This window comes from Salvia splendens, chromosome 5, assembly GCF_004379255.2.
Source record: "Salvia splendens isolate huo1 chromosome 5, SspV2, whole genome shotgun sequence".
Taxonomy (NCBI): domain Eukaryota; kingdom Viridiplantae; phylum Streptophyta; class Magnoliopsida; order Lamiales; family Lamiaceae; genus Salvia; species Salvia splendens.
Window position 1 is genome coordinate 37,822,336 of NC_056036.1, and position 142,007 is coordinate 37,964,342.

Here is a 142,007-nt window from a genome sequence, read left to right on the forward strand (position 1 = left end):
GCAAAAAACAACACTCTATCTCTCTCTTACTTCATCCTCTCTTCTACTTTTCTCTCTATTTTCTTTTCACTCCTTGCCCAAAACAAATGTCTCACATATAATGGAACGAAAGAGTACTATTACTAGAGACCTTCCCACCAACAAACTATAGCCTAATGCACGGCCAAATCTTATAAACATACACAAGAAAGTCAAAATGCACATTCACACAAATACAATTACAAAAAGTCTAAACCTACACAACAAAGTCAAAATACACATTTTGACATTCAACCAAAACATTCACATAGTCAAACTAAATTTTCCACCTCATAGGAAAAGGAGAGTTGTAGCGGCGTTAGGACCTACTCCAAAAGGCCTCTCCAAAATGAAAAACCCCTATAAATACATAACACATTCCACACTTGATATTTCATCAAACTACCTCAACAATATCCCAAAAAATGGAAAATAGTAGATCATCAATATTCATGCTTTTCACAACAGTGTTATTGATCATGAGCTTGCAGTCTTCTCCGGCCTACTGTCGAAGCCTCCAGCTAGCCACGGCCGCAGCTGCTGGTGGCGGAAAGGAAGGAGCAAGAAACACCATCAGCATGGAAACATCATCACTACTCTCTTCAGAAAATTTAAGAAGAACGATTGATAATCGCATACCAGTTAGAGGTTTGATGATCATTTTGGCCTCAGGCCCCAGCAAGAGAGGCCCCGGTCATTAGAAATATTTGTTCATACATTTTTTAAACTTCTTTTTTTTTTGTTCCTGGTAGAGATTATTTGTTCAAAGTCATGTTGTTGTAGGTTGGCATATACTTGTATGAACTTTCTGTACATTGGATTGTTAGCCAAGAAGATATGGTAATATTTTTATTTATTTTTTCATGCATTAATTAGATCATTGGCAAGAGGTTTTGTATAATTAATTAATATATACTGTAGTACATATAAAATTAAGATAAACTTGAAAATTTATTGAAAGATAAAAATTGAAAAAATAAATTTGGTAGGAACTTAAGTATCTTACCTTTTACATGTATTCACCTATGGTTATAACTGCATAATAAAATAAGTGTCCTTTCGAAGATACCAAATGGTGCAAATTTATGTTAATAACAGAGGCCTATGGATGAAATGAAGCCCTCGCTCATTTCGAAGTTAAAAAATATAGTTATAATGTAATTAGTGATTTGAATATGATAATGAGATTGATGTAAAAAACACTTTTTTAACATTTTCTTTTTATTCTTCTCTCCAGATCCATTTTCTACAAGGACTTTTATTTGTTCTTCATTTTTAATGCAATTTCAGCACTTCTTATATATCCTCCAACCTCGAGCAATTTGGTCACCAATAATATCAACTTAGTAAAATGAAGAGGATGAAGAGATTGATAAGAGCTTAAGCCCCTCCCCTGGCAGATCAATTGAAAATATTCGTAAACTAAAGTTCGAAATCAGTTGGAATTTAAAAGAACCAAGCTCTTAGAAATTACTCATAATTAATCAGATGTACTACTCCTACATTTTGTTTTGGTCGGTAAAATAAAACACAAAAATTTGTATACCATAATGATATCTTTCAAGAGTCTAAAGCTATATTTGACGGAATATATGGTGCTTGGCTATGTTTGAATGATATGATGAGACGATGTTACATAAAATTCTCCCAAATAATCTAGGTGTGATAGTTTCAAACCTCGTTATAAATTGGTGTCCATTCCTTCACTGTGGGATTATTCATGGGAGAATGGAGTGGATTAAAGCTGTCTTATCACGCCTTTATGGAAAATCATAAGATGTTGAAGTTTTCTTACAAGATGTCGTTTGTAAAAAAAAAGTGATGTTTTCTTCCCAAGTATCTCAAACATTTAATATTGAAGGTCCCAATTATCGACTCATTACCAATACTACCTATAATTTCATTTGAAGGTATGACTACTTTCCTTAAACATTTACACTGGTCTTAAAAATTAACATACTAGTATAAAATTATCATTTGAGTCGCGTTTGATGTTAAATTTTTATGTTTTCGAGAATAAGTTAGTAGGCTCAAATAGGAATTTCCATTTTATTTGATGTGATCATTACATTAATAAAAAAAGACTAGTAGAAAGCCTTTGAATCTTGATCACCAAAGACCATCAAATCTGTAGCCTATATAAGAAAGCCGTCCATGCAAATTGCAATCACCAAACCGGAATCATCGGCGCCACCACAATCGGACTCCTCACACTGTGCCCTCCACTTTCCTCTTCCCAAATTATCGACCCAAACTCCACCACTCCACTCGTGTTTCCAGTATAAGCAACCCTCAGCGAATAGCTCTGCTTCTCATATTTCTTCCCAAATTGAAGAGTAGTCGGCGCCACCGTCACCGCCACACCGCTCGGCGCATTCACTCTCACCTTGTACGACGTCGTTTCTCCCCCCACATTCGTCACCGTCCGGTTAAACTCCTGAACCACTCCGTACTTGGTGTTGTTTTGGTACAAGGCTATGAACGATGGATAATTCAAGTCGGAGCTCGGGTCGGTGCAAGTGTAAGCGGATCGGGTTATGGTCCAGATCTGGTTCTTTGTGTAGTTCATTGAGCAGAGGAGATTCACATAGTCTTGCGGCGTGGCATCGTAAACAAGACCCGGGTCGGCAGCCCGGTTCGGGTCGACCTGACCCGACCCCATAGCTAGTGGAGTGGCAATCTCGTAATTAAAAAACGAGTCTTTAATGTACTCCCTCGTGTTATCGAGAGGGTCGGCCGTGGTCATCATGGCCGACCGGATAGCCGCGGGGCTCCACTCGGGGTGGGCCCCTTTCAGAAGGGCCGCGACCCCCGAGGCGTGCGGGCACGCCATGGACGTGCCCGACGCGAGGATAAAATCACTCGTTAGACCAATGTTGGACCCGATGATATTCGTCAGGGTGTTCGGGATCCACGACGCTAGCACTAGCGAACCCGGCGCCATCACGTCGGGCTTCAAAATGCCCGGGTGGCTCGGCGCCGGGCCGCGCGAGGTGTAGGACGCCACGGTCGGAGCAGGCTTTGCTCCGACCAGCGTTTGCTGGAAGTTAATGGTTGCGGTCGCGCTGCCATTGCGTTTCGTGACATAGTTAAGTAGAGTTTCGGCGTTTTTGGTGGATACGACGACGCCGGGGTATGGGAAGTCGGTGAACTCGAGTACGTCGGGGTCGTCGGAGATGTAGATTGCGGCGGCGACGCTTGAGGTGGAGATGAATTGCATTTGGTTGAAAACAGAGCCGTTCTCGCATATGACTATGGCGTAACCAACTGTTGCCAGAGCTGCGGTTGAATTGCAAGAAGATATATTCTTTTTATAAATGATGGGCAAATCTTTCACAAGTGCCGGCGCCGGAAAAGTCGTCCAGCCGGAGATTTTCTCCCCGTTTCCCAAAGTCAAACCTCCGGCGAAGAAACGGTCAATCGACCCTGCCGCGACGGTCAACACCCACGGAATTCCATTATGCAAAGTTCCTAAATTTCCTTCGTTCCCGGCCGACGACGAGACTAATACGCCCTTCTCCATAGCTCCGAAAGAAGCTATGGCGATCGGGTCCTGGTACAACGGGACATCATCGAATCCCATTGAGATCGAAATGACATCGACTCCGTCAGCGACGGCCTGATCCATACCGGCAAGAACGTCGGAGGCATACCGCCCTTCCTCCCAAATGACCTTGTACATTGCCACGTGAGCGCGAGGGGCAATGCCCCTCGCAGTCCCCGAGGCGTACCCGAAAAAGGAGGCGCCTCCGACATAGTTTCCCGCGGCAGTGGAGGACGTGTGGGTCCCGTGCCCCTCCGTGTCCCTGCCAGAGTTCATGCTGATGGTGACGTTCGGGTTCGCGGCTATGACGCCCTTGTTGAAGTATCTGACTCCGATGAGTTTCTTGTTGCACAGCGAGGAGTTGAATTCTTGACCGGCCTCGCACGTGCCTTTCCACCTCGAGGGTATTTCCGACATTCCGTCGTCTTTGTAGCTAGGGCTCTCGGGCCAGACGCCGGTGTCGATGACGCCAATGATCACGTCCTTTCCGTACTCAAAGGCCGGCCATAGGCCCGCGTAGGGGTTAAGTGAGAGGAACTCGAACGTGTGGGTGGTGTCAATCGTGACGCTTCTGTCAGGGTAGGCGGAGACGAAGCCCGGGGTTTTCTTCAGGGCTTCGACTTCGTCTTTGGACATCACTGCGCTGAATCCGTGGAAGACGTTGTCGTAAGTGTAGAGTAGGTTAAGTGGGTTGTGGTGATGATCGAATGAGTTCGTGGTGGTGGGCTTGAGGGAGCTAACGGTGAAAGAATACCAATGGTTGTGTGTTGGGAAAACTTTAGGCATCAAGGATTTGTTCATATGGACAATGTAGCTTGATCTTTCTCCTAAAACCAACTTAGCATGGTAAGAAAGTAATGTGAAAAGAAATAGGTAAGGGAGGTGTTTGATTAGCTCCATGCTTATCGATTTGTTGATGTGTTTAGGAGTTGGGAGTGTGATATCCTTATATATGTGTGATGAAAATGTGATTAGTGAAGTTGAAGAGATTAATTATAAAACTTGACGCCCTAAGCCGGCCTTAGTGCTTTTTTTGTTTGGGGCCTTCGATAGGGTTTGAGTTGGGGGTGGTCTGCGGTGGAAACTAGGTCAATTATTTTATTAATCCAAACAAGTTTTCATAACTTGGTCTTATACAGCCTACTTAAATGGAGTACTTACTTAAATTCTAGTAGCATTTTTATCTCTTTGGAAATTGCTGTTTGGCGTAGACTGGACCTTTTCTATTAAGATAACAACTCGGATTAAGTTCCAATTCATACCTATTGGTGTTTATATCCACTAATCATAAAATATAGACTAAAGTTTAAATTTGGTTATGTATATTTGCCCAAATATTTCTTGTCCTATATATGAACAATTTGATAGAAAAAATAAATTATAAATATACATACATATTTTAAATCATTCTTGGTCATACAATTAAACTGCTTAGTGTGTTACGAGTATTTTTTTATACAAATAATATGGTTTGGTCCATATTTAATGATGTTGTCAAAAATTGATAGTCAATCATATTTTGATCTAATTGACGAGTTAAATATAGATTAAAACATAACGAAATTCTTAAAAGAGGCCCGTTGGGAATTCATATCCAAAACATGCCATTTTTTTTTTCTGAAATTTTAACTCCCTTCAAACAGTTTTTCATTTCCTCAGTTTTTTTAATTCCTCCAAGACATTTCACTATGGATTCAAGAAAACATTACACAGTTTTCCAAAAAACGAGTATTTGATTAAAGATTTATATTATCTCGACTCTCTTTACTTTGTGTTCATAGTCTGCTCTGCATTAGTGCCATTGCCGGCTTTATATATGAGATTTGTCAAACCAAACTATTTGATTCAATAGTAGTAGTATTTTTTTAGTAGACTTGTCTTTGTGTAATTGTCCCCTTCCGTTTATAGCATGAGTAGTTTAATCGTCTTAAATAGATGATAATTAAGAGATATCAATTGTTAAGATTGGAGAAATTTCTATCGCAGTCACTTCTTTAGTGGATGTGTGCAAGTTTGAGTTTTTTGAGACACGATTTTAAAAGTTTCAGTACTATTATAGGCAAGACACTAAAATTTAAAACTAAAAGAAGAGGATGAGAAAGATGATGAAGAGTATTTTATTTACATACTCCCTAATAATGTTGAAGTGTGAAACCTAAATGTATGCCACATAGATGGTAATTTTATTTACATTGGCTGCATAAAAGATGAGATGAGTAAGACGATGAAGACTATTTTATTTAAATAATAATGTTGTTTTTTGGAGTGTGAAACCTAAATATACCATACTTTTAAAAGTTATTTCACTTATATTTCACAAATTCATAAAAATCAAAAGTACAATTTGCTCAACTTCATATTGATTAATAAAATAATTTTAACTTTTATAAAATTTGTAAAATTAAAATTTTAAAATGTAATTGAATCAAATTAAATATATAAAACAAAACAAACAACATTAAACGTGCAAAGGAGAGTGACATTCACATTCACATTCACATTCACGTAAGAAGGTCATAATATACCATTTCCCTAGAATTAATATACTCACATTCTGTAAAAATTTTCATCCACATTCTCCTTCATATTTCTTAATATTCATATCAAAATAAATGAGATATTTCATTACTAGCAGATATATCATAATAAGACATATTATTGTAATTTTTTTTATCCACATTCAGTAATACATTTCTAAAAATCTATGTCAAAAAATGAAATTTATCATGAAAATCAAATAGTAAGACATTTTATCGTAAACAAACGGAGTAGTAAATTTTGTCCAAATTATCTCTTTTATCTGATATATTTAAATTATTAACGAGCAACATAGCATTCAAACATGAATGATAAAAGAAAGCTAAGACAAATAAAAATGGTTGAAAAAAAAACTATAAAATAAAAGCACATCAAATGATCAAACAAAAACAGTTAATTTCCATAATCTAATGTTAATTCGACTAAGGCTCCACTTTCATTCAAAAATAAAATAAATGCAATATGATCCTCCGCAAAAAGAGGGCATAATAAATTTCTTTCCTTTCTTTTTTTTGCTTCCTTGAATTTCTGTGGATGGAGTCAAGTGAAGAGGCATACCAGAAGCAAGGTCCTTTTTTACCTTCAAATGGCTCAAAGATAAAGAAAAAACCGTGTTGAAGATCAGCTAGACGAGATGGCAGTGTTCGCTTGCTTCGTTTCACGTAGACAGTCCCTCCGTCTTGCAAATGGGGCATAAGTTCTTCTGCATGAGCCATTGCTTCACACAATCTCTGTGAAAATCATGCCCGCATTCCAACGTGCCAAGATCTTCCCCGTCATTGTACTCCTCCTGCATCAACATCAAGTAACGCAGAGTCTCAATCAAGGGCGGATGCAGAAAAAAAACAAGGGAGCGGCTTAACCAGTTATAGTTGAATCATTTCAAGTGGAAGGAAAGAGGTTAGTACTCGACAGATACTGCACGGCTCCATCTCAGCCTGCTCTGATCGTCTTTCAGCATATTTATGTTGCTTCAAACGAGCCATTATTGTTTCTTCAGTCAATCCAGTGGATACGTTTCCGATGCGTTCCTCCAAGGCCAGAAGCTCCTGGGATTTGAAATGAAAAATTGTAATTTTGACAAAAAAGAAAAATTTTGAGTGAAGTGTAAAAATGAAAAAATGAACGTGACGCGCCTCACCTCATAAGACATATTGTCTACATCCAGTCTCATGTCCCGGTGACGGTCGTGTATGTCCCCCATCCCGAAGAAGACCGAGTGATCAAGAAGCATCATATCCTAGCAAACGAGCATAGAAGATATTAAGTTTGGAAATTTCAACTGCATTTTTCTCAAATTACAGCCTTGTCGTGGGAAACACGACCAGCGAACTTTTTGGACCTCGAATTGAGAAATACAAACAAAGAGGAGAATAACTAACCTCGAGTCTCAAGCCCTCTCCCCTTCGCATGAGATCCAAGACGTGGCGAATCTGCTAAAAAATGTAATTTAAATTACTAACTGCATTTTGCAACATAATATTTTCATATACGTACTTCTCTTGAAATGTTCATTAGCATAAAATGCAGAAGTAGCAAAAACCTTACACGAAAGATGAATCAAATGAGTGGTCATAATCTAGTGACATCCACTCGACCAAGATAAAGCACAGTATAAGTAACATATAAGCACATTGTAAATTATCAATATCATTGTTATCACTTATCAGAAAAGAACTAGGTCCAACTAGTACTAGACTGTCAGAGTATGAGCTTTCATACTTTTCATTTTATATACTCACACTTTATATAATTGCTATGCAACTTTTCACTATGTCTAGATAGTTTGTTTGTCTTATGTGTAGGGCTAGAACAACATAAAAAAGATTGGGGTTCATTCTACTTGTGAACATTTTAACGGTGGTATTGCAGGTGCCACATGAGGTGTGAAATAAACTCACACAATTAGTAGATTTTACTCTCAAGAATGATCAATATTTTAATTCTCAACGGAGGTGCAAAATTTGTTTGTAAATTTCAATTTTATTTTATATATTACTCATGAATACCTAGTAATGGAACTTCAATCCACAAAAGCAAGGTGTAATCTACTTTGCATATTCTCTTGCGCCTTGCACAGTCATCTAGCTATTTCCATTGTGATTGAATAGTTAATTATACGGGAAGGGTACACGTAGGGTAAACAAGACCTATTACCCCAACCTTTAACCAATTCGCTTTAAGAATTTCCTCTACGTGTCCCAAACCTAATTAGTTCGCCCATACCCACTTCAAGTAGGCCTACGACATGATTTACCCGTACCCATATGGCCATATACATCACTAACTATGATTGTAAATTAGATATCATACCCAAGGATAGCACAACTACATGCAGCATGAGTAAAATGAAAAACATCATGGGAAGCTGTGACATGATTCATGCACCACTATGCACACTTGACACTTGCATAATAAGAATGAAAATACAGATATTTAACACATAAATGTACCTCGGACATCGCACTGCCTCTTCCATCAATATCATCAGCCATGCTCTGAAGCGAATGAGGTAAAGCAAAAGGACTATCCAGGTGTCTCTCCAACAATGCTGACCTTGTGTTTGATCCAGATGGAAGCCCTGCTTCTTGTGACGTACCGGGTGCTGTGCTACTTAGACCTCCAGGTTCGGTACCTGCTGCAGATAATAGAGATCTTCGAACAATTTCAGATAATCTACGAGGATGTAGTGGATAGCTCCTATGAGACCATGTAGGTGAAGGTAAAGACAAATTAATCCCTGAAGTGGAGCCTGCCCGAGAAGTAGGTGCGGCATTCCCAGCAACGTAGTTAACCCCACTGGATAAGTTCCAGTTTGGAGGTTGTTGAGACGAACCCCCCATCTCACTAGGAGGAATAAACATAGGATGCTCTGAAATGCTTCTGGGAATATTTGAAATAGATTCTTCGTAAAGCATAGGATCCCTCTCCCTTTCTAGAGATATACCAGCAGAAGATGAATTGTTCGTTCTTGAGCTAGAGGCTCCACTCCATCTAGAATGAGGATTTTGACGAACAGAAGGAATATGCTGAAGAGTTGATTGACCATGACGACTTTCATTCTCCACAGGAGGGTTTGGGTTCAAGTTGAGCAGGCGATTTCGAAGAAATACCCTTGATGAATGCCTAGAAGAGGAAGGCGCATTTGCTTCTCTTGGTAATGGGGCACCAGGTGCATAACCCAATTGATGAGTGTTACTGAAGCGCAAGCGTAAGTTTCTGCGAGAACTTCCAGCAGTTTCTCTAGCATTTGAAGGCAAAGGATTTGAGGAAACAGCTTCTCCAACTTCAAGCCGAATCCTTGAGTTTTGGTGCTCTGACACATTGCTGAAGACAGGGTTATTTGTCGGTGGAGTTGACATACCTACAGTACTAGCAGAAATCTGAGGAGGGGCAGACGCTACAGCATGCCGTTGACTTCTTTCGGCATGTTCGAAACAATTTGAACTTCCTGCTCCAGAAGACTGTCCAACTTGTACATCAAGGGCTTTTCTCTTGCAAGATAAACGTCGACCATCCAAAGAACGACATCCGGGAGACATACCAAGAGCATCAGAGGAGCTACCAGTAGATGGCATTTTCTCATTCGATGATCCAACAGATATGTGTCTATTGGGAAGCTCAATTTCCTGAAAGTCGCCATCTTCGTGGCCTCCAAACTCCGAACACATGTTAAGATCCTGAATGATAGAATCAGGTGCAGCAATCTGCAAAGGGGAGATGTTTGATGTCTGATTGTCTTGCCCATTGACAACAACATTATCCACTGGAGCAATATTAGATGATTCAACCTGACAATCATCCAAGTCGAGAGCAGCTCGAGAGGGGACACTCCATCTGTGCTCTCTTTTTCGCTCGCTACGATCAGATTGACATTGTGCAGCACCAGAACTAGTTTCACCTGAACTCCACTGACTCTGCCCTATATGATGCGAATACTGAGTGTTGGTCTCACTTGACGGAAGTTTGTACTCTGGTAGCCGAGTTTCTGCAGACGTTTGCATATTATTCCAGGGCACTTGGGAATCTATCCCGGCATCACTTGATGTAGAACCATGATCAAAACTTAGATTTTCAGGCAACGTACTAACAGAATTCCTTTGCCCTTGCATTAGGGCTCCCAATGAGTATATCCAAATAATCAAAAACAGAAGAAATGTATGGACGACTGATTATCTAGAACTTCTGTTCTCAGAGAACCTGCAAGAATAAACACAAAAGGTGAGTACCATGTAAGTTCTCGAGAAATTTGTAGAAGCAGATGTGCCTTGTAGCACAGTAAAATGAAAGAGCTAAAAAACAAATAAATCTGAACAAACAAGAAAGGGTTAACTGAACATAGAAATAACCTAGCTCAAATCAATAGCAGTATATCACCACTGGTACAAGTATTGAGATCTCCTCATAAGATGTTTAAGGGTTTTCTGCTGTATACTAGGTTCTTTTTATGTTAAATAACTGACCAATGCCAGAAAGTCACAAAATTTTGTTAGCTTTATCTTATGCTTCTGAGGATGTTTATTCAAACATGCACCACCATCATATTCTGAGCAATGTGAAACCAGAGACATCAACAAGAATTCCCTTTAAACATCATAAGAGAAAGGGAAGAGCGATAAATGAAACAATGCGCTAGCTTGCTAGCATAGGATTCAAAGAAAATTACTTGCCGAAGTGAAAAATGATATAGCCCCAAAATACACATTCAGATTCTAACTTATGCAACAATATGAAATGCAAATGCTATGAGCAACAAGATATGAAGCCAAAAGGTAGAAATGATTTTTTAAAAAACCTCATCAACTTAACACTAATGTAAAAGCAAAGAAAGTGAGCTAGAAGCATGACCAACCAAACAGCAACATTGAGCTAAAGTTGTTCAAAGAAAAAGAGGAAACAAAACACACAAACACTCAAAGACGAGTACAGAGTCTTGGAAAATTTCACTCTTTTATCACCAGTTTTAGCTGATGGTAAATCTACTAGTGTGAGGACAAGAAACACTATTATGTTAGACAAATGAATAGGAACATGATATAAAACACTATTGAGATTAATTAAAGACTCAACTTGCATCGAATGAATCCTCAACCAACCAGATATACATAGACCATCTTCTAAGAGCATAAACCAGAAATAAAGAAGGATTCTAAAGCAGGAGTTATTCATAATTTACTCAAGAAACAGACAGAAAAGATGCTAAACCCATCCAATTTTTCGCAAAATCAACCAAATAAAAGGGTGAATCCCGTGAAGCAAGAAAAAAAACAGAACAAAAAAAGACTCAATTTTTAACCAAGAAGAAACTAGTTTACATAGGATCAATCAAAGATCACACAAAGATGAGAGAATCTGGCAAATTTTACCAGTCAGATATAAGCAGATAAGGCCGTAGATCTATAGCGATACCTGAACAAAGCCAAAAACAATCATCAAAACAATGTTCCTCTAAATTAGCAAGCTTTTAATAGATGATTAAAAAAAATCCATAGTCACCATCTCTTCCCTCCGTAGACAAAGCAGAAATGGCTGAGATGTGAACACAAACCTCAACTCAGACACAATATATAATCAAGAAAAAAAAAGGGAGAATTCTGAATAGACAGAGAGAGAGAGGGGGTGGGGAATGAAACTGTTGGGTGGTGTGGTGTGAAAAATGAGAGAAGGGTGGAGGGATTAATGAGGGCAGTAATCTTTAAGCTTTATTTTACTCAAAACACCCCACCAATAAGCCCACAGGCCACAGCCATAGGGCCACAGGCTACATAATTTGAACACAAACCAACAGTGCCCAAATAAATGTAATCAACGAGCTAATTCCTCTCTCTCACGCTCGCAGCAGTTTCCATAGATGGGATGGATACGAAATTAGAGTAAAGTGAAACAAGAAAACAGAATAATCAAAAGGGGAAAAAGATAAAGATTGCAATTAAACGGTGGTGTTATAATAATGGGGTCTATGTGTTGTGAAATCAAGCTCACAAAATGACCTGTGTCACCTGCCTGTTTGTTCAAAGACCGAGACCGCGCCGAATGCAAATGGCACATGATTTTTGGGTGTCTTTTTTATTTATGGTTTTCGAATTCCTCACGCCAAGCACCTCTCTCTTTCTCCCGCATTGGATTCATCACATGCTTGATGGATCTTTCCTTCTCTCACTTGTAAATGAGAGGGCCACTTGCTTGGAATATTAAGCCAAATCCTTGACTACAGATTAATGAATCCAAAATACCTATTAAGTCTTTCCATATTTTTTATCAGCATTGATACTATTTCCTTTGCTACATTAATAAATGGCTAAAATTACTTATAATTTCTATATCTTCCATATTACTAGTTAGGATCAATTTTTCTCAAAATTTGATCATCCAATTAATCCTACGGCGTGATTTTTAGTTATGGAATAAAATTTTGATGATATCATCGTAGTTTCAATAGTAATAGTTGAGGATCCAGACAACTTGTTAAAGAGAAATATGTTAGAATCTACTTCTTCTGTGCCTCATTAATTAAAATCGTTTGATTTGACACGAGTTTTAATAAATTTTATAGAATGTGAGTCATACTTTTATATATTAAGTCCATTATCAAAAGTATGAAGTAAAATATAAGGGTGTCAATTAATTGAGAATTGACAAAAAAGAGAATTAATGTCAGTTAATGGGGGGAGGGAGTAGCTCAGACAATATAGTTGACTGGGTCGTACGAGTGACACGAAAGTTTTGATTTTGTGAAATCAAATAATCTACATTTCAAGTAGATAATTATGGTATATTCATTTTCTCAATATCAATTCTCTTTGAAAGAGAATAATAGATTGCAGTTTGCCACATGAATATGAATTTATGAGATTAATTAATGCGTTTGAAGGGCTAAATTATTACTTGTATAATTATGTGCGCAAGTGATGAGTTGTAAAGCCCATGCACACACACGCTCCGCCACCGCCTGCCTCACTGCAACCGTATGTTGAGAGTTGGGCTCAGGCCCTTGGATCTTGGACCTTACTCTTTGGATTGTTCTTTGAGTATGGTCGACTAAGGCTTTGTTCAGACCCAATTTAATCCTTTTGAACAACGAAAATGCACCAAATGGTTTATATCTGCGCACATAGTAGTCCATGTACGTTCCTTGAACGAACAACGATGTTAGACATGTCTAGATACATCACATCATATTCACACTTTGCACGCGTCCAACACATATTCTTGAATGACGCTTGTAACGTCGTAACTTCTGGTCATTATGCGCCAATCGTGGCAAACATGACTTTACTTTGATTCCAAATGATCCCAATCAACTTATACCCAAATATTTTGTATATCAAGTATGTAAAATTGAATATGACTATATGAGTATATGTTAATGCACTCTAATTATCCGCCAACTAAATCAATTTAGGGCATTTACATTATGAATATGTACTCATAATTTCAACTTTTAAATGAAATGTAGTTTACCCTTCACAACAACAATTGATACCACGTAACAAATGAAGAAAGAAATTAAAACGGAGTAACATTTAATAGAAGAATACTTTAAGATGCAATGTTCAGAATTATTGGGTTGATTAGTTTAGAATATTACATTGTTAAGCTTGAATTAATTTATTAAAATGTTAGGCCGTTTCCAATATTTCTTATTCACATACTGTCTTTGGGTACCTATATGAATAGAGCTCAGAAAAAAACCCCCAACATGCAAAATTTCAAGCTTGTATACCAACATTATCAGTGTATCTAATTTAAAGATTTTACATTAACATATCGTGCAATCATGATTTGCAAATCAATGTACTAACAAACATTAGAGAAATGTACCAGATATTTAGTTAATCCACAAGAGTCATTGGATGTTAAGAGTATCTGCAATACTCAACATGTTGGGTACGAATATTAGTATATTGAATATTTGAGATACCCAGAAGATCCAATTAGACAACACTCTGCTTATGAGTTTACCCAATTTTGGAGCCCAATAAAAGCCTCAAACAATAAATAGCTAGTAAATCACCCCAAATAATCCAAACTATCAACTTATCCCAAAAAATCATATACTATCAATAATATTACATTATATCCATCCATCCACCTATATAAAGTATCTGGTAAATTTTATTAAAATTTTCCAAATATTTGGCTATAAGTTGATTGGGCTGGGCTTGGGGCTTAGGAGCAGAAATTGGGCTTACACCGATCCGATTGACATAAAAGGAAATTTGGCCCTTAATGTAACAATATTTGATAAATATAAAATCATTACAGATAATTGAAGAGAGAGAAGGAAATAAATCGTCCAAACTCTCTCAACTCAAGTTATTAGAAAACCACACGCAGCCACAGAAAAGAGAAGCAATGTTACAAAAACTAGCCGTAATTATCAACTCCGCCGGAAATGACAATCGGACTTCTTACAACATACTTGCCGGTCTCCTCGATCCACGTCAGCGACCCATGTCTGACCCCCGTTGATAGAGACCCCGAGATAGCAGACATGCAGACCAACGAACCAGGACCGAGCCATGCTGCGAATGACGTAGAAGACAAAGGACGTAAGAGCAGAGGAAGGACGCGCGAAACGGCAAGGAAGGAGAGGCCACAAAGAGTGAGGTCCAGACCGGCGAAGTTCAGCGATTTCATATCTCCGTGAAGATGGGAGGGGATCTTTTATTTTGGTTATTTAGTTACGTTTTTTCCATATTAAAACATTCTATTGTTTAGACTTATTTTATTTAATCTTTTCGGGTTTTCTTCTTGATTCTTTCCCGAATAGTAGAATCGAATCAAACAGGGTTGCGATCCTATATATTATAGGATCCATTAGAGAGTCAAAGGATCATTGAGAATAAGAAATAAAAACTCTTTTCTCGTGACAAAAACCCTACTTCTTCCGCCGCTTTTATTCCGTTCAATACTTTCATTCTCAAAACAGGTGCTCGAGCTTTTAAGATAGGATTCGAAGCCTATCATCTGGTACTTCCATTGATCTCTCTTCCTCCACCAACCCTCGCCCATCACCATCATGCCGGAGATCGCCACAGAGACGTCGGGCGAGACCGAACCACCCACATCCGTCTACTCCAACGAGGAACTGACTCAATTGCTCTTTGATTTGAAGATTCGTTATGCGGGGTACGATAAGAAGTTAAATCACAACCAGTTCAACCTCGAGTCGTTCACACGCCGACAAGAAGTAACGAACAAGAAACTCGAGGAGGGTATAGCTCTCTTGCTGGACGCCAACCACCGGCGCAAAACGGTTGTGCCCGACAACCTGGGGCCTGGCCCACAGAGATGGAAACTTCCCCTGTCAATTTTCGTACCCCCGGAAAAAATGCAGGCAGAGCAACTCCCGAGAGTTAAACTAGAGGCACCCCGGTTCGACGACACCAAAGCCTCGGAATGGATCCGAAAAATTCAGCGGTACTACAATCATTATTACACATCCGTTAGGTGATCGGGTTTATCTGACATCCTATTTGTTTGACCACCCGACATCTAGTTGGTTAACCTTCTGGGAGGACAACTGCAGCCACAAATCTTGGGATCAGTTTTTTATTGCAGTTAAGAACCGATTCGATCCCGAATTATATGTTGATCATGTGGGATGCCTTGCTGCACTTCATCAAACCACCACCGTCGAGGCTTACCAATCAGAGTTCGAGGAGGTGATGCAGAAAATGGCGAACGTAGGCGAGGAAAACCTTATTTCCTTGTTTATCGCCGGGCTGCAGGAACCTATGAAACATGAATTATTGACTCGTCGTCCCGCCACGCTCGTAGAAACATTTATCTTGGCTCAGAGATCAGCAGCTTGCCACAAGCTCACCATGGCAGCGAAACCGACTACACGTCCACCATGGACTGGTCGCGACAACCGTCCTCGGCCATCAGCCTCTTCTATTTCGCAGGCAGCGACAGGTCCACCTGGGCCGGGTTCACAGCAGCGGCGACCTGCACATGGGCAACCCCGAGAGGGCGTGCCTCTTCTTCGTATATCTAAAGCATAACGTGATGAATGGACCCGCATGGGGTTATGTTGGCATTGCCCATAGAAGTATACACGTGAGCATGTGTGTACTACGAAGTACTATGCCCTCTTTGCAGACGAGGATGTGGATGACATACTGGACGAGGAGAATCTGAATGCCCCACCCGAAGCTGAAACCTTGGTGATTTCGGGCGATGTCTCCAGCATACATGTTATTGGACCACGCCTTAAGCCTCGCTCACTTCGCTTGACAATTGATCAATGGATCCGAGGTAGCAGTATTGATTGATGGTGGCAGTACACACAACTTCATCAAGCCCACCATCGCTGAACAGCTAAGTCTCCTTGTTCATTCTGTTAATCCTTTTCGCTTTTTCTAGGCAACGAGGCTTCATTACGTTGTGATTACGTTTGCCTGCAAACACCTATTTCTCTGCACGCCACTATCTTCTACATTGATCTCTTCATATTACAGGTTGAGGGACCAGATGCCATCCTTGGTGTTCAATGGCTGCAGGATCTTGGGGATATTACCCAAAATTTTCGTAAGAGGGCGATGAAGTTCGACTGGGGTGATCAAACAGTATTCCTGAAGGGGGAGAACGCCCAACCGCGCCGGATTTCTTATAACAATCTATTCACTCTCGTGGATCAGGAACCGGATTGCGAGATTTTTGAGCTCATAAGAGATCCTTGTCTGATAGATTCATCGGCCCACTCCAATATGTGGACCCGACTGACATAAGCCGTATGGACTCCGTACTCAGAAAATTTCCCACCGGCGCTGACCCCGTGGAGGTTTACACCACCCTCAAAGCTCGCATAGGAATTTCTCGGTCTAAGGACCCCGCTTCACCACTACCCGCAGAGGAGGATGACTCCATTCCGAAAAGAACGCGCCACCGAACGATGGACCAACTGCTTCTTGAAGCTGGGGGTTCAAGGCAGCAAGTGGATGAGAAGAGACAAGCCCACCAAGGGACCAGGGCAGCCGTAGAAGCAAGCAAGAATGTGGAGGGCAGCCAGGTGAGAGTAGAGGAAGAGAGCAAGAGGAAGGAGGAAGAAAGTATCCTTCCTCCTCCCAAGAAGGGCCACCATACTAACCAAGGTATGTGGCTTACTAACGCTGCCAGCATGCTTCTCCCAGCGAAGTAGAAAAAGAATAAAAAGACCAAGGAGAAGGAGCTCCGATGAGCACAAACGCCATGAAGGCAATAAGGAAGGCCTGTGAAATGGAGGCTATTAGGAAGGCGTGCAACATCCCCTGATTCAACCATCTAGAAGACAGAAGTATCACCCTTAACTCTGTTTCTTTGTGTAAACTGTGTTTTGACTCCATTCTCACACTTAGTCCTGTGTATGGACTAAGTGTGAGAAGTTTATGGAAATTGTTGTCTGTTTTGCCTATGTGTTATATTTTTATATATTTGTTAGCATGCGTTGATCGCTGGCACTTCTCACACTTAGCCCAGTGTCTGGTCTAAGTGTGAGAAGTTTCCTTTGTTTGTTGTTGTGTCGTTGCCTGTGCTTAACCCTTTTTTTCCACTGCATCAAGTCCCTCGAGGACGAGTTCATATGCAGGGGAAGGGGGGACGGGTTAGTTACAGTAGAATCATACATGCTAAAAATTTTAACAAAAATAACAAATTACAGTTAGTAATAAAATAGGCAATATGCATGAAATTGGATAATTGGAAGACTTGATTACTTTTTGGAAGAGTTAGAAAAAGGATTCAATATGCTCACGTGTAAAAACTTGATCAATTTGAACGACGCAAGTATGATGGAAACGCTCAATCTGTGAAGCCTCTCTATATGTGAGTTATAAGCCAAAAGTAGAACACTTTCTACTATTTTTACAAAAGGAAACTTTACGAGAGGCTGACTTTTAATATTGAGATGACAATTGCACAAGTAGTAAGGACTAAAGGCATTAGGACTTAGCCTTTTGAGCCATTTTCTTCATTCGTTCCACAAACCCGCCTCACTAATCAAGGCACTCCTTAGTTAACCACGTTGAGCCCATACACTCTTACCCATTACTTGAAGCCTTAAAACCAAATTCAAAGTTTCATATCACATGAGGAAAGAGGGCCAAAGAGATGAATTTTGTCAAGGGAAACAAAAGGGGATATCGATAGAATGGTCGAAAGAAGGGTAGCCGGGTTGATCAAGTTAGACAATCGGGTTGATCATATAAAAAGAAATGAAGAAAAGGTTTGAGAAAAAGAGGGCAGAAAATAGTTGTAACCTGACTCAGGAAATAAGCCGGAAGTTATAAGGCTAAAGGTCGAAATTTGACCAAGAAGGAGCATCAAACAGAGGAAGAAATAAATATCTCAAATCTGATCCAGCGAGTTTAGTCAAATCTTTGGCTTTTTGACTCATGTGATTTTTCTTTTTAATTTAAAAATTTTATTTTAAACTTAGAACCCCTAGGACCTTACCCTAATACGTTACTACCCTTGAGCCCCGTTACAACCCAAAACAAAGACCTTAAGGAACTATCTTGTGCAGTCCGATTCAAAGTATAAATTTATGGTAGCACCGAGTGAACAAGTCCTAACATCTCTAGTGAGAAATGAGTGACTGAGTGAATCCAACAGTGGTTTTTAAATTGAGCAATCTTGACAAGCTGACACCTTGATCAAGCAAAAGCGAAAGAGAATGAACACAAGCTACTGGCAAATGGATTGACCTCGACCTCGGGTATGATTGTTGGAAAATTATTCGGTCTAATGCATACATGTGAATACGTGTTTTTTTTATCTTGAAGTCTTGTTTTCGTTTTTTCTTTTACCTGCGAAATAAGTAAACCATGCCTGAAATTTGTCTTATCTTTTTTCTTTTCTTTTTTTTCTTTATACTTGAGGACAAGTATGTTTTAAGTGTGAGCAGTTTGATAAGGCTCATTTCATGCATCAGTTTAAGGGTAAAATATACGCTGCTTGATCGGTTTATCGCGCAAAACAAGTGTTAAATGTGCAGGAATGCCACTTGACCAAGGCAGCAAGGCCAAACTGATCAAGCAAGTACAAAATGTGATAAAAGGCCAAGAATCGGGGGAGTTGATCAAGGGGAGTGATCAAGCAGTTAGGCGGGGACCGCTGGCTTCTAGAAGAAGAACACGTGAGGAAATGAGCTAGATGTGGCGCACCATTCTGTTATCAAGGACAACGTTCTAGAAGCGGACACGTGCTAGCTTATGAGACGCAAGGACGGACCTGAGTCATGAATCTGTTACTCAAAAGCGTCGTCATTCTAGAAGAAAAGCACGTAGCAATCAATGAGTCGCTCATTCTCAGCATGATCGAATATTCCCTGTCAGGATCGTTATCCAGCTGGAGGCCGAATCGAGCTTATAAATAGAGGGTGTGCCATCACAAGAAAGAGGAGATCATTTACTTTCCGTCTAGTTTAGCTTAGTTTAGCTTAGTCCAGTTCTCTAGAATAGCTTAGCTTAGATAAAGTAATGCGTAGTTAGAAAGAGGAATTAAAGAAGCGCCGCAGAATACTTGTTTTCTGTCGGCGTATTCCTAAATTACCCGCCGAGATTCTTCTCGGTTTTACTTGCTTTCTTATTTTCCGAAGTATTAGCTTAGTTTTAATTTCACGCTGTATTGCTCTCAGTTTAGTTTAATCAAAGTTATTTCGTTTTCATCCTCGCATTTACTTTTCCGCTGTTACCTGCAATTTACTTGACCAAGTAGTTAAATCTCCATTGATCAAGCTAGCTAGTTTAATTCTGCCTAGAGTAAAAAACAATAGTTAAAAACTCCCAAGTTAAAGCGTGGCAGCAACCAACCCCCCATGTTCACTACTCACACACTCAACACACCAACTTCTCTGTGGGATCGACCCCGAACTTGCCGCTTTACTGTTAAAGTTGTGCAAAATTGGGAGTTTACAAATTACTTTGGTAAGAAAGAAAGAGCGAGAGCAAGACTGCATTGATTAAGTGGCAACGACATTTGCTAACTGATCCGACCGGTTCGGTTATCATTCCATATAACTTGATCCGCATTCTAATCGCGTTTTCGTCTTTTTCCAAGTCCTTCCACTTCTATTAATACTAACTAGTGATGAAAACAACCAAATTTTGTACAACCAAAAAAGGTTATACTATTAGTAATTTGATGTATTAATTATATATTAAAATAATAAATATAGTTAGTGGACAAGTTTAAAAGACTTGATTAGTCTTCCGTCTTATTTTGTATTTTTTTATATTTGAATTGCCTCTATATTACTTTTCAAATTTGAATTAAAATATGCATTATTACATTTTATGGTCCCGAAAAAGTAAAAAATTTATACACAAATAATTAATATATGACCACAATATTATGCACGTTCCAAATACTATATATGCGCCCATATATTTTAATTAAATGCATAAATAAATAAATTTTTTCAAATAAATCAGTTTTTAATTATAAAAAAATTTGGTCACATACATTTATTGTATATGAGTTATAAAAATATATTAAAACTATTTTCAATCTCCAATTGGTACCCAAAACACACATCTAAAAGGACGGAAGGAATACTTGGATCTCAATGACATAGCTTTGGAAGGTGGGAGTTTGGTCCACCCCTTTAATTACTTTATCTTCATGTATTTTTATGATTGGTTTCTCTCGATCTTCCTATCTTATCCTCTGGCTTTTGTTGAAAAGTCTTAATATGTAAATATGTATTCCCTCAACTCCATTTTAAGAAAGATGATCCCTTTTATAGATGGCATAAAATTTCATATAATTATTTTATGTGTTAAGTAGAGAGACTAAAATAATAGGAAGTAGTATATTTTTACTTTTAGTAATGTATTATTTTGATTGAAAAAAAATGAGTCATCTAATGTAACTAACAAAGGCAGTAATATTTAAAAGTAGAATATTCGATCTTAGATTCTTTGTCGGTGGTTTATTAGTATACAATCATTTTATGTGGATTGATAGAATTACACATATAGATATAGTGAATGATGGACTTGCATTTAAATTTTGTTGCGCTATTACATTAGTATTCACATTTCGGTTACAACATAGAGCGTTGAGTGGATAAGGAAATGCACACCAACTGCTTGGTAAATTTATACTATTATTCAACACTAAACTCACGCACACACCCTGTTTGAACAATGACTCAAAAAGGCAAGCACGCCTCTTGCGATGTCCTTCTTGGCCAAACCCCCTATTCAAACTACACTTGATAACATCCTTCCCCTCTTCCTCTCGAACTCAAGGGTATTTAAATCATAAATCTTAAAACTCATTCCTAAAATAAATAGTAGCTTCAACAAATTCAAATAAACTAAAAGATAACAATTCTACTCAATCTTGTTGTGAGTCTCGACTGCCACGTCTGTAGACCTCAATCCGTGATCATTTATGATGGGTACACATAAAAAATACCACTTGTCATTCTGCTACATTCAGCCTTAAAAACCAATATCGATTTGGAATTAAAAGTGGGCAATTTGGTAAAGTGAAACGGGGCCAAAGATTTAATATTAACAAATAATTTCATATTGATGTACAATGTGGATAAGATGGTAGAATAATCTATATATACCCTTCATGTATTCCATATGTTAGAGCAGAGCACCAATCCAAAAAATGCAGCTTCCTTTGTCAGTTTGTTTGATTCTCTTCTCGTTTCTTCTTTGGGCTAATCATGTTTCATCAAAAAGCTCCACCTACATTATCCACATGGACAAACCCTCCATGCCCAAGGCCTTCTCCACTCACCATTACTGGTATTCTTCCCTCCTCAAATCTGCCACCTCTGCAGAGGCGAAGCTCATCTACACCTACGACCACGCCTTCCATGGATTCAGCGCTGTATTGTCGATAGACGAATTGCAGGCTTTAAAGAAGTCCGAAGGGTTTGTTTCCGCCTCTGTAAGCAAAGCTGTCACTCTTGACACCACGCGTTCCGTCAGTTTCCTCGGCCTCAACACCGCTACTGGAATCTGGCCTGCTTCCCACTACGGAAAGGATGTGATCATAGGCATCATCGACAGCGGCATTTGGCCGGAGAGCCCGAGCTTCAACGATGACGGGATGACCGAAATCCCTCCCGGGTGGAAGGGAATTTGCCAACAAGGACCAGATTTCAATTCATCACTATGCAACAAGAAACTCATCGGAGCCAGATTTTTCGATGCAGCATCTCGGGCAGAAGATCCAGAGAGATTCTTTATTTCAGCTAGGGACACCGATGGCCACGGCACCCACGTCGCGTCCATAGCTGCCGGGAATTTTGTGAACAACGTTTCCTACTTTGGATACGCCCCCGGAACTGCAAGGGGAGTTGCCCCAAGAGCTAGGATTGCAGCATACAAGACAGGAAGCAATGAAGCCGACACATTAGCCGCCGTCGACCAGGCCGTCGCAGATGGTGTCCATATAATATCCATATCCTTAGGATACGAAACAGCCAATCTGTTTGACAATCCAATCGCAGCAGCTACCTTTGGTGCCAGGGAGAAGGGGATCATCGTTTGCAAATCCGCGGGAAACAGAGGCCCCAGCATCGCCACAATGATAGCGGGGATCCCTTGGGAGTTTGTGGTGGCATCCGGGACCATTGACCGATGGTTTGCAGGGACGATCACACTCGGAAACGGCAAAACCATCACCGGATTTACCATGTTTCCGGCAAGGGCCTCTGTCATCAACTTGCCACTCATCTACAATGAGACTGTCCTTGCCTGCGACTCAAGTGAACTGTTATCACAGTCGTTTCTAAGCCGAATCGTTGTCTGCAATATTACAAACGAAGACGGACCTGTAAATTTCTTTGCTGTAATGCAAAATCTGATCAATTCCAACGTCAGAGCAGCTGTCATAATTTCAGAAGATTCCGTAAGAATCCGTTCAACATACTTTCCTTTCCCAGGGGCTGTGATCACCTCAGGACAAGCCGTAGAATTGATCGAGTACGCAACCACCAGTGCTTCACCAACTGCAACCATAGATTTCCAGCAAACAATAATCGGGCCTAATCTGCCAAGGGGCGCTGCATCTCCTGCCCTATCAGGATCCTCATCCAGAGGCCCCTCCCAGACCTACCAGGAGATCCTGAAGCCCGACATTATGGCGCCGGGAGTGCTAATTCTAGCCGCGTACAGTCCTATCGGCACAGGATCACAAATTGGCGACAGAATCTTCCTGTCAACAGATTACGCTCTAGAGTCTGGCACATCGATGGCCACTCCTCACATCGCTGGGGTCGCCGCCCTTTTAAAGGCCGTGCACCCAGAGTGGAGCCCAGCAGCTATACAGTCGGCGATGATGACAACTGCTAATCATCTCGATGAAACCAAACAGCCCATCAAGGATCAGAGCTTCATCTCTTACAGAGTTGCTTCCCCACTGGGGATGGGGTCCGGTCAGGTAGACCCGAATCGGGCACTTGATCCTGGCCTCGTCTATGAGTCCACACCGCAAGATCTTGCAGATCTAGTCTGCTCGATGAACTACACCCGCGAGCAGATCCGGGCGATCATAAGATCGAGCTACAATTGCTCGAGGCGGTCGCCAGATCTGAATTACCCTTCATTCATAGCGCTGTTTAACTTCGACCAGAGAGGAATGACACTCACGAGAACGTTCAAGCGGACCGTGACGAATGTTGGGAGTGGCGCGGCCAAGTATAGAATGAAACTTGAGAAACCGGAGAACTCGACGGTGACGGTAACGCCGACGACTCTGGTTTTCGGGAAGAAATATGAGAAGCGGAGCTATTCGCTGAGCATTCGTTATCGGGGAGATATTGAGTTGACGTACAGACAGGGGTCACTGACGTGGATTGAGGAGACCGGTAAGTATGTTGTGAGGAGTCCGATTGTCATTTCTGGTGGAGTTGATAATTACGGCTAATGCCATTGTTTTTGTGTGGTTGCCTGCTGATATGTGATTTCAATAATATGGGTGTGAGGTGTGAAATTATGTCATAGTACTAATAATTGTTGAGGCTGATGTGCTTCTCTCTTTTCAGCAGTAATGGAGTTTCTAGTTGGTTCACATGTATTTCACGTACGTAACATGTTATATATCCCAATCACGATTTCAACATAAAACATATTCATCTTTAATTCACATAGTCATGCTAATATGCACATTGTTGCCAATATATAATAGTAATAAACAATAACATTTACTCAATTAAGAACATCGAGTTCGAGTGTAGAACTCCCTACCTTGTACGCCTCCAAAATAGTGGAGAATGAAAGTTATGGAGGTCTAGTTTATTGAGACCAATTTTAAACATGAAACTCCTAGCTGTTTAGGATTTATGACCATTTCCCCTCAATCTGCCAGAATTGGCAGTATCTTTAGACAAATTATAACAAATTCATTTCATTAGATGGAAGATGAATTTTGGTGACAAGGCATAAGATTAATTCAATAAAAATATGCCCTGAAAATGAGGTCATTTAGTCTGATAAATTGGTCTCACAACATGCTGCCAGAACATGGTATGCTTGACTATTTAACAACTTCATCCTAAACTGAAATCTTATTATCTTTTAAGTACTTTTAGACATCAACAACCACAGCAAAATTCACCATTTTAATTCAAAGATGTGATTTAATTTTCTGCTCAACTTTCCATCATAAACTCTTATAAACAAATCCAATATGGATATAAACAATAAGATTAGACAAAATCCTCCTATTTATTTATCAACATGATATTCATGAACATGAACTACATACAAAGCAAACGAATTATACAAACTTCAGTTATTCAGTGCAGGATGATCACATTTGTTAAAATCTAGAAATTAGTGAATGATGTCTCCATTGGCCAAGATATTCAACAAAAATGAAAACAGAATACTTAAAAAACTACTTAAGTCCATTCCATTCCATTCCAAAAGCATGATTATTCTCCTTAATTTATAAAAATGAAGGAAAGGCTAGTTAATAGTAATCAATTAAGTCAATTAAGAGGCAAGCATAACTTCCAAAATTCAAACCTAGAAAAGTTGGGCAGATTTAGGTTCTTCAATATTTTCCTACCCAAAATGAAAAATCATCAAACCAGGTATCAAGATTAGCATACAAGCGAAAGAAATCTAACCTCCAATTATCCGATTTTTTAGTCTGGTGGAATCAGAGTTCGAAATAGAAGAAGGTTGAGAGGGATTAAGAGGTGGAGGCTTAGGAGTTAGCCGTTACAATATTCACTCGCCAAATGCCACATTATAATTAATTTTCTCGTTTAACTTCAACTTAATTCTTTTTCAAAAATCCTTACCAGACACTAATTATTAGAAAATTCTTCACACAATCCTTTAATTAAGTTTTTTTTCTTAAACTTTTATCGTTATAAAATTTGAATTTTCAAAGTATTACAAATATAAACTTTAATTATTAATAATTTCACTCAAATCAAAATATGCGCGACAACTGAAAATAAACATTAACTTTTATGAATTTACTGGCTGGTTTGTATAACTAGTTACACATAATTTTATTATTTATAATTTTTCTAACCATTTGTCTCAACTTTAATAATTAAATATTAATGATCATATTTATCCGGCTTTAATAATATTATAAATTTTACTTTGAACTTTATTAGTTTTAACATATAGTAATTGTATCAATTCTACCCTATATTTTTCACCTTACCAATTCTATCTTCATCTTTATCAAGTTAATTATTATTTTTTCATAATTATTTCTAAAAACTATTACTCCAAATTTTTTTTAACGAGAATCACCTATAACATCTCCTACTACACACACAAATATGAGTGACTTATTATTATGTTTGTGTATGTAGTAAAAGATGTAAGAGGAGATGTCATAGGTGATCTCCCCTCCAATTTTTTTGCATTCAACTTATTGTTAGAAGAAAAATAGTACTCCTACTACTTATTAGATTTCACTATTGAAGTGGAACTACAATATTAGAAATTGATATAAATTGAAAAGTTGAGATATAGTAATTTGTTAGTTTAAAACATTGGAATATGATCGATACAATTATTGGAGTTTATAAACAAACTTGATTAATTTTCAAAGGTTGAAAAAATATAATAAAACCACTAAAGATGAGCAGAATATATAGATCCAATTAATGCTTAATTAAACAAACCGGTTTGTTTTGTGAATGTGATCAAGCTAGTGTCCCATAAACAATGTCTCAGTATGTATGCCTTTTTCTCGGGAAACACAAAATAAGGGGATAGGATAATTGTAAATTCTTGGGCGAAAATAATTTCATTTTGCTGAAATGTGAAGGTTATAATATTCCAAGCTTGTCGATAGAATTGGAATAAATAAAGTGTTGGTTCGTGTAAACATAATAGCATCCGCAGCCCTACTCATCTGGACGGACGGCGTCCGTACCGCTGGCACAGCTTTGTGCTGTCCGCCGCTGTGCTCTTACAGCGGGCACGGCGCTGCTCGATGCATCGAGCACGTCCGTGCAGCTGAGCAGGCTGACGTGGCGCGAACCATTGGCATTTTCATTTTCTTAAAAAAATCGAATTTAATTTAAAAAATCTTTTTTAAATAAAAAAAAAAAAAATTCCACTTCCCAATAAATTATATCCGTTTTCTCCCCACTTTTAATTTATTTTTCAATTTTTTCCCCAAGATTCACATTTTTATCTATAAATATCCCCACTTTCACACAAAAAATTTCCCACCACACTACACAATTATCATCTAAATTCTCTTATCAATTCTCAATCTTTCACTCTTACAAAAAAAATGTCCGGCTCCGGCGATCACCCTTCCGACTCTCGCGGTTGGAACCACGAATGGTTCGGCTCACAACCATTCCCTAGTCCGGAAATGCAATTTTCGGCCCCTCCTCAGAGCATCTCCAATAGGTTAGGACGTCAAATAGCCCTCAAATAGCCTTCACACTGCCACATCATCAGCACTACAATTCTCCTGCCACATCAGCTTGCCACATCAACTGGACATCAAATAGCCCTCACATAGCCTTCACACTACCTATCCACATCACTAATAACAATTATATAATTTAATTTACACTCGTATCAACATACGGAATTTAATTTACGAGACAAATACGGAAAATTCGAATAATAATATTAAAATTTAAAAGTACATTAATTTTTTTAAAAAAAGTACAATAATTAAAAAAATTACATAAAAAACAAGTGGTGCGAATGAAAATGAGGTTCAACGCGCGTATATATAGTGTTTTCGAAAAACAAAAAAAAAATTTAAATTCGACGCCGGTTTGGCGCCGATCCGGGACGCACAATGGCGCCCGTGAGGATCGGCGTCGGAACCGGCGTCAGCGCGGGAATCGGCATGGCGACGCCGATTTCGCCGACGCCGGTTCCAATGGTTCGGCGTCAAACCGGCGTCGGTGAAAAATCGGCGTCGCGGTGGTGACGCCGGTTATTGGAGATGCTCTCAAACCCAAGGTTCTCAGGTTCCGGGTGGCTACCGATCTTACCCGGTGGACGACCAAGATGCCCTCGATGGGCGATACGGGTGGGCACCCGAACCCAGATCGGGAGGGAACGGCGGCTCTCAAACTTCTCCTCTTCCTACTCCTACTCCTACTCGTGATGTCCGCACCCCGTACACTCCGGCGGAGATGGATCAGTTATTCAAAGCCTATTTGATTATCTCTGAAGATCTGGAGGTTGGCACGAACCAAAGCGGGGATAGGTTTTGGTGGCGCGTCTCTCGCCAGTACAATGAAAACCGCCCGGCTGGAACCATCGAGCGCAATGAGAGTATGGTGCGTAATGCCATCTTCAGAGCCAAAGAAGAAATCCAAAAGTTTCAGGGGTATTACCTCCAGGAAGGGCGGTCAGCAGGGAGCGAGCTCGACATCATCAGTGCCACCTTGGCGACCTACCAATCCCAACAGTACAAACCATTCAAGTACCTAAGCGTTTGACAGGAGGTGCATGTGCATCCGAAGTATAAGAGAGGGGTATCCTCCTCCTCCAGCAAACGGTCGAGGTCAGTATCCCTATCCGACGCCGGCGAGGATGAGGTGGCTAGCCAGCTTGCCGGAGCTAAGGCCCGAGCAGTTCCCAACGCTGGCTGCAAGGAAGGAAGAAGGCGACGGCCAACCGTCGTCGCGCCGCAACTCCATCCGCCCCCGCCCCGCTCCCGCTCCCGCTCTCTTTGTGCCACCTCAACCCCCACCAACTCGTTGTGGACCCTTTTGGCTCAACTCAATTTGGCCGATAGATCAAATATGACTCCCGAGCAACTTGATTCACATTTGGCAATGATACGGGGTCTCCGAAAAATATTGGGGATAGGGCCAGGGGACTAGTCTTCCACAGGGTATTTTTTAGCATTTAATTATGTATTTTTTATTTTTTAAGATTTTAATTATGTATTTTTATTTTTTAGGATTTTAATTATGTAATTTTTAATTTTTAGGATTTTAAGTTTGTAATTTTTATTTTTTAAGATTTAATTATATATATATTTTATTTTAATGTATTTTTAGTAATTGAAGTATTTAAATTAAATAATGGAATGGTGGGACCCTTGAACATGTCATTGCGAAAGAGCATGGATGTGGGTGTTGTGCTATTGGAAAAGAGTAGGGAGTAAAAAATTAATAAAAGTGAATCCGTGCCTACATCCATGCTTTTGCCAAAGAGTATGGATGTGGATGCTCTAAGAAGGCACTATAAAGTAAAATAGGGAGTAGTAGTACTAGTAAACGAGTTGAGAATACTCCTACTATTCTTCTTATTAAGAAAAAAGGCGATGAATGAGAAGGAAAAGGAGGAGGTGGTTCTTGATCATTCCGCCCATGTTCATCCACTCATTCTGACCAAATCAGCTAGCAATAGCATTTATGGTTGTTTTGGGTGTGAGAAGTACATCTTCTCCGGAGAGACGATCTACAGATGCCGTGACGAATGCAGCAACCGAACACTACACGAAGGATGTGCAGTAATGCCGGCAGAGATCACCTTCTCCTTGCACCCTCAACACACCCTCGTCCAAAGACCCAAAGGAGTGTGGTCCGGATACTCATGTGCCATCTGTTTAGAATTGGGTACTACTGCAGTAGCTCATGCCACTTCCAGATCCACTTAAGCTGCGTAAACAGCATGGACGTGATGGCTGCAGCTGCTTCTGGCTTAACCAAACATCCGAGCCATCCGCACCATGAGCTGACTCTTCTGTGTAAGCCCGGCCGGGCTGCCTCCTTAAGATTCGATGCTTGTGGCGCCATACACCGAGGGAACTCCTATTTCTGCACCTTTTGTCAATACTGCATCAGCCAGCGCTGCGCTGCGTTACCTGCTACCCTCGACCGCCACCACCTCCACAACCACCCGCTCTCCCTGGCTTATCGTCTCCCACTTGAATATCTCAAGTACGATTTCAAGTGTGATGTGTGCCTCAAGGCGTTGCTCCCTCGATATTGGGTCTATCACTGTGGGATTTGCAGATATGTTGCCCATATCAACTGCGCCATCTCAGCATCTCCCTTCATCACGTAAGATCCCAACTATCAAATGTTTTGTTATTGACTAATTTGAGTCAAAAAAGAGGTGCAATGCTATATGACTATCCATCCATAATTAAGTTGCGAGATTATTTTAGTATATATATAATCTTTCAAACCGAACGGGTCCATAGTTTCTAAATCTATTTGCCCCATCTTATTAATATAAAATTTATTTATTTGAATTTTTTCCCTAGGAGCAATATGAACGTGGATGCAAATGTCAATGTGTTTCCAATAAAAGATGCAGCGGAAGAGCTTATTGGACCTTTTGTTGCAAAATTAAAGTAACGACTATCTCTCATGATAATGAGATCATCAAAGGCAACTACAAATTTCATAATCCAAACACTACAAGAAAAAAAAGCTCTAACGATGCTTTTTTGCTTAATTAAAGACACTTTTTTGTGTTACTAAATACATCACCAACGCTTTAAAAAGTGTCCCTACCGGGAGCATGCCAAATCCAATTAAGGACGCTTTTAGCTAGCGCCGGTGAGTTAATTTTTGAGACGCTTTTAACATGCGTCTCCAATATTTGGGACGCTTTTAATTGTATTTAGAGACACTTTTAAATAGTATACACTACATAAAAAACGGAAATTAGTGACGGAAATATCCGTCAGTAAAATCCATATATCCATCCGCCTGGAAGAGATTAGTGACAGATTCCTGACAGAATGGAGCCATTGTAAAAAGTTTGTTAGTAAACCTCAGATTTTTTTACTGACGGAAAAATCCGTCGCTAATATTAATCCATATTTAAAAAAAACCTCAAATTTTATTTTCTAATTTATAAATTTATTGATCAGCAATTAAGAAAACATTCACTGATACAATGTTTGATTAGGTGAAACACTTTACAGCTTCTTTGATTGATAAAATCTCTACCTTCTCTCTTCAATACTTCCAATTATCATTGAGCAAAGCTTGTGCATAGATCTGAAAGTCAGATATCCATATATCAAAACAACTCCTACTTAGTTATATTAAATTATAACATTAACCAAAAAAAGAGTACCTCACTGACTTCATTTTCAGTAAACCAGAAAAAAGCAAAAGATGAGAGCTCATAACTTGAGCATGTTCATCATCATATCCAGGAATGCAATTTAGGAGTGAAGCATTATCTTGTTGGATGACCTGGTAAATCAAAGAATCACCATATCGGGAGTAAAATTCAAAGACAAATATTTTTAATAATGAAGACACAAACAGAAAACAGGAGTTCACAAAATCAAGAAGACAAATCACAAAGGCCCATACCTCATATGAACCACCAGGGGAATTAGGGAGTTAGAAAAGTCTTTATCATCAGTCAGGTAAAGTTACCAGGATATCTATTAGAACATAAGGAAAATATTAGATCAAGTTAAAGGATGATTAGAAGAGCCACAACTACAAATATCTCAAGATTACAATTATAAGCAGAAACTCATACACCATTACAATACCCAAATCTAATAGCCAAGAAACAATTGAATAGTTTATAACCTCTACCCATATAATTATATTTATGGCCCCAACCCTGAGTCCCTGACTAACATAATGAACTTATAATTTTCAATGCCTTTGTGATACTTTCATTATGAATAATGTATCATGTATCATGTCTCATGCATCAAGATGGCAGAAACAGTTTAGCAAACCTTGGCTTTTGGAGCCTATCTAGGCATAAGGACATTTGTAGTGTTGTTCTCCTTGATAAAACTGATGGTGGAGTTGATGGTGTAATGAATGAGGATTCGATGGCTTATTCTGCATAAACAAGAAGTATTATCCTATATTAATCAGTTCAGTTGAAGATTCACATAAAGGTTGAATTCTTAATTCTATAACGTAAGTTTTTAGAAAAACAGAATTACCAGATTAACTTCTTCTCTAATAAGGCCACATAGTGCTATGGACTTGTCCATTTTCACCAACCAGCAAGATGCTTTGCTGTAAAAATATCCACACACATCAATCTTGCATTACTTCGCACCTCACGGATATTAAGGGCATCAGCAGTGGGGCGCCCTAAGGCGCGCCCGAAAGCCCACCCAATGCACTGTCACGTCAGCATTTTTATCCTCATACCCTTTCACCTGCAGTGAGGAGTCCTAAGCATTTTCTTTTATTTGAATATTTAAATAAATACAAAAATTGGGAAAAACCTTCATTTCATTTATAAAATTAATACATTACAATACGAATTAAAAAAAATACGTAAACTCAGCGACGACGGTTACGGGCCCACACTTCTTCAATCATGTCGTTCATGAGCTGAGCATGGTCTTGTTGGTTGCGCATTGAGGCAAGTCTAGATAGAACCTCATTGAAGCCCGTCGGTAATCCTCTAGCGGGGGGCGCGGTTTCCGTGCTGGAGGAGCTAGATGCACCTTCATCATCGGTCCAATCGGTGATGCTCCCACCTTCATGTTCGACTATCATGTTGTGCAAGATAATGCACGCATACATAACATCGGCGAGGACTTCCTTGAACCAGAGACGCGCCGACCCTTTCACTATTGCCCACCGTGATCGGAGCATGCCAAATGTCCGCTCCACATCCTTCCGCGCCGCCTCCTACTTTTGCGCAAATAAAACTCTCTTCTCACCGATTGGACAGCTGATCGTCTTCAGGAAAACAGGCCACCTTGGGTATATGTCATCGGCCAAGTAGTACCACATGTGGTATTGGCGCATGCTGGCAGTGAACTCGATGGACGAGCCGTTTCCATTGCATTGCTCGGTGAAGAGGGTGGATGAGTTGAGGATGTTGATGTCGTTGTTCGACCCGGCTACAACGAAGTACGAATGCCAGATCCAGAGCCGATGGTCAGCGACGGCTTCGAGGATCATCGTCGGGTGGCTGCCCTTGTATCAACTAGTAAATTGGCCTCTCCACGCAGTCGGACAATTCTTCCACTCCCAATGCATACAGTCGATGCTCCGTAGCATCCCAGGAAAGCCGTGCGCCATCTCGTGCATCTTCATCAGGCCCTGGCAATCTACAGCAGTCGACTTTCGCAAATATGTGTCGTTGTAAGCCTCCACAACTCCCCTACAAAATCTCTTCAGGCACTCGCGGCCTGTTGTCTCTCCGACGTGGAGGTACTCGTCGAACATGTCCGCCGTGGTGCCGTAGGCCAACTGACGGAGTGCAACCGTGCACTTCTGCAACGGCGTAAGTCCGTGTCTGCCGATGCCATCTTCCAGATACTGGAGGTATTCATCACTTGACTCCAACGTCTGGACAATGCTGAGAAAAAGGTAACGAGGCATTCTAAACCGGAGGTGGAAAACAGTCGGGCCCCACCGTGGTTGCTCGGCAAAATAGTCTGCAACTAGACGATCGTGAGTTGCGGCGTGTTCGCGGAGGACAAACATCCGACATCGAATAGGCTTGGGGATCTGCTCAGCCGCCGCCGCGTCCGCCTCCTCGCGTTGCATTTCGGCTAAGCATTCCGCCATTGCGTCTTGAACGGCTGCATTTAAGGCTTGAGTCAAGGTCGGACTACCGCCCTCCGAGGAACTCTGGTAGTCGTCGTGGTTCATTTTGGTTTGTGAGAGATGGAGAAATGTGAGAGATGAGAGAAATGAGAGATGCCAGAAATGTTCGTATGAAAAATAGAATGAGAAACGAGGTTTAATAAATAGACAAAATTTAGAAGAAAAAAAAATAAAAAAGCGTTGCATCGTCCGCGTCACCCATAGTGGGCGGACGATGGCGCGGGCGATGCCATATCATCCGCGCTTTCTCCACGGACTATCTGTCGGGCGAGGACGACGCATCGTCCATCGTCCGTGCACCCATAGTGGCGGACGATGGCGCGCTCGAGGCATCGGGCGGCCTATCGTCCGCCCCACTGTGGGTGCCCTAATAAAGCAACGTATGCTTCATACAATATAATAAGTATTTATAAACCAAACTAACTAACCTCTGAAAGGGTCTTCCAATGCTTAGAGTCGTGAAAAGAAACTTCACTATATCATTGTAGAGTTTCTGTTTAATCTGATAACAAACATTAATACTTAGGGATATCATCCAAGTGAATAACATCATAATGGAATATGTGGTTGAATCCTGAATGAGTGTTCTAGTGTCGGGGATAATAAAATCAATAATAAGTAACTTTTATAACTAAGCCTAAACATTAGGTTCTTATATGTAACATGGCACTACATTTTTCATTTACAATAAGAAGTAGTATTCCCAGTTAATCCAGCCAGAAGCAGTAAGTCTGTTATTCAGTCATATAGCATAGGAGTAGCAGCAACATTATATCTGGTCAATTTAAATCATCTTCAAAATTTTCCATCATTCAACAACATAATGATAAAACTCTGTTTCGTTTCTGCATTCTATAAAAAAAATAACCAAAAAATGCTAAAAGCAAACGTATATCAGTTTCATATTATCTCATGCTAAGTGTAAATCAATTGAAAAAAGAAGAACAACAAGTTAGACGAAACTAGAGGAAATGCTAACCGCTGACAGAAAACCTGGGAAAAATGCGATGTCGTGAGACTTATATGTTTTACTTAGAGGGAACTCAGGGGTTTTTTCTTTTTTTATTCTATACTACACTTAACATTCCTCAAGTGTACTGGACTTTTTTTTATTCCGCCTTAGGGAGAGACTCATGACCCTCATGCGTCTCCTTTTAATGAAACGCATGACAGAGATGCGTCTTTCATAAAGACGTATGAGGAACCTGCGTCGTTAAATTTTAAATTTTTTTTCTTTATTTTTTTAAAGACGCATAAGCGTCATGCGTCACAGGCAAAGACGCATAAGCCTCATGCGTCTTTAACTTTTTTATTTTTATTTTTTATTTATTTTATTTTATTTTTATATTTCCCCAGTTTAGCCATTTCCTTCACATGTATATCCATTTTTCCTTGAGAAACGTGCATAAAAAAATAAAGAGCGTTTCTTCCTTGTCATCTTTCCTCCAAAAATATGGCTTTGAAGAGTGCAGACGCATAACTTAAACAACTAAAAACTTTAAAAGCATAACAAATCTAACCAATAAATGTTAGGTAGATGCAGTTTTGACAAATTTACCCAATTTTGAAGGTGATTGGCTACCTCACATTTCCAAAAGCCATGTTTTTGGAGGAAAGATGACAAGGAAGAAATGCTCTTTGTTTTTTTCTGCACGTTTCCCAAGGAAAATGGATATACATGTGAAGGAAATGGCTAAAATGGGGAAAATAAAAATAAAAATAAAAATAAAAATAAAATAAAATAAAAAATAAAAATAAAAATAAAAAAGTTAAAGATGCATGATGCTTATGCGTCTTTGCCGGTGACGCATGACGCTTATGCGTCTTTAAAAAAATAAAGAAAAAAAGTTAAAATTTTAACGACGCATGTCCTTCATGCGTCTCTATGAAAGACTCATCTCCGTCATGCGTTTCATTAAAAGGATCTCTCCCAAAGGTGGAATAAAAAAAAAGTTCAGTACACTTGAGGAATGTTAAATGTAATATAAAATAAAAAAAGAAAAAACCAGGAACTTAGAGGTGCATAAACCCTAAAATCTCCTGCAACAGGCATTTTCCTATCAGAATTATTGCAACCAAATTTTCGCACGCACAAACCAATTACCTTACAAATGCATCTGATTCGTGGAAACTACAAGGGGCCATGAATGGTTGCGAAAACTCTGAATTGAACAAATTTCCGTATGCAATGGAAAATCGAAGAACAAGAAGAAGGCGTGAAGAGTTGCGAAATTGAACCAATTTATTTGTACAATTGAAATCGAAGAACAAAAACTCTGAATTGAACCGAATTCAATCTACAATTGAAATCGAAGAACAAGAAGACGACGTGAAGAGTTGTGAAATTGAACCAATTTTTATCTACAATTGAAATCGAAGAACATAAACTTTGAATTGAACCAATTTTTTTCTGCAACGGAGAATCGAAGAGCTATAAAAAGTAGCGTGAAGAGGAGCAGATTTTATTTCTGATTTGACTAATAAAAAATTATACTACTACTCCTAGTTAAAATTAATTCGTACTAATATTTACTTAATTCGTATTTTGTAATTTGCTTTTAAAATTAGAGACACTTTTAGCGGTAGTGTCTTAGATGTGGAAACCTTTAACAACGCTTTTTTATATGCGTCTTAAATATGAAATGTTTAACAATGCTTTCTTTTTTGCGTCTTAGATATATTAACTTTCAACAACGCTTTTTCTTTGCGTCTTAAAATTTAGTAACTTTTCAAATACTCCAACGCAAATGATTGCGTCCTTAATAGATAGATTTCTGTAGTGAAACCATCTGTTACGCCTAATCTCATCATCATTGCATGATCCGGAAGAAAACCATCTGTAGTAAAAATTATAAATCAACGTGCACGGACTCGGGCGGGCGGGCGGCGGCGCGCGCGTGTGCGCGCATGTGGGCTCTTTCACCCATCTTGATCCACTATAATTATTAAGTAACATAAAGTCACTTAATTTATACACATTAAAAGATGTGTTAATCCTCCAATGTGGGATAATTAACACTAGTTAATTATTCCCTAAGCTCCAACTCCAAGCTTTAATTAAAAGCTAATTATGCCCAACTTTAATCCACTATTTCTCACTCACCGGAAATCGGATTTGAGAAAGTGAATATACTACATTTATCTACGTAAAATGTAGATCGACGCTATGTCATTTAATTTCACAAAATTAAATGTCTCGTCACATTTATTATGTGGTCAAAATCCATTGACCGGGCATATTTATTACCATGATTTCTACATAGCTCACCCACGCCATCATCTCAACTTGGTCGCTCCAGAGATAACGATGACGTATAGCTCTTTTCACAACTGCAGCGCGTGTGGCGGTGATACATTTGCTCAAGCCTACTACCACTGTGATGTCTGCCAAATCAGATTGCATTCTTACTGTGCCATGTTGCCGCCACAAGTGAGTAATCGTAGATGGGATAAGCACTTGTTGCCGCTAACGTTCAATGCTAGCATTAACCACCCTAGTAGCTTCTACTGCGAAGTCTGTGAAGAAGAGATGAATCCCAGAAGCTGGATGTATCATTGTTCAGAATGTGATGTTTCCATCCATCCCATGTGCTTGCCAACAACGTCGGGCAAGTATCGGAACTTCAAGTTTGGACAGCGATATAATGTACGGGCACTTCACCACCACCATGTCGCGCGCGCATTAACTAACCAATAGGTTGCGTTGCAGCATCTGTGGAAAAAGAAAGGTACATGGTACTCGTGGATTTCAGTGTGTTTCACACAAATGTGACTTCTTCATGTGTCCAAACCGCTGTGGTTAAAATGACGAAGTTAATTGAGGATACATGGATGTGGAACATTCCATACTTCAACCGCTTGTAATAAGAATTGCATGATACTAGTATTTTTCCCTCTGCTTTGTGTTATATCCATCTTTCTTGTATAATATCCAATATGTAATTTGAAGTTTTATTACGAATTAATGTGATTTGCTATAGATATAAAATAAATTAAATTTATAGAATTACAACTGATATGAACATAAGATAACCTTATGTGTCATTACCAATTACATAAAATATTCATGATTCTCAAATTTTAGAATATATATTTTTCTTATATAAATCTTAAATCACAATATTGCCACGTGTCAATATCCAAGAGTGTAACAGAATATTTGAATTTATATGTTTAACAATTATGACCATTACATTACATTACATGTAGTATATTAGTTAGGAAATTTTGAAAAACAAATTTATGATTGTAGCATCTTAACATGTCATTGTATACACTCTATGTTTCATAACAGTAGTAGTAATATTTTTCTTTTCATTTTGGTATAGTATTTTACAAAATTAGTAGTACTACATTCATTTGGGCAAATTGCCCCACTGTACGCTAACAACATTTCAATCCATTTTTAATCTATCTCTCCTACTTCAATATAATTTTTAATAAAATTATATGCTGGATTAAACAATACTATTATTATTTTGTTAAATTTCATTGATTTATTTCAATTTCTGATTCCATCACTTACCATAGTTCGACCTCAAACTGTGGCGTTTCGCAAAAAAAATGAAACAAAGAAGTATTTTCATACAATTCGATATGAGGCCGATATAGAGATTCAAAATATAAAAGACGCAGTGATTTGGAGAGATAAAACTGGCAAATATAGAGTGAGATACCCGATAATGGTCTGTGCATCATCTGATCATTTTGGCTGAGCTGTTTGAGTATAACTTGAAATAAAAATATTTCATTACTTTGATGATTTTATTTTGATATCACACAATAGCGGATTAGCAGTAGGCCTAAGAGAGTAATACGTTACTATATGTTGTAATGATTTTGAATATCAAGGCATCACAATTTGACCATCTTATACACCAGTAATCAAATCCCAAGTTTTTACTATTTATTTTTACAAAACACCCAACCACTTACGTGTACTACGTAATTCACATCCCACTCCATATTCATTGGTTTGAAAGTTGTAAACTCTAAAATGATCGAGCTGGTAAAAAAAAGTACTAGTTGATTTATTAAGGTCAGAGGCGGCTTCTCGATGCTGGCCTCAATAAATACCAAACAGTTCCACCACAATTTGTCATAATTTGAAAAAAATTCTCTCTGAAAGGAAAGGCATGGGTCCATCGACTTTAAATTCCATTTAGATAATAAGCCTGCCCTGCCAAGTGGGTGTCTGGATAGGCTACTACTATTTTAAAGATCACATTCACAAGCCTATCTCATTTTTTCTTAATTTTACTTAACTCACTAGATAACACTTCCATAATTCTAGTGCCAAAAGCGAGTAATTCTTATGGCTATTTGTTATGTGTAGCAGATACATAATAACTGAGCAAAAAGAAGAAAAATAAAAAGCCGCCAGCCAGCCCTGCCATTGCCAAGTTGGGGTTTGGAATTGGATAGGCTACTATTATAAAAGATCATATTTATATCTTATTTTAGTTCAATAGCACACACTAGTATTTCAGTTTGACAGATATACTAATCACATTCCGAATGGAGCTTCATACTGCAACAATGGCTCTGTTTCTGCTGCTGCTGCTATGCTTTTTCTTGGCTAATGCAGCTTTATCACATAAAAAATCCACCTACATTGTCCACATGGATAAAACCTCCATGCCCAAACCATTTTTGGTATTGCTCTCCTCTCAAATCTACCTCACATGGAAACGACCACGCTTTCCATGGATTCAGCGTCTCCATCTCCCAACCTGAGCTCCAATCACTAAAGCACTCCCCAGGATTGGTGTCGGCTTACCCCGACTCCGCTGTCACCCTGGACACCACCCACACCCCTGACTTTCTCTCCCTCAACTCAGCATCCGGTCTCTGGCCACTATCGACTCCGGAATCTTGCCCGAGAGCCCCAGCTTCAGCGATCGCGGGATAACCACTCAAGTCCCTGCTAAATGGAAGGGAATCTGCGACGGCGGTGTAGGATTCAATTCGTCGCTATGCAACAACAAAATCATCGGAGCTAGATACTTCAATCAAGGCTGGAAAGTGTCGGGCACCTTTGAGGTGCCCGACACTGCAAGGGACGACGACGGCCACGGCAGCCACGTCTCCTCCATTGCAGCTGGAAACTTCGTGGAGGGCGCCTCCTTCTTAGGGTATGCCCCTGGGACCGCGGGCCAGGCTGGCTGTGTACAAGGGCGGCAGCAGAGTCTCGTCGGATGTACTCGCAGCGATGGACCAGGCTGTGGCGGATGGAGTCGATATACTTTCCATTTCTTTGGGTGTTCTAGAAATTAATTTGTATGAGAGCCCTCTTTCAATAGCTAGCTTCGGAGCAAGGGAGAAGGGAATCATGATTTGTACATCGGCTGGAAATCGAGGCCAGGGTTCTCGGACGATCCGATCGGGAATCCCCTGGGCGGTGATCATTGCATCGGGCACCGTTGATCGTTGGTTCGCCGGAAATTTGACTATAGGAATGGGAAAACGATCACCAGATGGACCACATTTCCGGCTAGGGCGATAGTCCGGAACCTGCTTCTCGTGTACAACCAGAGCTTTTTCGGTTGCGCTGCCGCTGAGCTAGCGGAGGCACCGGAAAGTAGCATCATTGTCTGCAACATCACCGTCGGAGACACAGATTTCGATCCCGTTATGGAAGACTTAGAGCATCTGCAACGGTGGACGGACGGCGTCCATCCGTGCCAGAGGCACGGAAGAGTTCGTCCGCCGCTGCGCTCGCGCCGTTGGCATAACGCAGCTCGATGCATCGAGCACGTCCGTGCCAGTGAGCAAGTGACGTGACGTGCTGCGATTGGGCAACGGCATAGCCGTTGCCTTTGATTTTTTTTTAAAAAATCAGTTTTTAATTAAAAAAAATGATTAAAAATAAAAAAAATATTTTTCCACTTCCCAAAAAATATATCCGTTTTTTACCGTTTTCTACCACTTTTTATTTATTTTTTATTTTTTCCCCCAAAAATACACATTTTCATCTATAAATATCGCCACTTTGACACCCAAAAATTCACACCACATTCTCTCATTTCCATTCTCATCTACATTATCTCATTTTCATTCTCATCTACATTCTCTCATCTCTATTTCTTCCACACATACAACATAACAATGTCTGGTCAAGGCGATCATCCCCACCAACTCGTTGTGGACCCTTTTGGCCCAACTCAATATGACCGATAGGTCAACTATGACCCCCTCGCAACTTCAATCGCACGAGACCATGATATTGGGCCTCCAAAACAATTGGGGTTTAGTGCCGCCGGATGAGTAGTCTTCCACGTGGATATTTTTAGCTTTAATTATGTAATTTTTAATTTTTAGTATTTTAATTATGTAATTTTTAATTTTTAGGATTATAATTATGTAATTTTTATTTTTTTAGGATTTAATTATGTCTTTTTTTATTTTATTTGTAATTTGTAATATTATTTCAGTTTTTTAATGAATTTTAATGTTATGGAAATGTTTTTATTTAAAATGAATTGTGTTCGTCCTTGCGGAAGAGCACAACTGTGGGTGTTGTACTCTTGCCTAAGAGCAGACAGGAATAGTGGCGCCAGGCCCACAACCGTGCTCGTTGGCAAGAGCACGGTCGTGGGTACTCTTATCCGATTCCAATGTGAAAGCGGCTATAGTGATAACGGAAGACACATCCATTTTTCGATTCAACGCGTTTCCTCACCCTGGAGTCGTGATCACGGCTGTGCAAGGATGACAAGTGGCGGATTACGCGCTGAGCAGCGCCACCCCGACTCGAGCATCGATTTCAAACAAACCATTCTCGGGAAAGAGCCAAGAGCCGCGCCAGCTCTCTCAAGTGACTCGTCGAGATGCCCGGGGGCTAAACTACGAGGGCATCCTGAAGCCCGACTTGATGGCGCCGGGAGTATTGATCTTAGCAGCCTTTCATCCTCAGCTTATGGCTGCAAGTATCGGTAGAAATATCGACCTCGCAACCGACTACAACCTCCTGGCGGGCCCGCATATCTCAGGGGTCGTGGCGGTTCTTAAAGCCGCGCACCCTGAGTGGAGCCCCGCAATGATACAATCCGCTATGATGACCACATCCAATCCTCTGGATAACACCAACCAGCCCATTCGGGCACATGATGGCTCGGTCGCCACACCGTTTGGCATCGGGTTGGGTCATGTTGACCTGGGCCTTGTTTATGGCGCTTCCTTGCAAGACCTTGTGAATCTTGTCTGTTCCATGAACTTCACTCGCAATCAGACTCAGACGATCATAAGGTCAAGCAACAATTGTTCGAATCCATCCTCGGACCTCAATTATCCATCGTTTGTGGCTCTGATTCGTGCAGCGGAGATCGGGAGAACGTTAACTCGGAGGTTCCGTAGAAGCGTGACAAATGTAGGCGATGCGGCCACATATAGAGTTATGGTGGAGGCGCCGGTGAACACAACAGTCGTAGTTCGGCCTCAAACTTTGGTGTTTAAGAAGAAATACGAGACCACTAGCTATTCTCTCACGATTCAATACAATGCTGACATAAGGATTCAACATAGGGAAGGTGCAGTGATTTGGATCGACCAAGCTGGCAAGTACCGAGTGAGAAGTCCGATTATGGTAGCTGCCGCCGCCGACAACTTCGAATAATGTGACAATAATTACAAGTCCAATCATCGTCTATTTTAATCAGTAATGATTTTATAAAATATTAAAATAATTCAGAGCAAGATACATGAAATATCCCCAAAAATGAAAGCTTTGTATCTAATTTTCTCTTGCACGAGAAATTCCAGTAAATATCGGTCTTTCTAAAGTTCAATAGTTTTCTTTTAAGTGATGAGAAATGTTTTTACCAAATAAATTGCATTTCATTATGTGCAAAACTAATTCGGGCTTCTTTTACTAATTTGTAGCCCATCAAAAAGCCCAAACCAAGGCATAAACTCGCATCGCACAAATTGGCAAAATCCCTCTTTCCTAACAGGGTTTAGGGTTTAACCTCTGTTGCATTCATCTCCTTCAATCTCTAGCGGTTTTGGCATCTGAAATTTCGCAATATTTGTGCTTACTTCTCAGAGTTCAATTAAGCCGGAATGGCGAAGAAGCGAAAGCACAGCGAAACCAAGGTGGCAGAGAATGAGAACAAGGAAGAAACCGCGCCGGAAAGGCCGGAAAGAACTCTTTTCGGATTTAAAACCAGTCCTGAAGATGTAAAGGAGAATGATTCTACCCTTTTTTTCCGGAACAAAGAGAAAGTTTTGGTTACTTGTTCTCGCCGCATTAGTTTCAGGTTTAGTTCCTATAATTATATGTAGTATTTGATGATTTGAGCTTGCTAGGTTTTGGCGTTAGACCTGCAAATTGAGTTCACACCATGTTTCTATTTGATTGCTCTTTTTATTGGAAATGTTGAATGTGCGGTTTCTCTTTTAGGTATAGGCAGTTATTCAGCTGGCCAGTATTATATTTCTATTTTATTAATCTTTTTTTATTGGATTTTTGAATGGGTTATTTTAGATATTGGAGTTTATTCAGTTGGCCAGTTATTCCTGTGTTATGTTTGCATATTTGATTACTGTTTTTTATTGGAAATGTTAGTGAGGGATTTTAGGCATTGGCGTTTATTCAGTTGCTCGGTGTGTTATGTTTATATTGGATTACTCTTTTTATTGGATTAGTTGATGTGTGATTTTAGGTATCGGCATTTGATGTTGAACTTGGTTGATTTATTGCCTCATTGTAAGAAAGATAACAAGGTCGAGTCCAAGGGGAGCAAAGGCACAGATCTGAATGAGCTTGTCGAGCTCAGGAGCTGCTCGTCATGCTTCTTTTTTGAGGTACTATGAGTTTCACAACTTATCTTGAGATAGTTTTTGATAGAAACATCAATGGTTATATAACAGCAATGCTTGCTCTCTGCAGTGCAGGAAAGGTAAAGATCTCTACTTATGGATGGCTAAGTGCCCCAATGGTCCCTCTGTCAAGTTTTTGGTTAATGCAGGTATGGCTAGCTATAGTTGTTGCGATTTTTAGACATTCAACCCTCCCAATGCCCCATAATCCTTTACTCTGCCTTTTAGATTGGTTAAAATTATGTTTATTGTGTGTCTATGTCTGAAGTGCATACAATGGAGGAACTGAAACTTACTGGAAATCATCTCAAGGGTTCGCGTCCTATCCTCACTTTTTCGGCCAACTTCGATAAAAGCCCTCATTGGAAGCTTTTAAAGGAGATGATTACTCAGGTACGACTTGTTTATGCATGAGTTTTTTTCATTTTCTTTTTAATAGATAATGTAGAATTATACATGGCATCAGAAAACTAGCTTAGCTTATCTTGGTTGGTATTTTTCAAATTGTTAAGAAAATAGTCTAATTACACAATGTATATTCATTACTTTAAGGAGCTTTGAATTTTCTACCACTAGAGTTTCCTGAAATGTCATAATTGAAACATCTTGCCTATTCCATGTGTTTATTGCTTTTTGCTCTCATGAGTGTCTTACCATCTTTATATATTGATTTATGGTTTCAAATTTCTGTACTTCTGTTATTCAGATATTTGCCATACCAAAGGATCATAGGAAATCTAAGCCATACCATGACCATGTATATGTCTTCTCAATTGCCGATGACCACATATGGTTCCGTAATTACCAGGTTTGTCATGTTTCTTTAAGTTAAATAATTGGATTTTAATAATATCAAAATGCTAAGCATAGAGCACTGAAGAGGCTAGCTGTGACTAGCTACAACTATGTTAGTGCAGCAAATCTACTTGGTTATTAGTTTTTCTCCATGAGAAGAATTTATCTTAGTATCTTCATTTTTGTGAAGCAGATATCAACTGACCATACTGGTACAGCACAAAAGTTAGGCCGTGGAGACTTGGAAAATATGACGTTGATTGAGGTTTGTGAAGATACACCACATCTATACACCTAATGTTTACATTCAAAATGTTTGTGTTAACATATTTCTTGTGAAGGTTGGTCCAAGGTTCTGCTTAAACCCAATCAAGATATTTAGTGGGAGCTTTGGCGGCCCAACATTGTACGAGAATCCTTTCTACGTTTCACCCAACACGGTTAGTTCTTGTAGTATTTCTTCATGGTTCTGCCAAAATTCATTGCATGGTTCTGTTGAATGAAACCTTATAATTTATCCTTTCCCTATACTGTCCCCAGATACGCTCTATGGAGAAAAGGCAGAAGGCTGGGAAATATGCAAAGAAGGTTAAAGCCAAGACCAGGAAGAAGATGCATGAGCTGGAAAATCCCCTCGAAGTCGATGAGTTTGCTGATATGTGGAAGGAGTGAGGTTATAATAACTTTGGTATGTCTTTTTATTTGCTTCTAGTTCCTACAGTGAAAAACGCGTTTGATTATCTAGTTGTTTTTTTGTTGCAGTGATCATCGAATCATCATGTTCAAATATGTATCCTCTCTTGAATTGTGTTTTATTCATATAAACTGTATTTGTTCTGCGCTCAACCATCTTCCTGCACATACATGGAAATAAAAGACTTATTCGCTCTGCTTGGAGATTTTTGAAGATAATATATTTCATTCATATACTTATATTCATTGATCATCGAATCATCATGTTCAAATAAGTAAAACGATTGTTGCATTTTATTTAAGTTATGCCCATAAATTTATAGCTAATCAAAACAGTTTCTTTTCAATATTTATTCGTTGCCCACATTTGAATTTTTTTTTAATTGGGGGTTGAAACTCTAGATCTCCACTAAATACTATAGTAAATTAATCGACCTAAATGGCATAATTGGTAAATTATAAAAATAGATGAAGCCATGAAGGCGATAATTAAAGATATTCTTAGGCAAAAACAATTTCTTTTGGATATATTCTTCGATCACATGTGAGGTTTGTAATATTCTAGCTTGTGGAGTTAATTCGAACATATATAAAATAAAGTGCTGGTAAGTGAAAACTTATAAACAAGACAAGTATCAAGTAGCATACTAATCACACTTGAACTTGATGCAATATATAGAGAGGTCGAGATCTTAATTCATCATATCAAATCAAATCAAATCAAATTTTGTTAAGAGAGAAAATATGAGTGAGAATGAGTTTATTCTTCTTGATCATCCCGTCCATCAACATCCACTCTATCTTACCAAATTTGATGGCACTGAAAGAAACCAATGTGAAGGCTGCCTGAGGTGCTTCTTCTACGGTGAGGCGATCTACGTATGCACTCACCTCTGCAGCTACCCACTCTTACACGAAGCATGTGCAGAAATGCCGCGAGAGATCACTCTCTCCTTGCACCCTCAACACACCCTCATTCAAAAGCAAAAATATTGTATCTGCACAGTCTGTGACTATGGGATCAACTTTGGCTACTGCTGCACCAATAGCTCATGCAGATTCGATATCCACCCAGTTTGCGTGAGGAGCATCGAAGTAATGGGTTCAAGTGAACGCAGCTGCATCAAACACCCGAGCCATCCGCACCACGAGCTGACACTGCTGTGGAGGCCTGGCCGCGCTGCTTGGATAAGGTGCGATGCTTGTGGAGCCATACACCGAGGGAACTCCTATCTCTGCATCCTTTGTCAATATTCCATCAACGAGAGCTGCGCAGCTTTACCTGCCACCCTCGACCGCCACCACCTCCATGACCACCTGCTCTCCCTTGCTTACGGTCTCCCACTTGAATACATCGAGTACCATTTGGAGGAGTGTCAAGTGTGTTACAAGGAGTTGCTACCTAAATACTGGGTCTATCATTGTGGGCTTTGCAAATATGTTGCCCATATCAATTGCGCCCTCTCAACATCTGCCCTCATGATGTAAGTATAAGTATAACATCCTCCATTTTCCAACATTTGACTACAATTATCTAATTTCAAGTTATTTGTATTTTCTTTTCAAGGAGCAATACTGATGTTGATAAGAATGCTGTCGCGTTTCCTATAAATGACGCATCAGAAGAGATCATCGGACCTTTCGTTGCTAAATTAGGAATACCGGTCATCTCTCGTGATAATGAGATCGTTAAAGGTAAATACAAACTCCATAATCCCGAGCATCAGTTACGTTTAATCTCACCATCACTTCATGATCAAGAGGAAAACGATAATAGTGATGATGATGATGATGTTGATCTTAACTGTGGCTTAAAATCAAAATTAGTATGCGATGGATGCACCAGACCAATATCATCGTTAAATAACTACGTAAGTTGTGGTGAATGCAATTACTTTCTCCACTTAACTTGCTTCCAGTTACCGGTAGAGCTCCCCTCTCATCCATTCCACCAACAACCTCATCACATCTTAACCCTTCAAATTCCTCCCAAACTCGACTCTGTTTTTTGCAACATTTGTCGATTTTATACAAATGGGCACTTTTATGGTTGCACAAAGTGCGACTTCAAAGTGGATATAAAGTGTGTTTCTCTGCCCGACACCATAAAACACGAAGCTCACCCACGCCATAACCTCAAGCTGCAAACTCAAGAGATGACGAGAGAGGGTTACATCCGGCCCTGCAGCGTATGTAATTGGACTACACATGATCGAGTCTCCTACAAATGTGATGTCTGCCATATCATGTTTCACTCTGAGTGTGCACTGCTGCCGAAACAAGTGAGTAACCGTAGATGGGATAAGCACCTGTTGCTGCTAACGTACAATGCTAGCGCCAACCATCCAAGTAAATTCTACTGCGAAATCTGCGAAGAAAATATGAATCCAAAGTGGTGGATGTATCACTGCAGAGAATGCGATGTTTCCATCCATACAAAATGCTTGCCCACAACGTCGGGGGAGTATCGGAACGTCAAGTTCGGGCAGCGATATGATTTAGGGAAACTTCACCCGCACCCCGTCGTGCATCAACTAACCAATAGGTTGCGTTGCAGCGTCTGTTGTAAAAGGAAGGTTTATGGTACCCTTGGATTTCAGTGTGCTTCAGATAGATGTGACTTCTTCATGTCTTTAAAATGGTGGTGTGGAGGAAATCACAAAGATGACATACTTGCTATTGATTGAAGAAATAGCGTGGAGTAACAATATATATGGAGTCTGTTTTCTTTGTTTGTGATGAATACATCTTTAATTTCTCCACTTAAATATTTGGTGTGTCATTTGAAGTTTGGTTACGAATTTACTGTGGTTATCTATTGTTGTAAAAGAAAATATACTATTTGACTTAAATCTGAAAGCATTGTAATGAAATTTCCGGTTTGCTATTTACGTTGTTTATAATCAATCTGAGTTATAATGTGAAATTTTAGTATAAAAATTTATAGGATCAAACGCTTCAAATGTTACAAGGTGTTGGGAGGGACCGATATAATTCTAACCACAATGGATAAACAAACATCTATCAATTTGCAAGAATATGTTAGGAGCACAATTTACTTGCATCCAATGTAGACGAATTAAGGTGATAATAATGAAAAACAAGAAGAAAGATAGCAATATCAAGATTTTACGTTGAAAACTCTCTCCAACATTAAGAGATAAAATTAAACCACGAGAGTCATCTATCTACAAATCCACTATCACCATTCACCAAGGAGATAATAATAAAACCAAGAAGTTTACCAATAATATATCCTTAACAATAGAACAAATGTATACTAGATAATCAATACAACTCTAAAATAGATAAAATTACTTTATTCGTCTGCCATTAAATATCAGAAGTTGACCAAGTTTGAGTATTAAGAATTGTAAAGAAAGTGGGTGAAAAAGTATGAGTAATACTTTTAGAGTACTCCCTCCGTATTAAAAAAAATAGAAACATTTGAAACGACATGGATTTTAATGCACAATTGGTAAATAAGTGAGAATAATTGGTAAAGTAAGAGGGATGAAAAGAAAAATGAGTAAAGTAAGCGAGAGGAAGAAGAAAAGTAGTGAAAGTAGAGTTAGTGGATTGTGGGGTCCATGTTCTAAAATTAAAAGATTCTAAAGTTTCTATTTTTAAGGAACGACCCAAAATAGAAATAGTTGCTATTTTTAAAAATGGAGGGAGTAGTATATATTAGTAAAATGACACAGAATTTAAGAAAAATATTTGTAGATACTATATATTTGGAAGATCATAAGAAAAATACTTGGAGATATATACTCCATATTTGAAGGGTTAGTTAGTAGGTAGCAGGGACGGACCTAGCGCATGCCAAGCCGCCGCTCCAGCGGGGGCTTGGCTGGCGCTGGACCAGTACCCAGTCATCGCTGCCCCAGAGATATTAGTGCGTGTGTCTCACTGTCTGTGACTTTGTGTATATGGACGAGGAAGAAGAAAAAGAAAAGAGGAGAGGAGAATGGAAGCCTGTAGAACTTGCAAAAGTTAGGGCATTAGCAATGGGGCGCCCTAAGGCGCGCCCTAAGGCGCGCCCTATGGCGCGCCACGTCAGCAGTTTTATCCTCCTACCTCCTCACCTGCAGTGGGGCGCCCTAAGACGCGCCCTAAGGCGCGCCCTATGGCGCGCCACATCATCATTTTTTTAATATTTATTACAAAACTCATACGAATTTAACAAAATTAATACATTAAAATACGAATTTCAAAAACTTCATTTCATTGAATAAAAATTAATACATTACAATGCGAATTAAAAAAACGCGAACTCAACAACGGCGGTTGCGAGCCCACACTTCTTCGATCATGTCGTTCATGAGCTGCGCATGATCCTGTTGGTTGCGCATTGAGGCCTGTCTAGATAGAACCTCGTTGAAGCCTAACGGTAACCCTCTATCGGGTGGCTCGGTCGACGCGCCGGCCAAACTAGATGCACGATCATCTTCATTCCAATCGGTGATGCTTCCGCCTTCATTCTCGACTATCATGTTGTGCATGATTATGCACGCATATATGACATCGGCGATGACATCCTTGAACCAGAAACGAGCCGGCCCTTTCACAATTGCCCACCGTGATTGGAGCACGCCGAATGTCCGCTCGACATCCTTCCTCGCCGACTCCTGCTTTTGCGCAAATAAAACCCTCTTCTCACCAATTGGGCAGCTAACCGTCTTCACAAAAACAGGCCACCGTGGATAGATGCCATCGGCCAAGTAGTACCCCATATGGTATTGGCGTCTGTTGGCAGTGAACTCGATGGCCGGGCCGTTGCCATTACATTGATCGGTGAAGAGGGTGGACGAGTTGAGGACGTTAATGTCGTTGTTCGACCCGGCTACGCCGAAGTAAGCATGCCAGATCCATAGCCGATGGTCAGCGACGGCTTCGAGGACCATCGTCGGGTGGCTGCCCTTGTATCCACTTGTGAACTGGCCTCTCCACGCCGTCGGACAATTCTTCCACTGCCAGTGCATACAGTCGATGCTCCCGAGCATCCCAGGAAACCCGTGCGCCGTCTCGTGCATCTGCATCAGACCCTGGCAATCAGTGGCAGTCGGCTTGCGCAAATATGTGTCGCCATAAGCCTCTACTATCCCCCGGCAAAAGCGCTTCAGACAATCGCGGCCTGTAGAATCCCCGCAGTGGAGGTACTCGTCGAAAAGGTCCGCCGTGGTGCCATAGGCCAACTGACGGAGTGCAACCGTGCACTTTTGCAATGGTGTAAGGCCGGGTTTGCCGATGCCGTCCTCCCGAAACGTGAAGAATTCATCACGTGAAGACAATGTCCGAACAATGCTGAGAAACAGGTACCGCGACATTCTAAATCGGCGCCGAAAAACAGCCGGGCCCCATCGCGGTTGATCGGCAAAGTAGTCTTCAACCAGACGTGTGTGAGCTTCCGCGTGGTCGCGTCGGATATACGACCTATGTCGAATAGGTCTATGGACTTGCTCAGAGGCCGCTGCCGCTGCCGCCTGGCGCTGCATCAACGCATAGCAATGCGTCATCGCCGTTTCAACGACTGCATTTAATGCTATATCTATGCTATTACTGGACTCATCAGAGGAACTAGAACTATTGGTGTCGTCGCCGGGATTCATATTGGTTGGATTTGTGAGAGAGAATATGTAGAGGTATGCACAAATGAATGACAAACGCTCTTTAAATAGAAAACCAAACCGCGTGCCATCGTCCGCGACCTATCGTCCGTGTACGCCACAATGGGGAGGACGATGGCGCGGACGATAGGCATCGGGCGCGCCATCCTCCGCGCCCTTAGTATCGGCCGCGACGATCGTCCGCGACCTATCGTCCGTATCCGCAATGGGCGCGGACGATCGATGGCGCGGACGATGCGCGCCATCGGGCGTGCCATCGTCCGCCCATTGCGGATGGCCTTAAACTACTTGGCAAAGGAGATCTATAGGCTACTCAATCCTATACATCTTAATACTCCAAATTAATCCTATGACTTAGCTATTTTTACATGTTTTAAATAAAAAAGTAATTAACAAGGCCATTTTTGGAAACTAAATTCAACTTCAACTTCTCCTTCAAATTTCCAACTCCAATTTCAGAAGAAATGGGGAATCCGCGTGGAATTTGCATTGGACGAAGAACTGCTCCTTCAGCAGAGGCTTCAGCCACGGCGGACCTCGGTTCTCTTCCTTATCACCTCCCTGTTCAATCGCAAACAACTACTATGTTTAACAAAATTGGGTGAGCAAAATGTCCAATTGAAGAGTGAGGATTACTTTACCATGATTCCCCTGTTTTTAGGCTTGACTGCAAAAACAGGGGTTTCCTGGTTTTCAATCGCCAGCTTTAATCAATGCCACCTAATTAGGAGATAGGGAATCACCTTTCCTTTTCCTATTCGCAACTTTTAATCCCCACTTTTAAATCAAACATTTTGGCAGAAGCTTCGTTAAGTTTCTAAATTCCCAGCAGCATCACTAATTTTGCCCAAATTGAAATACATTAATGTAAAGTTCTTGTGGTTTCACTGTTTTGTTCAAGGATCTTGATACTGATCACACTTTTTAATGCCAAAAGATAGCATCGACACCGCACCTTATTTTGACTATAAACTCAGTCTTAACCAATAAAAGAATTATATTATATTTTATCAACAACAGTCAAGTAAAATCATGCTAATAGTGATGTATTTTATTAAAAACAGTGAAGTAAAATCACGCTAATAGTGATGTGTTTTGTTAACAATAGTGAAGTAAAATCACGCTAATAGTGATGTGTTTTGTTAACAAAAGTGAAGTAAAATCATGCTAATAGTGATGCATTTTATTAAAAACAGTGAAGTAAAATCACGCTAATAGTGATGTGTTTTGTTAACAATAGTGAAGTAAAATCACGCTAATAGTGATGTGTTTTGTTAACAAAAGTGAAGTAAAATCATGCTAATAGTGATGTATTTTATTAAAAACAGTGAAGTAAAATCACGCTAATAGTGATGTGTTTTGTTAACAACAGTGAAGTAAAATCACGCTAATAGTGATGCGTTTTGTTAACAACGGTGAAGTAAAATCATGCTAATAGTGATGTGTTTTGTTAACAACAGTGAAGTAAAATCATGCCAATAGTGTTGTATTTTATTAACATCAGTGAATTAAAATCATACTAATAGTGATGTGTTTTGTTAACAACAGTGAAGTAAAATCTTGCTAATAGTGTGTGTTTTGTTAACAACAGTGAAGTAAAATCATGCCAATAGTGATATATTTTATTAACATCAGTGAATTAAAAATATTATTATAGTGATGTGTTCCACGGTTAAGCGATGTTTCTTTGATTTTTGGCTATAGTGATGTATTTTCTTAACAACAGTGAAGTAAAAACATAGTTATAGTGATGTAATCCACGGTTAAGTGACGTTTCTTTGATTTTTGGCTATAGTGATGTATTTTATTAACAACAATGAAGTAAAAACATAGTTATAGTGATGTAATCCAGGGTTAGAGTGATGTTTATTTGATTTTTTGCTATAGTGATGTATTTTGTTAACAACAGTGAAGTAAAAGTTGGTTAAAGTGATTTGTTCCTTGGTTAAGTGATGTTTCTTTGATATTTACCTTAATTTCATATGAATAATTAACACAATTAATTGTAAAAAAAAACAAAAATATGGTTCTCCTTATCTCTTAATTTTCCCATAATTATAAGTAATTCCAATTTCTAGAAAATTTTAAAAAATTAGGATATACATCATCATCCATCTCTTAGCTAGTGCTAAACAACAAATCAGGAACATGAGGAATATATATGTAATTCTTTGTTAGGTTGCTTTATGTCAAAAGCGCATCTTAACAGATTTTATGCCTCTTAAATAAAAAACGGTTTCTTTAATCACTAAACCAAGATCTATCTCTCCACATGACTGTGATCCAATCAAAATTTGGTACTGAATTTCTTTTCTTCAGCAGGGACGTTGCGGTAGTGATCAAGCAGTGCCACCGGTAGCCTCGTCGCCCCCATTTTTTTCCGGGTCGCCGCCGAGCAGAGTATCTAACCCACTAATTCAAGACGCACGGTTCATGGCCGAGCATAGCACCCCCGCCTCCCCACGCGCGGTCCCAGCCCCTTCCCCCTCCTCCACCCGCAAGCAGTGGTGGATCCAGGAATTTATATTCGGGGGTGCGAGTCATATGATAAATCATTATATAACATACCAAAAATAAAAACTAATACTAAAATCAATATATTTTGAAATATACAAATTTTACAGTCATACATTTCAAAATACAAAAATAAACTACATTATATCTAATTTATTTTTGGACGAGTCTTCATTTCTTCAAAACGATTCATTATATCATCGTCGGATACTTGTAGATGTTGGTTTCTGGGATTACAAGATAACAAAACCGGGCGTAATACAACCCAAAAGAAGGAATACAAAAAAAAAAGAACTGAAGTTACAACGAAAATGAAACAACTAAACCAGTATGCTATGACAGCCGAGTCGAGGAGGCCTCTTCCCGCAAGACGAGATACGCCCCGGTAGTGCTCTCGGTTTGGCGTGTCGTCCCCAAAGGTAAAACGGCTACGTCTCTTCTGATGCAGCACCGCAATCAGCAGAGCTCCGGCGAACGGGATGGAGGAGAGGGCAGAGCTTCGACAGAAAGACAATGCAGGGAGAGGGAGAGAGCTTATGCAGAGACCACCCAAAGACCAATTGCCAAGCACCAAGCCCAAAGACCACCCAAAGACCAATTGCCAAGATCCAAGTCCAAGTCCAAGTCCAAGTCCAAGTCCAAGTCCAAGTCCAAGATCAAGATCGGGCCCGAGGCCCGCGGCCGCGAGCGCGAGCACGGGCACGGGCACGGGCTCGGGCTCGGGCGGGCGGGCGGCGGCGGCGGCGCGCGCGTGTGCGCGCGTGTGGGCTCTTTCACCCATCTTGGTCCACTATAATTATTAAGTAACATAAAGTCACTTAATTTATACACATTAAAGATGTGTTAATCCTCCAATGTGGGATAATTAACACTAGTTAATTATTCCCTAAGCTCCATCTCCAAGCTTTAATTAAAAGCTAATTATGCCCAACTTTAATCCACTATTTCTCACTCACCGGAAATCGGATTTGAGAAAGTGAATATACTACATTTACCTACGTAAAATGTAGATCGACGCTATGTCATTTAATTTCACAAAATTAAATGTCTCGTCACATTTATTATTTGGTCAAAATCCATTGACCGGGCATATTTAATCCATGATTTTTACAGTAGAAACACATCTTTCTCAATGAAAGTGACCAAACAATCGTTCAAAGGTTGATCACCCATTCTATTTCTCAACTTATTCTTCACAAACGTCATTCCAGAAAACACTCTCTCTACACTTGCAGTGGCAACCGGAAGAATCAAAATCAACTTGATAAGCAAAACCACACGCGAATAAACCACATATCTTTTTGTTTCAACAAGCTTCACCAAAAGAGAACTAATATCTCGCAAATTCTGAAAGTCTTCATCACTTCTCATATCTCCCAATGAATATATCAAATTGGCACTCAAGGTCCATCAAATCAATGTTTGAAAAAAATTATTTTCATCAATACTGACTACAAAGCTTAAATTTATAAATTTTGCGACCAATTTTAATATTTCGGTTATGATTTATGGAGTAACACATTAACACATCTACTTTTGAAAAAAGTCACAGCTAACCTTACTTGACTAAAGGAAATTTCTAAGAAACGTTTTTAATAATTCTAAAACTTCCAACGGAAGCTTCTGAATTGGAAAGTGTAGACTAAAGATAAGAAATGATTGAATATTTGAAGCGGTTTTTTTTTAAATTAACTTCATATATTTATATCATATATATATGAAGGAGGAAATTACAAATCAACTCCTATAACAAGGAGGAAAGACAAATTACGCCACCCAGGGTTCGAACTCGAGACCTCCAGGATGGAGGCGGTATCCAGCACCCTTTACCGCTAGGCCAAGGGGCTTGGATTTGAAGCTGTATTTTTGTTTGTATGTTTGAATCTTAAAAAAATAATGTAAATTGTGGGGCTTCCTTCAGTGACAGCTTATGTCATACCCATTATTCCAGACCTCAATTATCGCTACTTGCCACGATTTTTCCTCTTAAAAACTCAAACCATCCTCTCTCTCTGAATTTATATTTAAATATATAATATTATTAAAAAAAATAAATTTTGGGGGTACACTCGTACCCCCATTGTCCCCTCTCCCTCCGCCACTGCCCGCAAGGTGGTGTTGAGCTCGGCGGCGGAGGCTGGGGAGAGGAAAAAGAGTTTTAATTGGAGTTGGGAGTTGAATATGGTTTCCAAAAATACGCTTGTTAATTACTTTTTATTTAAAATATGTAAAAATAGCTAGGTCATAAGATTAATTTGAAGTATTAAGATGTGTGGCTGAGATTTATTCTCTAGTTATGCACTTAATGAACACTTGCCCTAGATCACTACTCTAAAATTAAATATGTAAATAACTATATTTATTATTTTAATTTCAGCACCGGCTATTTTGAATTTTTTGGTTCCGTCCCTGGTACGTAGTGAGTATAACCGTCTTCGTTCTCCGGTGGCTGTATTATTTTTCTAAGATTCCCGTCGTACTATTGAATAAAGAGTAGGATTGGCGTCAGCTGTTGAAAAAATTAATGATTTTTCATATCTAATCAATAAAGTCATCGTTCTCCTTGAATAATTAATTATTTAATCAAGATATCGGTCAATGTAGTTAGTGAGTCGAATAAGACACTCTTCCTTTCTCCTGCATAAATTCATGATCGATTTCAAATCTACGAATTGACTAAATCATGGCTCTCTCACTCTTGATCGCAATAATCCTATCGATTTTGGCATGGTCCCATTTCCGCCGCCGCCGCCAGAACCTTCCCCCGGGGCCATACCCGTTTCCGATCATCGGAAACATCCTCCAACTCGGCCGGAACCCCCACAAGTCCCTCACCGACCTCTCCAAAACCTACGGCCCTCTGATGTCTCTCAAGCTCGGAAGTATCCACACCGTCGTCGTATCATCCCCGGATTCCGCCAGACTGGTGCTAAAAGAGAACGACCAAGCCTTCTCCGGCCGCACCGTCCCCGCCGCGGCTGAAGCGCTCGGCTTCGACATGATTTCAATGGGGCTCATACCGGTGGGAGAGAGGTGGAGAAAACTGCGGAAACTGTGCAAAGAGCAGATGTTCTCGGCGCGGCGCCTCGACGACGGCGCGGGCAACCGGCGCGAGAAGGTTTCGAGGCTGGTGGATTACTTGCGCGAGTGCAGCGCGAAGGGGCGAGCAGTGGACTTGGGGCAGGCGGCGTTTGTGACGACGTTTAATCTTCTGAGCGCCACGTTTTTCTCGGTAGATTTGATTGGGTTTGAATCCGATGCGACGCAGCAGCTGAAGGAGACGATCAAGGGCGTGACGAAGGTTTTGGGGGCTCCGAATGTGGCCGACTTTTTTCCGATTCTGAAGCGGTTGGATCCGCAGAGGATCAAGAAGCGGTTGGAGTTTTACTTTGGGGGATTGCTTGGCGTGTTGGGAGGGATAATTGATGAGAGGATGAAATCAACACCTAAGGAATTGGAGACGAAGAATGATTTGCTGGCTGCGCTTCTTGATCTCATGGACGGATCTGAATATGATTTGACCTACAAGGATATTCAACATTTGTTTATGGTAACACCTCTCTCTCTCACATACACACTTACCAATGTTTTTAAAAACCGAACCGGTAAGCAAACCGACGAGGCTACTCATTCATGGTTCAACTGGTCCGATCGGTTGAACCATTGGTCGAACCACCGGAATACTGTACATAATTAAATATATATTATAAAAATTATTACAATTTAATATATGATCAAATATTGTATTAATTACAAGTAAAAAAAATTAAATCATCTATATATCTCTAAAAATAAATTTAGTATCATCAAACATAAACTATTATACAAAAATGATTAAATTATAGTATTAACATATGTATATATATCATGTACCAACACTAAAATTTAGTTATAGATAAAAATATAATTAAAACTTAGAAATGATGAACATTTTCTTTAGTGGTTGATAAATAAAATTACTATATTATTATACATAAAATGTTTAAATTTTATACAGAAACTATAGAATGATAATTTATTATACTATAGGAGTATATCATTGCAACGTAATGGTAAATTGATTAAAAAAATATGTATATATATATATATATATTAAAAAAATTTAAATATAATAATTACGTATATACATAAATTGTGTTAATAGTATTAGTTATTTAGACACTACAGTAGTATATGAAATTGATGACAGCATAGGTAATCAAATTCGGCAGTTGAATATAAGTTTAATTAAAGTTCATTCAATGTCAAAACAATGGAAGAGGTGGGGTGGTGGAGGTAACAGGCTAATAACAAGGAGGTCTAAGGTTCAATTCTTGTTGGGAGCAATTTTATAATTTTTGAAAAAACCATAAAAAATGAAACAACTGGTTCGCGGCCGAACCGGTCCGGTTTTCAAAACTCTGTTTGATACCATAACAACTCTTGTTAGATTGCGTAAAAATTTTATTTTTCATATTGTTTGTTTAAAATTTTATAGTATTAGATATTATATCTACACCAATAAATATGAAACATTTTGTTTTTTGGCACAAAATATTTTATAGTGTTGTTTTGTGAGTTATAGAAGAGAGAGATGGAGAAGTAGAAATAAAGTTATTTCTAATTTAAGAAACATTTTATTTTTAATGGGACAAACGTTTATTTTAAATGTAACAGAGGGAATAAAAAATAGTTATATTAGAGGATTAAAATATTTATTAGATTTTTTATATTTTCACTATGATTATACATATTTATTAAATTATTTTTGAATTGTATGAATATTATATTAATATATTTTAAATAAATATATATTAAAATTTACGTTGTTGCAATTACTATTTGTTTCTGGTGACACCTCTCTCTCTCATTTGTTGCAACATAATCTAGACTGGATATCTGATAGTTCTTATGGTGAAAAATAGTCCAATTGAAACTATAATCACAACATAGCTGCACAAGTTATGAAAAAAAATCAGCCATGAAACGACATTGCATTTATTTTCACTTATTCAGTTAGCTTGACAATGGAGCAAGAGATGTTACGAAAGGTATTTTAATGATTGTGGTTAATTTTCGTGTATATTTTTTTGAAATTCTGTCTCTACGTATATTAGGACTTATTTATAGGAGGATCAGACTCGACTCAATCCACAGTTGAATGGGCAATGACAGAACTGTTGGCTAATCCAGACAAAATGCGTAATGCAAAGAATGAGCTAACAAGTGTGATAGGAGAAAAGAATCAAGTTGAAGAATCAGACATATCAAGGCTCCCATACTTGCAAGCACTGATCAAAGAGACCTTACGACTCCACATTCCCGGTCCATTTCTGGTTCCTCGACGGGCAGATCGTGACATCGAGATTGGGGGTTACATAATCCCCCAACACTCTCAAATATTTATAAATGCTTGGGCTATAGCCAGAGATTCGAGCATCTGGCCCAACCCTACTTCGTTCGAGCCCGAAAGATTCTTAAACAACAATATAGGGTTCAAGGGCCAAGATTTCGAGCTTATTCCATTTGGGTCGGGGAGAAGAATATGCCCGGGTTTGCCTCTGGCCGATAGAATGTTGTCTCTGATGTTGGGCTCTATGCTTCACAATTTTGAATGGGAAATGGAAGGAGGGATGAGACCTGACACCACGGATGAGTTTGGAATGGCATTGCACAAGGCAGTTCCTCTCAAGGCCATTCCACTTTATTGTAACTGAAATTTGGACCTTTTCTTTTACTGCTTGATATTTGGATGAGATATTGGTGTGTGTTGTATCTCCATCCCTACTTAAATAAAAATTTGGGCAGGTTTCTTAGTACTTCGATGAACATCTACTTTAGTTTGTTAGATTTAAGGAAGTTTGATGATGCATATCTCTCATCCAGAAAGAAGTGATATATAGATCCACATGCAGTCTGCCAATATGGACAAAGAGTACAAATATCATTATATTTATACTAGTGTAGGAAAGACCTATACTAATATAAGTATCTATATTGAAACTATGAGTTGTACCATTTGGTTCATCAAATATTATTAATCTTCAATACTCTATCTTCTTAAATATTTTTCTCATTAACTCAAAGCTTCTCTCTCTAAATCTAGACTTTGGCTTTAGAAAGGGCTTTGGTAAATGTGTTTGCCAACTAGTATAATCCAATGCTGCAATACTTGAGTTGGATTTATAGACTTGCATCCACTTCCCTAATGGTACCTGATAATGTGCTTAGTTTGAGTATGATATATCAAATTCTTTGTGATCGCAGGTCAACTTATTGTCCTAGTATAACTCAATCAAACAATGCTTCTGTTAGAAAAGGAAGGAAGATCAGAATCATCCAAGAAAGGGATCAAAGAAAGGGAAGAAGAATAAAATCAACATATATTAATATATTAATTTATATTGATTGTAAATTGATCTCCTATGATATGGAAATCATGTCGTGTATACTGAGGGCTTGTTCTGTTTGTCCAATAGGATTTAGGGTAGATAAGGAGAGGCCAGATAAATATGACACAAATTAGAAGTTGGGTTATTCATTTCAGCTGTTTGGTTTGCACTATATAAAGCACAAGTGATATATATCGTGTGTTTGGTTTGCTGTAAATCAAATACCACAATACCCAAACCTAAATTGGAGAATATATATTACAACTCTCTTCCGCCGCTCTTCCATTTCAGTGTTCCAGAATCGCCTCGCAAATTCCGCAGAAGCTATTTTCACTTTGTCCAGTTGAAGATGTCTGACTACATGCGTTCAAGGTTCACTTCCCCTGATGTGCCGAGTTCGCAAGGTACATATAGCTATCTCAGAATTGAATAAAAGAGAGTTTATTTTCGTATGGTTCAACATCATTTCGTTTGGTAATTTATTTGAAAGCACCAGTGAATTCGCATTTCGTTCTTAGATCTTGCAGTGCTTTACAGTTTTAATTGGGTGATTTTGTTGTGGTTCAGTGAATTCCCGCCTTGGACGGTCAAGGAGAGGCAACGGTGACCGAACCCGCCGAACCTGGTCATACCGTGAGGAGGAGATTCTTGTGGTTGCGCTGAAGGACCTTGTTGTCACCGGATGGAAAGCCGATAATGGATTTCGGACAGGCTACCTTGGCAGACTCGAGGAAGCCCTGAAGAAGCATTACCCCAACACTGACATCAAAGCAACTCCTCATATTAACTCGAAGCTCACTTCCTGGAAAAGATGCTACAATTCTTTGCGTGGCATCTTAAGTCGTAGCGGTGTGGGGTTCAACCTCCACGACGACTACAAGATAGATTGCGACGACGATCAGTGGTCGCAAATTGTCAAGGTACCAAATCTCGTTCTAATGGATATCATCATGTTTTCAAGTTAGTTTTAAAAATAATACTCAATATGTTTGCTTCACATTGGCAATTCTGATGGTGTGTGTTATGTTACGAATTCGTATGTACAGCAAGACCCTCATGCTCGCTACATGAGGGATAAGAGCTGGCCATTCTGGGACCATTGGCAGGTCATCTTTGGTAAGGATAGGGCTGCTGGGGGATCAGCTACTGGTTTGATGGATGCGGTCAATGGGCTTTACACTCAGGACACCGGCTCAGGCTCAAGCGATGGAGGTGAGGTTGGCAACTCTGTTGGCTCTACTGATGTGCCCACTTCTCATCCACTGAGTCAGACCAGCACTCCTCCCGATGCTCCGGTTGAAAGCTCAGGCAACACTAACCGTGAGAAAGCTGCTCGGCCTGCGGGTGGGAAAAAGAGAAAGGCTGACCATTCTATAGATGGTCTCATTGAACTGCTGGGGAAAATCAATGACGCCACCAACGTGAGGTTGGATTCTTTATCCCTCCGCATTGGTTATGAGTTCGATCTGAGCAAAGCACGGAAGGAAGTATTTGCTGAACTAGGTCGCTTGCCTGGACTGACAAGGGAGCAAAAGTTTGATGCAGGGGAGATTATTCTGGAGAAGGTGGAAAGGTTGGATTTCTTTCTTGGGATGCCGGATGATGACCGTATCGCGTTCGTGCTTCGTGTGCTTGCGAAATATGGTTCGGGATAGATGGGGGAATCTACAACGGGTGAAGGGGTGGCGTAGGTCGATGGCTTGCCTGATATAATTTATAAAGCCTATTTTCTGTCTGAAACTTTTTTTTTGGAAGCCCCTCTTCAACATTGGCTTGTTGCAATTGTCTGTAGATTATATTATTATCTATCATCTTTTGTAGGAAGGATTATGTTGCCTTAATCAGTAAACGATTTCCTAGTATTCCTTAATCAGCTGCATTTGAAGGAAAACCTTAATCAGCAAATATTGATCTCATTGATTGAATTTCCACATAGATATTCCAGCAAAACGTACACGAGATAGATCACATACACAACCTAGCTTAATAGAGTAGAAGGAAGACAAATACAACATAAAACGTCAATACTTGTGGGTGTTCGAAGAGCCACATGAACTTCCATGTGGCGAACCTAAATTGCTTGGAGGAAATTTCTTCGGCTTTGGGGGGTATTTCTTCCCGATACGCGGGTCCATATCCTCGTTATTGGACTGACTACCCACATTCGTGAACCCGTCTCCAAACAAATTGCGTTTCATCTTTGGCACTTTGGGCATGGGAGGAGAAGAGACGGACACGCTTAGCTCCACGGTCGGCGCCATTCCAACTCCATCTAATGGCTTAAACATCAGATTGAGATCCTCTACGGGCACGGTAGTGTCAGAAATATTGAATATCAGTGGTGCACTCTCCTGCTTAATATCTTGCGGTCCGAACAGCAACCTCAATCTTGGAAATTCGGGGTCCCCACAATAGTAATAAGCTGCAGCCAATTTATTTTCCTACAAGAACAACGGAGCCATGGAGTTACAATGAACAAGCTGACATAAAACAAACATTGTATCCACCTACCTTCAAAATGGGTTTCCATACTTGCTCCGGTGCCATGACCACGTTGGTGTTAGCATTCCAATACACACCGTTGGTTTTGACTACCTTGTCGAAAAGTATGTGTCTCTCTTCAAGGTTCTGAAATCTCTCGTACAATTGTGGCCATGTGAATGGCACCCCCACTTCTTTGGTGAGCACCTCCGCCACTTCTTCGAGGATGGGTATGGGGATCACGGAACCGCTCCACTTGTTCATTTCTTTGGTTTTGATTATCAAGGATAGCAGCAGTGAATCTACCTCAGCTGTCCAGCTTGATTTGTAAAAGAAAAAGCCTTGTTGAGGGATTTTTGTTCCCATTTCAAGTGAAGGAATGAAAGAAGCCAAAGTTGCTGGGTCCAAGCTTCAATTGAAGGGTCAGCTAAATATGAGTTATTTCATCACCATCCCAAGCAATTGTATGCCCGTGAATGACTAGACAAATCAGACTCGTGAGGGGCATATCTGCCATCGCAGCCTTGTTTAGAGTAGATTCCTGCATGATAATAGGAGATTCCTGCATGATTTTACAGCTCATTGTTGCTACTGTGTTGTCTTTCATATAGTGATGGGTGGAGCAGATTTATTTTGTTTGGAAAATGCTTTGTCAAATCAGCTCACGGGTAAGATGTAGCCTCCACAAAGCTATATTGAAGAGCTTATGTTGTACAAGCCCCCAAAGTATCACTCTTCGGAACCAAACTGTATTCTCTAATCACATCATGTATGCAATGGCATCAGCATCAGCTCCTCCGCCACTGCTGCCGGAGTAAGTAATTTATTGTTGTCGATTATCGAACATTTTTATTTTGCATATAACCACTAACTTTCCGGTTCCTAGGCACATTAAACCATCGTTTTGTCGGACATTGACTACACGGTCATGCTTGTACCGCATGGTAAGTTGGAAAATTCATATGTATTTTACATGCGAGGCTTGCTTTCCAAACTAACAACGACACATACTTTTTTGACATGAAGGTTATTCCTTATGAATGGATGTGCGAGCATGGAGGTAGCTTACCTAATCTCTGCAGACTCCAAATGCTCAATGGCCTTGAATGGGTGGTGGGCGTAACAAGGGATGATCAAGATGACGTTGCCTCAACGTAGTCAACGTATTCAATGTCCCTATGATCTCCCTCGGCCTCAGCCCCTTGGCTCTCAGGCATGCAGTCCAAAAGGTCATCGAGTGGATCAATTGGCATCTCAGACCGAACGTAGTTATGGAGAAGGAAGCATGCTATAATTAAATTTATTTGAACTTTGAGGGGATAGAAGGAGGCACTGCGCAAAATACCCCACCGCATCTTCAGTACCGCGAATGCTCTCTCAATTACATTCCTAGCTTTGGTATGACGCATGTTGAAGAGCTCTACAGCATTTTGTGGAATTTGCGCATCAGGACCCCAATCTTGGAGGTGATACCTCACCCCCTTGTAAGGGGTTAGAAAACCTTCACTGTTCGCATATCCATTATCACACAAATAATAATTACCTAGACCAGACAAAACTCAACATCAGTTTAGTAAAAACTAACCAAATATAAATTTTCCATTTGAATTGATATATGTTGCTGAATATTGTAACTTATTCAAAGCTAGTCAATTTACCTATTGGGACTCGCAACCCATGAGGACGAGTTACGGCATCGCGAAGCACTCGAGCATCGCCAGCTGATCCCTCCCAGCCGGGTAATATGTATGTGAAACGCATGTGCCTGTCGCAAGCGGCCAAAGTGTTGGTTGTTATCTGACCCTTCCTATTCCTAAACCGTGGTTTGTCCTCGTTTGGTACTAAAACGTCAATGTAGGTGCCATCAAGAGCACCAAGACACCCCTGTATGCACAAGAAGTAGCCACACACTCACGTAGTGAAATGCTGAATATATAGTTTATTCCAAAAAGAATAGTCTTCGCTACTAAAATATAAAACATACCTGAAAACATTTCCATCGCCAATCTACACAATCTTCGCGAATAGGCTCGGGTTTGACCAAGAACAAGGAATGCAACTTTAATACTGCTGCAAGGACCTCATGAACGTAGAATGAAACTGTGTTCCCTGATCGCCAATGATCAAATCGAACAACACGGTTTTTCTTGTGATGTGCTATGACACCTAGAAAAATGGCGACTTGCTCTTCTATCCCTACGAACCGCCGGACGCGTAACATTCCCAACTCTGTAAACAATGAACACAACCTTCCAAACGTATTCCGGTCCATCCTACAATTAACTAAACAATCTGTGTCAGTTACCCCAACGAGTCTGTTTAAACGTTGAATCTGCATCGGTACTCGATTCAGAATGTCGTAAGCCAACGCAAATTCAGCTCGCCTCCTTTTCTTCGAAACTTTGCTAAAAATCATGTGCAGTATACAAATTCGCGCCACGGTTTGAGTCCAAATTATGTCCTCAATTATTTGCCTCACATAAGCATTTTGCTTCTTATGTTCCCTCATCTGTGCATAGATATACAAATAAGTTTCAATTCCAACTAATCTTTCATCATTCAAATAAAGGAAGCTTAAACTATTCAACTACCCTTTCATTATTCAAATAATAACCACAAAGCTGTGAATTCTCTACATCACAATTAGCACGATGCAACATCAATATTAATTTTTTTCACACAACAAGTTGCTGAAATACTGGTATATTTCTCACACTATATTTTGAATCGATTGGATTCAACATTACAAATTCAAAGTAAGCAATTGGATGAGAAAAAATTAAACTATGCACCATTGCAGTGGAAAACTTCAAAATTCCCATTTTTCTCACTGAGTTCAACCAAAATTCAGCATCTTTAATTCTTTATCATTAAACCAGACATCTTAATTAACATCTATTACGCGGTTTCATTTGCATTCAAAAACCCCAAATCACACGTCGAGACGCACAAAACGAATCAGCCACGTAATTCTACAATCCATATAACCTATAACACCGGATTGCATTCGAAAACGGCCAAATGAATTAATAAATTCGTTTGCTACATTAACTGAAAGGCAGATTCCCCACAATACGATCTAGGGTTTTTTAGCCTCCAAAAAAATTCAAATTCAAATGAATTAATCAATTCAATTGTAAACTTGGGTTGGATTCAAAATTACAAATTCAAATTATTCAATTAGAAAGGGAGATTCCATGGGTTTTGTAGATTTCGAAAAAAAAATAGGGAATGAACCGGTAGGAGGATTAATTCAAAATTACAAATTCGAATTGGGTTTGTAGCCTTCGAAAAAATTAATCAATGCAAACAAAACAAAGAACAGACTCACCTGAAATCTCTCGTTGCGGTGAGTGTCGCTTCTCTTCTGCACAGATTTGTTCAAAGGGCTTGTGTTGGTTTGGGAATGTTATGCTACGATTCCCCCAATTTTCTATGCATGTTCAAAGCAAATGTTATTGGTTTACCTCAAACCCTGATTAGAGCCTAATATGTATCGTAGGGCCAGACCCCGATACACTAACGCCATTATATGGCCAAAAAGAAACGGGCCAAAGCCCATTTGTAGGGCTGTGCATTTATGGTGTATGTCAAATAGAACACATGATAGGCACAGATACATAATTTAAATGACCTCTATATGACAAACAGAACAAGCCCTGAATGTAGATCCTATATAAAGGCAGTAGTACACGTGAATAAAACACACAACACAATTGATACAAACAATCTTCTCTACAGCTTCTTTTCTTCCTTCCTATGGCCGATACCCAAATCAAGATGGTATCAGAGCGGGGGTGAGACTTAGTCTCATCACTGTCTCGGACCAATCTCAAACCAAAAAAAGCCAAAATCCAGCAGACCATGTCACCAAACCTTGTCACATTCCGATGACAACAAAACATCAACAGAAAATGAGCAATTCGCTTGGTTATTCGCTGAGTTTATGCGCACAAATATTGCGCAAAGCCAGCAACTCATACCCTTAATCCCAAACCAGACAGAACCAAAAGTTGAATCTAACAGAATTGATACTTCACCCTTGTTAATTGAAACCAAACTGAACGACGAGAATTACCCACTTTGGGCCATCCTCATGAAGGTGGCAATCAACGGGAGGGGTATGATTTCTCACATCACTGGAGTCCCAACCCCTCAGGCAAGGACTGACCAAGCCTTCGGGAAGTGGCAGCTAGCGGATCACTGTGTTTTCACATGGTTGATTCAAAACCTGGAGCGGAAGTTAGTCAATCCGGTATCTCAATACCCAACAGCCAGAGATGTGTGGAAAAGTTTGGAGATCAGATATGCATCTGGAGGAGACAAGATCCAAGTGTATGACCTATACACGAAAGCAAATAGGTTAAAACAGACGGACGAATCTCTGGAGGATATATGGACAACTCTTAATGATTTATGGATCTCCATTGATCAAAAGCAACCTAATAGGATGAAGTATCCAGAGGACATCAAGATGTACAACGCCGAAATGGAAGAACAGAGGTTATACCAACTACTCGTAGCCCTAAATGACAAGTATGAAGGAATTAAGAAGGAAATACTCAGGGTTGATCCACTCCCCTCCGTGGAGATAGCATACGGAATCCTCCGGTGAGAGGATACCCGAGAAAGCGTACTAAAACCAGGGGAAATCAAAGACAACCAATGGATCGCGGCCGGACTTATTGCGCGACAACCGTGGCAAAATCAATCTCACCGGAATCCCTCTCAAAGAAGCGGTGCCTCCACCGGCAGCAACTGGAGTAAGAAAACGGAGGAGGAGAAGTTGAGGCTAACTTGTAGCCACTGTGGGAAGAAGAAACACACCCGAGAAACGTGTTTCGAACTCCATGGCTACCCGGAATGGTGGGAGGAACGCAGGTCCAAACAAACACCATTTCGAGGATGAAGGGGAGTCGGCGCCATCGCAAACAGAGGAAATGAACCAACTACCACCATCGGGAGCAACATCGAGGCCGCATCAAACTGGAGCGGCAGCCAACAGGGGTCTGAGGAGATAACCCTCGGCACAGTGTCATTTGCGAATGGAGGAAGAATGGAGGCGGCGGCGCAGAATCGAAATGGAGGTGAAAGTGAAAGGGGTAAGTTAAGGTTTGGCAATTATTTCTCAAACCCCCCAACATTAGAGAATCTTTGAAATATACCCCAACCCATTATTTATCCTATAAATCGACACCTACCATCTAATAATTCGAAAAAAACCCCCAAGTTTCGAAAATCCCAAATCAGCCCATGGAAGAATTCCTCTTCTTTTTTACTAGACTAGTAGGAGCAGAAGGGGAACCCATAGATAGGGCTTATCGGAAAGTCCAACTTTGAAACGGAAACCCCAATTTCTTTCTTCGGAGCCCTTTCTTTTCCCGTCCCCCCGCCCCGGCATAGCGCTTCGCTTCCGGTTCTTCGGAAGAATCCACTGGTTGGGCTATCCAGGGATGTAAGATGAAGTCATCTTGCCAGAAGTTTTCTGTGATGTTTATCAGGCATGGGCGAGATGCAGTATCGGCATTGCTAAACATTGAAAATGGAGCTAGACTTCTGCCCGGGGAAAGCGTCGTTTCGGCCTACTTTGCAGAAATAAGTTCCAGCCACTAGAAAATTTATCTGAATCACATGCTCTGTCCGTATCCTCTGATGCCAAAAATGACAGATGGATCTTTGATTGTGGCGCTACAGATATGTCTAGTTTGCACAGGGCACCAAAAAGTCATATTCAAAATGCAATTGGAGAATTGACAATAGTAGAGGGAGCATGAACTTTTAAAATTTCACCGAATTTAACATTGTCCAACTGCCTATATGTTCCCTCTATGTCACATAAACTGCTATCCATTAGTCATGTGACTAAAGAATTGAATTTCACACTGCTAATGCAACCAAATTTTTGTCTCTTGCAGGATATCAGGACAGGGAAAATAATTGGACGTGGCACTGAGCGGAACGGGTTGTATTATATGGATGAGATAGATCAACACGGAAATGCTATGATGGCCCACGGAACTGCTGATAGGGAAGCTTGGTTGTGGCACTGTCGCCTAATACATCCCTCATCGGGTTATTTAAAATTATTTTTTCCTAAATTTAGTCGAGATTTGTATTGTGAAACCTTTGTTTTGGCCAAAAGCCACAGACAAACCTACAAATCAAATAATACCTGAGTTGATTCTTTATTATCTCTTGTTCATTCTGATGTTTGGGGTCCATCACCAACTGTGGGGGCAAGGCTTTAGATATTTCCTTCTCTTTGTAGATGATTGTACTCGCATGACGTGGGTATACTTCATGAAACATAAAAATGAAACCTTTCAACCTCGAGTGTTTGGTTGTTCAGTTTTTGTCCACATTCAAAAACACGAGAGAACCAAGTTATCCCCATGTGCAGTAAAATGTGTGTTTGTAGGGTATGGAGTAAACCAAAAGGGATACAGATGTTTTGATCCTAAATCTAATCGTATGTTCACCACAATGAACTGTGATTTCCTTGAAACAGACTACTAATTCAGCAAACTTAGCGGCCACCAAGCTGGCCACCAGCATCGAACTACCATGTGTTACCGGAGGATGCTGAAGCGGACAAGATTGAGCAACATATACAGTCCCCAATGTCACGATCCAAGATGTTCCCTCACTGATATCCACTGTAAGTCCTTCTGTAGAATCTACTACACCCAAAAGAATTTCCCTTGATAGTACTGACAGTGGTAATGAAGGGAATCAGGAGTCGAATGCAGATTCAGGTGACGAAAATCCAGAGGAACCCGAGATCTGCGATCTGCTAGAAGAGCAAATTAGTGAAGGAATATGGGAGAGATTACCTATAAGAATGAACAGAGGAGTTCCACCAAAGGCAAAGTACTCCATAACTCTTCTGGCTACGAGTCACTTATCAGAGATGGCTCATGCGTTTGAGGCAGCGTTGTATGAAGAAGAAGAGATTCCGTGTACCGTGGAGGAAGCCTGGAGGCACAAGTCCTGGAGAGAAGCAATGCAAAAAAGAAATGGGAGCACTAGAGCGAAATGGCACTTGGGAGAAGTATGTAATACCAGATGGAAAAAGGGCAGTCGGATGCAAATGGGTATTCACAATCAAACGTCGACCTGATGGCTCTATTGAGAGATACAAGGCTCAATTAGTAGAAAAGGGATACACACAAACCTATGGAGTCGACTACGACGAAACGTTCTCCCCAGCAGCAAAAATGAATACTATCCGAGTTCTACTTTCCGTGGCGGCAAACAGAGACTGGCCTTTACATCAATTCGATGTTACAAATGCATTCCTGCACAGAGAGTTGAAAAGAGAAGTATACATGGAGGCTCCCCCAGGTTTCTCTGATGGTTACAAAAAGGGGGAAGGATGCCGACTAAGGAAGACCCTATACAGACTCAAACAGTCCCGAGGGTCTGGTTTGGGAGATTCACTAAGGCCATGGCAAAGTACGGGTTTAGACAAAGCAATTCATACCACACTTTGTTTTTGAAGAAGCGGGATGGTGGATAACGTGCTTGATCATCTATGTAGATGATATGATCATTACCGGTGACGACACCGAAGAAATTGAAAGGTCAAGGAGGGTCTATCACAGGAGTTCGAGATGAAGAACTTAGGCAATCTTAAGTACTTTTTGGGGATAGAAGTACTAAGATCAGAGTGATGAACTTTTCTAAGGCAGAAGAAATACACACTAGATATTCTAGCAGAGACGGGGTTGCTGGACTGCAAACCAGTTGATACACCAATTCTGGTAAATCATGGATTGCAGATCACAGAAGGAGCTGAACTAACAAATCAAGGCAAGTATCAGCGTTTGGTGGGCAAGCTCATATATCTATCTCACACGAGACCTGATATTGCATATGCAGTAAGGATTGTAAGCCAGTTTATACACTAACCTCAGAAAGATCACTATGAAACGACATTAATGATTATGAAGTATCTGAAAGGAATAGTTGGGCATGGGGTGCTATTTAAAAAGAACGAGCATCAAGGAATCTATGGATACACCGATACAGATTGGGCAAGCAATCCAAGTGACCGGAAATCAAACAGGAGGCTACTTTACCTTTGTTGAAGGTAATCTGGTTACTTGGAGAAGCAAGAAACAAAAGGTGGTTGCACTATCAAGTACAGAAGCCGAGTTCAGGGGCATTAAAAGCGGACTGATGGAAATATTATAGTTGAGAAGACTGATGAAAGAGATTGGATTAACAAGTGAAGAGTCAGTTGTTCTGTGATAATAAGGCAGCAATAAGTATATATGAAAATCCATTACAACATGACAGGACCAAACATGTGGAAGTTGATAGGCATTTCATCAAGGAAAATATCGAGAATGGAGTAGTAGAACTACCATTTGTGTGATCTGAAGATTAGTTAGCATACATTCTCACCAAAGCAGTGAATTCGAAAAGTTTTTCCAGTGTGTTGTGCAAGTTGAGTTTTGGAGATCCCACCACTCAACTTAGGGGGAGTGTTAGAAAAGGAAGGAAGATCAGAATCATCCAAGAAAGGGAAGAAGAATAAAATCAGCATATATTACTTTATATTGATTGAATAATTGGTCTCCTATGATATGGAAATCATGCCATGTATACTGAATGTAAATCCTATATAAAAGCAGTAGTACACGTGAATAAAACACACAGCACAATTGATACAAACAATCTTCTCTACAACTTCTTTTCTTCCTTCCTATGGCCGATACCCAAATCAAGAGCTTATTCTCTTCCATGTCATTGGGAATTCTTTTTAACCAAATTGTTTAAGTTGCAGCTGTTGCAGGTGTCACAAACTCAACTTTGAAACTTTGACAATAGATTGTGTCACGTTGTATACTTGAAGGAGTCACAAAATGACAGCAAGATCATGCAATTAGAGAAAAGGAATAGTGGAGTATTATTTAATCAAGATTCCGGTGGAAGTAATAGTAAAACAATGTTTTAAAAATTGACCGGACCGGCCGATTCGACCGGTCCAACCGCGAATCGGTAGGTAATCCGGTCCGATTAAACCCTAAAAACCGCCACCAAGTTCAGCCGTTGTGAACCAGTGAAACCGGTCGGACCGATAACCAGGAACCGGTTTTTTTCATTTTCAAAATATTTTTCAAATTTTGTTCTTGCAAAGACTTGAACCCATACCTCTCCTCCAAATATTAGCACCTCCTCCACTCCACCACAAGGCCTTGATGGAATATAATGAACATTGATTATTTTTATATATACATGGAATTTTATACACCCAATTACCCAAACTAATAAAATAATTCATTTTAATTATATATTCTATAAATAATTTGTAATTATAATATATATTAAATTATAATTATTATATCTTAAATTTTAACAATAAAATTTAGTTACTAGTAAGTATGATTAAAATTTAAGATATAATAATTATAATTTAATATATTGTATCATTCGTATTTTTTTACATATTATTAGTTATAGTTTACTACTATTAAATATTATTTTTAGAGTATATTCTTATTTAAATTACCTAATAATTCTTTTTAAATAATTTTATAGTATTACTTCATCACATACATTGAAATAACATGAACTTTATATACTTGTATACGTATAATATTATAGGGGTGTGTTAAGGTTCTTCACAGCTTTTTAGTGCAATGTTCTTTTTAATCACAACCCTTAGATCATTGAATTGGATGGTTGTGATGATCTGCATTATTTGACGAAAAATCTGCAATATTGGTCGGTGTACATTATTAGAATGAAAATGTGCATTATTACACTATAATGGTGCATTATTAGTTGGTGCGCATTATTCAATTGAAAATCTGCATTATTAAATGACACGTGACATCAATCTAACCGTCAGATGACAAAATCGTGGGAGTGAGATTAAAAAAAATAATAGAACAAAAGATAGAAAAAGGATCTGAATACATCCCTAATATTATATTTTCATCTACATTAATTAATAATTTATGTATTTAATTATATTTACTAATAAAAAAATTATTCAATTTTGAGTTTGAATACTATTTTTTTATTTATATTATCTATAACTAATTATTTACAAGGTTTAATGTTTTCTTTACATGCTATAAATTATATTTTATCATTTATTATATCTTTGTGTATTATATATTTAATTTAATATATTTATAATAGTAAATCGGTTCGACCGGTTGAACCATGAACCAGTAGCTTTCGGTTCGCTCATCGGTCCAATTTTTAAAATATTGAGTAAAACCATAGGCGTTAGCTGTTAAATAAATTATTGGTTTCAAATCGGAAGATTCATTTGTTAATTGATTCTAAGTTTCTAACTAATGATATTAAATGGGCAGAGGAGAGTGAGAATTGAGTTGACTGAACTGAATGGATCTCACAATCGTGATTGCAATAATTGTATCGATTTTGGCATGGTCCCATTTCCGCCGCCGCCGGCAGAACCTTCCGCCGGGGCCATACCCATTTCCGATCATCGGAAACATCCTCCAGCTCGGCCGGAACCCCCACAGGTCCCTCGCCGACCTCTCCAAAACCCACGGCCCTCTGATGTCTCTCAAGCTCGGAAACTCACTCACCGTCGTCGCGTCGTCGCCGGAAATCGCGAAACTTCTCCTGCAGGAGCACGACCAAGCCTTCTCCGGCCGCACCATCCCCGCAGCCGCGGAGGCGCACGACCACCACAAGCACTCGATGGCGCTGATACCCGCCGGCGAGAGATGGAGGAAGGCGCGGAAGCTCTGCAGGGAGCGGATGTTCTCGACGCGGCAGCTCGACGCCGGCGCTGGGCTCCGGGCGGAGAAGGTGCGGAAGCTGCTGGACTACACGCGCGGGTGCAGCGCGCGTGGGAGGGCCGTTGACGTTGGGGAGGCGGCGTTTGTGACGGCGTCGAATCTGCTGACGGCGACGCTCTTCTCCGTTGACCTTATCGAGTTTGAATCCGACGCGACGCAGCAGATGAAGGAGGCGATCGAGGGGGTGACGAAGATATTGGGGGCTCCGAATGTGGCCGACTTCTTCCCGATTGTGAAGCGGTGGGACCCTCAGGGGATCAAGAAGCGGTCGGAGATATGTTTTGGGAAAGTGCTTGGTGTTTTGGGAGGAATAATTAAGGAGAGATTGGAATGGAGATCTATGAAATTGGAGAGCAAGAATGATTTGCTAGATGCCCTTGTTGATCTCATGGAGGGAACTGAGTATGACTTGAGCTTCAAGGACATTCAACATCTACTTCTGGTAACCTCCATCTCTCTCTCAAACTAAATTTACTATACTATTGTTCATAAATGCTATCTCTTAAAATTATGAACATTTGGTTTGACACAAGTTTAAATGCATAATTGATAAAATAAGAGAGATAGATTGATTGTCGAAACAAAATTTCTAGTTGACTAGTAGAATGGCTTTTAGTAACTCAAACTTGACGTGACTCTGCATATCATAGGACTTATATCTTGGAGGGTCAGATTCAACTCAATGCACAGTGGAATGGGCAATGACAGAATTACTATCTAATCCCATGAAGATGAGTAATGCTAAGAATGAGCTGAGAAGAGTGATGGGAGAAAAGAAGCAAGTGGAAGAATCAGACATATCAAGACTCCCTTACCTGCAAGCTCTGATCAAAGAGACCTTACGGCTCCACCCGCCCGGTCCGCTTTTGGTCCCTCGACGGGCGGATCATGAAGTCGAGATCATTGGTTACAATATCCCTGAGAACGCTCAAATATTCATCAATGTTTGGGCTATAGGAAGGGACTCGAGTGTTTGGGCCAATCCTAGTTCGTTTGAGCCGGAGAGATTCTTGGACAGCAATATAGGGTTCAAGGGCCAAGATTTTGAGCTTATTCCATTCGGGTCGGGGAGAAGAATGTGCCCGGGATTGCCATTGGCCGATAGAATGTTGCATCTTATGTTGGGGTCGTTGCTCCATGGTTTCGATTGGAAAGTGGAAGGAGTAGTTGACACGACGGAGGAGTTTGGAATGGCGTTGCATAAGGCAGTCCCCCTCAAGGCTATTCCAGTTTACTGTTAATGAGATGGGATGGTGAACCAATTCTTTTGGATGCTATTGAACTCGTGATTATGGCTTGTTTATTTGCCATCTACTAATATGATTCTGTTATTTTAATTCTTCTTATTAAAATGCAAACTATGAACATTAATCTTTTACATTATGCCCTTGAATCATACTTTAATTTGTTTATTATTATTATTATTATTATTATTATTATTATTATTATTATTATTATTATTATTATTATTATTATTATTATTATTACCATCATTAGAAGATATAAATTGATAATAGTTTGATAGTAATAACGTAGAGTAGTGAAACAAGAAACGTGACAGGCCAACGTATGTGGACGTCTCAAATCCAAATAAGTGGATAACAATAAAATAAAAAAAAGGGCAAAGAATTCAGTTCGACCAGATAGAAAAGTGCAATCACATTAAAATTCAACTTCCAAAATAACCTAATTAAATCCCAGAACCGACTATTTGAAGTTAAATCCAGAAAAGGAATCGGAAACCAAAAGGCAAAGTATCAGAAATCCAAAAATCATAGAGTTTAAGACCATGATTTTCAAGAAACAAGGTTGTGGTTGAGCGACAATGAGGCAAGCTGGTCGGCAGGGCCGCTGAACATTCCTCAGGACATCCATTGCCTCGCGGTCGCAGACCTTTGATTTCAAAGCAAGCAAATGAAGAACCTCGGTCTTGTCCATCTCCAGAAGCATCCCGGTAACCACCTTCGCAGCATGCTCGTGCTCAAGTTGATCAACAAGTGGGTACAAGTTCTATCTGTTAAGACTATAAACATTATACACACACACACACTATACAAGATAAGAAACAAATGCAATTTGTACACTATGGGCAAACTGCTTGTTCGGGTGTTGCATTTGCAAGGGAAGAAGCCAAAGCAGAAATTGGTATAGGCTGTGGAATAGCAGCATCGCGAGGAAGTATGCCAGCCATGTCGTATGGAACAGGAAGCACTCCACCACCAACACCAGGAATGGGCACATTACGACCAGCAGGGTACCTATACATTGGTATCATCTGAACTAAATAATACATCAAGATCAACAAAATACATAATCAATCACATGTGATTAAAAACTTTAGAAACTTGAGTAGAACCTGCTGTTGCATCATCGGCACGATTTTGTTGCCCTGCTGACCCTGTTGGACTAGTGGCACAAAGGAATATGGCCAGGACGCATTCCAGGATAATTACAAGCTGCTGCTGATAACCTAAACCATTTTGCAAATATTAGAATTATCAAATAATGATAACAAACAACAGATATGATGCATATCTAATATAAAAAGGATAATTACACTGAAAACTACTTCACAGCTAAAATGACATATACTACATAATAAACTCGGAGAATGTCACCTGAGGAGGAATGATAGCCCATAAAATAGCTGCTGCCCCATACCAGGAGCATACATAGGCATACCTGGAGCCAATCCATAGATTCAAATTCTCAGATAGTATTTTTTTTATAACTTACTTATTACTATTTTTTTGTTCATTCACATTAATACTCTAATTGACATTTTTTATATATTAATACTCGGGATTGAATTATCTTAATCCCTTGAAGATCTAATAAAAATCATTTAGTTATAGTTAGTAATTTAAAGGTGACAGTAATATTATACACCCCTAGGTTTTACTTGTTCATTTCTAATATTGCATTCATATTTGTTTTACTTGTTCATCTATAATATTGCATTCATATTTGAATGATCATCCGATTGTGTACATGTATTCATTATAAAATAAGAAAAATTATAAATTAAATCACGAACTGTTGTGAATCTTGTGATTTACCAATAAATGATATCCATTCCAATGAGCATACAATGTATAAAGCCCATTCTGGGCCCAGACCATTTGAATAATTATCCGTTTCTTTGTTCACATCCATACAATATTGTTGTAAACCACAAAAATATGGAGTAATTTTTATTTAAACATTCCTGCTTTGGTCCCACTACACTGGCTCTTTGTTTACCATGTTTTTATTTGTTTTTTTTTCCGTCGAAATTTTGGTCACCATACTCACCACACAATACACGTTATACCAAAAGTTGTAACTTAGCTCTTTTCTAAATTTTGTCATAGTTGTAGTAATATTTTATTAACTTACCTTCAAGATTTATTTTTTATTAATAAAATTCTAATTATTTTTTCCTTTCTTTTTTATTTTATTTATTATGCATTAAAATGCATATTCCTATAATTTTTTTTTATTTTTAAGAATCAAATTTTAAGTAATTCCTTTGCCTTAAGGAAGATGAAGGCATGAGATTTTATGTAATTTTATTTTATGAATTATTATATGGAATGAAATAAGATAAATGGATCTTTTAATTAAAAAGGAAATGAATTATTTTTGGTGGGACAAAAAGCATTAATTTAGAGGAAATCGAACAGTCTCATTGGCAGTGTGCGCGCAACCAATTGTATGTATCTTATCCACCATCAATTTGCACCTCAACTCACAAAAGTAGGCCATACACCTGTCCTTTATCAAATCCCATTCCACGCATTCAATGGAACAGAGAAAATCACACACAATACATACCCATCACATAATAAAATGGAGTAATAATCTAATCTAAATTATTGACCATACTTTGATATAAATCCAATTAATAAAAGGAAATTCCATAACTTTTTTATACAATTAACGGTTGATAACACACAATTAAGCTAATCTCTATAAGCTTCTCCTTTACATAAACCCAAATTCAACGCTACAAACCCCTAACCAAAAATTACAGACCCCAAAATAAAAAAGAAAACAAAATTAATAAATACTAAAAAAAATATGTGATATGATACCACAAACCGTATTCAGACTAATTCAATTTTCCTCCGAGCTCTCCGGGCTCGGATACTCATTCAAATCGGGCTTCTCCACAGCCCGGCCCGATCCGGAGCGCGCGCTTTGCATCGCGTCGACTCTGGCGCCCACCTCGGTGGCTTTTTTCCTAATCGCGGCGGCGGATAAATCGCGCGGCCCGTCGACGACGTCCTTGACGATGAATTCGGGGAAATTGAGGCGCGCGGAGGGGCCGCGGAGGTGGAACAGGGCGGTGTCGTAGGCACGCGCCGCCGCGACGGGGGAGGAGTAGGAGCCGAGCCAGATTCTGGAGCGTTTATTCGGCTCGCGTATCTCCGCCACCCACTTCCCCCACTTGCGCATCCGTATGCCGCGGTAGGGTTTCTCTTGCTGCCGGCGCTGCCGCTTCGAGATTTCCGATGAAGACGTCGGTGAGGAAGCTGTGCAGCACGCTCCGTCCATTGATTTCAATCGATTGACGGAAAAAAATTGTGATTTAATTTTTTGGTGAGATTTTTGGGGGAGAATTTATGATTTAGGGTTTGGTATTAATTTTTGTGTGGGGGAAGGGAGAGAATCTAAAGAGGAATTCATGCTACAAAACAACACTTGCTTTGATGCGATGCGTCGGTATTTATACGGAGGTGGAGGGATGGGATTCGGCTTTCTAATTATTTATTCAAGGATTCTTGATCATCCACAAATTAATCAAGACATATTTCATCTAATCATGTTTCCTTATCCTCATTTTCTAAATCTTAATATACGAAATTAGTGTGTGTTATAGATAAATTAATACTCCTACTATAAATAATGTACTGTATTATGGTGGACTCAAGTCCCTCTTAGACCTTTAAGCTTGCTAATATTATTGCTAACAATGTAGTATAATTTTTTTATTGCACTTTCATTTTCCGTTCGTTCCATTCTTTTTCCGTTCGTTCCATAAAAAGTATCTGATCTTTCATAAAATGGTCTTTCACTTTAGAGCATCCCCATCGCTGCTCGATAATAAAAGCATGTCTGTGCCGCTGATCAGGTTGACGTGGCAGCCTCCTATTGGCTAACGGCAACGCCGTTGGCTTTTTTTAAAATTTTTAATTAAAAAATCGTTTTTAAATAAAAAAATATTTTCCCACTTCCCAATAAATTATATCCGTTTTTTCCCCACTTTTACTTTATTTTTCATTTTTCCCCCTAAAATTCACAGTTTTCATCTATAAATACCAACATTTCAACACAAAAAATTTCACACCACACTACACAATTATCATCTAAACTCTCTCATCAATTCTCAATCTTTTCACTCTTGCAAAAAAAATGTCCGGCTCCGGCGATCACTCCTCCGACTCCCGCGGATGGAACCATGAATGGTTCAACCAAACACCATTCCCTCATTCGGATACGGAATTCTCAGCCCCTCCTCAAACCCAAGGTTCTCAAATTCCGGGTGGCTATTGGCCTAATCCGGTGGACAGGCAAGATGCCACCGATGGGCGATATGGGTGGACACCTGAACAAGGATCGGGAGGGATCAGCGGCTCCCAAACTCCGGAGGACAACCCCAGCGCTCCTCCTCCTCATCCTCGTAGTGTTCCTACTCATAGTCGTGGCAGTGACGTTCACGTCCGCACCACGTACACTCCGCCGGAGATGGAGAAGATGTTCACAGCCTATTTCGAAATATCCAAAGATCCAGAAGATGTTCACAGCCTATTTTGGTGGCGCGTCTCTCGCCGGTACAATGCCAACCAACCGGAGGGAACCATCGAGCATAACGAGAGTATGGTGTGCAATGCCATCTTCAAAGCCAACGAAGAATTCCAAAAGTTTCAGGGGTATTACTTCCAGGAACAGCGGTCGACGGGGAGCGGCATGAGCGAGGCCGACATCATCACGGCCACCATGTCGACCTACCATTCCATGCATTACAAACCATTCAAGCACCTCAGTGCTTGGCAGCAAGTGCGTAGAAATCCGAAGTATAGGGGAGGCTTATCATCCTCCTCCAGCTCCTCCAGCAAACGGTCGAGGTCGTTATCCATATCCGACGGCGGCTCCGATGAGGTGGCTAGCCAGCTTACCGGAGGCCGCAAGAAAGGAAGAAGACGACGACCAACCGCCGTCGCGCCGAGACTCCATCCGCCCCCGCCCCCGCCCCCGCTCCCTTTGTGCTACCTCAAACCCCCACCAACTCGTTGTGGACCCTTTTGGCTCAACTTAATTTGGCCGATAGGTCTCGGATGACTCCCGAGCAACTTGATTCACATTTGGCAATGATACGGGGTCTCCGAAAAACATTGGGGATAGGGCCAGAGGACTAGTCTTTCACTGGGTTTTTTTAATTATGTAATTTTTAATATGTAGGATTTTAATTATGTAATTTTTATTTTTTATGATTTTAATTTTGTAGTTTTTAATTTTTAGGACTTTAATTATGTAATTTTTAATTTTTAGGATTTTAATTATGTACTTTTTTCAATTTTTTTGTAATTTGTAATAGTATTCCGGGTATTTTTAATGCATTTTAATATTGTAGAGATGTTTTTATTTAAATTGAATAATAGAATGGTGGGACCCTTGAGCATGTCCTTGCGAAAGAGCATGGATGTGGGTGTTGTGCTCTTGGGGAAGAGCAGAGAGTAAAAAATGTATAAAAGTAGGTCTGAGCCCACTTCGCCTAAGAGCATGGATGAGGATGCTCTTAGAGTTTCATAAAAAAAATCACATCGTCCACAAAATAATGACACTTTCATTTTCCGTCTGCCCCATAAAATATCTCATTTCCATTTATCGAAAGTTCCCCAACTCATTACTCATATATATCAATTTATTTACCGTGTATACCACTAGGACTATCATTAAACATTAATAATGTGGATTTTACTATCCACTAACACCATTCTAATTACCCTTCTCCTACTATCTCTTATTTTACTAATTATGTAGTATTAAATTTCTTGTCATCCCAAATGTCTTTATTTTTTTGGGATGGAGGGAGTACTATTGAATTTGCACTACAAAAATCTTGTTATTTAAGGATACAAAAATTGAGGCGCAATTACTTGTGTTAAATTTTTTTTTTAAAAAAACAACAATTTAAAACGAAAAAAAGTGTCTCTAAATTAAGAACAAATTATCTTAATCTTTTATTTTTGGATATTTTCATTTGCTGATAATTTCAATTAATAGAAGTAAAAGTATTACCCATGATAATGATTAATGATGCATGCAGTTTGACCATGGTGGTTAGTGTTTGATGGTAAATTAGAATTTTCTTGTGGTCGGCGGGTTTTTTTTATTTCGATATATAATGACCGGATTTACAATCAATATATATACTCCGTCACATAAATAATTTATGCACTTATTTATTTCTGTACAGTCCTATAAACGTGTGCATTCTATTTTGGAAAAGTTATTTCAATTTATTAGCTTTTTACATCAATTTATTTACAACTTATATCACCATTAAACACTACTAGTAACGTGAATATTCACTAATATTAAATTTTAACTACATTTCTCCTCCTCTCACTACTTTACCGATTTTGTCTTAGTTCTTGTGACATATTAATATCTCATATTTTATAGGACGGAGAGAGTATAAAACATAGAGAGTATTGAGGCTATGTTTGTACTGTTATATGAAATATTTTAATTCTTGTGTATATACTTATTAAATTAGTTAAATAAAGAATATAATTATATCATCAATAATTTAATTACTTTTGTAGTCCTGACTACATGCCATAATTAGAAACCATATAGTATAACTGAAACTAAAATCTAAAAGTTTGGATATTTCTAAGGCCAACAGTAGTACAAATGAGTAAACGATTAACATTAATAAGAAATTAATAGTAGTATAAAACAGTCTCACAATTAATTAATTTGTCACGTGTAGTTATCGTTATTTATTGTTATAATGACATCGTCATGATGTGAGATGAGAATGTATATATATATAGGGGAGTGATCAAGATATAACTAATCTTAAGTGTATAACTAGAGAACAAATCTCAGCCACACATCTTAATGGAACAAATATTATTTATTTTAATAATATAAAATAGGCCAAGGGTATTTTTGGAAATTACATTATCAAATTCAAATTTACGTGATTTCCTTTCTTTCTCCTTCCAAATCTGCGATCAAATCTCCTTCGATTTGGGGCGGCGCTGATGCAGGCACTAGCGACGTTGCAGAGTTGGGGCGGTTGGTTGTTATGGGCGTCGCATCGTGTTGATGTTGGTGGTGGTAGCCGTGATTTGGTGACAGCGGGAGCGGAGCTGCGTTGGTGCGCCACGGATTGTGTGCGGCGGTGATGTTAGTTGAGAGAAACTCCGTCCAAGGACACTGTTGTTGAGAGCGATACGGCAGCGGCTGCGGTGTGTTAGTGATGGATGATTTCTTGGGCTTGTGTTTTTTGGATGGCATTGTTGGAAGTAAGGTTTGTGGTATGAGAATGTGGTGATGAAAGGGGATGTATCATGTATGTATATTGGCAGGTGGCCCTTGGTCCCAAGCTTGATCAATTATTCATTTTATGAAATGTAAATTGTTTAGTTTGAAGAAATTTTCAAAAAATAAGAGTGATGTGTTTTGTGAATAAGAGTGAAGCGTTTTGTGAACAAGAGTGAAGTAAAATCAGAATAAGAGTGATGTGTTTTGTGAACAAGAGTGAAGTAAAATCAGAATAAGTGTGATGTGTTTTGTGAACAAGAGTGAAGCGTTTTCTGAACAAGAGTGAAGTAAAATCAGAATAAGAGTGATGTGTTTTGTGAACAAGAGTGAAGTAAAATCAGAATAAGAGTGATGTGTTTTGTGAACAAGAGTGAAGTGTTTTCTGAACAAGAGTGAAGTATTTTGTGAACAAGAGTGAAGTAAAATCAGAATAAGAGTGATGTGTTTTGTGAACAAGAGTGAAGTGTTTTCTGAACAAGAGTGAAGTAAAATCAGAATAAGAGTGATGTGTTTTGTGAACAAGAGTGAAGTGTTTTCTGAACAAGAGTGAAGTAAAATCAGGATAAGAGTGATGTGTTTTGTGAACAAGAGTGAAGTAAAATCAGAATAAGAGTGATGTGTTTTGTGAACAAGAGTGAAGTGTTTTCTGAACAAGAGTGAAGTGTTTTGTGAACAAGAGTGAAGTAAAATCAGAATAAGAGTGATGTGTTTTGTGAACAAGAGTGAAGTAAAATCAGAATAAGAGTGATGTGTTTTGTGAACAAGAGTGAAGTAAAATCAGAATAAGAGTGATGTGTTTTGTGAACAAGAGTGAAGCGTTTTCTAAACAAGAGTGAAGTAAAAATCAGAATAAGAGTGATGTGTTTTGTGAACAAGAAAGAAGTAAAATCAGAATAAGAGTGATGTGTTTTGTGAACAAGAGTGAAGTGTTTTCTGAACAAGAGTGAAGTGTACTCGGAAATGATGTGGAGGAATTGGCGAAGATGCCGTTTTGATGAAAAGCTGTTGTCGTTTACTCATTTTTCATTTTTTTAAATTCATTTTTCTGCCCCACATAAGCATTATTTTACTTCACTCTCGTTTACAAAACACATCACTCTTAGGCATGATTTTACTTCACTCTTGTTTACAAAACACATCACTCTTAGGCATGATTTTACTTCACTCTTGTTTACAAAACACATCACTCTTGGCATGATTTTACTTCACTCTTAGGCATGATTTTACTTCACTCTTGTTTACAAAATACATCACTCTTAGGCATGATTTTACTTCACTCTTGTTTACAAAACACATCACTCTTAGGCATGATTTTACTTCACTCTTGTTTACAAAACACATCACTTTTGGCATGATTTTACTTCACTCTTAGGCATGATTTTACTTCACTCTTGTTTACAAAATACATCACTCTTAGGCATGATTTTACTTCACTCTTGTTTACAAAACACATCACTCTTATTCTGATTTTACTTCACTCTTGTTCACAAAACACATCACTCTTATTCTGATTTTACTTCACTCTTATCATCTGCTTAAAATCAAGCTAGTCAATTGATCAAACACCTTCTAGCATCAGCATTTACAAATTTCTCTCTGATGAAATAAATAATTAAGAATGAAAATTTAGCCGAATTAGAAGAGGATGAACTTCAATTACTATTATTACAAGAATTTCCGTAGCTCAATTCGCCGTATTTATAGCTGAAACCGATCGCCGCCTTTGCTCGGGCAAATTCTAGCTTTGATGAACAGAGCTCTGAATTCTTCAATAATTCTTGAATTCACATACATCATTCAGCAACCTAAGAGTAATTAAACTCAATTTCGAGCCGGAATTCCCATACCGGATGATGATTCCGGCGAGCAGCGACTTGTCGATCACCGTCTTCAGCTTCACATTCTTCGGCCCGGTCAGCTTCTGCGCGCGCTTCGCGATCTCCGCCAGATGCTGCGGCTCCAGCTCCACCACCGACGCCACTGTCGCCACCTCCGTCTCCGACAGCCGGTTCGCGATCGCTCGAACTCCGCCGCGATCTCCTTGATCAGATCCACTCGCTTCATGTCCGTGAAGTTAACCTTCAAATGAAGTAAAAATTTACATAATCTAAATTTTTTGTGCAATGACAATAATACCCCTGACTTGTTATTATGGAGTAAATTTGTGATTGAGGGAGCTAATATCTCATTAAATTCGAAAATTAATATTAGCCCTTGATTTTTTTGATCTTGTGGCTATTATTTGTTCTCTAGTTATATGGTTAAGAGGTGTTTGCCATAGATCACTACTATATATATATATATATATATATATAGAGGTATATATATTCTAAACCAATTTTAATAATCTTATGTAGGTTTTAGAGGCTAAAAATAATGATATTATGATCTCACTAAATATTTTGCTTATTATGCACCCAAAAGAATCATAATCATTTACTATAGGAGACTAGTATAATCCATTACTCCCTATTTATTGATTTAAAATCAATTTTGTATTGTTTAATTAATAGGCACTAGTGTAATCCTGTTATTTGATTAAAATAAATTAGTGTATTATAAGGAACTTATTTGTGGAAAAGAATGAAAATGAGTGATGATGGGTGGGGCAGGGGTTTGGCCGACACGTGTGTGAGATATTGATAACTATACAACTTTGGCCGACACCATATATCAGAAAATATCCAAAATGTTGAGAATAATTCCTCTATTAATTAACAGCACAAATTGGAATATAGTTATACCATCAACCATCACATAAATTGTTCCCAATTAGAATGGATGCTTTTTGTACATTCAATCGTTATCTTTTGTGTATAATAGATAAATTTCCGTTCACGTATAAAAGTCTAATTAGTAGTACCACTATGATAATCCCTTCGTCCGCCATTAGGAGTCTCATTTATGGACGACACGAGTTTTAAGAAATGTTAAGAAAAGTGGGTGGAAAAAAGTTATCTCACTTGTATATATTAGTTTTAAATGAAATGTGAGTGAAATGAGTTAGTGGAAAGTGGTACCCTATTACCATTTATGATAAAAGTGAACCGAGACTCTTATTCGCGGACAGACAAAAATGGAAAAACGGGACTCCTATTCACGGACAGAGGGAGTAATATCTTTCATTTATTTTATTATTTTAGTTTGTTTGCAATTAATAGGAGTATTCGTTATTTTAATCTTATTTTGTTAATTTAGATTGTTTGCAATTAATTGCTTGTTATTTTAGTCTTAATTACTTATCTTATTCTGATAATTGTTATTATAAATTTAGTAATACTCTCTTCATTCCACGATAAATGAGGCGATTCTTTTTGACACAAAATGTTAGATAGTGTTATTTTGTGGTTAACTAAAAAGAGAATAAAGTATAAAAGAGTAAAAAACAAAGCGAAAGCATAGAAGAAAGAATAAAGTAAAAAAGATAAAAGAAATACGACTTACTTATTGTAGGACGAAGGGAATATATAAAAGTGAAGCTTATAAAATCATACTCCCTCCGTCCCGCACTACTCGCACGTATTTCCTTTTTGGGCGTCCCAAGTTACTTGCACTCTTTCCATTTTTAGTAAAAATTTTCACCTATAGCCGTCATTTTTGACTTTCCTATACACTCATTCCTTAATCTCCGTGCCGAAAAGGAAATGAGCGAGTAGCTCGGGACGGAGGGAGTAATATATTAATAATGATCAAAACAAATAACGAAAGCCACTATTTAGAATTGGTTTGGAAATTTAAAATATTTATTAACATACAATATAAGTACTTAGATAGCTTGAAGTTATTTATGTAGTACTCCCTATGTAATAGTTCGCAAAATATACTAGAGACGTGGGTACACTTCTGACATCAAATGCAAGAAGATCGAACAAATAAAAGCGTTTGACAAAGAGTTGTGGATATTCTAATTTTATGTTTTATCATGGTTGATTTGATATATCCGGAACAAAATGGTCTTCCAAGGTTTTGAACTAAACTTGGACTCGGAGAAGAAAATGTTAATTTGTGGCTTCATTCGTGGATCGAACAAATAAAAGCGTTTGACAAAGAGTTGTGGATATTCTAATTTTATGTTTTATCATGGTTGATTTGATATATCCGGAACAAAATGGTCTTCCAAGGTTTTGAACTAAACTTGGACTCGGAGAAGAAAATGTTAATTTGTGGCTTCATTCGTGGATCGAACAAATAAAAGCGTTTGACAAAGAGTTGTGGATATTCTAATTTTATGTTTTATCATGGTTGATTTGATATATCCGGAACAAAATGCTCTTCCAAGGTTTTGAACTAAACTTGGACTCGGAGAAGAAAATGTTAATTTGTGGCTTCATTCGTGGATCGAACAAATAAAAGCGTTTGACAAAGTGTTGTGGATATTCTAATTTTATGTTTTATCATGGTTGATTTGATATATCCGGAACAAAATGGTCTTCCAAGGTTTTGAACTAAACTTGGACTCGGAGAAGAAAATGTTAATTTGTGGCTTCATTCGTGGATTAGAAGTTGGTGCCCAAGGTTTGGTCTCTCGCTCACCTCAACAACAGAAGATCTGAGGGCTATTAGTGGGTGGAATAGATATTAATTAGTACTCCATTAAAAGTGATCTGGTGTGTTGCTTTGTGGAGTCCGATGATAGGCTTCTCTTCCTCTAATTCTTCTTCTTTTTTTTTTCTTTTTTCTTGGATGTTTTCTTGAGGTGTTCAGTTGCTTTTGGTGTTGTTTTAGTGATTCTGTAGGCCTTCATATCTTGATGGCCTCTTGAATCTCTTTTTTTTACATTGAATCTATGCTCACTTTCTAATTTTGAGCCTTTCTGAATATATAAAAAATGTTTTTATGAAATTCTAATACGTAGAATACTCGATATATACATTTAATTGATCACTTTTCAATATATGAATCCCACCACGTCCACGAGTAGCTACATCTAATTCATCACTTTTCTATTAGCAACAAAATACAATAATTAAAATCAAAAAAATGGGGAAGAAGACTGTGCAACAAAGTAATCAATTAAAAAAGAATTAATTCAATGTAATTATAGTTTACTTAGTACTTTTGTCATTAATATATAATCAAAACAAAAAAGATTTAATCCAATGTAATTATAATTTAGCGTAGTACATTTGTCATTAACATATAATCAAAACTAGGAATGTAATCAAATGCAAACTCTAAATATTGTACAAATTCCGAACTATGATCTTCACCGTTAGAATATGTAAACAGATGGCAAAATAGCACCAACAGAGTGTCAACGGTTGACATTGTGTTGACATCAAAATCTTGAAATTATGCACTATATATGTTGACACTATGATAATATTGTGTTGACACTATGTTGAGGAGTTTGGAGTTTGTACAATTTATAAAGTTTGTATTTTATCAATGTCCTAATCAACTATAATATGATATTAAGAGAAGATTCTTTTCAAAAAATTTGAAGATTAGAACTTAAAATCGTATCAGTTTGTAAATATACATTAATATTAGTTAATTCAATAAAAATATTTATTTCTAACTCAATATTAAGAACTAATTTATTTATAATGTCAACTCGTATTATAATATTAGCGACTGATATATAATTTTTTTTCAATTCTTAAATTTCTCATTTTTACAAGGTTCATCAAAAAAATCACTCCCAATCCCAATGATACTAAATTTCAATTACCTTAAAATATGATCGTTTCACTTTTCCGAATTAGGCTTGCTCTAAATTTTTTTTAATATGGATTATTTATCCAATTTCAATTACCTTAAAATATGATCGTTTCACTTTTCCGAATTAGGCTTGCTCTAATTTTTTTTTAATATGGATTATTTATCCAATTTCAATTACCTTAAAATATGATCGTTTCACTTCCTTTTGTCATGTTCCAGTTTTGTTAAAATTTGATTTTACATTTTTTTTAATTCATACGAGAGTATAATACTATTTTGGTCCTAAACATATAGCCGATTTATGATTTTGATCCAAAACATTCACTTTTTGAAAATCGAGTCCAAAACATACGAAAACGCACTCGAAAAGGTCCTTTTTTGACGGTTTCCGTCAACTTTGACGGTCAACCGTCATTTAGCCCAATTTTAACCCGATTAGACTTAATCTGAGATTATTAGTAGCTTAATATTATGTTAATTATTTTGCTAAATAATTCAATTTTTAATATTTTGAATATGAAAAGTCAATCTTCCAAAAATCACCTAAAATATTACTAAGTGAACATGAACCGTCATTCTCTCTCTTTTCTATCTTCTCTCTCGTCACTCTCCTAAGAACAAGAACCCTAGTTTAGGATTCCGACCAAGAATAGCCCGATTCCGACCGATTATTGTTGGTTTCCATGAGCTGGAAGTCACTCTACCCTAACTCCCGTTCCAGCGACGGTCTCGTCGACGTGAAAAAAACATATGCGAGGAAGAGGAAGTCAAAAGATAGACATCCGCCTGACATCGAAGATGGCCCGTCGGCTGATTCGTCGAAGCAAAACAAACAATGCAACGAACAAGGGCCGTCGGCAGCGTCGGGATTTGTGGGTTCTAACCTTAGCTCTCACGACAAAGAAGAAGCAAGTCGGATGCAGTATGGTTTTTGGGTGTTGATGGTGTTAAGGTTGATGCAGTGCCTTATGGCAATATTTTTTTGTGGATGTAATTCGACACTAGCTATGTTTGTTTTTGAGTTTTGTTGGTGTTAAGATAGATGCAGTACCTTATGACAATGTTTTTTTGATCGTTTAAATGTTCAGGACCAATTCGAAGTAGAAAATGAATATGAAGGACCACTTTGTATTGTATTTTGTTGTCCATTTATTGGTTCAATTTGATGTCAATTTATTGACATAGTCGACGAAGAAGCAATCACATACGAAGAAGCAATCACATACGAAGAAGCAATCACATAATGTATGAAACCAACATCAACGGCAAAAATTTTTTGCTTGTAAGTCTAAATGGGTGTGGTTAAATGTTCTGGGCCAAATGTAAGTAAAATAATTTATATGAAGGACTACTTTGTCTTGTATTTTTTAATCAGTTTGATTTCTGCCGATTTTTCTAAGAAGAATAAGAAGGATTTATTTCAAAATTCAAATAGAAATAAAAAAATTAAGGTTTTCAAACACTCCATCAAATTACTTGAACATACACAAAAGTGTTACAACAACAATAAAATAAAGACCAAAGCTCAAAATATTCACTAATTTCTGAATTTTATCCTTAATTTCGATTAAATTCAATTCCAAATCCTCAAAATCGGCACCACTGAATGAGGTTGAGGAAGAACAGGCTCGTGCTTCGATATTACGATTTGGCTCACACCACTTGAAGAAACAACTTTCCTTCCTCTCACATACAAAGTAAAGCTTCCCCCGCGACGGTTTGTCTTGGCCGGTGACAATACGGAGCGCCGCCGTCTTCTTACAGTAGCAGAAAGCGTAGCTAAATCGGAGGTCTCCGAAGTCACGAACGCCGTCGCTGTCGACGGAGTCCCGGCTGCACGTCGAAAGCCCCATGTTCGAAGGTGTTTGGTTGTTGCAGAGATGGAGAAAAAAATTAGGGTTCTTGGAGAGAGAAGAAGAAAGAGCGGGAGAAAGGAAGGAAGAAATTTGAATGAAATGAAGAGTAGGAAAAAGCAATTATATTACCCAATTTTCAGAATTTTCATTTAACATTTAAAATGTAAAATTCGAAAAAAAAATTCATTAGCTACTGTAATTAAATTCAACTAATCGGGTCAAAATTGGGCTAAATGACAGTTGACGGAAACCGACAAAAAAGAACCTATTCGAGAGCGTTTTCGTATGTTTTGGACTCAATTTTCAAAAAGTGAATGTTTTAGACCAATATCATAAATCAGCCATATGTTTAGGACCAAAATAGTACTTTACTCTTCATATAAATATGTAGACATCAAATTAATTCGCGCACTGTTAATTGAGTCGATATTTGATTGATTGCTAGTGATATATCATCAACTCCAGCTTTGTTAGCTGCCTAATTTATTCTTTAAAAAGTTGGGACATTTTTTTAAATAATTATGACAAACAAGTTAAAATTATGATTTTTTTTACCTACATAACTTTCTTGCCTTCCATAGTGTTTTTTTCTTGGATTTGTTACACACTTTAATAACTCGTCAATTTGCTCACTTCGAGGTTTCCCTTTTTTTAAATTAAATTTCATTTGCTTTGATTTACGTATTATAACCAATATATTAAGTATTCATGCAGTTTCCACTATTGTTCATGACTAGAGGTCATATATACTCTTATATCTTGTTCGATTACTCTTTTCCTTGTAAACTTGGCTCTTGATGGTGTATTTTGGACCGTAATATGCTAAGATTTTATTGTGTCTCGTGATTATTCATCACATCCAACTACACTCATGTGACTAATTGGATCTAAGAATAAAGTCTATTTTGACTTACTATTATGCTACTTGGTAGTATACGAGTATTATTTTGTGTAACGTACCAAACACCGCCTAAGAATGAAGAGGAAATATAATAACATTAGTTAAAATTTTAGGAAATAAATCGTGTGGTCGAAAATTGTCGGCCAAAGAAGGTTCCCGGTGAGTTGCCTATGTCATTGGCAGCCTATCGAGGGAAGCATTTTTTCCCTTCTTGTAGCTCTATCTAAATCATGCAATTATAATTTCTCCGAGATATTTTTTTTTATCTTACACCATGATAGAAAGACACTAAGAAAAAGGTTGATTAGACAAAACTATTCCGTCATTTGAAATAGTGCATCAATGAACCATATGCTTCACCAACTAATATTAATAATACATGTAATTAAAACGCTAGAATGTGGTTATTGTATACTTTAGACACGCGTCACCTAAATACACCTAGCTTATTGATAAATTATTACAACATCATTTAATTTAAGATTGCAACACACTACCTAAATTGTCAAAAGTTAAGAGAATTACGAAAACTGCCGTTTAGCTCCGATGCACCAATCTTTTTAATTAAACCATCTTGTTCACTTAAAATATGATGATATCTCGATCTTAAACGTTGTTATGATAAATTGATTAAATTTCTTATGCTTTGAATTTTGTATTTGGCACTGACTTGCGAAGCACAGATCGTATTTAAATACTTGAAAATTGTCAATTGCCACAGTTTTAATGGAGTATATGATTTAGTTAATGTTTATTGTCTTTGTTTTCTTGCTTTTATGGTTTATCATATCAATTTTTGTGCTGGTACTTTTGTATGTCTTGTTTATTTAATGTTGTTTAGTTTGTCACTCCCTTCTTTAAAACTCTTGCTTGATTGTTCGTGGAATTGAACAAGTTTAATTTACTGGTCGGAAAAAAATTGAGAAAATTAATTTTAAAAATATTTAGATTTTTTATTGGGGGAAGCCGGTATTATAATGATGAGGTTATTGGAATTTAAAAAAGGAGATGTTCCGTCCACGCAAGAGCCAATCTACGTAGTGGAGACCAAACCATATTCTCTGTCTGCTTCAGTTATAAATCCTAAGTAGTAATTCCTAATCTTGTCACTTTCCCACCTCCTAACTTGTCTACTTCTAATCCAAAGCAAAATATAGGACTCCTAGTATACTTCTTTCCTCTAATTAGAATAACACTTCAAAACCATCTCCAACTATTAGCACCAAATCAAAATTATTTTAATTAATGTACATATTGTCACATACTATGATTTTACTTCAATTATTTATATTCATAAATCTGAAATACGGAAACTAGAAAAACAAGTGAACCACGTCCCCACGTTAACATATAATGCAAAAAATTTACTGTCATTAATTTAAAACATAATTTTGTGCAGGAATTTTAATAATTTTAATTTGAAATATAAAATTTAAAATTTTCATTTTTAATGGTCAAAATTAAAATTAATGTGGCAAAATCAAATGTGATCGGATAAGAAAGCATGTTAATTCAGATAAGCAATTGTCGATTTAAGGAACAATTAAAATAGAATAACATCATTTTATCCAAAACAATGCCATTTTGTTGCAATATAAGTATTTGATTTTTTCTTATTAATTTTGATTTGTAGGACGGTATCAAAAAATTGAAAAACTATGATTTATGTAATCCAATTTCAAAATTATGGGTTTGAGTTGAAATCAACATGGTTATGATTTAAAGAGTAGTATCCCTAGTGTAAAAATGATTATATTAATTAGTAGTCCGATCAATACATAGGAGTATATTAATTAAAAGAAAAAATAATATATGGTTGTTCGGTTTGCAAGATTGGATCTCGGGATTAAATATGTAGTGTGTTTGGTTCATGAGATTGAATACTACAACTCAATCCTAGATGAATAATAATTAGATAATTAGTTATAGCCAATCCTCTTTCATTAAAATAATCATCCAACTTAATCCTAGATATCTTAATACTGTTTTATCTAGAAAACCAACACCAAAGTTATCATTTACAAGTGAAAGTTGTTCAAACGGTTTCCCATTCTTGTCATATTGCGATGAGTTTCTTCGAACAAAATAACGATAGCAAGTTGTTAAATTTCGGTTACTAATTCTATATTACGACAAATATATAAATTTTCAAACTGATGTGTAACCATGAGAGTGACCTAACCTCTAACATTTCATAGATCAATAATGAGTTTGGAAACGACAAATTTAAATAGCCGCAAAGCTAGCTATCTAGTCAACCTAAATAATTCGACATAAGACAATAGAGTTGAAAATTTGGTGCTTATAACTTTTAATCAAAATTTCTGCATACATGAATATGAATTTGATAGAAGGCTAGTTGAAGGTGGAGATATGTATAGTTAGATAAAATATTGATGGTCACTTTCAAAACATTCAATCCATCATTGGAATATCTATGTGACCATTTATATAATTGTATGTGGTGTAACATTTATCTTTGATACGTCTATTAAATTATGCAATTTTTTGCGAAGAAGCGAAATGATATGTGAATTAAGAGCATCCACAACCGTGCTCTTGCCAACGAGCACGGTTGTGGGCCCGGCCCCACATTTTCTGCCTGCTCTTAGGCAAGAGCACCACACCCACATTCGTGCTCTTTCACAAGGATAAGCACAAGAGTCCCACCATTCAATTATTCAATTTAAATAAAAACATTTCCATAAAATTAAAATACATTAAAAATACCAGGAATAATATTACAAAATACATTAAAAATTAAAAATTACATATTTAAAATCCTAAAAAATAAAAATTACATAATTAAAATCCTAAAAATTAAAAATTACATAATTAAACTCCTACAAATTAAAAATTACATAATTAAACTCCTAAAATAAAAAAACCCACTACTCGTGACCGAATTTCGCCCAAATGGATGATGAATGTGTATTTATATATGATTTTGGGATTATTTTTTTTTAAATTTCAAAAAAAATTCAAAAAAATGGTAATAAAATCTGTATATTTGGGAATCCGATTTTTAAAATTTTTGGTATTATTTTCGATTTTTTAAAAAAAAAGAAAAAAAGAAAATGCCAACGGCCAATAGAAACACGCCACGTCACCCTGCTCGCTGGCACGGACGTACTCTTAGCTAAGAGCACGTCCGTGCCAACGGCAAGAGCGCAGCGGCGGACAAGTGTGTCATTGCCAGCGGCAAGGACGGACAGACGGCGTGTTACCACCTTTGTGGATGCTCTAAATTATACCAAATTTTTACCCATGTGAATGTCGATACTAGAAAACTAACCTCGTGACACTGTCGGAAAATGTTGGATGGTCGAATGTTTTTGTTAATACGAGAATTAAATGAAAAAATGTCTCCACGTTGACACTTTTTAGTGTTTTGTTAAAAGTAGCAGAAATTGGAACCGGCTAAAGGTGACAAAAATATTATACTTATATACTACTCCTACTGGCTATAGTATATGGAAGATAATAATAAAGTGGGAAATATAAAGATAAATACAAAAGTGGGAAAAATGATGGCTATTTGGGGTTTGCCGACTTTGCCAAATTAGGACATTTCAGTGTTCGAGCGATAACGACGAAGTAAGTATATGTTCGGTTGCCTTTTGTTATATACCACAATAGTGTTGGATTAATTATGTTTATACTCTTAAACAAATAATTAAGCGTAATGTATTACAATCTCATAATAGATGTAGTTATTTTTGTAGGTATTAGTGATTTCTTATCTATTTCTTTTACTCCATATTATTGAGTTTGTCATAAGTTGTATTATTAGTGATTTCTTATCTATTTCTTTTACATGGACCATTATCGAGTTTGTCATAATTTGATTCGTGAGATAGTCCGATAACTCATATTGAAAAACTGAAAACATTTTTTTTTTAACTATAATAATCCTGGAGTTGTATTCGAACCATTCTAATTTCTATCTATACATATTTAATAGTAGTAGTAATTTTAATTTTCATTGCTAAGATAAGTTGGATTTGGTTTATTGGGCCTATCCCACACTTATTTCAAGAAATATAATCAAATGCAGTTTAAAAAGAAAGCCCGCTATTGTTTTCATATTTAAGTATGGCGCAGTATATTTACTACTATTTAGGGAAAAATTACATTTTATAGCAAAAATTTACACAGTAGGTTTGAACTCACTATCTTCCATTAAGATAACCTCTTCAAGCTCTTGTATCAACTTCACTACTTGCCACATCATCGGCCTCTGCTCCGGAGACGGTGTGCTGCACGCCAATGCCACCTCCAGCCGGTTCTCCTCGCCTTCCTCGTCCCTCACTGACCTCAGCCAACTCATCATCGCGTCCGGGCCAAGATTTGGGTGCTTGGACTGATGCCTCCCCGACAGTAGCTCGAGCAGGAAGACCCCAAACGAGTACACATCCGACTTGGATGTGGCCTCCCTGTGGCTGCCAGAGAGTCCACGTCCTCCTCTGGGGTTGAGCTGGCGACAGGCACGAGGCAGTAGTCCGTCAGGCAGGCCTCAAAGTCGGAGCCGAGGAGGACGTTGGATGACTTGAGGTTGCCGTGGACGAGGCACCACGCTTGGTGGATGTAGCAGAGTCCTTGAGCTGCATCCTCTGCTATTTTCAAGCATGATGTCCAATGAAGTGGTTTGGCCTTTGCTGACTTCGATCCTGATATAATGTTACCACCCATGATTAACCCATTGCATAAACATTTCCTTTTTCTTAAATACTCCATGATGATTAATTAAATAGTAAGTATAATGGTCAGAAGTGTATAAATTTTTGGTGGATTAGACAATATTTACTCTTATCATATGTTGCTTTTGATATATTATCATCGAGAAGATATATTAAGAATTGAATATTCTTGGGATACAAAAGAGCAAAAGAAGATTTGGAGAAACCATAATCAAAACAGTGAGTAGTAATTTGAGATAAATATCTCTCAATCTGACAATCTAATTAATTCGATCTTCAAGAGCTTAGATCAATGTGTCTGGAAACTCTCTGCATAATTTCAACCGATCGGAGAAGATTTGACCGTGACTTGATCGCAGACTGCACACTATGAAAAACTTGATCACGAATCTGTGTTTTTTACTCAAGAATTATCTTTTTCTCTTCCTCACTTCTCTCTTGGACAAATTTTCCACTTTCATTGGTGCATGCTTTTTTCACTCTGGTCTATCTTTGCAACAAATCCTCAACTATTTATATATGGATTGGACATTCTTGAAACTTCTAAACTTAATGAATTTCAATTATCTCAAAAAACTTGAAATATGAACCATACGTGAGAACTCTAACCATCTCCGTTAATATGGAATATGAACTATTCATATACTTCCTCATTGTAGGAGAGAATCACAACAGTTTCTCCCTCCACTTCTTATCTAACAAGTGCGACTGTCGATTGCGAGGGCGTGAATATCCCGTAGGGCGGTCGCTCCTTCCCGCCCCTAGATCCGACACTTCTAATAACCTTGTGCCACAAATGATCTATGCCTATATTGCTCATTAATAATAACCATGTGCCACAGATGATCTATGCGACTATGCCTATAGTATTTAAAAGCCACATTCATAAGTACTAATTTAAGGATTAGTTTTTTTCTTTTATCAAATCATAATATTTGTATCCAAAAATAGTATATTACTGTACTACTATTTTTCTTTTGGTATCAAATGAGTGCTAAAATTCATTTTCTTTCATATAACGCGTTTATTTCCTTTTAACTTTACAAGTATCCATAATTTTTTCCATAATTTTTACTCTTCAAATTCTCTATATTGTGCTATATGCTATATATATAGTGGGTTCCTTAATTTTTCTTGTTGGGCCAATGGCTTAGTTACTCGATAATAACAAACTGGATCACGGCCACGATAATAATAAGAAGAAAAAACTTTACATTGGATTATTATTATTTTGCTTTGTGCTTATGGGAACTTCTTGTGAATTTGTTATATAGGAGTATGTAATATTGATGTTGAATATTTTTGTTTGATGAAATCCATTTAAACACTCAGCCCAAACATTAGAATACATTATCACCATTCACCAATCAAACATGCATCACAGATTAATTAACCTTAAATAATGAGAGTTGAAATAATCATATTAGCTGGCCTTTGACATTTTGAACTTGTTAAATATTTATATCTTAAAAATCAAATTAACTTATTGTTGACTTCTAGAAGTACTTTAAACATCACTTGGATTTGGAATATTAAAGCTCGTTTACTTTATTTAATAGGATTTTAAACAATAGAACTCGGTCATTGGGAGGAAACAGAATGAGTACAGTATCAGGATATATATATATATACTATATTACTGTATAATAAATTTCTGCACCCACAAATACGAGTCGTCACATTATAATTAATCGTTCACACATAGATTTATAAATTTTGGCAGTGATTCGTTAATAATTTATCTGCACGTACATACATATATATAATAATTCGCCGAATGTTTAATTTATCCGTTCACACATTGACAAGTCTTATATATGTGGGACAATTTTTCAATGAGAGTTTATCATAGTTATCAAACTATCAGCATGGATATTACTATTATATCATAGTAATAATAATATAATATTCATTATGTTATTACAAAGATAAAGTAGAATTGTTCAATAAGATAAAAACAATAAAGAAATAGTTATGATTTGGTTTAAAATTCTTTTTTAATAGCTTCGTTTTATAAATATGAAGTTATGCGGATATGAATTATTGCCAAAATAGAGTTAATTCCCGACTAATAAACGTTGTGGTCATGAAGTAGTACTTCATCCATTTCATAGTAATGGATGCATTTCTTTTCGACCCAAAGATTAAGAAAAAAGTGTGTAATGTATTAAATAACAAGATAATAAAGTAGGAAAGAGTAAATGGCAGTGTACTACTCTCTTCGTCTCACTCTAAGTGACACATTTTTCTTTTTGGGATGATGTCCACCCTGAACGACAAGTTTCTAAATATAGAAACATCACTCTCTCAACTTTTTCTCTCTCTTACTTTATTCTCTCCACTTTACTCACCAAATAAAACTATATAAAATCTCGTGCCGAATTAGAAACGCTCCACTTAAAATGAGATGAAGGGCCGCTAAAATTAAATCGAAACTTTAACTCAACATATCAAGATGAGGATAATTTCGAAAAAAATGTCAGATTGGGACAAAGATACACATGCATGTGTGATGTGCGAAATTCATTATAATTTATAAACAACAATTAACAATGAAGGACAATTCATTATAAACAACAATAAATAACGAGGGACAACTACTACAACTCGTCTACATTTCCCTCAATCGCGGGACCACCACCACCACCACAATAGCCGATCAAAAGAGTCTTTTGAGAAGAAATCCAAAGAAAAAAAACCCACAAGGTTTGGGGGAATATGTATGTCGTTTCATATGTTTATGTTAAACACGGATTAATTGTGCCAAACATAATAAAAAAAATGCTACGTAGACTAATCGGATTAAACGATTTACAATAACTTGGTTTGTAAAATTTGTGATACTCCATTAACCATTTATTAGTATCACTTTCACTTTCAAAATTTTTGAGAAATAACATAACTCAAACGAAGTTAACCTTATAAAATGTAATTAATCATATGATTATCTGATAATAATTTGATTCCAATTCTAAGTACCTAATAAGAAATTAATTTTATTTTTTCAATGTATGATACAATAAGAATATTTACTTGAAGTGATAATTAAATATGACAGCTGCCACCTTGCCACCTTGTTGATATTATAAATTACGACATATGAGTTAACAATTGAAAATAAGTTAGATAAAGAGTTGAGGCTATGTGGAGTTGGGTAACTTTAATAATACTCTTATTATATTATTATTGAAAATACACCCATATAACTTCATAATAAATGATCAAATGTGTATTAAAATTATTGGCGTAGACTTTAAGGTGGCCTGCAGTCCTTTACTTTAATTTAATCAATTAACTTATTATAGCGACATATAACAAAAGCATATACAAATATCAATTCCCAATACGCACAAAAGAGAGAGCATCAGCCTACTAATTTGACTTCAGATTTTATACGATAAATAAATTAATAATATCACAAATATAGAGTGGTATTCCACTCTGAGACTACTGTTATGGCTATCTATTAATGTGAGATTATTAAACAAATGAAATTAATATAGATATTAATTTGAAGCATCATTTCACAAATAGAGTTTCCATTTATCCGTGAGCTACTTTTAATATCTATAAATTGGGTGGATTGTTGTAAATATTACATTTTAAAAATAATTATTCAAATTTATTGTGTCTCAGTTAATTATTATTATGGTCGGTTATTCTGGAAAAAAAAGATTCAGTTTAGTAAATCATTAATTTCGCCCAATTAAAATCAATTAACTACAGTTAAATGGTTGCTTACTAAGCTAGCTTTCGTTTGTGGTGTACACCACATGTGAAACGGTTTTACTAATTAAATTTTCTTTTATTTGCCCATAAAAAGATATACTCGAATCACACCTCTCAATAGTTAATACTAACATATAAATTCGATTAACTATACAAAGTGTTTGGAATCATATTTTCATGTCTTCTTTAGTATCCTATGAAAATATGATCCCAAATTTCAATATCCTATTAAAATATGATTCCAAACAATTTGTTTGTTTATAAAAAGGGACCATTTTGTAAAACCTTCCACATACGCATAGGATACCATGAAAAGAGGTTACTAAACTTTTTGACCACATCCACAATTTTAAGATTAGATAAATGGTATTTTCTTGACGAGAGTTTGGCCCATGTGAGGCAGCCCCAATATCTTGAAATGTGTATATTTTAATAAGGTCAAGGTTACATCAATTTTATAAAAAATATAACAAACAAGGAATAAAAATCTTTCGTAATCTAAAATAAAATAATATAAAGAAGAAAAAATAGAATAAAGGAGGCTTAATTAGGCATCTTTACACTGCAATCAAACAAAAACATTTTCTTTTGATTTCTGACTTTTGATTAGGCATCTCACCTGTGCCAAATACGATCGTAACAAATGTCTTAAATCCATATAAAGAGAGAATTAGAATCATTACCATATTACTTAAATTGCAACGGATATTTCAAGTTAAACTATAGCAATTCCCATCACCTTAGTCATGTTTCATCATAAAGACTACAACTTGATTCCCCATCTAATCTTTCCTGGTCTCCTTCCTCCGTTATTAATAATATTGTACTAAGTATGACTATGATATATTTTAACTTGATAAACTAAAATATGAGTTATTAATTATACTCCTTCTACTTCCTCGATCCGTCCCACTTTACGAGTCTCATTTGAGTTCGTCACGGGTTTTAAGAAATATAGAGAAAAAATGGTGAAAAAAGACCGTGGAATGTGAGTCCTACTTTTATATATTAATTTTATAATAAAATGTGAGTGAAAAAATATTAGCGAAATGCTGAGCCTATTACAATTTATGAAATATATCAACTGAAACTCCTAAAGTGGGATAAAAAATAGTAAATCCTAACTTTTAAAGTGGGGCGGGGGAGTATGGAGTCTTAAGAAAACAACTCATAATTGAGTGGAAAATGAATCACGACCGAATGTTGCATTTAATAAGTTTAATCACCCAAAAAGTCCAAGTTTGATGAGTAATCTATTGAATAGGCTCCACCTCCTCCCACCATTATTTATCACATAATAATGCTCACCTAGTCAACCGTCCCATACACGACACGTTCCAATTAATATAATTCCACTATTTTTTTTAAAGAAAAGCGGGCAGAGCCCGATTACACACTAACAAACGTAAAAAACACCTAATCTATCAAGCATCAACCAAATACTAAGACCCAAGGGAGGGGACTCTAAAACATGGACACCTTTATGAAAGTTATATGCGTAATGGGACAGAAAGTCAGCAGCGAAATTTCCTTCCCTGTACACGTGACGGAGCACCACTGAGTCAAACTCATGTAATAGACTCTGCACTTTTCGTACTATAGATCTACAATTGATGGTCACTTCAAAGTTCCCCACAATCATGGACACACCAGTAAAACTATCACTCTCTACCTCCAACTTTCGAATACCCATATTCTTTGTCAATTGTAGCCCATGAAATAAACACCAAATTTCGACAGTCAAAATATAACACACTCCAATATTAGCAACAAAACCATACCTCCAAGATCATGTAGTATCACGGATGAGACCACCACCAAAAGCATGTCCTGATCCCCCCTCTAGCGATGCGTCAGTATTGAGCTTAAGGATATCCGGCAGAGGAGGCCGCCAACTGACAAAAGTGGGTAGTCGAACTACTCCAGAGGCTGTATCGTTTGCCATTTTAGCCTCTTCTACCGTCTTTGTTATACTAACAATATGAGTCATATTCTCTATCGGGCTAATTCTCTCTCCCTTAAAGATGAAGCCACTAATTCTTTAATTGCTCATTACTCTCATTGACTAACACAAAGATTTGTTTTCAAAGATTAGTGTTGAAGAAAAAAAAATCAAAACTTTTGAAGAAAAAAAAATCAAAACTTACTCCAAAGAAGTATAATAGGGCTGCTACATAAGAACCCACTACCATTTAAAAATCAAATAAAAGAACCAAATAACCAATACATAATCATCATCACCATAACAAAAAACATTCTTATATTTCCCAATTTGCAAGAACAAGGAGAACAAGAAAAGTAGAAATCCCACTACTTCAACTTGGGTGATTCAATTCCCACCAAATCCACTCCTATATCTCATCTCTCACTCTCCCTTTCATTTGAATCAAGAGATTGGAGTGCTAAAGAAATGAAAAGAAAAAAGAGTCTAAAAATCAAACAAAATGGGGCCCCAAAGTTTTGTTCCCATCTCCACCGTTGACCATCTGTTCACACCCCTTGGACGGCGGTGATTGATTGAGACTTGCTAGGCGAATCCTCAGCCGTCAGAATGAGATCAAGATGATTCAAGAACTAGAGCTGGTGGTTCTATATTAGAAAGGCCGTGATTATGCTCTCCTTCATACGTTACGATCAGCATAGTCGGGTCATCCAAGGCCCGCTCCACATGCTTTCGTGCCGGGCATCCTCTTACACTACTACATTTGTAATAACCCCTGAAAATTTAACATGCCAATATTATTTTTCGACAAAAATTAAATTCATCCACCCTATTTTTGAAGTAATTCCATTAAATTGATACAAATATTCACCAAAACAAAGGAAAAAACAAGTCCTAGAAGAAACATCTAACAAGTGGCACTAATTGAAAACTAGGTCACATATCCAACTCACGTCACTAGGATGAAAGAATTAATTGCCTACAAAGACACTCACTAAAGGGTGAGAGTCATTGACCATAAATTCCGATAACCTATACTATTCACATGTCACGTTTCAAGTAAGACATGCTATAAAAATCCGAAAAAAGAAAATCAAAATTCAATCTCTAATCCGTATTCATGCCTTAAACCTGACCAAATGTTGTCAACAATTGGATGAGTACCAAATATACAATTCAAATTTCTAATGATACGTGTACAAATCCAACCAAATACAGATGGATTTAATGACATCAATTAATAACAACTTTCCAATGTTGTTTTCGTAATGCCAAATTCTTAGGCAAAAATATAGAGCTAGTTTATTAAAAATCAAAATTTGAGTATATAGTTATTTGAAATTTAATTTCTATAAAGAATACGAATAGAAGAGAAGTTACCTAGGATGAGGGGAACCTTTGATGGGTTTTTGACCATATTTTCTCCAAGAGTAGTCATCTGGTGGAATATCTGCCATCTTCATACTAATTGCAGGAACTCTCACCACTCTCTTCAATCTTGATTTCCTGTTCAAAATTAATTACAAACCCCAATCAAAACAATAATCACTAATTAATTAATTAATCGAATTTCAAATTCAATTTCTGACCTTTTCTTGGGGCAATGGCAACGAGACGAGCCGCCGCTACACTTGGCGGTGGCGGCGTCATCCATGGAGCTGCACTTCCTCTTAAACGACGACGTCGACAGTGGCGGGCGCCCTGCGGAGGAGACCTGCGACAGATTAGTGATCTGAAACCCCGACGACATCGACGGCTGCAGGCTGTCGGTGTCGCCGGTTAAGGAGGACATATAGGAGGTCGCCGGCGACGAAAAGTTTATCGTCGTCGACGACTCCTTCCTCTCGAGTCCGGCCTTCGGCTGCGGCAGCGGCGGAAGGCGCTGAATCGGCGTGGGGCAGTAGATTCTCGAAGCGGGAGCGGTCTCCTCTGTTTTAGGGGATGGACCGGCCAGTTCGGTTTTCTGCGGCTGGAGAGGGGGATTCTGGACCGGTCCGCGGCGGAACCTGGCGTGGCCGGTCCGAGGAGTCCGGTCGATTAGAGAGATGAATTTCTTGAATTTGTGGACGGCGGCATCAGCCGCGGTCTGATAATCGGCGGCGGCGGTTTGTTGGTGAGAGATTAATCTCATGAGCTTCTCGACGCTTTGGAGACCGGCCGCCGCCGCTTCTTGGGCGGCGCTGACTTCCATCTTGGAAGTCAAATTGTATCCCGGCATCAATTCCACTGCCATCTCCCACAATTTTGAGAGAGAAAAGAGAGAGAGTTGAAATGCGGTGAAAGGGATAAAATAGGGGGAAATGGAATGCAGAGTCAAATTGAAGATGCAATTTGTCTATCTTTATGGCCTGCTTGCCGTCAAAGGAAAGGGCGAATCATGGCCTGACACGTACGCAAGAGGAGGGTGCTAAAGTCAAAAGGGTATTAATGAGCCGTTGGATTAGAGAGATGGAAAACGGCCCACAGCCAGTGAGGTAGAGTTGACTTTTTAACAGCTTTAAATATAAAAGTCTATCTGAAGGGGGTTGGGGATTGGGACCCACGACCTTACTGGAAATCGGGTCTTATTTTTTTTTCTTTTTCCTTTTCCTTTTTCAAAGTTTGGATATTGATGGTGGAGAAATTGCAGGGGTAAATACATAACCCATATAAAATGTATCACATTTGATTTATATTAGTACAAAAGGTTTGAAGTTGACATGAATCATACAAAGAGTTCCTTTTGTATTTCAATTTAGTATATTCCGTTATATGTGTTTAAAATGCATTAACTTTTAGTCTATGTGAAGTACAAAACATTTCATCATTGTTTCATGTTGGTACAAAAAGTTTTATGATTGTTTCATATTGGTACAAAAAAATTTATAATTATTTCATGGTTTGTACGTCATATAGGTAAAAAGTTAACACCATTTAAACACATATAACGGAATGTACTAAATTGAACACGAAAGAAACTTTTTGTATGATTTATATCAACTTCAAACTTTTTGTACTAATATGAAACAAAGATAATAAATTTTGTATGAGTTATATATTTATCCCAAAATTGTAACCATTTGAATGAATTCTTGTTTTGTTTGCCACTCTCATTTTTACATTAGTGTAAGACGTGAAGGGGGTGAATTCGTACAATCCATTATAATTACTATTTGTATCAGTAATTGTTTTGATTCGATTGTATTCATATTAGTTAGGACTTAATTGGGTATCAATCTTTTAATTTTAAAAATACTCGAAGAGATACTAAATGCTTTATAATTTTATTTCTTTATGTTAATAGTTAGGACTTAATTGGGTACCATCTTGCTATCTCCTACGGTGAAAAGAATACTAAATGCTTTATAATTTTAAAAAGAGATAGTTTGCCCATATTTTACTCCATGTATATTAATATGAGGCTTTTTTTTGGATTGAAGAGGAATAGAAGATAATGCGTGCATGCTTCAGGGCATCCGCAACGGCAACTCGATGCTGTCTCGGTCTCGTCTCAGCGAGACGAGACAGCTTTGAGCCAACGATGCAGCCACTCCGTCTCGTCCCGTATCCCTCCGCCGAGAGCATGTTGGCGAGCTAGCTCGCCACGCGCGTCGGCAACGTGGCGAGCAGCGGTTGGGTCGTGACGCCCACTCGCCGGCTCTGCGAGTGGGCGTCAATTTTTGGCGATTTTCAATTTTTTTTAAAACAAAGCTCGTTTTTTTTGCAAAAATTTTTTAATTTTTAATTTTTCTTTTTTTCCCACATTCATCTGTAGTGGGACCCATGAATAGTTAAGAGATGAGACGGTATTGAGACATGGCTGTGGATGGCCTTAGTTTCTTCCGTTGCGAATGAGAATGAGGTCATATTTCTTGACCGGTCATCTCAAAGTAGAAATTTAACAATTTTCCTAATAACGTTTCTTTTGACACCGAAACAAAAATTTAATTAAATAAACACAAATTTTATCGAATTTTTTAAAGGCTTATCATGATTATAACTTTATAATAGTATTAATTTTAAAACAAGTAGTATAAATAGTAAAGAAAGATATATGAATCAGCCATAAAGTTAAAGCTCCATGGAACGAATTCCACATTGTCAAATTTAAATACTTCTTTAATAAGCCCTTTTGTAGCTGGGCTCATTTTTAAAAGATGAAAAAGAATATAGGTAATTTCTAGTACTTAAATTAGCTCAATAAAACACAAATCAACTATAAAGAGTGTTTGGTTGATATTGATAGAAATCCATGGAGTTCTATTCTAAAATTAATTGGTGATGAAGGAGAGACTCACGAAACTTATAGCATAATTGTTTCATTTCTCTCTTTAACAAGTGTAAAATAAGGAGTAGTATTTATTTTTAGTTTCAACTGCCATCTTATAAACTTTTTAAAATAAAATAAGCTCTTGAAATCTATATTATAAGATTCTTAAAACTTTTCAAAATAACACTCAATAGCTTATAGAAGTTTCTTTTCAACAAATAACAACAATGATTTACCATTTACTATTTTCGTAGTGATATCATAGTATATGGACAAAGTTCAAAAAATAAGTTCATCGGCCAATCTTCTTTTATAATGATTTTATAAAGAACAATCAATTTACTCGGCGTTGTGGAATTGAATAAAGATAGAACACAAATAAAAGTGATCAGAACAAAACTTAATAATCCATAATTAATACTAAGAAATAGGTTTGGCCCATTCTACGATTTTGGGCTTTAATTTGTAAGTACACATATTAATTGATATCACTAATTTATTTAGTTGACTAAGTACAAAAATAGTATCTGAATAATACCAATTTATGATTCTCAATTAATTTTAGTAGTATGAAAAACTCTTGGTCATAAAGATCATTTTTACTCCATATTTTAAGTCCTTTTGCATCATTTTATAATTATCTTTCCATTTTTTCTTTTTGAGTTTGTGGATATTTTGTTTTACTTATTTTGAGTCAATAAGTAAAATTGTCTTCCCACATTTTTTTAATAAATTTTGTATTTCCTGGAAATCATTCTACCATCTTTCTCATTAATCTCTGATACATCAACCATTGCTGCTTGGTTTCGAAATTTGACTGCGCTGATGACTGATTTTTCAACTTCACAATTATTTTAACTTTTAAGTGTGGAAAATTAATTTGAGAAATGGTGTAGAAATTATTTTAGTACTCCTATATCTTAAAATAAAAGTATAAAATACTCACAAGTAATACAAATAAATATCCTAAAATTACTCCTAATCTGTAAGAGATCAACATCACTAATAAATATCCTAAAAAGTTATACATAATCTGTAAGAGAGTAACATCGGGAATAATAAATAGGGGTTGAATCCATCATATATATAGGCGGAATGCAACTACCTAAGAATAAATTAAAAAGGTATAAAAACAAAGTTAAAGTATAGACAATAAAACAAAATATAAACAAGACAATAAAACAAAATAAATAAATAAATAAATATGATAAACAGATAATACCAAAAAGAGACAAATACTTGAGAATTGTTTTAACCTATTTTTATCATATTCATTCTTAAGTAATTCTAGTCAATTAGGGATCCAAAATGATCAACTTATTTTAATGTACCATTCCCTAACAAATTGGTTTAAAAGTTTCCATTTTTAAAATTAATCTAATTTAGATAGATGACTCAAAATGACAAAACTAGTACTTATTATATTTTTTGTGGACGGATGGAGATTTAGTTAATTGTTGTCACTTCGTGTTAGAGTTTTGAAGAGAGGAATTTTTTGCACGTGTGTCGTGTGCACGAGTTCCTCCTTTCAACAAGATTTATAATTTCCCACTAATGCAACAAATATTACAAAGTATAAGCGGCAAGAGCGGGGTCGAACCACAGAGACTAGGGAACTACTCGAGATTGTTTCTACGACACAAACGGAAAAGGGATCGGCTGCTGCCACGCATTCATTAAGTGGGTTAAGACTCTAATCTACTTGACCTGGCGGAATTAAACTGGATCTATCTACCTGACCTAGGAGACTGAAGAAGTATGGAGGGAATATAAAACACGAAAACATTTTTGATCATTTTACTAAAACATGAAAGCAACTCAAGAAAACAATTGAAACTTACTAACCAAGCTAAAGACTTTCCTAAAATAGGCAGACAAAGATGCAAAGACAAGTGGGGACCATTTTTCCTAAACTGGCTGGGGCTGGCAGAGAAGCTGTAAAAGCAAAAAGAGGACAAGCAAAAAGCAGATCTGATTTCTAACAACTTCCCACTTCATCTTTTTCAAACAACCAAGTAAAAACAGAGCATGGAACAGAGCTTCAACACCATTGACGAAATAAAACAGAGCATGCTTCGAAAACGAAACGTAAACACAAAATTCAAGCTAGAACTACCAGATCTACTCTCTTGGGTCAAGCAGAAAGCGGAATAAACAAAGATTAACCTTGCATGCATCACCTAAACTAACGAATCTCAGAAATCGAGCACATGAACAACTAGATCTCAACCTCTAAACTACTGGAAATCATGTAAACATCATGGATCTAAACATCTAAGCCACCAATTGCGAAAAGCATCCAAGAAACATGAGTAAATAGCATCATCAACATGAAAATAAACACCAAAGCTTCATAAAACTAGAAATAAGTCGAGATCCAACGGCGGAGTCGTCAATTCCTCCGATGAAACTCGAGATCTAACTACATCGTCTCAAAAGCGGTAAAGAAAGCAAGGATCCAACGTCGGAGTCGTCAATTCCACCATCGAAACCATTGAACTAAGCTAAGAAAGCAGTGAACTATCTAAACTAAGCTAAGAAATCAGCAACTCAACTAAACTAAGCTAAGAGAGCGGCGACGTTAAGCGCCTATGAGAGTTTCCTACCTAAACTACAAGAATGGTAGTGTTAAGCACTGCCTTCTTCATTCATGTTGGTCCCTTTATGTAGGGAGGCTTCAAGCTCGAATCCCTAGGGTATGCTCTTCATGATTTGACGTTTGTACCCTTAATAGGATCTTTTAAATCTGCTCATTTCTTCACTTTTTTCTGCTCCATTTTCTCTGCCCCGGTAATTGATCTTTATTCCTAGGTCTGGCAAATTATTCACGCACTTGCTCTTTGACCTAGCGGATTTTTGACACTTTTTACTCATTTTCTGCTCATTTTGCATCTGCTCGGTCAATTTGCAGCATCCACTTTACCCAGCAAATATCTGCACACTTAATCTCAAATTTGCGCATTATCTCCCCAAAAAGGCATGTAATATCACCAAAACCAATGCATGAAACGAGCGTTATCAAGTTTGTATACTAGAAATCACCTTTCAAGTGATTGAATACTGTAAAAACTCTTATTTTATTTTCCAGGGATAAAACAGATTATTTTTGTCATAATGTTGTTATGTTTTCTATTTAATGAATGTTTATTGCATGTTTAAATGTATAAGTAACTTAACAAAGTCAAGTCTTTGTTTTAGTAGACCGATTGTGGGCGTCGTCCACTTTAAGGTAACACGGTCAATTTTGAACAAAGAAAAATAAGAATTTCACAATCTAGATAGGCTTAGACTACCTATCGTGAAAGGTTGCAATGTCAGCCCACATATTTCTAAGCCTTACTGAAATAAGATGACATTGGTGTAGTAGAGCACTGAATTGGATCTAACAGAGAGACACGTCTTTATGCTATCTATTAAAAGACGAGGTCTTGATAATTATTTGTTTCTTAATCAATGTACGGTAGCATTGAGCATACAGTATTGATTATGCACTACTTTGACTTACCAAATGGTGCGTGTTTTTCGCAACCCAATAAACCTGGTATATTGGGTAGTGGTGATTTATATCTAGCAGTGCTAGGATTGCTATTATGTTGAATCGTGCGCGAGGTGAGTCTCGTTTGATAACGTCCTCAAGAGGAGCTCGAAATAAGGCTTTATTATTTGGAACCTAGCTAGTTGGAGTTTGATTACTCTGTGAATAATATATAAGCGTTTCTTGCTGAGTCCACTCTTGGAATTAATAAGATGTTAATTAATAAAGTCTATAATAGACACTAATTAATTAATGGATGTTTCTATCTTAAGCGCGGGAAATAAATGACAAACAATGGAAACCCGGATTACTTATAATTTCGGATTTGGATGGGGAGTTCAATATTACTTCTGTAGTGGCTGCTCGTAATATTCCAATTAAAAGCTTGTATTAAATTGGGGTTCAATTTAAATAGGAAAAAGCAAATTGGGGGAGCTCATATCCAAAACCTTTCATAGATCCATGTCTGGGCCCAATATGTGACTTAATATAAATAGGAGAATAAAGGAGACAGAAAATACACTTAATTTTCTTCATAAAATTTCGCCCCCTCTCCATCTTTGAAGAGGACGAAAATTTCCTCTCAGCTCTCCTCCGTGAGATCAGTTTCCGTCTTCTTTATTTAAGTCCTAGTATTCTAGTGAGATCAGACCACCCTGATATCAGTTTACAGTGCGGGAACCAGTCAGAAGATTCGTGGTTTAGTATTTAAGATCTTCACGTGGAGGCACTAGCTATCTTCGATTATTTGGAGAATCATCAAGGTAAAATAGCTAATCCGTAGAAAAGCATGTTTTAGGTTTCAATTATACTTAAAGCATGATTTATTTGAGTTATGAGCATGATACATGTGATAATTGCGTGAATAGAATTTGTCTAAATAATCTGCTAAATAAATTGCTTTCATTATCTGATTTATTTGTACGCACGCTTCCGCTGCCAACCCCTTCACTTCGGCCATAATTGGACATATTGTTAAGATCCACTAGAACCCACTATTCATATGCGGATATGCCGTTTTGCTGGTTTCTTTATTTTTTTTCTTCCTCCGTGCTTTAAATATAGAAATATTTAAAATAACACATGTTTTAATGTAAATTGGTAAACTAAGAGAAAGAGGAAAAAAAGAGTGTTTAGCAGAAAATATGTCTCACATCACTAGAGAGGACGACCTAAAAAATAAATGAATTTCTATTTTTTGGGGGCGGATGAGGGATATTAGCTAATTTGATACCAATATATTTTATTTTTAACAACATTATTTTATATTTAAGCGAATTTCTGAATCCAAACACATTTTGGGAGTTTCTTATTTTCAAATTATAAATTATTAAAATGTAGTCCATGTGAATTTTTGCATCCATACACATTTTGCATTCATTTACGTATCTTTCCATTTTACATTATCTTTAAAACGACTAGAACATATATAGATGGGGAAGTAGCTTATCTTCCATGCACATGCACCACTCATTTGATATTTATGAACTGAAAAAATCAATACTGAATAATCACTCTATTATCTACAAAAAACATATGAAACTATCAAAAATTAAGGACGGCGAAAAATGAAGAGAAAAAAAAAAGAATTATGTCATATATACTAAAAACCAATATTAGAAGACCTAGACCTCGTTATGAACGTAATCGAAGGCCGACCAGTTCTCATTATATAGGAAAAAATGAATCACCATATTTTCACTACAACATCGCTGCGCCAACCACAAACACTCATCTTCATTATCTCTCCTAGAAAGAAAAAAAAACAAAGAAATCAAGAAAAAGAAAAATTCACTAAAAGAACATGAGCGCCGCGGATAAAGAATCGCAACTCCCCTCTCCGCCACCTTATCACGGCCACAGCCGGCATCGCAGCCAATTCCGCAAGGTCTCCTCCGTCATCTACAACACCCTCTCCCAGCCGCGCGCTTACATAATCCTCCTCATCCTCACCTTCACCGCCGGCTACCTCTCCCACTCCCAGGTCAGTGCCACAAACCCTAAATCACGCCACACTACGTTTCAATTCAAAAATATAATTTTGAAATTATTCATGTTTATGTTTCCAATTTTGAGTGTTTAAAATTTATTTTTACTCTTTAAAAATCAGCGAAGAGATTGATTTGTATTTTCTCTTTTTTCTAACGCGCTATCTAATATGACATCGAGAATCTCCTAAAAGATCAGCGAGCCGACTCACCATTCCGTTATCGAAATATGTCAAACAAATTATAGTACTAATAATTTTTTTTTTGCAAACTTAAGCTTAGGATATTTTCGAAAAATCACTCAAAGTTACGTACACAAAAACATGAAAAAACGTTATTTTTTATTTTCAAAAAGAAAATTGTCAAATTACTATGGTTTTTTTGCGTCCGCCTTTGCGTCCATAATTTTTTTCTTGGAAACATAAGCTCAAGATATTTTTGTAAAACCACTAAAAGTTAGGTACACAAAAACATGAAATAATCATTATAGTACTCCCTTCATTTCTTCATAGTTGAGGCAAAACTTTTCGGCATGGAGTTTAATAAAGGGACGTTGAATATGTTACATAAACAGATAAAAAAATAAGAGAGAGAAAAAAGTAGAGAGAATAAAGTAGAAAGTGAATAAGGTAGAAAGTGAATAAAGTAGGAGAGAGTAAAGTAAAAAAGAAAAAAAGTTACTATATAGGAAAATGACTCAACTATGAGGGAACTTTCTAAAATGGAAAAATGACTCAACTATGGAGAAACAGATGGAGTATTATTTTTCTTTCTAAAAAGGAAATTGTCAAACAATCGTCCGCCTCTACTCTCAGGTAGTGCAACCCCTCTTGTCAGAGGACATCGGTGACCTAGCCGAGCACAACACCTTCTCAACCCGTTGCTCCGACCCAGTCCCCTCCTCTGCCACCCGCCAGACCCTCATAGATCATGTCCACGGGGGCGTGTCCCCCTGGGACGGTTTCCCGCCTCCCCAGGTCGGCCAGCTCCTGTGGGCGGACTGGAACAAGGGGTGGGACTCGAGCGCGGCCGTGTTCGAGCACCTGATCGAGCAGGTCCGGCCGAGAGTGATCATCGAGGTGGGGACGTTCCTGGGCGCGTCGGCCACGCACATGGCGCGTCTGACGCGCCGCATGGGGCTGCAAACCCTAATCGTCTGCATCGACGACTTCCGCGGCTGGCCGGGCTACTATGACCAGGAGAAGAGCGCTAAGATGCTCAACGGAGACAGCATGCTCCTATTCCAGTTCATGTACAACGTGCAGAAGGCGAACGCGACGGATTCGATCCTCTTCCTCCCGTTCTCGACAAACACTGCCCTCGGGGGGCTATGCAGCTGGGGCGTGTACGGAGACCTGATCGAGGTGGACGCAGCGCATGACTTCCACTCGGCGTGGATGGATATCAACAACGCGTACAAGATACTGCGGCCGGGCGGGGTGCTTTTCGGGCATGACTATGCGTGGGATGGGGTCAGGAGAGCCGTCCACTCCTTTGCGAGGCTCAATGGCTTGAGAGTTAAGCTCGATGGTAAGCATTGGGTGCTCTACTAGTACTAACTCACTTCCAAGATTTGCTAGTCTTGTCTTTTACTTGGGAGAAATATATAGTACTTCCAATTTTGTGTTTTTTATTTTTGTTTTAATTGAACATGGAATGGAGGAATTGGTCATTAGCTATATAGTACTATGATCTTAAATTGATAATTTGTGCCGTTTTTATTTCGGTTCATATTTAAAGCCGTCCAATTCATGATAATATTTAGATACTTCAATTACAAGAACTAACGACTAGCGTAACGACTAACGAGCGTCACTCCTACAAGTGGGTTGTCCATGGAATATTTTATTATCTTTTCAATTTTTGTAGTATTATTAATTGGCTTGGTCAGCCCATTTTGTTTGGAGTGATTTTGGTAACTGTTAAGCACATAAATCCCTAACGAACCGATAAAACGGAAAATAACAAGATAAGAGAATCTGGCGCCCGTGAGGATCGGCGGGAATAAGGATCTGGGCGGCTGTGCACGGGTTCAACCCGTCGGGCAACGGCTACAGATCAGATATACGTTCCGGCTGTGATAAGAGAATCTGGCGCCCGTGAGGATCGGCGGGAATAAGGATCTGGGCGGTTGTGCGTGGGTTCCAACCCGTCGGGCAACGGCTACAGATCAGATATACGTTCCGGTTGTGCGCGGAGAGATTCCGTCGGGCAACAGGTAGCGTAGGGAATTATGGATTCAAAGCTTATCGCAAGGCATTTGACCAAAGTAATATATTGATTGATTGAATAAAATGATAACAATCTATCATATTTATAATACTAGAATACCTACTTAATGAACAAGAAACAAATATATGAAAAGATATGCAAAACCATAATATATCTAAACTAATTAAATGAAGGCTCGTATCAGTAACCCATTGGTGTTAAGGTTCCCATCAGCCATACCTCTTTTTTTCTTTCCTAATATTGTTTTTTTTCGTATATTTGCATTTTTTTGTTTTAAAATTGTTATTTTCAAAATTTTTATTATCATATGAATTTAATTAAGAGATTAATTCAATTGGGATATTGAATTATAACTTTCATTATTTTTTCTTTAATTAAATTTAAAATTTATTAAATTTCATATTTTTTTAATTGAATACAAATTTAATTGAATTAAAAAATGTTCTATATACAAATAAAATAAGAAAATTAAAGAATAAAAGAATATAAAAATAAAAAAGGAGACTTATAAATAGTTACAGGAAAAATGATGGGTTTTAGGTGTTGCTTTTTATTTTATTTTTCTGTAATTACAAGGGTATTTAGTGGCGGGCCCAATGACTAATAATCACCCTGATTTGTAGGCATCTTAATTGGTGGGAAACTGGCTAGAGGATTTAAAGCTGCTCCTTGGGCCCGCAGTCTCTTGCTCTTTAAATAAGAAATAAAGTACAAGTTTTGATGTTTTATTGGATCATAGGGAACGAACAGGTGTTGTGGATCAGTGGATGGCCTAAGACCATCCGCAATGGGCGGACGATGGCACGCTCGATGGCGCGCATCGTCCGCGCCATTCATCGTCCGCCCCCACTGTGGGTGTGTGGCATAGGCCGCGGACGATAGTCGCGGCCTATGCTTCGGGCGCGACTTAAACCGCGGACGATGGCCATCGTCCGCGCCATCGTCCGCTCCATTGCGGACGTCGCGGACGATGGCCATCGTCCGCGACATCGTCCGCCCCATTGTGAAGGCCGCGGACGATGGCACGCGGTTTCGTTCTTTTATAAATAGCATTCATTTGTAATATTTCATTTCACATGATTTCATCTTCGAAACTTACATTTACATAATTACTACGAAATGGATTCAAGCCCCAATTGCCCTACGTTTATCGGAGAGGCGCATTGGCCGGGTACAGAACCCGGCGATTATCGTTCGTTCGGCGACAACACCCATTACGATCCTGATTTCAGTACGGAATCGTATGGGTTGTCTGATATGGAGCCGTCGCCGCACCGCCCAACCGCATCGGCTGATCCCGCCCCCGCAGCGACCGGTGCCGCCAAGGGGAAGGCGAAGCGGAACCGGCAGCGGGCGCAGAAGTTGCCGCCTCCCGGTGACTGCGATGAGTACGCCCCCGGCCGTACGAACTACACCGGCGATGAAACTCTCACTTTGGCCCGGTGTTGGGTAGATATATCGGAAGACCCGATATTTGCCAACAACCAGAGACAGACCGCGTACTGGGAGCGCATCGCGGACTTTTACAATTCGGTCAAGCCGCCGACCGCGTACAAGCGCAAGCGTGAGCAACTCCGCAAGCACTGTGATCAAATCAAGAAGCAAGTGAACTTGTACTCGGCGGAGTTCGAGAAGTGCGCGCGATCACAGGGGAGCGGCGAGAGCGTGCACGACGTGCGCTCTAAAGCGATGTTGTCGTACCGGTCGATGTTCGGCGAGTTCAAGCACGAGGCCATCTGGGCGCTCTTGAGGGAGAAACAGAAGTTCCAAGGTGGAATTCTGCACACTGGTGCGCCGAAGAGGACGAAGGTCACCGAAGCTGGTGACTACACGAGCAGCGGCAGCGGCACTAACCCAGTTGACCTCAACCGGACGTACGTGGATGAAGGGAGTTCCGGCCAAGGGGAAGGCGACCGCGACGTCATCGTCGACCGCTGCAACCCCTGATCCGGACCCGGATGAGCTCCCGACGCAGACGTCCACCGCGTTAGCGTCGTTAGCTACAGCGTCGATGGCAAGGACGATGTTGCAGACGCACAAGGCCCTCAAGAAGTGCACCGACCCCGAACAAGCCGAGTATCTCCGTGCATTACTCGATGAGTTGCGTAGGAAGTTGGGAATTGGCCCGACTTAGTTTTTTTCTTTTTTTAGTTGAATGGTGTAATTTTTTTTTATTAAAACTTCGCCGCTTGTTATTTAGTCATTTTTTTACTCGTTACGTGTTATTTGAAAACAGTTAAATTAATTATACAAAACAACAAAATGATGATGTGGCGCGTCATAGGGCGCGCCTTAGGGCGCCCCACTGCAGGTGGAGAATGAGGAGGATAAAAATGCTGACGTGGCGCGCCATAGGGCGCCCCACTGCTGATGGTCTAAGGGCATCATCTTCATTGGGTCGCCCTATGGGGCGCCCTAAAGCCCGTCTTATGCACCGCCACGTCAGCATTTTATCTTCATGTCATTCCACCTGCAGGCAGCGCCCTTAAGGGGCGCCCTATAGGTTTACTATTGTTTTGTTAATTAATTTAAATGTTTTCAAATATATAAATGCAAACTAATTAAAAAACACAACGATTAAATAGAAACGGCAAATAATACATTGATTAAAAAAAAGTTACAATGATTATAAATAAAAAAAATTGACTATTCAACAAAAGCCCCAACTTCCGACGCAACTCATCAATCAACCCCTGGAGGTATTCGGCTATGGTCGGATCCGTACACTTCATAAGAGCGTTGTGCGTATCCAACAAATATTGGGCTATCAGGACTTGATTATCCACCAGAATCCATTTTATAGCGTAATTTGAGAGTTGAAAAGTGAATCGAAAAGTTACAAATGAAATCTGAGGATATGGTATTTATATAAACAAAAATTTCGAATTTAAAAAAAACAAAAAACAAAACGCGTTGCATCGTCCGCGTCGCCCACAATGAGCGGACGATGCCCTATCGTCCGCGGACTAAGCTTAGGGCGCGGACGACGCATCGTCCGTCGTCCGCGCACCAACAGTGGCGGCTCTAAAATATGTTTCGTTTATAATTTCTTTGAATGAACCTCCGACTGAAGAAAATATAAAAATCCATTAGGTGACACCACTTTGAGAAAAATTGAAGGCAAATTGTACTATGCCAATGCAATGATTTGGGCCTGGGCCTGATCCTGTCAGAAATAATTATAGTTCGTGGATCGGTGCTCTATATTCGTCATGTTCGTTCCATATTCAGTAAACCATAGAAAAGGACTTTCAAACTCAAAATTTTGATTTTATTGATTATAAATTTTTTAACCCTAATCATAATAGTCAAATTTTGGGCTAGTCCAACGGGCTAGTGCAGATTAACTCTAAGAGCATCTCCAATGGCGGACGTCCGGTCGGACGTCGCGACGGGCGACCCGGACGTCCGCCATTGTGGCGTTTAGGGTCGGATACGGACGTCACGTGAGGACGTCGGGTGTCCTCGGACGTCCCGCTCGGACGTCCGAAATTTTTTTATTTTTTTTAAACCCTATATATACGGCTCGTTGAACTTCATTTCATTCGCACCACTTGTTGTTAACAAGTTTCTCTCTTCTTTTACTACAAATTTCATTTCTACTTTTAATGGAGAACGATAGGAACTCCCCGACCACGAGCGAGTCGCAGACTCCGGCGTTTCCCATCGACCTGGAGGGAAACGTCAGCGGAAATGCGACGAGGACAGCGCGGAGTGAGCCGGGGATGTTGGATTATGTATTTTTCTTTTTTTTGAATGACTATGTATTTTGCTTTTTTCTAACTATGTTTTTTTTATGTTTTATGAATATGTATTTTTGCCGTATTTTGCTTTCCCGTATTCCGTGTCAAAATTATATTTTCGTTTTTACGTAATTAAATTATTGTGATTTTTTTATTGCGGGATGTCCTAGTGAGAAGGGCGGACATAGGAGGGGATGTCCTAGTGACGTGGCAGTGGGATGGGAAGTCCTAGTGACGTGGCAGGAGGTGTTTTTGGGATGTCCTAGTGGATGTCCTAGTGGGATGTCCGCCCACTGGAGATGCTCTAAGGTCTCGTTTGGTAGTCGAGGTGTTGAATGATGACATTAAAAAAATATGTTATGGTGAATCATAACATGTTAAAATTTTATTTTAGAATTATAAAATTAAAATGAAATAACAAAAATGATTTTTGATAAATCTTAAAATATGAAATTCATAATATTCTTAGTAAACTTGAATTTTCTTATTTTCTATCTACTTTATTTTATATTAATAAAAATTTAATGCATACATATGAACATAGAATTGAAGCGATAGTTTTACTCGGGTCAACTCATCAAGTTAAAGTCTCGCCTACTCGAATTTTAGGCTAATATAGGATGCGGGTTGATTATTAAATTATGTATGAATTTATAGGGTTAGAAATTTATAATCTCAATCCTCTATATTTTATGACTTATTCAGACATGTCCACAAATTTTAAACTGCGTTAAAATTCCCAGGGATAACAATCAAATTCAATATTTTAATTTTCTCCGATTTATTGGGACCTTTTAGCTTTACCACCTTAATCTAATGAGTGAATATGAAGAAGGCTATGGAGCAGGAGCAGCTCCAAATCCAATGTCTATACATTCCTCCACATATTTCATTTAAACTATCACACAAGCATATATAATATGCATAAATATTACTAATTCATTAACTGATTTGCATATATGGTAATAGTATATAACTATATAGTGTATATCCATCCTATGATGTCCATGTCAGTCATCTGACTCATCTTAGCTCTAACATGTTAATTGAAATATTATTTTTGGACTTAGTATTATAGAATATTTTTGCTCTTTATTAGGTTGAGTTCTTAATTCGTGATTAAGAAACTTAGAGCATCCACATCGGCGAGCTGCAGCTCGTCCGTCCGTCCGTGCCAGAGGCGCGGCACCGCTGTCCGCCGCTGCGCTCTTGCCGCTGGCACGACGCTGCTCGATGCATCGAGCACGTCCGTGCCAGCGAGCAGCATACGTGGCAGGCGGTGATTGGCCAACGGCATAGCCGTTGGCAATTTGATTTTTTTTAAAAAAAATCAGATTTTAATTAAAAAATCCGATTAAAAATAAAAAAAAATATTTTTCCACTTCCCAAAAAATTATATCCGTTTTCTACCCACTTTTAATTTATTTTTCAATTTTTCCCCCAAAAATACACATTTTCATCTATAAATACCCTCACTTTCACACCCAAAAATTCACACCACACTACACAATTCTCATCTACATTCTCTCATTTCCATTCTCAATTCTCAATCTTTCTTCCACTCCTACAACATAACAATGTCCGGCCACGGCGATCACCCCCCGGCTCCCACGGTTGGAACCCCGAGTGGTTCGGTTCACAACCGTTTCCTAGTCCGGAAATGGAATATTCGGCCCATCCTCAAACCCAAGGTTCGGAAGTTCCGGGTGGCTACCGGCCTTACCCGATCGACGACCAAGATGCCCCCGAAGGGAAATACGGGTGGACACCCGAGCCTAGAGCGAGGTCGAGCGGCCCATCCCAAACTCCGACTCTTCCTACTCGCGGTGTCCGCACACCGTACACTCCAACAGAGATGGAGCAATTGTTCAAAGCGTTTTTGTCAATCTCCGAAGATCCGGAGGTTGGCACGAACCAATCCGGCTATCATTATTGGTGGCGCATCTGTCGCCGGTACAATGAAAATCAGCCGGCTGGAACAATCGAGCGCAACGAGAGTATGGTGCGCAACGCCATATACAGAGCCAACGAAGAAATTCAAAAGTTTCAGGGGTATTACCTCCAGGAAGAGCGGTCGGCGGGGAGCGGCCGGAGCGAGGTCGACATCATCAGTTCTGCCTTGTCGACCTATCAATCCATGAACTACAAGACGTTCAAGTACCTCCTCCTCTAGCGGCTCCTCCAAACTGTCAAGGTTGGTATCCCTATTCGACGCCGGCTCCGAAGACGTGGCTAGCCAACTTGCCGGAGCTAACTTGAGTACCCCCGACGCCGGCCCGAGCGGTTCCCATTGCCGACCGCACGGAAGGAAGGAGGTGGCGGCCAACCGCCATCGCGCCGCGACTCCATCCGCCCCCGATCCCGAACCACCCGCTCCCTATGTGCCACCTCAATCCCCCACCTACTCGTTGTGGGGGGTTTTGGCCCAACTCAATTTGGTCGATAGGTCAAATATGACCCCTGAGCAACTTTGATCGCATGTGGCGATGATACGGGGTCTCCAACGAACGTTGGGGGTATTGCCGGATGATGACTAGTCTTCCCCGAATGTAATTTTTATGCTAAAATTGTGTAATTTTAATTTTTAGTAGTTTAATTATGTAATTTTCATTTTTTAGGATTTTAATTATTTAATTTTTATTTTTTAAGAATTTATTTATGTAATTTTTAGTTTTATTGTAATTTGTAATATTATTCCAGGTATTTTTAATGAATTTTAATTTTGTGGAAATGTTTTTATTTAAATTGAATAATAGAATGGTGGGACCCTTGTGCTCGTCCTTGCGGAAGAGCACGGATGTTGGTGTTGTACTCTTGCCTAAGAGCAGGCAGAAAAAGTGGGGTCGAGCCCACATCTGTGCTCGCTGGCAAGAGCACAGATGAGGATGCTCTTAGTGATTATGAATTATAAATAAAATATGGCCAATATGAACATAAAGATAATTTACGACCCAAAATGTTGTTAAGTTATATGAAGTCAAACGAATTCTCACTTTTATATGATTTCGAATATTGAAGATTTCCTATTTTATAGCTAGCTTTTTTAATTTTCCACTTTAGTTGATTCGATTTATTCACTTATATGATATGCGCATTCACAAGAAGAGAAGACGTTGCATCTATCTTAAAAAATAGTACTAACTCATATTCTCAATTAATAATGATGATGATATATGGGTCCAATTTGAATTGAAATTATAACACTCTCTATGATCATCATTAAGAGAGAAGGTACCATTTATTGAATTTCTTCTAACTTTTCCAACCTTTTGTTTGAAATTTGATCCGTGCAACCACACATTTTTATATTGACGTTTAAGAAAATCCCACCACTTTCCTCCCCCAAGCTACCAAGTAACAAAAATTATAAACTTAATAGTATGATTTCACCATTATACATAAAGGGCAAAGGGCATGTTCAGGTTAATTGATATGAGAAGTCCAGAATATAATCTTGTCAAGATTTGGTACTGTTCCAATTAGTTATCTATGGAGTGTTTCTAGCGTTCAAGTTCCAGAGATAAGTCGGTAAATGGAATTTTCATTTATTTGATGTGCCCCATTCTGTATTATGTCTAAATTGCCCATTCAGTTGTATCAATTTTTTTGGGGGTGATTTGAAATCAACATGGGCAAAAGGGCAATCTTCAGTACAGATCTGGATCCGAAATCCAAGGCAAGAAAAGCAGCTCATTCGGTTGTTTTGAATTAAGCGCATTCTCCACTTGAACAGTGCGGGTCCATATATTATCAGCGGGCTTCACAAAAATTAATGGGGTAACTTGAACAGCCACCAACTCAAAGAATTACACCTATATCTGTCCATATCTACACGTCTATTGTAACTTGAATACGCCCAAATAATATATACACAAATGGGTGAACAATAACTATCCATTTCTACACGTCTATTGTAACTTGAATACGCCCAAATAATATATACACAAATGGGTGAACAATAATTTTGGTGGGGGTTGATTTTTTTGGTTACAACGGACAACTAATAAATCTCTTTACGCCTCCACAAACTGAAACCTCATGTCATTTATCTTCTCTCTGTGACAGTCCACATAGGTAAGGTCATTCTTTATTTATTCCTGTAGGCTGTAGTTGTATCTCTTCAATTAATTTTTTATTATTTGTTTAAAATTCATACATATATACTCCAATAATAATAATAGGAACAATAATACATTGCCCGCACGGGCTTAACTCAGTTGGTTCCTGGGTGGTAGATTGTCCCTAAGCAGACAGGATCGAATGCTGGCAGCCGCAGTGTGGGAGTTTCACCACTGTGGTGGCTCCTTCTGTGCTGGTTACCAGTGTAAGTTCCTCCCACCTAATGGGCCGCTGAGGTACCGTGTTTGAACCCCTCCATAGCGATGTCGGGCCGGGTTATGGGGGCGCCTGGGGTGAGCGAATAACCTTTTTGTCCCTAAGGAACAATAATACATTGCCTTTAGGCCATCCACAATAGGCGCCCAGCGACCGCCCAGCCGAGCGCCGGCACTGGGCGGTTCGCTGGGCGATCTATTGCAGCCGCCCAGCGGGCGATTGGAGAGAGAAACCGCGCAGCGCTGGGCGGTTGCGTGGCGCTGGGCGGTGCGTTGGGCGGTCCGTTCGGCGCTATTGCAGCGCCCGGATCGCCCAGCGCACCGCCTAGCGCGAAAAAATAATTTTTTTTTTTCGAAACACTATATATACGCGCTTTGTTCGTCATTTTCATTCGCAACACTTTTTAAATTATTGTACTTTTTAAAATTTTAATAGTATTATTAAACTTTTCCCGTATATGTCTCGTAAATTAAATTTCGCATATTGTGTGATTGTTAATTATTTCATTTTGTATATATTTGTTAATAGTGATGTGGATATTAGTGGCTAGGCTATGGCTGGGCTATTGCTGGGCTATTTGCTTGTTTTGATGATGTGGCAGGAGGATTTTTAGTGCTGCTGATGTGGCAGTGGCTGAGCTATGGCTGGGCTATTGCTGGGCTATTTCTATTGTGGATGACCTTACTCAAAGTCTTAACCATATTATTGACGTCAGCCACGTATTTCATTCATTTTTTATTTTATTTTATCTGCAGAGTAGTATTTTATTCATATCGCGAATTGTGCAGCAAATTATTGGTCTTTAATTATTAAAATAGATTTTTCAAGTGGAGAGAATCTTTAGCACACCTTATAAGTAATGGATCAGAAGATATAAAATGATCGAACGAAATTGCAACTTGACTTGTCCATTATCTTGCAACCATACTATAGTCTATACATAAGGAATCTCCAATCGCATTAAAAATTTTGCACAAATATAATGCAAGTATATATGTTGTTTATATCATAGATATAGAAACATCTAATTTACAAATTATATAAAAATGACTAAAATTCAATTTATTTATTTGAATTTATAGTTTAAAAATGGACATATGAAACTTTCATTTTAATGTGGACACCATCCGTATACACCATTTTCATATAGTCCATATTTAGCATTTTTTTGGTTTTATTTTATATGTTTAATTTAATTTTTAATTAAATTTTTTTGATATTATTAATTTCAAAAAATTATATAAAAATTAAAGGTAAGTATTAATTTATTTATAATAATTGAAAAATAAACAAATTGACATTTTATTTTTAAGTAATTTATAGAATTAATGACAGTAACAATTATTTTTGAAGTGTGATTATTGACTTTTCAGAGATCAGCCGTGGTGAATTTTTTTTGAATTCAGGGAATTAAAACGTGCTAAACTCATTTTTTAGGGACCAATTTTGAAGTTACTCTTTACTCTTTAGTTTAATCGCAAAAATGACGAGAAGAAAAAAAAATACTCCCTCCATCTCATAGTAGATGTCACACTTTACTTTTTAGTTTGTCCCACAAAAGATGTCACATTTCCTCTCTTATAAAAAGCTTCCTCTCACATCAATTATAAAATTATATTTTCTCTCGCCACTTAATACACAAAACAACATATTCTAAAATCTCGTGCCATCTTCTTTGGGACGGATGGAGTAGGACTATTATTTGAATAAACAATAAAACAATTATGATGTGACAAGTAGTAGAAAAGTGATCATGTATTTTGATTTGATCGTATCTCATTTCATATAGTTTTCGTCCAAGCGCCGTTTTTGGTTATAGATAAGGAGATTTTTGTTTCTGGACATGGAGAGTTATGACAGACTTCTTTTTCATAAATTGGTTTTTGGATGCTCCTATATCATAAGTGTGAATTAGTTTTACATCAATTAGAAAAATAAAACTTATTTCCTGGTACATGTTCGACCTCAAAATTTTGTAAAAGTAATGGATACTAAAACTTTCGGTTTTATGGAGTACTTTGATTAAGATAGAATAAAGGACTATGTTGTGACAATACCCACGACCATATCTATTGCGATAAAATAAATATATCTATCTATTGTTTGCTTTCATGTTTTATCCCAATAATAAATCTAATTTATGTTATAAAAAACTCATTTCACGTAAGAAAAAGATTACTTATTACTATATCCTGTACATATTGACTTACGGATTACCTGAATTTGAAACATGAGTTAAAATTATATTCACACATGCTAATAACGTAAAACTGAAACGAAAATATGAAGACTTTTGAAATAAATGACTAAATAAGAGTACTATATTTATTGGAAAGTGAAGGATAGGCCTTCTTATCCCTATTTTGCAGCCTAAAATTATGCAAGTCGCATTTCAATATTATCCCAATACCTAAAAAAAATCACAGTTACGTATATGATTCAATTGCAAAAATCTTTAAAATTTAGTAAATACCGAAAAAGTCCCTCCCCTTTTCACCCTTTATAATCGCTGCTATTCTTCTTCATCTTCACTTCACCCAGAAAAAGAGGAATCTCCTAAAACCTAACAATGCCTACAAAATCACTGCTTTTATTCTCTCTCTCCCTCTCTCTCATCCTCGCCCAAGCATGGGCCGCCGACATGTCGATCATCTCCTACGATGAGGAGCAGCTGAATGCCATGTACGAGTCGTGGACCGTCAAGCACGGCAAGTCGTACAATGCCCTAGGCGAGAAGGAGAAGCGCTTCCAGATTTTTAAGGAGAATTGGAGGTACATCGAGGAGCAGAACGCCGTGGAGGGGCGGACCTACAAGCTAGGTCTCAATCGCTTCGCCGATCTGACCAATCAGGAGTACCGGAGGATGCATCTCGGGACTAAGCCGCGTTCGGCGCTGCGGCTCGGCGCGACGAAGAGCGATCGCTACGCGTTGAGAGAAGGCGATTCCTTGCCGGAATCCGTTGACTGGAGAACCAACGGCGCGGTGGCGCCGGTGAAGGATCAGGGCAGCTGTGGTAATTGATTTTTCATTGCCTTTTCAAATTCTAATGTTTTAATCTTAATTGAAGTGTTTGTGTTTATTTATCTATTTAGCTGTAAATTTGAACTGTGTGCGATCAAATTTTTGGATCTAAATACAAGTAAATTATTCTGATTGTTTTGATCCGTAGGGCTTCCAGATTTTTTACAGCAGTTAATTATGCGTTTTCACAAATTTATATCCCCAAAATCAAAGCGTTTTTGGTGAGGAGAAAATTGGGGTTAATAGATGAAATGAGTGAAGAAGATCATAGGTGGCCTGTATCGGTATATGAAATTATTGGTAGTTTAGGTTTGGTGGTAAATTGTTGGTATAAAAAACAGGAATTGGTTTGTCTTCTATTCGATTCTTTTATTTTCTTATTTGAAATGATTATGGATAAGAAGAGTGTGCTGTTGTTTTTGTCGTCTATTGGTTTGTAGACAAATGAACATGACCTTTTGTAATTTGGTGGACCTCTTCCGAAGGGCAATTCAGCGAATAAATATCTTACAGCGAAAAAGGAGGCTCCTTTTTTGTTGTTTAGTTTTCATGTTTGCCATTGGCTCTTTGATGTATTGGATTCTGATCATTTGTCTTTTCAACATTAAATATATACCTATATGAATGAAATTGGTTACGAATTAAAACACCACAATGCAAGAAGAGATACATGTTGACTTGTTTACAGACTTACAGTTGGCATCATTTTACAAGTTAGCGTATAAAGGGTGTTTCTTGCTATGTTTTGAAATAAATGTTGATTTGTTTTATTTAGAGAAAAAAAAGATGAATTTTCTTGTGCAAGACATGTTAGTTTGGGTTGAAGTGACTTGTTGTCATTTTAATATATATAATCAAGAATCTTGATACTGATGCATCCTGTAAACTGTTGAATTTTATAGGAAGTTGCTGGGCGTTCTCTACTATTGCTGCTGTGGAAGGTATCAACCAGATCAAAACTGGATCTTTGGTCTCTCTTTCCGAGCAAGAGCTTGTGGATTGTGATACGTCCTATAACCAAGGGTGCAATGGTGGTCTTATGGATTATGCATTCGAGTTTATCATTAAAAATGGTGGCATCGACTCTGAAGAGGATTATCCTTACACAGGAAGGGATGGCAAATGTGATACTTACAGGGTTAGTTTTAAGTATAAATATTGATTCTTTCTAGGCAGTTTGTTTGAGCTAATATGTAGGACTCTAGTTCGTCTTTCTCTGCAATTAATGACATACGACATCCCTGGTAATTGATTTGCAGAAAAACGCCAAAGTTGTATCCATTGATGGTTATGAAGACGTACCCGCAAATGATGAGAAGGCGCTGCAGAAGGCGGTTGTTAACCAACCAGTTAGTGTTGCCATTGAAGCTGGTGGAAGGGACTTCCAGCTCTATCAATCAGTAAGTTCTGTCTTCAATGGCATGTTAATACGTCTTATCCATTAGCTAGGCATTGTATAGTAGTTCAATTAGTCTCTGGTTTCAGTACATGATCACTTACATCACCTTCCGAATCTCATCAGGGTATATTCACCGGAAAGTGTGGGACGAACTTGGACCACGGTGTGGTTGCTGTTGGATATGGCACTGAAAACGGTAAGGATTATTGGATCGTAAGGAACTCATGGGGTTCAAGCTGGGGAGAGGAGGGGTATCTTAGGATGGAGCGCAACATTGCAGACAAGACTGGTCTTTGTGGAATCGCTATAGAGCCCTCGTACCCTACCAAGACAGGCGAAAACCCCCCTAACCCGGGTCCATCTCCTCCATCGCCCACCCCAAAACCCTCAGTCTGTGACGAGTACTATGAATGCCCTGAGAGCACAACCTGCTGCTGCATCTATTCGTACGGAAAGTACTGCTTCGCATGGGGATGCTGCCCTCTCGAGGGTGCCACTTGCTGCGAGGACCACTACAGTTGCTGCCCCCATGACTACCCTGTGTGCAACGTCCGCGCTGGTACCTGCTCAATGGTGAGCTGCATCCCATCCCTGTTTTTCTCTTTTCCCCCTAATTCTTGTTTGCTTTGTTGCTCATGTAAGTTAACGAAATGTGCAGAGCCAGGAAAACCCGATCAGTGTGCAGGCGATGAAACGCATTCTCGCCAAACCCATCTCCTTCAGTAGACAGGGCCTCAAGCGTGATCTTTGAGAAATTTGGGGATTGAAAGAAGGAAAAGCTCCTCGTACTGAAATCTGAAGCTAGCTATTATGGTAGCTCTGGTTTGTATATTATTCTCCATTTGCTGCAGATTTGAATCTCAAGGAACAATGCAGAGATTCTTGTGTATAGTTGGGATTATTATTTATGATTAAGATGTAACAATTGGCTGCTGTGATCAGCAAGTTCGGCTTCGGAGAATTATGATTGTACCTTTTCACTTAACACATTCAAGAAAAACCCTTTTCCATTTGATAAACTATCGATTTGCCTTTCCTCTTTCTTGCCTATTACTATTATCGTTTGAATTTTATAGATGTGCAAAGTTTAGTATTTTGATGGTTTTGAATCATTCGATCCCACCAGGATAAAATCAAGCTTGATAATACTTGCTGCAAGATTTGGATTTTATGGATGCAAATATCAATTTAACCATTATGTTACCTCTTGAAGCTAATTATCTTTTCCAATTTTCGACTTACGTGATTTTGCAAACTAGTAAGAGAATAAGCTCCTAAATCAGTTTGAATTAGTACAATTTTTGGAGTGCTTAATTAGCCAACTATTATTGTTCAACCTAAATATAGCTTACTAGTTATGTTAAGTCATTCTAAGTGTAGACTAATCATCACTAGTAAAAAGTAGAAAGTCGCTAGAGAAAATACACTTTTCCTTAAAAATATCAAGAATTCAATTGTCCAAATCTGTTCAATCGTGGGTCACCATAACCAAATTAATTAAAGTTGTTGCTTAAAACTAATCATATGATGTCTCCTAACATCCAAATTATACATGACACTGGTGGCTGAATGTTCATAAACATTCCAAAGTAACAGCTGTTCCTCTCTCTCTAATAATTCTACCAAACCTTATTTGGGTTTTAAACTATGTTCTTGCAGTATGTATAGCAACTTTAATATCTTTGACTTTGTAAATTTCCAATTGATTAAAATTGTTTCGACACAAATATTTATAGAAGAATTGCATAGGCTAATACAATAACAGCTAATCGCTTAGTATTATTGCTCTATATATAACAATATGAACAATTCCTTGCACACGATGGCAAAAATAAGCCTAGTACAGTAACAATATAGTGGCATTGGTATCTAACATAAAAATGGATCAAGATTCGCAACACTTTTTTGCTCCTCTATGAAGTTCAAATCCTAAAGCCACCACCCCATCTTCACCAGCTTCCTCATCTCGTCCGCCTCCGGCTTCCACTTTAACAATATCAACGGCCCCAATATCACCAAAGGACGCGGCGCCTCCATCACCCTCTAACTTGTGACCACCATCGCTCTTTATAGTGCTATTGAGCAAGATGCCGTCATGATCAAAGCCTTGAGGAGCGTAATATGGAGCCGGTGCCTTTGGAAAAAATGGCCCGAGGTTGGAGGGCAGAAGGGGAGGGATAGACCACAACGACGATGCTTCAGCGCTGCAGATTTGTGGGGTGTTGTTATATCCTAAGTAGAGGGGCTTAGTAGGTGAGGTTTCGTAGTTTTGCCTTTCCAAGCCTATCATATGTTGCTTGTCATCAGTCGCCTGCATAAGTCTCAGGGCAGAGGTGTAGTCAAGCTGTGGACTGTGGTTCGGATGGTGTGGCCGCTGTATAGTGTATATGCCCGGTAGGCTCTGAAGGTAGCTGAATTTTCTCTGTATGTTTAGCACCATGTTGAGGTCTTCAACAACCTAATTAAAGTCATAAACAAAATCTTGTGTTTTACAAATGTATGATATGGTGTCAACACATTGATTGCTAACATCTACTTATACATACCTTATCAAATGAGCCTAGTTGGATTGCACCTTCTCGAACTGGTATTAGCGCGATAGTCTGTCATGTATAAGTTTTCGTTGAAAAATCTGATGCAAAGAGTCAGAAAGTTTTAAGGAAAAAAACAATGCATTTTCCGACCTCAATGCCTGAGCTGAACTGAGCCTCCCATGCTCTCGGCTTCTGTTGATGAGAGATTCAAGAAATTAAGCAGTGAGATAAAGGAAAGATGTGAAAAGATTGGGGATGTCTGTTACCGGCTCGATGGATACGTTCCATGAGGAAATGAAGCTAGGATCATTTTCTGCTGGGCTATCTCTAAACACCCATTTATGGCTGTTATCTGATGCAACTTTACCCACCAATCTGTAAAGGATTGTAAGATTTGAATAACCACTGTATATGTGTGGAAAGAGTGATGGGATCTTACCCCTCTCCAAAATTGTACACTTCATGAGACAACTTGAAGAAGATGTCGGCTCCAAACCTTCTCCTTCCGCATCCATTTCCAGCTCTTTCGCACTCACAAAAATCACAGAACCCGTCTTCCCACACAAGAATCCTGATCAATCAAACATGGAAGAGTCAAGAAATCATTTGTTAGCCAACTTGGAAATTTTGGCTGTGATGCATTACCAGTTCCTCTTGTTTCCCTTAGCTCGATCGACAAGACTGCCGCCATGATCCCACCTGGACAAGATCAAGAGACATGTTCACATAATAGCAACCTCTAAAACAACTGAATCAAGAACCAAAGCAATGATGGCCATAGGAATGTCAGATGTTTCATTTTGTCGTCTATCCTGAGCAAAGAAAGGTTGCTTACTTTGGAGGTGGATAATTTCTCGGAAGGATCCTCCAAAAGACGGCGTACACCCACTTTGAAGGGGCCGGAGAAGAATCGGAGCATGCACATAGGCTTCTGAGTGTATGCTGCAATAAACAGTTGAGCATAGGAAGTCCACCTTCCATTGTTCAATTATGAGAGGGAGAAAAGGAGAGAGAACACCACAAGCTAAAAGAACAAAGACTAGTGCTTGTTGTGCCAGCAATTAAAAGGAAAAGAAAGAGAGGTTGTGGTACCAAAGCCACAAGGATTTGCAATATTTTTGCATTAGCAAATGCTAAAACTTCATCGCATGCTGATTTTTTCCTTAGATATCGTCTTTACCTTGTGGTATATATACCATGTTATGTTTATTGACATTTCTAATCACAGCTTCACAAAATGATGCTGCCCTTATCAATTAATGGAACTATTTGTCTAAAATATATATTTCTTGATACATTTTGACAATGACATTTTTTCTCCTAAACTAAGAAAAGCTGACCAGAAATTTACTGCTTTATCATTCACCTTAACTCTTGAGGCATTTCCTCTCTGTACAAGAAAACCAGATGCTATATTCTAACACATATGACTTCAACTTCAACGTTTCTATATCAGATCAAACAGACTTTAATCAAGAGTGTTAATCGGTCAATCGTTGTTTCGGATCATGCAGCTTTAACAGAATGAAGCTATTAGAATACCACCACTATCCACGACAACGACATCCTCTTCGAACCTGCCCCCTCACAGCACCATTGCAATCCCAGCTACAAGGGTTTATCAAATCTCTGATCTGGGATACAGTCACAGACATGAATCTAAGGAGCACATTAGTACTATATTAGTACACTGAGGTGGCGTTCGGTTGCCGTGACTAATATCATGAGACTATCCATCTAGGATTAAGTTGTGAGATTATTTTAGTTGGAGGGGGAGGCTATGACTAATTATCATGAGACTATCCATCTAGGATTAAGTTGAAGGGTTTAATCTTATGAACCAAATATGATACATATTTAATCATGAGATTTAATCTTACCAACCGAACACCCCCTGACAGCATTATGTTATACAGTATCAACTTCCACTTTGGTTTTAAAAATTTGTTTTGTTTGTGACATTCTAAAGCTGATGCTGTAATCTAATCTGTCTCAATTTTAATGGTCACTTTAAATCTTCATCACCTAAAAAACTGTGGGATAAATATAAGGGCAAAAATATGGGGGCATATCTTGACTGCTACAATGCAAAAAAGACAACATATTGTGGACCAGAAATGAGTAAATATTCAATCAATGCAAATTTGAAGTAGATTTAATTCAACCAACTTCCATACTTCACCCCTGTGTCAAGCATTTAATATTCAGCATTAGTCCATATCAGTATTGACATACGGCACCCTAGTTGCTCAACTTCTCTTAATCACTTGCAACAGGGCAACAACTTCTGTCTTTGTCTCAACCATAACATGATTCTTCCAACATAAGAACAAATCTTCAAATGGAAGATTGAGAAATTTTAAGTTCAAATTTGTATAAATAACACAAACTATATTACAGAATAACAACTCAAATGTTGAACTCAACTAAATTTCAACAACCCCGGGAAGATGATATAGCTAGGATAGATAAAACTGTCGGCGCTGTATGCGAAACGAAGGATAGAGACACTTAAAGACCTAAAGCAATAGTAATAGATTTTTTAATTGAACATCAAAGTGAGGCATTAGAATACAAAAAAAGGGAGTAAACAAACACAATTTGGAGAGCTAAAAATTGAGATGACCAACATTCCAAATTCTAGAGAGGGGAATGAATCCTTGAGACCAATAAATGGTGGTCCTCCACCCAATCCTTGAGTTAGTGGTGAGAGCATCCATCAAATGCCCCATACACCTTCTGAGTGCCTCTCTTTTGGGTACAGTCCTCATCTTATTCCTAGCTGGTTTATTCCCACAATCTGGATTTACATATATGGCTTCAAACAATGCCGTCGCCAACAGGCTTATCACCTAAAAGAGTTATCTTTATCAGCAGTTACCACCATACATCTCTTCAATTCAATGCAACTTGCAAAGCATACACAACAGTTCATAGAAAGAACAAATCTACCAATCAATTTTCTAAATTGAACCAGGACGTAGAAAAAACTCAAGTGCCTTTCTGTCCAGAAGATGTTACATCATGTATCTGAGTTTAAGCTTTTAACCATGCCATTCATGTAAGTATGGTTGCTCTGTAGAGAGTATGGGAAGAGACTAGATGCCCAGATACATCCCTCATACATAATAGCATACATGGTAATTAGCAAGACTAAATGTCTTTGATTACTGAAGTTTATATAATATGGAACACTCTGATATGACAAGCCAAGGTGAAATAATGCACCCAAATGGAGGCTAGTACAGAAGTAGGAATAGCAAGGTAGAAGAGTGTGCCACCCCTTTCTACAATGACATCAATAACATGGTCCCTTCCATCCCACCAATAATATCAACCTCCCTACTACCTTCCCTTATCTTTTAGGATAGAGCATTTCAAAGAGGAATTCCTGCCAAGCTAAAGTTTATTTCTCATCTGTTCCAGGAGTAAAAGCTACCGTCCATCTCTTGCGATTTATGAAAACAATATCCCTAAGGGTAAGAAACACATATTCACAACCACATAATAGGAGCTCACTATAAAAACTACAATTCATATATGCATTGCTATTCTTTTCAGCCAGTGACATGATTCCCCATGCATCAAGATGAAGTTTTTATGAAAGACTGCCATAAAAGGAAAAGCCAACTTAAGAGCATCTCCAATGGCGGACGTCCGGTCGGACGTGCGCGACGGGCGACCGGGACGTCCGCCATTATGGCAGGGGAGGTCGGATACGGACGTCCCGTGAGGACGTCGGCGCGACGGGCAGGCGGACGTCCGCCATTGTGGCGTGGGTCGGACGTCCGATTTTTTAATTTTTTTTAATTTTTTTAAAACTCTATATATACGGGTCGTTGAATTTTATTTCATTCGCACCACTTGTGTTAACAAGTTTCTCTCTCTACATCTCTAATTTCAAGTATATCTAGAATGTCTAGTGACAGTGATAGCGAGAATGAATTGGAGGTCTGATAAGGCTAATTTCATGCATGGGTCTAGGGATTTAATTCGTGATTTTACTAGGACTAACGCACGTTTTAAGCCAGGTGTGTGAAGGAATTCGCCAGGTCCAGGAAAGAAGACCAAAAAATCACAAGGTCGAGGAACTGGCGATTTAGTGAACAATTATGAAGAGAATTGCTCGACGGAGGAAGCTCCAGAGTTGAAGGGTAGAATAGGGATTTCTACGAAGACTCAAGGGCTATGTCCGCATCTATAAAAGGCAGAAGCATGCAAGCTGGAGGGATCTTCTCGGGGGAGACCTCACCACAGCCTGTTGCTTAGTTCACTTTCCCACACACACACTTGATACTAGTTTTGAGGAGATCTCAGTTCGCACGTTCGGGTTTCATCTTAGCTTCCGATATGGTGTAACACCGCTCTTGTTAGGAGCGAAGAAACAATTTATTTTCCGCTTTCCGCATTTTACTTACTCTGCCGAGCTTCGTTGTTCGAAGCTCGGTTCGCTGTTTTCACCGAATAGTTTCTGTTTTAAATGCAAGTTTGATTTTCCGTTATGGCGATTGTGTTGATTTCTGGTTTGATCGTTTCGCTTATTGAGATTTTGGAGTTTTAAATTGTCTGAGTTGGATGCGTTTCGCAGCTGTTTACTGAGTTATTGTAGGTTAATGGTCAGATCCGGGAGATTGGAGTTGGATTGTGGAAGAATTTTGGTTGGATTTGCTGGATTTGTTGGTTGTTGGGTTCGGATGTCTTGGATCCGGAGTGGATCAAGTATTCTGACGTGAATCTGAGTAGTTTCGATCTGATTTTCATGCTTAGTTTACGTGTTTTACTTTCATTCCGTCTAGTGTACGCAGATCTGATGTTTTTCCGAGTTGCAGCAAGATAACGACGACCAAATCTCTATATTCTGTCGAATCTCGCTTTTTGCTCTGTTTTGTTCATCTGCAAGTTTAATTCGGTTGAGAGGATGCATTTTGCTGCGAGCTAGCGTCAGAGTTTGTTAATCTGCAGTTCTTTCCGTACTTGCCATTTTTGGAATTATGGTCCCCACTTTCAGTCATATTCTGTTTAGCTAGATTAGGTAGTTGTTTACACTGTCTAGGAAGTGGTTATGTTTCTTGTTGTCGAAGTCTGAATTTACAAGTTTAACATGTCCTAGGTCTAGCATTTACATTTTCTGCCTAGGTCTAGAGTTAGTTTAAAATTCTCAACCCTTTTGTTGCGTGGCAGCAGCCATTTGTCTGTCCAAAGTCTCTGAGCACTACTTTGCGAGTCCATCTCTGTGGGATCGACCCCACTTCCCTATACTAATTCATAGTATTCGGGTTGAGGGATTTATATTTTTTTGAAGGGGAGTCGATGTGTGTCCAACGACCAAGCACTTTATGTTCTCTTAAGTTCCTAGACCTTGTGCTCTAGTGGATTTAAGGAGCGTGGTGTCTTGACCAAGCGCTTGCAGTGATCTATTTCTGTGCACACGTGTTAAAAAAATCCTCGTTTCAAATGGCGCCGTTGCCGGGGATGGATGGCGTACTTTGTGTTAGTGCCTAGAGTTTTTGGTGTGAATAATTTTAATTTACTTTTTCTTTCCGTTTTCTTTGTAGTACATGAGCAGGACCTTCCACCGGAGTAACTCGTCTGGTTGGAAATACGGTCAGTTCGTTTGGAAGATCAAGGATACAGCCTCCACCGTGACTACCAGATCAGGGTTCACGACGGGAGATCCGTTCCCGACTGAGTTTTTGAGTGACGAATCCTGGGAATCTTCAGGACGAACAGATCCGGAGTCCCCACCAGAATCGGAAACAGAGTCAGAAACAGGGGAGGAAGAGGAAGTTGAGATGGCACACGTAGCGGACCCAGATCCAGAAATAGGGTCACTAACGGCTCATCTCGATGGAGAGCCAGCACACGCAATAGTGATGAACCCACGTCAGAGATCTATTGAGATCAAAACGAATGTGTTAGGGGTCTTGCCAACATTTTCTGGGCGAAGGAGTGAATGCCCGTACGAGTTTTTGAACGAGTTTAGCAAGTTATGTGGCATTCAAAAGAGGCCTAATGATGCGACAGAGGAGGACTATCGCTTGCGCGCGATTCCTTTCACTCTAAAGGGGGAGGCAAATACATGGTTGTTGAGATTACCCCCGGATTCTATCCGCACCTGGAGGGACTTTAAATTGGAGTTCCTAGATTACTTCTTTCCATCCAACAAGACGAACGCTCTGAAGAAGGAGATAGTGGAATGCAAGCAGGATTACGATGAGTCATTGAGCCAATACTGGTCAAGGTTCAAGGGATTGCTGGACGCATGCCCGAATCATCGGATGATAGAGGCAGAGACCTACTCTCTGTTTTATGAAGGGGCAACTCCCGAGTCTAAGGATTTGATGAACTCCTCGAGCGGGGGGAATTTTACAAGAAAGAGAGGAAGTGAGGCAAGAGAGATTTTGGGAAGATTAATCGACGCCAAGAAGGCGTATGACAGTACGAGGAATGCTGTGAGAAGAGGCTCTGTGAATGCATTGAGGGAGCAGGAGGATGACAAAGTTGAAGCAAGGATTGATAGGCTGGAGAAAGCCTTGCTGAATGCTATCGAAAAAACTAATACAGCCGCACCAAAGGAAACGGCTAAGTTGTTAGGTCCAGTAGATAATCAACTCCAGCAATATTACGGACCTCAGGAAGGTGATTACCAGGCCCAGGCGAACGCGATGGGAAGTTGGAATCCTGATGGAAGTTGGAACCAAGGAAGACAAAGAGATGCACCCTGGAGGAATCACCCGAACTTTAGATGGACTGAAAACGAGCAAAGCCAGCCAGCACCCCAACTGAGTATACAGTCCGCACCGCAGCCCGAGAGGCAGGGTAACTGGAGAAATCATGAGGGGCAAGGAAATTGGAACAACCGTAATCAAGGAGATCACTCGACCTGGGGAAACAAGAATCAAAATTATCAAGGGAATTCTTATGTACCACCACATCAAAGGAATTTCCAAGCACCTTACCCAGGTCAAGGAAGTAATTTCAACAACAATCCAGGAGGTCAAGGGCACATTTGCCCAGGCCAAGGAAGTGGAACAAACCAAAATATAGGGCCAGGCCCTAGTCAGCCAAGCTCTAGACCAAGGAACCTTGATGAGATGGTTCACGACCTCGTTAGTTCCCAGCAGCACATTCAGAACAATTTACAGTCGAACAATGATGTGGTCCACAAGCTTCAGGATGCGCAGCAAGAACAGAAGGCGGCAATGGATATGTTGGCCAAACAGTTGTCTCAAATAGCTACTTCCTTGAGTGATATGCGGGGAAACGAGGGCAAGATTCCTGCATCGGTAAGACCACCTGACAAAGCCAATATTAGCCAGATCACGCTGAGATCTGGGAAGGAGTACGAAGGGCCGGTCATGAGGTACAGAGAAGTCACGACCCCCATTAAGGATAAGGAAACAGAGGAAAAAACCACTGAATCAAGAAACTCGGTTGAAAGCAACCCTGCAGTTAGAGATGAACTTCAGGCAGGAGATTTAGAGAAACGGCTGCCCAGGACAATCGAACCATTTTTCCTAGATCCAGAACCGGAATTGGTAGAGAAAAAAGGAGTCGATGAATCTTCAGCAGGTGAATGTTCCGGAACCGGGAAACGACCAAAACCTTTCCCAAACCGAGGAGAGGCAAAGAAAAATAAGGATGAGCCAGTGGATCTTATGGATATTTTCGGGAAACTGGAGATAAATCTACCCTTCTTACAGGCTTTGAAAATGCCAGTTTTCAGCAAGTTCATCAAAGAGTTTATAGCTGGGAAGGCTAGACCTAGTGGAAAAATCTTGATAGGCGAGAATGTGTCCGCGGTAATTCAGAAGCGGAGGATGCCTTCGAAATGCAATGACCCAGGTATGTTCACCTTGCCTATTTCCATCGGCGATGTAAAAATTGAGCATGCTATGTGTGACTTGGGAGCATCCATAAATGTGTTACCCCTGTCCATATACAAGAGGTTAGTGGGAGTAGGTATGGTGGATACGAAGGTTGTGATCCAATTGGCGGACAGGTCATGCATCTGCCCTGAAGGAGTGCTCGAGAACGTAATAGTCAAGGTACACGACTTCCTGTACCCGGCTGACTTCCATGTGATTAAGATGAGCGATAATGAGTCTGTAGAGTCTGGCGGAGTATTATTGGGGAGACCTTTCCTGCGAACTGCTAAGACTATCATTGATGTCTTTGATGGTACTATCTGTCTCGATTACAATGGGGATAAATATACATTCAGCATAGATGAGGCAATGAAGAAGCCACTTGATGTTGAAAATTTGCATTCTGTAGATATCATTAACCCCTTGGTCCAGGAATACCTCGAGACTGAATTAATGCAGGGACAGATTGAGAACTCAGAGATGAGTCATGCTGTTGATAGGGAGGTGGCCAGTTGGTGCCAAGCAATGAATACGAGCAAGTTGTCAGATGAAGAGCTAGCAGAAGCAATTCTGGAATTTTGCACCAAGCCCGAGCTAGCCAGATCGAGGGAGACACTTTATGGGGCAAGCAAGGAAGATCTTCCTGGATCGACTAAGGGGATGACGACTGGAGCAGCAGAAAAGAACCCCCTGCCCCAGGAAAAAGATGTTCCCAAGAAGGAGTTGAAAACACTTCCGCCAGGCCTAAAGTATGCTTACCTTGAGGCGAATGAGACTTTTCCGGTGATTATCAACAGCAACTTGATCAAGGAACAGGAAGAGGAGCTGCTGAAAGTCATCCGAAGGAACAAGAACGCTATTGGTTGGACACTTTCTGACTTGGTAGGGATTAGCCCTGATCTGTGCATGCATCACATTCGATTAAATGAAGGAGCGAAACCCTGCAGAGACCCTCAACGCAAATTGAATCCCAATATGAGGGAAGAGGTATTGAAGGAGGTATTGAAGTTGTTATCCCTAGGAATCATTTATTCCATACCAGACAGTGAATGGGTTAGCCCAGTACACATGGTACCCAAAAAGTCGGGAATCCAGGTTGTCAAGAACGACAAGAATGAGTTGGTACCGACCAGGCTAGTCACCGGTTGGAGGATGTGCATTGACTACAGAAAATTGAATGAGGCAACCAAGAAAGACCATTTTCCCCTTCCGTTCATTGACCAGATGCTGGAGAGATTAGCAGGCAAGCAATATTTATGTTTCTTGGACGGATATAGTGGGTATTTCCAAATTTACGTGGACCCCGAGGACCAGGAGAAGACAACTTTCACGTGTCCGTTCGGAACGTATGCATATCGGAGAATGTCGTTTGGCCTTTGCAATGCACCAGGCACTTTTCAACGATGTATGATGAGTATTTTCTCAGACCTGCTGGAAGATTGCATCGAGATCTTTATGGACGACTTCACTGTATACGGGGATTCATTTGATTCATGTCTGGCGAGCTTGGATGTAGTGCTGAGAAGATGTCAAGAGAAGCACTTGGTTTTGAATTTCGAGAAATGCCACTTCATGGTCCCTGAAGGAATTGTCCTGGGGCATGTAGTATCGGAAAGGGGCATACAGGTGGACCAAGCAAAAGTGGACGTGATATCAAAACTGCCCCACCCGACAAATCAAAAGGAAGTGAGGGGATTCCTAGGTCACGCAGGATTCTACAGGAGATTTATAAAGGATTTTGCCAAAATTGCTCAGCCACTCACTCATCTGTTGCATAACGATGTTGAGTTTGTTTTTAATGAGGGGTGCATTAAGGCTTTTCAGCTGCTGAAGGACAGATTAGTATCTGCCCCCATCATCAGAGCACCTGATTGGGGTTTGCCGTTTGAAATCATGTGCGATGCGAGTGACTATGCAGTAGGGGCGGTGCTAGGTCAAAGAGTTGACGGAAAAAGTTACGTGATTTTCTATGCGTCAAAAACGCTAAATCAGGCCCAGAAAAATTACGACACCACGGAGAAGGAAATGTTGGCAGTCGTGTACTCTTTTGAAAAATTCCGACCATATCTGCTCGGGTCGAGGGTGATAGTCTTCACAGATCACGCTGCGATAAAGTACTTACTGGCAAAGAAGGAGTCTAAACCAAGGTTGATCCGATGGGTGTTACTGTTACAAGAGTTTAACTGGGAAGTCAGAGACAAGAAGGGGACGGAGAACAAGGTGGCTGATCACCTGAGTCGCATTTACCAAGGTGAGACGGATGAAGCAATACCTGATGCGTTCCCGGAAGAACATCTTTATTATTTTAACGATTCTCCTAGACCTATCAATTGGGAAGAAGTAATGGCAGCAACAGGTCCAGGAGATGCTGAAAAAAGGAAATGCCAGGCGAATGCAGAGCCATGGTTCGCTGATCTAGCAAATTACTTGGTCACTAGAGAAGTGCCCAGTTCCGACGAAATTTCCCGGGCCCAGAAGATGAAATTAAAAAGTGAAGCCAAATACTACTTTTGGGACGATCCGTATTTGTGGAAAATGGGAGCTGACCAGGTAATTAGGAGATGCATTCCGGAGTGGGAGCAAAGGGATGTGCTGAATCATTGCCATGCTTTAGCTTGTGGGGGTCACTTTGGACCTAGGAAGACTGCAAGGAAGGTTCTAGACAGTGGTTTCTACTGGCCTACATTACATAAGGATGCATTCGAATTCTGCCAGAATTGCGAAAGGTGTCAGCAGATTGGAGGAATTTCTAGAAGGGACGAAATGCCACAAGTTCCGGTGATTGTTTGTGAGATTTTCGATGTTTGGGGTATGGACTTTATGGGTCCATTTCCATCTTCATATGGGAATACATACATACTTGTGGCGGTGGACTACGTTTCGAAATGGATAGAGGCAAAAGCTACGACCTCCTGCGAAGCTGTGGAAGTAGCCAAATTTCTGCGGTCTAACATTTTCAACAGGTACGGGATCCCTAGGGCTGTCATCTCAGACCAAGGAACCCATTTTAAGAACCGTACAATAGAGGCTCTCATGAAGAAATACGGAGTCCACCATAGGTTGTCTACACCTTATCATCCTCAGTCCAACGGCCAGGCAGAAATATCAAATAGGGAGATAAAGACCATTCTCGAAAAAACGGTGAACCCGTCTAGGAAGGATTGGAGTAAGAGACTGGATGATGCATTATGGGCTTATAGGACAGCTTATAAGACACCTATTGGTATGTCACCATATAGGTTGGTATTCGGAAAAATGTGCCACTTACCCGTGGGAATCGAACACAGAGCATACTGGGCGGTCAAAGAGATCAACATGAATCCGCAGGCTTGTGAAGAAGAGAGGAAGATGCAGCTCCAGGAACTGGAAGAGTTACGGCTTGAGTCTTATGAATCTGCCATGTGGTATAAGGAAAAAACTAAGCTTTGGCATGATAAAAATCTCCGGGTCAAGGAACTCAGGGTAGGACAGAAAGTCCTTTTGTTTCAATCCAAGCTCAAGTTGATGCCTGGAAAGTTAAAGTCTAAATGGATTGGGCCTTACATCATCATGGGACTTCGAGCAAACGGAGCAGTTGAAATCCAGGGAAGTGCACCAAATTCCATACCTTTTCTTGTCAATGGACATAGGATAAAGGTCTTTAGGGATAGCTCAGAGTTGTGTGTAGTGGACGAAGTGCCACTACGCGCACTCTTTGATATCACCTAACCAGTCTAGGAAGGAAGTGTTTTTAAAATATCTCCTGGGTCTAGTAATTAAAAGTTTGACCATACCCTGATCCAGGAAATTTTGAGAACACTTGACAACAATTTTGTAAATATTTAATTGCTTTCTTTAAATCAAGAAAAATCCAAACAAATAAAAAAATTTTATTCTTCCAAAAATATTTTCGAAACACCAGACCCATCGGGAATGTTTTTGATGCTGTCATATCCTAGACCCGGGGAGTTTGGCGTTTCATATTTGTTTTTTTAGTTTGATGTTTTCTTTTAGTGTGTTTTGGCAGAAGGAATTTACTTGAGCAAGGAATTGTGGGGTAAAAGAGTTTTGGAGGGAGTTGGCACCGGTCCGGATTTCAAAGAGCACTTTATGGGGAGGCGTACGGTCGCTAGCGTCACCACCTGCACCCGCCTGCAAAAGGAAACTGTCCTCTCCAATGCCTACACTATGATCGGTTTTGGCCTTCTTATTTTCTCATTACTCATTCTCTCTCCAAATATTCTCTCTCCCAAATCAAAAACCCCAAATTTCAATCTCTCTCTAACCCTAATCTGAAAATTTCGCCCAAGTTCTTTTCAAAATTTTCTGCAGAATACCATGGATAACCAACAAGGAACCAGCAGCGCTTCTGGATCCGCCGAGAAGAGTGCGGCGGAGTTCATGAATGAACTATTTCAGAAGTTCGGAGGGGCCGATAAAGCGATGCAAGCGTTCGCGATGTTTGCAATGGGACAACCCATGCCAGCCGTTACAACAACCACCGTGACACAACCGGAGGTTGTCGAGACACCACCCACTGCTGTACAAGAAACCGCACCGGAGGCTGCTACCATTATTCCAGAAGAAACCACCTCTGCCCAGGACACAGTCCCAGAAACCGCCACCAGGCCGGAGGACGATGCAGTGCCCGCCGTTCCAGGATCACCCATTGCGGAGATTCGCGAAGTAGAGACAGATCTGGCCGCGAGACTGACGTTATTGGCCGTAAGTGAACCCAGGTTAGGTTCTGATTCTCAGAAGGAAACCCCTGTTTTAAAGTTTGGAGGTGATGGTGTTTCAGAGGGAGTAAACCTTGATATTTCTGCTGTGAATTTGGTGGAGAGTGTTGTTGGGGGGGGTAGATGCTCTTGTTGCGGTAGTTGAGGACACCGCTATTACTGTTAGTAGGGTTGAGGGGGAAACCCCTGTTCTGGAGGCGTCTGTTGAGAGGGATGCCGTTGTTGATGATGATGATGTTCAAGTGGGCGGAGAAGCCCTAAATTCTGAGAAGGATGTAGAAAAGGAAACCCTAGACGTAGTTGGGGGCGATGAAGCCCAATTTACTGAGGAAGATGTTGATGCGGGAAGGACTCCCGAAAAATCTGTGGGCACTGAAGCCCAACCTGAAGGAAATCTTACGGGGTTAGAAACCCCTGTTTATATCACGGGGGCAACCCCATTGTTAGCAGAGGAAAGTGGAGCACTCGATTCTGAGGGTGCTCAAGAAACTGCCGATGCAGGACTCAACATGATAGTGGATTTAACTGAGGTCTCTGAGGAGGCCGATTCGCAGCTTAATCTAAGGGAAACAAGGAGACGGACACGTCGGAGTATTCTTGATGACATTGACGTATCTGCCCAACAAAAGGAAAAGGATACGCTGGACCTAGCGACAGCCGTGTCTGCGCAGGAAGACTCCCCCAGGCCGAGTGGAAGGGAGAGTGACGAAGAGAGGCGCCGCGCGAGGGCTAAGAAGAGGAAAGGGAAACAAATTGCTTCCTCCTCGACCGAGAAGGAGAGAGGGAAATCTACTGAATCCCCACTTCCTCCACCCGCCAAGGTACCATACGCCACAGAGCCCGAGAATCCTGCCAGGTCCAGTGATTCAGAGGAGGAGCAAGACGAGGATGTACTGAACTTTGAGCCGACGGAGATTTGGATTACAAAAGAGCTGCTAGACGATATGAGAAGATTTGACGATCCAAAACGTGTGGCCATATACAAGGAAAAGAGTGCTGAGGGAAAGGTGGCGAAGTCCGGAAAAATGTACCACCCGGCGGAACTCAAACATATTAGCTCTAACGATGAGTTCAGGGGGTATATAGATGCAATCGGTTTTGATTGGTTACTAAAGCACAGCACTTTCGAAGTTCCAGTCGACGCGGCCCGTGAATTCTTTTCCACCTTCCGGTTCAAATCCACCGCCGATTTGGATACGGATTCCATAGCTTTCAGGCTTTTTAATGAAGAACATAGGATGAGTATCCGGGAGTGGACGCTGCGGATGGGCTTGCTAACGAGAACAGAAGATGATGAGGGCCTGTGGAACGACAGAATGGTTGGTCCGCCGAAGTTGACGCCAGGATTTCAGGCACAAGGTGCGTGGGAGTTCTTGACTCACTCAAGAGTGGGTCAATTTAAAACAAGTTTTTCGAAGGCACACCATATAGAAAATCGGGTCCTGCGATTCGCCCAAACTTTTGTTAGCTACAACTTGATGGGCACTGCCAACAACGCCCTGACGACCGCCGACCTATACTTTACGTGGTGCATGGCCACAGGAGTACGAGTTCATTTGGGTTATTGGTTAGCCCAAGCCTGCCATCAAGTCACCTCCAACCCGTCCAGGCATCTGTACACGTGCCATCTTCTCGGGGCCTATTTGCAGCGCAACATTGTAATTAAAATCAGCAAGGCCTGCCGTGTAGTAAAGATGTGCTCAGCCCCGGAAGTCTTCAATTTCGACTTTTTTTTCAACAAGGGGGTGCTGATCGCCCGAGGGAAGGAGGTGTGTTTTTATGAGGTCGGTAAGTCAGAGGCACAAGTCAAGCAGGAACCCGATGGTGTGGAGGTAAAGGATCAAGCCACTGAGGACGAAGTCAGGCTGATGGTTCAGGGAGTTCAGAAAGAAGTTGAGGAGGTAAGGAAAGGAATCGACGGGGTACGCAAGGAAATGACTGAGATCCGAAGGGAATTCGGAAAAAGCAGGGAAGAGGCCGCAGTCCTGAGGGGACGTATCACCGATTGGGTGGCTTCGTCAAGTGAGCAAACCAACAGGATGGCGGAGGGTGTTGCTTTGATGACGACCATGCTGAAATGGCTGCACAAAAAGTTCCCGGATGCATCAGAAACTATTCCTGGGTCTAGCGGCAACATTACAACGCTAAGTCCAGGAAGTGTATCCGCGCAGAAGCCATCACAAGGCCCGAGGCCTCACATCACCCCCTCTTCCGCTAGACCCGTGATCCTGAGGACAGCCATACCCCGACCTACTGATGACCGACCAGAGAAGCCGGAGATGCCGGCCAGGAAGAAAGCAAAGGTGACCCAGCCGACGGTGCCACCAAAGTTTGGCTCCCACGGGGGCCAGACACCGAATTGAATTTCCCCTCAAACCCAAGTAACTTTTTCTTTCTTTTATTTAACAGTTCTTTCGTTTTATTTCTGTTTTACCTGCCAGCATGCTAGGTTCTGTATATATGTGTTGAACCCTTCCACTTAGACCAAGCATTGGTCTAAGTGTGAGAAGGGGTTATATGTCATAACATGTTTTGTGTTGTATGTTGTTCCTTCTCCCACTTAGCCCAATGCTTGGTCTAAGTGTGAGAAGTTTGTGTTTTGTTGAGTTCGTTTCATGTCGCCACTAACTGGCCTGCTTTCCACTTCATACGGATTGCTTGGGGACAAGCATAAATGAAGTGGGAGGGGGGACGCAGTTAGTGCAGTTAGTGTCTTGTACATATTCTGTTAGGTCTAGGAGTTTGTAGAAGTTTATTTTAGGTTTCGTGTTTGCATAACTGGTAAAATAAATAGCAAAAAGCCCCTTAGGGAGAGTAATTGAAGAGAAAATACATGCTAAATTGTGAATCCTTTTCTCTTAATAAATCA

The 142,007-nt window shown here is 39.0% G+C and overlaps 18 protein-coding genes and 2 pseudogenes across 21 annotated transcripts; 11 read left to right on the forward strand and 9 right to left on the reverse strand.

Annotated features, from left to right (window-relative positions):
* Positions 1–2,165: 2,165 nt before the first annotated feature.
* On the reverse strand, positions 2,166–4,728 carry LOC121805773 (subtilisin-like protease SBT3). Its single transcript, XM_042205765.1, has one exon. It carries the CDS (start codon positions 4,460–4,462, stop codon positions 2,186–2,188), a length of 2,277 nt encoding a protein of 758 aa, XP_042061699.1. The 5' UTR covers positions 4,463–4,728; the 3' UTR covers positions 2,166–2,185.
* A 1,748-nt stretch (positions 4,729–6,476) lies between these two features.
* On the reverse strand, positions 6,477–12,028 carry LOC121805774 (probable E3 ubiquitin-protein ligase RHG1A). Of its 3 annotated transcripts, none has more exons than XM_042205768.1 (7): positions 11,597–12,028; positions 11,467–11,509; positions 8,554–10,300; positions 7,483–7,533; positions 7,242–7,340; positions 7,009–7,149; positions 6,477–6,890 (listed from the first exon to the last, which is right to left on the reverse strand). In XM_042205768.1, the coding sequence occupies exons 3-7, from the start codon at positions 10,210–10,212 to the stop codon at positions 6,759–6,761; spliced, it is 2,082 nt and encodes a 693-aa protein (XP_042061702.1). In that variant the 5' UTR covers positions 10,213–10,300; positions 11,467–11,509; positions 11,597–12,028; the 3' UTR covers positions 6,477–6,758. The 3 variants fall into 3 exon arrangements, with proteins under 3 accessions (XP_042061702.1, XP_042061700.1, XP_042061701.1); XM_042205766.1 differs by having other exon boundaries at positions 7,483–7,536; positions 11,597–12,027; XM_042205767.1 differs by lacking the exon at positions 11,467–11,509 and having other exon boundaries at positions 7,483–7,536; positions 11,510–12,027.
* A 9,552-nt stretch (positions 12,029–21,580) lies between these two features.
* LOC121805776 (subtilisin-like protease SBT3) lies at positions 21,581–24,124 on the forward strand. Its single transcript, XM_042205770.1, has one exon. It carries the CDS (start codon positions 21,713–21,715, stop codon positions 23,978–23,980), a length of 2,268 nt encoding a protein of 755 aa, XP_042061704.1. The 5' UTR covers positions 21,581–21,712; the 3' UTR covers positions 23,981–24,124.
* A 4,716-nt stretch (positions 24,125–28,840) lies between these two features.
* On the forward strand, positions 28,841–29,176 carry LOC121804242. Its single transcript, XM_042203756.1, has one exon. It carries the CDS (start codon positions 28,841–28,843, stop codon positions 29,174–29,176), a length of 336 nt encoding a protein of 111 aa, XP_042059690.1.
* A 14-nt stretch (positions 29,177–29,190) lies between these two features.
* On the forward strand, positions 29,191–29,586 carry LOC121804243. The gene has a single exon (XM_042203757.1). It carries the CDS (start codon positions 29,191–29,193, stop codon positions 29,584–29,586), a length of 396 nt encoding a protein of 131 aa, XP_042059691.1.
* Positions 29,587–38,603: 9,017 nt separating this feature from the next.
* LOC121804244 lies at positions 38,604–41,700 on the forward strand (annotated as a pseudogene).
* Positions 41,701–42,001: 301 nt separating this feature from the next.
* LOC121802359 (ribosome biogenesis protein BRX1 homolog 1-like) lies at positions 42,002–44,591 on the forward strand. 2 transcript variants are annotated; one of them, XM_042202024.1, is made up of 9 exons: positions 42,002–42,343; positions 42,749–42,890; positions 42,976–43,054; positions 43,174–43,298; positions 43,612–43,713; positions 43,894–43,965; positions 44,042–44,140; positions 44,241–44,388; positions 44,463–44,591. In XM_042202024.1, exons 1-8 carry the CDS (start codon positions 42,147–42,149, stop codon positions 44,370–44,372), a joined length of 948 nt encoding a protein of 315 aa, XP_042057958.1. In that variant the 5' UTR covers positions 42,002–42,146; the 3' UTR covers positions 44,373–44,388; positions 44,463–44,591. The 2 variants fall into 2 exon arrangements, with proteins under 2 accessions (XP_042057958.1, XP_042057957.1); XM_042202023.1 differs by having other exon boundaries at positions 44,241–44,591.
* A 127-nt stretch (positions 44,592–44,718) lies between these two features.
* LOC121802358 lies at positions 44,719–47,284 on the forward strand. Its single transcript, XM_042202021.1, has 2 exons — positions 44,719–45,877; positions 45,961–47,284. The coding sequence occupies exons 1-2, from the start codon at positions 45,138–45,140 to the stop codon at positions 47,078–47,080; spliced, it is 1,860 nt and encodes a 619-aa protein (XP_042057955.1). The 5' UTR covers positions 44,719–45,137; the 3' UTR covers positions 47,081–47,284.
* Positions 47,285–55,175: 7,891 nt separating this feature from the next.
* LOC121802016 (ferruginol synthase-like) lies at positions 55,176–58,335 on the forward strand. Its single transcript, XM_042201540.1, has 2 exons — positions 55,176–56,087; positions 57,634–58,335. The coding sequence occupies exons 1-2, from the start codon at positions 55,221–55,223 to the stop codon at positions 58,231–58,233; spliced, it is 1,467 nt and encodes a 488-aa protein (XP_042057474.1). The 5' UTR covers positions 55,176–55,220; the 3' UTR covers positions 58,234–58,335.
* Positions 58,336–58,953: 618 nt separating this feature from the next.
* On the forward strand, positions 58,954–60,778 carry LOC121805780. Its single transcript, XM_042205777.1, has 3 exons — positions 58,954–59,312; positions 59,476–59,828; positions 59,955–60,778. The coding sequence occupies exons 1-3, from the start codon at positions 59,258–59,260 to the stop codon at positions 60,561–60,563; spliced, it is 1,017 nt and encodes a 338-aa protein (XP_042061711.1). The 5' UTR covers positions 58,954–59,257; the 3' UTR covers positions 60,564–60,778.
* Positions 60,779–60,801: 23 nt separating this feature from the next.
* Positions 60,802–64,710, reverse strand: LOC121805781. The gene is made up of 3 exons (XM_042205778.1): positions 64,421–64,710; positions 61,420–61,779; positions 60,802–61,349 (listed from the first exon to the last, which is right to left on the reverse strand). The coding sequence occupies exons 2-3, from the start codon at positions 61,753–61,755 to the stop codon at positions 60,930–60,932; spliced, it is 756 nt and encodes a 251-aa protein (XP_042061712.1). The 5' UTR covers positions 61,756–61,779; positions 64,421–64,710; the 3' UTR covers positions 60,802–60,929.
* On the reverse strand, positions 62,273–64,870 carry LOC121805779. Its single transcript, XM_042205775.1, has 4 exons — positions 64,721–64,870; positions 63,374–63,898; positions 63,048–63,273; positions 62,273–62,932 (listed from the first exon to the last, which is right to left on the reverse strand). The coding sequence occupies exons 2-4, from the start codon at positions 63,896–63,898 to the stop codon at positions 62,523–62,525; spliced, it is 1,161 nt and encodes a 386-aa protein (XP_042061709.1). The 5' UTR covers positions 64,721–64,870; the 3' UTR covers positions 62,273–62,522.
* Positions 64,871–71,680: 6,810 nt separating this feature from the next.
* On the forward strand, positions 71,681–73,609 carry LOC121802484 (ferruginol synthase-like). Its single transcript, XM_042202163.1, has 2 exons — positions 71,681–72,621; positions 72,830–73,609. The coding sequence occupies exons 1-2, from the start codon at positions 71,755–71,757 to the stop codon at positions 73,418–73,420; spliced, it is 1,458 nt and encodes a 485-aa protein (XP_042058097.1). The 5' UTR covers positions 71,681–71,754; the 3' UTR covers positions 73,421–73,609.
* Positions 73,610–73,975: 366 nt separating this feature from the next.
* Positions 73,976–74,877, reverse strand: LOC121804245 (annotated as a pseudogene).
* Positions 74,878–76,046: 1,169 nt separating this feature from the next.
* LOC121802485 (ethylene-responsive transcription factor ERF008-like) lies at positions 76,047–77,008 on the reverse strand. Its single transcript, XM_042202165.1, has one exon. It carries the CDS (start codon positions 76,716–76,718, stop codon positions 76,278–76,280), a length of 441 nt encoding a protein of 146 aa, XP_042058099.1. The 5' UTR covers positions 76,719–77,008; the 3' UTR covers positions 76,047–76,277.
* A 5,483-nt stretch (positions 77,009–82,491) lies between these two features.
* Positions 82,492–93,474, reverse strand: LOC121804247 (ATP synthase delta chain, chloroplastic-like). Its single transcript, XM_042203758.1, has 2 exons — positions 93,318–93,474; positions 82,492–82,781 (listed from the first exon to the last, which is right to left on the reverse strand). The coding sequence occupies exons 1-2, from the start codon at positions 93,472–93,474 to the stop codon at positions 82,492–82,494; spliced, it is 447 nt and encodes a 148-aa protein (XP_042059692.1).
* Positions 93,475–99,816: 6,342 nt separating this feature from the next.
* On the reverse strand, positions 99,817–101,820 carry LOC121804827 (probable WRKY transcription factor 7). Its single transcript, XM_042204518.1, has 3 exons — positions 101,105–101,820; positions 100,896–101,021; positions 99,817–100,290 (listed from the first exon to the last, which is right to left on the reverse strand). Exons 1-3 carry the CDS (start codon positions 101,746–101,748, stop codon positions 100,131–100,133), a joined length of 930 nt encoding a protein of 309 aa, XP_042060452.1. The 5' UTR covers positions 101,749–101,820; the 3' UTR covers positions 99,817–100,130.
* Positions 101,821–108,945: 7,125 nt separating this feature from the next.
* LOC121802951 lies at positions 108,946–110,993 on the forward strand. The gene is made up of 2 exons (XM_042202647.1): positions 108,946–109,283; positions 110,103–110,993. The coding sequence occupies exons 1-2, from the start codon at positions 109,104–109,106 to the stop codon at positions 110,838–110,840; spliced, it is 918 nt and encodes a 305-aa protein (XP_042058581.1). The 5' UTR covers positions 108,946–109,103; the 3' UTR covers positions 110,841–110,993.
* Positions 110,994–122,120: 11,127 nt separating this feature from the next.
* On the forward strand, positions 122,121–125,037 carry LOC121805784 (low-temperature-induced cysteine proteinase-like). Its single transcript, XM_042205781.1, has 5 exons — positions 122,121–122,611; positions 123,522–123,757; positions 123,879–124,019; positions 124,142–124,591; positions 124,677–125,037. Exons 1-5 carry the CDS (start codon positions 122,167–122,169, stop codon positions 124,767–124,769), a joined length of 1,365 nt encoding a protein of 454 aa, XP_042061715.1. The 5' UTR covers positions 122,121–122,166; the 3' UTR covers positions 124,770–125,037.
* Positions 125,038–125,777: 740 nt separating this feature from the next.
* On the reverse strand, positions 125,778–127,767 carry LOC121802292 (protein RICE SALT SENSITIVE 3-like). The gene is made up of 7 exons (XM_042201927.1): positions 127,388–127,767; positions 127,198–127,251; positions 126,992–127,123; positions 126,819–126,927; positions 126,703–126,744; positions 126,565–126,621; positions 125,778–126,476 (listed from the first exon to the last, which is right to left on the reverse strand). Exons 1-7 carry the CDS (start codon positions 127,531–127,533, stop codon positions 125,904–125,906), a joined length of 1,113 nt encoding a protein of 370 aa, XP_042057861.1. The 5' UTR covers positions 127,534–127,767; the 3' UTR covers positions 125,778–125,903.
* Between the last annotated feature and the right edge of the window lie 14,240 nt (positions 127,768–142,007).

Coding starts and splice junctions, on each gene's coding strand:
- LOC121805773 (XM_042205765.1), bottom strand. CDS start 4,462: ATGGAGCTAATCAAACACCTCCCTTACCTATTTCTTTTCACATTACTT.
- LOC121805774 (XM_042205766.1), bottom strand. CDS start 10,212: ATGCAAGGGCAAAGGAATTCTGTTAGTACGTTGCCTGAAAATCTAAGT. Junction 7,341..7,482: donor GAGAGGGCTTGAGACTCGAG/GTTAGTTATTCT, acceptor CTCGTTTGCTAG/GATATGATGCTTCTTGATCA. Junction 7,150..7,241: donor TAGACAATATGTCTTATGAG/GTGAGGCGCGTC, acceptor TTCAAATCCCAG/GAGCTTCTGGCCTTGGAGGA.
- LOC121805776 (XM_042205770.1), top strand. CDS start 21,713: ATGCAGCTTCCTTTGTCAGTTTGTTTGATTCTCTTCTCGTTTCTTCTT.
- LOC121804242 (XM_042203756.1), top strand. CDS start 28,841: ATGAATGAGAAGGAAAAGGAGGAGGTGGTTCTTGATCATTCCGCCCAT.
- LOC121804243 (XM_042203757.1), top strand. CDS start 29,191: ATGGACGTGATGGCTGCAGCTGCTTCTGGCTTAACCAAACATCCGAGC.
- LOC121802359 (XM_042202023.1), top strand. CDS start 42,147: ATGGCGAAGAAGCGAAAGCACAGCGAAACCAAGGTGGCAGAGAATGAG. Junction 43,299..43,611: donor TAAAGGAGATGATTACTCAG/GTACGACTTGTT, acceptor TCTGTTATTCAG/ATATTTGCCATACCAAAGGA. Junction 43,714..43,893: donor TATGGTTCCGTAATTACCAG/GTTTGTCATGTT, acceptor TTTGTGAAGCAG/ATATCAACTGACCATACTGG.
- LOC121802358 (XM_042202021.1), top strand. CDS start 45,138: ATGAGTGAGAATGAGTTTATTCTTCTTGATCATCCCGTCCATCAACAT. Junction 45,878..45,960: donor TCAACATCTGCCCTCATGAT/GTAAGTATAAGT, acceptor TTTCTTTTCAAG/GAGCAATACTGATGTTGATA.
- LOC121802016 (XM_042201540.1), top strand. CDS start 55,221: ATGGCTCTCTCACTCTTGATCGCAATAATCCTATCGATTTTGGCATGG. Junction 56,088..57,633: donor ATATTCAACATTTGTTTATG/GTAACACCTCTC, acceptor TACGTATATTAG/GACTTATTTATAGGAGGATC.
- LOC121805780 (XM_042205777.1), top strand. CDS start 59,258: ATGTCTGACTACATGCGTTCAAGGTTCACTTCCCCTGATGTGCCGAGT. Junction 59,313..59,475: donor TGATGTGCCGAGTTCGCAAG/GTACATATAGCT, acceptor GTTGTGGTTCAG/TGAATTCCCGCCTTGGACGG. Junction 59,829..59,954: donor AGTGGTCGCAAATTGTCAAG/GTACCAAATCTC, acceptor TCGTATGTACAG/CAAGACCCTCATGCTCGCTA.
- LOC121805781 (XM_042205778.1), bottom strand. CDS start 61,755: ATGGGAACAAAAATCCCTCAACAAGGCTTTTTCTTTTACAAATCAAGC. Junction 61,350..61,419: donor TATGGAAACCCATTTTGAAG/GTAGGTGGATAC, acceptor TTGTTCTTGTAG/GAAAATAAATTGGCTGCAGC.
- LOC121805779 (XM_042205775.1), bottom strand. CDS start 63,898: ATGAGGGAACATAAGAAGCAAAATGCTTATGTGAGGCAAATAATTGAG. Junction 63,274..63,373: donor GGCGATGGAAATGTTTTCAG/GTATGTTTTATA, acceptor TTGTGCATACAG/GGGTGTCTTGGTGCTCTTGA. Junction 62,933..63,047: donor TGGGTTGCGAGTCCCAATAG/GTAAATTGACTA, acceptor TGTCTGGTCTAG/GTAATTATTATTTGTGTGAT.
- LOC121802484 (XM_042202163.1), top strand. CDS start 71,755: ATGGATCTCACAATCGTGATTGCAATAATTGTATCGATTTTGGCATGG. Junction 72,622..72,829: donor ACATTCAACATCTACTTCTG/GTAACCTCCATC, acceptor TGCATATCATAG/GACTTATATCTTGGAGGGTC.
- LOC121802485 (XM_042202165.1), bottom strand. CDS start 76,718: ATGGACGGAGCGTGCTGCACAGCTTCCTCACCGACGTCTTCATCGGAA.
- LOC121804247 (XM_042203758.1), bottom strand. CDS start 93,474: ATGAGTTGGCTGAGGTCAGTGAGGGACGAGGAAGGCGAGGAGAACCGG. Junction 82,782..93,317: donor GGTTATCTTAATGGAAGATA/GTGAGTTCAAAC, acceptor ACGGACATGAAG/CGAGTGGATCTGATCAAGGA.
- LOC121804827 (XM_042204518.1), bottom strand. CDS start 101,748: ATGGCAGTGGAATTGATGCCGGGATACAATTTGACTTCCAAGATGGAA. Junction 101,022..101,104: donor TGCCATTGCCCCAAGAAAAG/GTCAGAAATTGA, acceptor AATTTTGAACAG/GAAATCAAGATTGAAGAGAG. Junction 100,291..100,895: donor AAAGGTTCCCCTCATCCTAG/GTAACTTCTCTT, acceptor TTAAATTTTCAG/GGGTTATTACAAATGTAGTA.
- LOC121802951 (XM_042202647.1), top strand. CDS start 109,104: ATGAGCGCCGCGGATAAAGAATCGCAACTCCCCTCTCCGCCACCTTAT. Junction 109,284..110,102: donor GCTACCTCTCCCACTCCCAG/GTCAGTGCCACA, acceptor CTCTACTCTCAG/GTAGTGCAACCCCTCTTGTC.
- LOC121805784 (XM_042205781.1), top strand. CDS start 122,167: ATGCCTACAAAATCACTGCTTTTATTCTCTCTCTCCCTCTCTCTCATC. Junction 123,758..123,878: donor GCAAATGTGATACTTACAGG/GTTAGTTTTAAG, acceptor ATTGATTTGCAG/AAAAACGCCAAAGTTGTATC. Junction 124,020..124,141: donor ACTTCCAGCTCTATCAATCA/GTAAGTTCTGTC, acceptor GAATCTCATCAG/GGTATATTCACCGGAAAGTG.
- LOC121802292 (XM_042201927.1), bottom strand. CDS start 127,533: ATGGAAGGTGGACTTCCTATGCTCAACTGTTTATTGCAGCATACACTC. Junction 127,252..127,387: donor AGAAATTATCCACCTCCAAA/GTAAGCAACCTT, acceptor GATCTTGTCCAG/GTGGGATCATGGCGGCAGTC. Junction 126,477..126,564: donor AACTAGGCTCATTTGATAAG/GTATGTATAAGT, acceptor GACTTTAATTAG/GTTGTTGAAGACCTCAACAT.